General features: G+C 31.5%; 9 protein-coding genes, 1 non-coding gene and 2 pseudogenes across 13 annotated transcripts; 7 read left to right on the forward strand and 5 right to left on the reverse strand.

The window, feature by feature from the left end:
- Positions 1-7,487: 7,487 nt before the first annotated feature.
- LOC133677892 (mitogen-activated protein kinase kinase 9-like) lies at positions 7,488-8,774 on the forward strand. Its single transcript, XM_062100027.1, has one exon. It carries the CDS (start codon positions 7,645-7,647, stop codon positions 8,608-8,610), a length of 966 nt encoding a protein of 321 aa, XP_061956011.1. The 5' UTR covers positions 7,488-7,644; the 3' UTR covers positions 8,611-8,774.
- Positions 8,775-15,399: 6,625 nt separating this feature from the next.
- Positions 15,400-19,701, forward strand: LOC133678400 (dihydropyrimidine dehydrogenase (NADP(+)), chloroplastic-like; annotated as a pseudogene).
- A 102-nt stretch (positions 19,702-19,803) lies between these two features.
- Positions 19,804-24,679, reverse strand: LOC133678399 (homeobox protein rough sheath 1). Its single transcript, XM_062100689.1, has 5 exons — positions 24,495-24,679; positions 23,619-23,726; positions 23,425-23,472; positions 20,448-20,607; positions 19,804-19,889 (listed from the first exon to the last, which is right to left on the reverse strand). The coding sequence occupies exons 1-5, from the start codon at positions 24,636-24,638 to the stop codon at positions 19,804-19,806; spliced, it is 546 nt and encodes a 181-aa protein (XP_061956673.1). The 5' UTR covers positions 24,639-24,679.
- A 12,250-nt stretch (positions 24,680-36,929) lies between these two features.
- LOC133677917 (potassium transporter 25-like) lies at positions 36,930-54,078 on the reverse strand. Its single transcript, XM_062100055.1, has 10 exons — positions 53,710-54,078; positions 52,423-52,645; positions 52,094-52,336; positions 51,932-51,979; positions 51,774-51,824; positions 50,927-51,187; positions 50,743-50,795; positions 50,529-50,649; positions 50,186-50,440; positions 36,930-38,126 (listed from the first exon to the last, which is right to left on the reverse strand). The coding sequence occupies exons 1-10, from the start codon at positions 53,752-53,754 to the stop codon at positions 37,057-37,059; spliced, it is 2,370 nt and encodes a 789-aa protein (XP_061956039.1). The 5' UTR covers positions 53,755-54,078; the 3' UTR covers positions 36,930-37,056.
- Positions 54,079-61,353: 7,275 nt separating this feature from the next.
- On the reverse strand, positions 61,354-66,012 carry LOC133677915 (NF-X1-type zinc finger protein NFXL1-like). Its single transcript, XM_062100054.1, has 2 exons — positions 62,329-66,012; positions 61,354-61,745 (listed from the first exon to the last, which is right to left on the reverse strand). The coding sequence occupies exon 1, from the start codon at positions 65,710-65,712 to the stop codon at positions 62,374-62,376; it is 3,339 nt and encodes a 1,112-aa protein (XP_061956038.1). The 5' UTR covers positions 65,713-66,012; the 3' UTR covers positions 61,354-61,745; positions 62,329-62,373.
- A 1,698-nt stretch (positions 66,013-67,710) lies between these two features.
- LOC133678639 (long chain base biosynthesis protein 1-like) lies at positions 67,711-74,389 on the forward strand. Of its 2 annotated transcripts, XR_009836011.1 has the most exons (14): positions 67,711-67,892; positions 68,141-68,377; positions 68,491-68,585; positions 69,244-69,335; positions 69,580-69,673; positions 69,770-69,842; positions 69,931-70,063; positions 70,562-70,736; positions 71,799-71,939; positions 72,013-72,108; positions 72,268-72,409; positions 73,155-73,282; positions 73,379-73,689; positions 73,975-74,389. XR_009836011.1 is itself a non-coding variant. In XM_062101039.1 (13 exons), the coding sequence occupies exons 2-13, from the start codon at positions 68,263-68,265 to the stop codon at positions 73,550-73,552; spliced, it is 1,458 nt and encodes a 485-aa protein (XP_061957023.1). In that variant the 5' UTR covers positions 67,711-67,892; positions 68,141-68,262; the 3' UTR covers positions 73,553-73,893. The 2 variants fall into 2 exon arrangements, 1 of the variants encoding a protein (XP_061957023.1); XM_062101039.1 differs by lacking the exon at positions 73,975-74,389 and having other exon boundaries at positions 73,379-73,893.
- A 4,787-nt stretch (positions 74,390-79,176) lies between these two features.
- Positions 79,177-82,336, forward strand: LOC133678748 (glutamine synthetase nodule isozyme). Its single transcript, XM_062101234.1, has 12 exons — positions 79,177-79,366; positions 79,844-79,883; positions 79,969-80,072; positions 80,181-80,229; positions 80,326-80,432; positions 80,579-80,666; positions 80,845-80,973; positions 81,090-81,164; positions 81,271-81,324; positions 81,444-81,481; positions 81,609-81,768; positions 81,857-82,336. Exons 1-12 carry the CDS (start codon positions 79,293-79,295, stop codon positions 82,007-82,009), a joined length of 1,071 nt encoding a protein of 356 aa, XP_061957218.1. The 5' UTR covers positions 79,177-79,292; the 3' UTR covers positions 82,010-82,336.
- Positions 82,337-95,395: 13,059 nt separating this feature from the next.
- Positions 95,396-95,469, forward strand: TRNAN-GUU (transfer RNA asparagine (anticodon GUU)). The gene has a single exon. It is a non-coding gene; the product is annotated as a tRNA-Asn (tRNA).
- Positions 95,470-102,328: 6,859 nt separating this feature from the next.
- LOC133678825 (pentatricopeptide repeat-containing protein At2g02980, chloroplastic-like) lies at positions 102,329-105,490 on the reverse strand (annotated as a pseudogene).
- Positions 105,491-121,705: 16,215 nt separating this feature from the next.
- LOC133678207 (nudix hydrolase 4-like) lies at positions 121,706-123,492 on the forward strand. The gene is made up of 5 exons (XM_062100446.1): positions 121,706-122,224; positions 122,564-122,669; positions 122,788-122,871; positions 122,971-123,099; positions 123,203-123,492. The coding sequence occupies exons 1-5, from the start codon at positions 122,046-122,048 to the stop codon at positions 123,305-123,307; spliced, it is 603 nt and encodes a 200-aa protein (XP_061956430.1). The 5' UTR covers positions 121,706-122,045; the 3' UTR covers positions 123,308-123,492.
- Positions 123,493-127,352: 3,860 nt separating this feature from the next.
- Positions 127,353-130,326, forward strand: LOC133678211 (uncharacterized). Of its 3 annotated transcripts, XM_062100449.1 has the most exons (8): positions 127,354-127,552; positions 127,640-127,880; positions 127,978-128,176; positions 129,245-129,315; positions 129,434-129,511; positions 129,711-129,798; positions 129,881-129,936; positions 130,068-130,326. In XM_062100449.1, the coding sequence occupies exons 1-8, from the start codon at positions 127,487-127,489 to the stop codon at positions 130,142-130,144; spliced, it is 876 nt and encodes a 291-aa protein (XP_061956433.1). In that variant the 5' UTR covers positions 127,354-127,486; the 3' UTR covers positions 130,145-130,326. The 3 variants fall into 3 exon arrangements, with proteins under 3 accessions (XP_061956435.1, XP_061956434.1, XP_061956433.1); XM_062100451.1 differs by lacking the exon at positions 129,881-129,936 and having other exon boundaries at positions 127,353-127,552; XM_062100450.1 differs by lacking the exon at positions 129,434-129,511 and having other exon boundaries at positions 127,353-127,552.
- On the reverse strand, positions 130,223-133,966 carry LOC133678209 (probable LRR receptor-like serine/threonine-protein kinase At3g47570). The gene is made up of 2 exons (XM_062100448.1): positions 131,092-133,966; positions 130,223-130,849 (listed from the first exon to the last, which is right to left on the reverse strand). The coding sequence occupies exons 1-2, from the start codon at positions 133,769-133,771 to the stop codon at positions 130,473-130,475; spliced, it is 3,057 nt and encodes a 1,018-aa protein (XP_061956432.1). The 5' UTR covers positions 133,772-133,966; the 3' UTR covers positions 130,223-130,472.
- Positions 133,967-144,179: the final 10,213 nt, after the last annotated feature.

Raw genomic sequence — 144,179 nt, forward strand, 5'->3', positions numbered from 1 at the left:
TTAAATAATTTCTAGCATGATTTTTCTCCCATTTGTTCTTGATTTGAATGGTTGAATAATCGACATTTCTTGAAATGAACATTTATTCAAGTCTGCATCATTTCTTCTCTGAGCCACAGAATTATGAATATGCAAGTCTGAACCATTAATTTCTTCTCTGTGCCACAGAATTATGAATATGCAAGAATTGTGAATTTCCTTGTGTAGAATCATTGATCTTTCCAAGGAAGAAGAGCTAGCTAGGTATCTATCGAGTTATAGTAACCAAAAACGTTAGCACAAGTGGCCATGACTTTGGTCTGGGATACAAGAAGGTCCTACGTTGGCTTGTAAATTTTGAAATTTTAGACCTCCTTTAAGGTAAAAAGAAGAAGAAACAAACTGGTCTACCGTTAATCCAATCAACCCAGAAGGCAAGAGGGACCTGCTGCTGTAAGAAACAAAGAAATGCCCTTGCATGCGCTTTCATGCCCCATTTTCTTCAATTCCCCTGTCGAGGAAGCAAGCATGAGTGTATATCTACCATTCAACTTCGTACAATTCAGCTAAAATGGTAGCTTGTATTACATAGATTGGTATTACAGGAACAAGTTGACAAGTTGACAATTATCTCTGGCCATTGAAGTCCGCTTGGCCCTCATTGTCCTTGCCAGATGTTTAATGCGGAGCGCCATAGAGAGTTGAATTTTAAGCTAGAATTCCAAATCAGGAACGTCGGCAGAAGGAACGGCTCGTGGAAAGAAACCTGAAAAGGATGAGGCTAAAAAGTTAAAGCTAACAAAAATGATCAACCATTATTTAGAATAATCACCGTATCTTTCTTGATGACGAGTCCTGCTGAAATTCGCTTTCATTGTTATTAAACCTAGTTGAGATTTTTAATTTATATTGGGCTAAATTTTAATATTAATCTAGCAAAACCCGTGTGATCCAATAAATAAATATGTATTTCAGTTGATTTAAACTAAGATATAATTTAAGGGAAAAAAATATTTTTTATTTCTTTAACGTAATACTTCGTATTAAATTATTGAAATTAAATTGAAGAAAGCTGAAAAAAATCTATGTGGCCTTTGTTGTGCTAAATTACAAGAAAGTTGGAGAGACAAATTGACCCGAGACTTGAGAAAGATGAAAGAAATAGAAAGGGGGGGGGGGGGGGGGATGCCCTTTATTTGTCACATGATTAAAAAACAACATGTGTTTTTAGCATACATTTGCTCACTTCTAGTCTTCTAGGAATTTGCTTATGTTCAAATATTTGGCGCCGTTTTAAGAATTTTAACTTCACGTTTTACAGATTTTTTTTACATTGAAAGTTTGAAAGCATGCAAACATATGCTTGTTAGGATTTGTCATTATTGGGCAACCTACCCTAAGAAATAGGGTTATCATTTACCAATGATAGTTGCACCCACTATTGACAAATATATTAACTCATGTGCAGTCATTGTTGAGAAGACACAATTGTTGCCTATAAAAGGGTATTGAGAGAGAGAGCAAAGTAGAGAGGATTGAAGAGAACAAGAGAGAGATACGTGAGGAGAGAAAGAGAGAGTAGCTGCCAAGGGCAGCAGCCCTACTGCCTTGTATAGCAGTGTGTGAGAGCAATGGGAGCTGAGTTTGAGTGAAGTGAGCCTCCTCCTTCATGTGTGTTGTAACCCTTTCTCTATCTATCTCTAATAATATTGACTCTCCCATGGATGTAGGCGGTTTTGCCGAACCACGTTAAATATTGTGTCACAGTGTGCTTAAGCCCTCCTTTGAGCAACTATCAGTACACCACTGGTCCGCGCATGGCGGTGCCGGAAACCCCAACAATGCTCAGTTCTGGTTTTCTAGGTATTCATTTTTTATGATTTTAAATAGTTTTGACGTGTTGATGTTAATAGAGCCATATTATTGTGGGAAGTGTAAAAAGCATCCAACGCAAAACAGCTTTTCATTCCCTTGTTTCGTCGTGGAACACCACCCTCATAAGCACCCTCGGCCTAGAGAAGACTAGAAAATGTTTTTTATCAAAAATAAAAAATTTTAAAATATATTATTTAAATATATTTTAAAAAAACATTAAAAAACAATCATTATTATAATTTTAAACATTTCAAATTCATGTGATGTAGAACTACGCGATTAAAAAAAATATTAAAAAATAATAATTATTATAATTTTAAATATTTTAAATTTATGTGATGTATAACTATACACGATTGAGGGTTACTCGTGAAACCTCGAACCACAAATGATTAATAAAAGTCTCAGGGATACCGATTGTATTTGGTTTTTTTTATTTATTACAATGAAGATAGATATAAGGGAAAGAAAAGAGTAAAACTATTTGACTTATTCGTATAGTAAATTAAATTTGATTTCGATAAATCTTCTTATTATAAACAACTTATTATATTTATAATTTCACTAATATATGTAAAAAATAACTTATGTAGTTTTTAGAGGATTAATGTTTTAATTGTTATAAAATATTTAATGTTTTTTCATAGGTCGCGTGTTTTCCTTGATAAAACTTGATCATGTAATTAAAATCATTAATAAAAGTTCATCATGAATGAAGGATCGAGGCATATATGGACCAGATTAGCTGCCTTGATTACCTAGCTTCGTTTGTCCTTTCGTCCAATCTTGTTTAGAGAAGCAAGAAGACCATTTTAATGGTGGTGACAGAAGGGAACCAGTTACGTATTTCCATTCCATAGATGTTGATGACTCGATGGAGACCATGGAGGTCTGATTTTTACATCAATTTCGTAATAAACTCAGCATTAAATATTATATTGTATGTTTGATATTGTTATAATTTTTATATAAGTTATGGTTTGAAAAGATAAGTTTTAAAAAAATTATAAATTATAATTTTTCTTTAATCTAAGTTTCCAGAAGAGAATTTTAAGTGAGGTTTATAACTTAAGTGTTAATTAACTAAATATTTTTTAAGTGAGTCTAAACTATTTATAAAAATATTTTTGTATTTTTTATTTTAAATTATTTTTTTATATTTTCAGATCGTTTTGATTGGTTGATGTTAAAAATAAATTTTAAAAAATAAAAAATATATATTATTTTAATATATTAAAAAAAACTTGAAAAACAACTAATATCACTCTAATAATTCTTAACCATGGAAAACAAATACTGAAAACAAACAAAAATAATTCTTAAATTTTCTAAACAATAATATAAAAGTTTTCTTATATAAATGAGTGATGCAGATGAGCATCATTATTATCGTTGATTTTATATAAATAATCGAAACTCCAAGTCATGAAAGATGTGTATGATAAACGGCTGGATTCAAGTAACTCAATATGCCTACTCTATAGCCGCCTCTGTCAGCATCTTCACCGGAAAAATGCAGCAGCTTCTGATACTCTTCCATGCTCAAATCAGTCAGCAAGCAGATCTTTGTGCACGGGCGTTGAAAATACACCATCTATTTGACACATCATCTGCTGTAGATCAGATGTGTTTTTTTATATAAAAAATTTATATATGTAAGTTTTCTATTATATTTTTTTTACATAAAACGTTTTAAAAAACTGATGCATACATATTATTAAATAAATTAAGAATTATATGTATTGATAAACAAAAAATATATATTAATAATAATTAAAAATTAAATAAAAATATACACAATAACTAATTATTATGCAAGGCTGCATATATCAAAAATATTATTTGAAAATAAATATATTTTTATTTTCAAAAATATAATTCTTATATAAAAAAAAAATTATAGATGAATCAGAATAATTTTTTTAAAAATTAAATATGCACAACACCATAAAAAAACAATCTCTGTAAAAAAAAAGATCAAATAAAAAAACAAATGAATATTAATTGAAAGACAAATTTAAAAATTATTTTGAAAAAACATATATATAAAAAAGATATCAAAAAAAAATGTTAGAAAAAACAATAATAACTAGATTGTTGTGGGTTAACTAGTCAAACTTGTGACTCGAACTATGAACTCAACCGTGTTCAATATTTTTTCCACTTAAATTTATATTCAACTTAAAAAAAAAAGGCAATAAAGAGCCAATGAGCGTTAACAAGCTTGAGCTTATTTTTTTTTATTTTTTTTTAATTTCTTAAAGGGTTGTCCGTCCTTTTTTTTTTAAAAAAAAAAGCAAACGACATGTCACTCGTCAAGACAGATGATGTGTTGTCTGTAAGCCTAGATTCCGACCACCATAATGGTGGCTAGTAAATTAGGCATCTAGTGTTTTGCCCTAAAAATCCAATTTTTAAGCTACTTCAATTCAAAAACACCTCACCAACATCCTTAAAACACCCACAAACTGTTTCATCAACTTCAAATATCCAAAAAATAGTCCAAAAACCTGAAATCAAACCAATTTAGTTTTAAGTTTCTCAGCTCAGATCTTGTTCTTCATGTAATATCGAGGCTCTAAACAACCACCATAAAGCCTCTTTCATCTCATGAAACCTGAGAACAACAAAAAAACCTATTTAGTGAGCGAAAATGAAGTGAACGCTGGCTTTCTTTTTTATCCTCAGAATCTAGCAGCCCTTCTCTCTCTCTCTCCTCTTTCTCTAATCAAGGACTGAAAAATAACACAAATGAACTTGTGTACCAAAAATGATTTTTAAAAAAAATTTAAAGGGATCTATATTGTATATATAAAGTAATTTTTTAAAGATAGAGGACCTAAGTGTATTTTTTATGCAATCTCTGATACGTCATCGGTGTTTGATACCTTTTTTATTTTGGCCCCCCTTCTTTCATTTCCACCATTGATTAAGAATTCAATCGCAATTTGCTTTCCATTAGAATTAAATCACATAAAATAAAACTTTGAGAACTAAAATGAATTATTGAAAAAATAAACAATGCTATCCATATTGTTTTGGCATGCGGAACAGAGTCGGCTCTACTAGTATCAAGTCACAACAATATATTCATAAGTTACATTTCTAATATTTTTTAATTTAGATATCTAGGTTGAATTCAAAATTATGAATCAAATTTCTTTTTTATATGTGATTTATTTTTAAATTTTAATTTTAATTTAAAATGATAAAAGTGAGGGATTGAATCCACTTAAACATCAGTCCTATAAGTTAGAGAAAATAAACAGGATGAATCTTCTTGACCTATTTTTATATAATTAAAAAAAAGGTGTCAGAGAAAACATCAATTCGATTATTTTTTTTACATTCGCAACCCAATTGTAGAATACATTTCTAGTACATTAACAATTGAGAAAAGTTTATTTTCGACAGCACATCAAGAATCAATTTAGAGAGTCAAGTTAATTTGGAATTTTCCCAGATTAATAAATACCATTAAAAACTGCATTCTACCAGTCCCCCCTTGAAAGATATTCTGAGTGACTGGAGCAGAGCATTGGTTAAGGTTGGATACCCTTATTAATGTATAGTGCCTCTTTGAAGTTGTGGTTGCTTGAGTTTCAGTGAATGTTGAATTTGTTTTCGTTCAAAATACTTTTATTTTTATATGTTTTTTTGTTTTGATGTGTTGATTTCAAAAATAAATTTAAAAAAAAATAAAAAAAATTATTTTAATATATTTTTAAATAAAAAACACCTTGAAAAACAACTCCAACTATACTACTAAATAAACTTTTAGTCACCCCTAATTTTGAGTGACTGGAGCAGAGTGTTGGTTAAGGTTGGGATATATATCCTTATTAATGTTTGGTGTTTGTTTGGAGTTATGGATGTACGAGTTTCAGTGAATGTTAAATTTGTTTTTGCTTGAAATAATTTTATTTTATTATTTTTTGATCGTTTTAATATATTAATATAAAAAATAAATAAATAAAAAATAAAAAAATATTATGTTATTATTTTTCTAAATAAAAAACATTTTAAAAAGCTAGACCAAACTATACTCCCGAATAAATTTTTGATCACCTGGGTGGCTAAGTTGTTGCAGCTACGTTGAACCTAATCCATTATTCATGGCATTAATTTCCAATTTGGCCAACTTGGTGCCGGCTCCACGAGGACCACGACATTAAGAGAATCCCAACCTTTAACCAATTCTATGTCCCAATATAAGCTGTATCTACCACTGTTCCTAAGTTATATTCATTGGGTCCATTTGCATTATTATGCTTGTTAGTATAGTCGTTATGCAAGCATCCCATAATCATTTGCAGGGGAGGTGAGATGCCTTTTGCTTAATCTTGCATATACTGCAGATTCTCTTCTCTTGATATTTGGATCTCTACATTAAACCTAACTTATAATTTGAAATCTCCGTGGAAGAGGTAAGCATCTTGTGATAATTCATAGAAAAATGAGGGGAAGGTAAGCACTCTGGCTGCTTCTGGTCTTGCTTTGTATTCGGCCAAACTTCATCCAATCCTGAAAGAATCAGCCGACGGCAGGCTAATGGATTTGATAATAAAACTTGTGTTTTAAAGTGTTTTTTATTTGTAAATTTATTAAAATAATATTTTTTTAAATTTTATTTTTTAAATCAGTACATCAAAACGATTAAAAATACTAAAAAACATTAAAATTAAAATAAATAATATTTTGACCTCACTATCAAACACCCTGCAGAAAGATTGTGGTCTCATGTTTAGATATACACATTAACAATAAATGGATTTTCCAAAAAGGGTTGTTAGATAACCATTCAAAACTTTAAAAAACAATTAAAAAATATTAATTTAATATAAAAACAATTAAAACTAAAAAAAAACAAATATGAGATTTTTTTAGTAACCGTGAATATCCGGGACAGCTTACGCGCACCTCAACTAATCTCTCGAGACTTTAAAATTAATGATTATATAAACCACCAGTAGCTCTAAAGTTTATGATATTCAAATTAATGATTCATAAGAAACAAATCCAAAACCTGATAAGTTAATTTCGATCTCTCAATTTTAACAAATATAAGATATTCATTCTATAGGATATACACTTATTAAATTATTCCCACTTGTGATGTTTTTTCGTTATCTATCAAGCGGTTGGAAATATTTGGCATCTACACAAATCGATACTTCAATGCATTCACTACGTGACAATTACATTATAATCATGGTTTTAAATCATACTTTTAATCAGGATATATAATATCAATGATTCCGTTGCATCACATGTAAAATACTTAAAATTTTAAATATCTATAAATAAACATATATACACAATATCTACTAAACATCTTACCACGTCATGTGATGTGTCGTAAGATAATAGTAGAATAAAATAAAAATCACATATCTCAAAGTGATGGCAATTGTTTTAATAATAATAATAATAATAATAATAATAGAAAAAAGAATTAAAGAAATATCACGAAAAAGAAATCAAAATCAAAAGACTGGCTACTTGGTCACGAGAAGATAAGAAATGCACAGAGTCCACTTAAAAAAATAGCCACCATTATTACACTTCATCACTCTCCAACAAAAGCTCTTTTCAATTTTAGCACCCCACCCCACCCCACACCACCCCACCACGTCCTTCCTTCCTCTCCCTATCCTTCCACCATCCTTCCCAAAAAATCTTCCACGTGCTTCAACTCTTTCCACTTATATAACAAGCCCTCCGCCTCTTCACTTCCTCCTAACCTTCCCGGAAAAAAAAATAAAAAAAAATCATATCCCTCTTCACTTAATGGCCCTTGTCCGTGAACGCCGCCAGGTTAACCTCCGTCTCCCCGAACTCTCGGACCGCCGCCCCCGCTTCCCCCTACCGCTTCCCCCCACCTCCACCACCATCAACAACAACAACACCACCTCTACCATATCTTGCAATGATATTGAAAAAATACACGTGCTAGGCCATGGTAACGGTGGCACGGTATATAAAGTACGTCACAAGAGAAACTCACAAATTTATGCACTTAAAGTTGTACATGGAGATAGTGACCCATTAGTCCGCCGCCAAATTTACAGAGAAATCGAGATTCTCCGCCGTACAGATTCCCCCAACATCGTTAAGTGCCATGGGGTTTATGAAAAACCATCTGGGGACATAGCAATTACGATGGAGTACATGGATTTAGGCACACTCGATTCACTTATGCAAAAACATGGTACGTTCAATGAGTCCAAACTGTCACATGTTGCAAGTCAGGTTCTGAATGGTCTTAGTTACTTGCACGCCCAGAAAATCATCCACAGAGACATGAAGCCTTCAAATCTGCTGGTTAACAAGGACATGGAAGTGAAGATTGCTGATTTCGGTGTGAGTAAAATCATGCAGCGTACGTTAGATGCTTGTAATTCGTATGTTGGTACTTGTGCTTACATGAGTCCTGAAAGGTTTGATCCTGATACTTACGGTGGCAATTATAACGGTTATGCTGCTGATATTTGGAGCCTGGGGCTTATTTTATTGGAGCTTTATATGGGCCATTTTCCATTTCTTCCACCGGGTCAAAGACCCGATTGGGCTACTCTTATGTGTGCTATTTGTTTTGGGGATCCGCCGAGCTTGCCGGAGGGAGCGTCGGAGGAGTTTCGGGACTTTATTCAGTGTTGCCTGCAGAAAGAGTCTGGAAAGAGGTGGACAGCAGCTCAGCTATTGGCTCACCCTTTTGTATGTAAAGTTCCAAGATCCGATTTAGTGGACTTGTGATTTGACCCGAACGCCCAATTAAATTTGTGGGTTGGGAACATAATTTTGAGTCTTTTTGTACAGACTTCTGGAATCTGGATTTGGGATTTTCTTTTGTACATTCTCTCAATCTGAATCTTTTGTAGCTCTGTTCCATTAAGCAATAAATCTGCTCTTCAAAACGAGACTTTTTTTTTTTTTTTCATTTTCTTGTTCTTTACATCCTTTATATTTTCATTTTTAGTTCATCTACTTAGGTACTATTTTTTATTTCTTGAAAAAGCTCAATTTTTTTTTATTTAATGAGATTTCAATACTAACCTATCAAGAAAGAACTCTCATGACTTGAATATTCTTTTTTCATAGAAAAAAGTAAAAAATAAAAATAAAAATAAAAATTCTGGGTACAGCACAGGACGTAGCATGACGCATAGCTAGTTCCCATCCATGCATGGTGATTTCAGTCCCTTTTCTTTTCTAGCAGATTAGTTTAGTAACATGGGGGCACTTTTAAGTGGAGTAACATATATATATATATATATATATATTACTGTGAGAAATTTCTATAAGAAAATATCATCATCGTTCACCAATCAGATATTTCTATAATAAAATAGTCAAATATTGCTGTAATTGTTTGTTGTTAAAACTAAAAATAATAAGCGTAACACCCGATAATTTCAATATAAATTAATAAAAATATATTTTAAATCAATAGAAGATATCCTTTTAAATACAACATGGTAACGTTTTTTTGGGGTGAGCAGATCTTGGTGACTACTCTTGAGATCATGACTGTGGGGGAGCCTTCTCCACTTTCCTGCTAAAGCATAAAAGCGTGCAAGAGCCCCATACATTTTTTAATCCCATTATTTTTTCATTAATTTTCACGTGCACTTTGATAAAGATTTGTGATTTGTCCTTGAAGAATTCTTTAATATGTTGTTTTCGCCTACTTCTTTTTGTGTTTTTAAAAAAAACTTTCGATCTAAGACGGGATTAAGGATGAAATTGGATCAAGTTTAAGATAAAATAAAAAAAAAAGTTAAGAATTTAGGTGATTTAATGGGTTGACCCGGTTAATCTGACAAGATCTATTCAAAAACCTGGTTGCAACCCGTTGGTTATTTATTTTTTTAACTAAAAATATCATTTTTATTTATAAAAAAAATTAAGGTTGACCCAAGTAATCTAATAATCCGATCAAAACCCTGAGACCCGGGCAAAAACTATGACTTGGGCCTTGGACCGGGTCGACCATTAAGCCAGATTTAAAAACTCTGTTTTTAAAAACACTTCTGAAATAATTTGATTTTTTTATATTTTTTTTTACTTCAAATTAATTTTTTTAATTTTTTTATATCTTTTTAATATATTAATATCAAAAATAATTTTTTAAAATAATTTATTTTAATATATTTTAAAAATAAAAAAATTCTTTTATCGCAATTCTAAAGTTATTAATGATGCAAATTTGGTTGGTTTCTCTGTCTTTTCCCAAGCAAGATGCACAGTCTTCACGTCACTTCGCATGTTTCTTTTCTAGTCTTTCTTTGGATAAATATTAGATATTATCATATTAATATAAATTATAATTTAAAATATCATTTAAAAATTTAAATTTTTTAATTGATATAATTTTTTAAATATAATATCAGAATTTTATTGATTAAGTGATTATGAATTTGAATTTTATTATTTGAATTTTTTTAATTAAAATTAATTAATAATATAAGATAATATATACCTTTTAAAATTTTAAGTTTAAAAAAATTTAAGAATTTAAGCCTATAGTTGACAAAAGACATTTCTTGTATAAATTAATTATCGAGACGAACTTATCCAAACTGCCTTGCGCATTAATGGGGTCCCGAAAATAGACTCGAAGTAATGGAAACTTCGTCGCACTCGTACATACAGAGCAAGATAGCGAGCAAATGAATTATTTTTTAAAATGTTTTTTTATTTATAAATATATTAAAATAAAGTTTTTTATTTTTTTAAAAATTATTTTTAATATAACATGTAAAAATAATATAGAATTATAAAAAAATATGAATTTAAAACAAAAAAATAAAATAAAAATAAAAATTATTTTAAAAACACTTTTAAAATAAAAAATAAACAGACCAAGGGTTGACGCACTTACAGCAAAAGAAGGTCGATGTTTTTGGGAGTCGAAGTGGACGTGTTTCTGGACTGCATGGGCCCACAGAGGCCGAATAATTGATTGCATGAGGAGCCACCAAATATCTTGTTCAGATGCATGAACGTGACTTCACACCCACTAGGCAACAAGCAAGATGCTGCTAGACTGCTAGTCATCATGAATGATGTCACGACCCACAAAAGTAATTTTCGGCTAACGTGGTCTTAGTAGTGTAATAAAAAATAAAAAAAATATCTAATTTTTAATTAATTCAATATTAATTTATAAAATTTAAAAATTCAACCAGATTAATAAAAAAACAAAATAAAATTTAATTTTTAATTAATTTAATATTAAAACATAAAATTAAAAAAGTTAATAAAATCAACCTACTAAATTTACGATTTATGTCATGTGAAAGTGAAATAATTTAATAAAAATTAAGTTTAATATTAAAAAAAAAATTTTAAAAAAATTTTAATTAAAAAAATAATAATAAAATATTATTTTAATAAATAGTGTAAAGTGGGGTGAAGTAGAAACCCCCGTTTCTTTTTTCTTTTTCTTTTTTGTTAATAATGTCATTCATCGAATAGAAAATGATAATTTGAAATTTAGCTTTAAAATTTAGCTTTATCTCGGGAAAGTGAGATTGGAAATTATATTTGTGGTCCAGAAGATGTGGAGATAAAATAGTGAAATATTGGATTAAAAAAAAATGAAACCTTAAAGAAAGACTATATTCCTGAGCATATGAAGAGTAGAGATTGAAGATGACAATTTAACGTGAACTTTATAAATATTGATTGAACCGATTCAAATAAATGGGTTTTTTTTAATAATTATTTTATCAATTTAATAATTATTTTATTTGATGAATAATAAATAGTGTATAAATATTGTTAAAATCGATATAAAATTCAATCTAAATTTGATGCTATACATAATAATACATTGGTAACGAATACTCGAAATTTTATAAATAAAATATAAATATTTATTTTTTTATTCAATGAAATATGCATATTCAATATTATGAATATAATAGAAATACAACTTGTGAATATTAACAAACTACTTGTGTGACTAAATCATTGTAGCTACATCAACACTAGTGCTTTTTTTTCCCTCTACTGAACAACCTAATTTTTTTCTTTTTTTCTTTATGTTTTTTTTTAATTTGATTATTTGATGTTAGGTTGTTTTTGGGGATTATGCCTTGTAATTTTTTTATTTTATTTTTTTATTGGGTTATACCGGTTTTATAAATTTAGTTTTTTTCTTGATTTTAACTTTAGATTTATTAGAAGTGAGACTTAAAAAAAAACTTATTCACTTTCTATGAATTTATCATGATCTCATAACTTATGTTGTGGGTTTAACATGTTAACTTGAGTTTTTTTCTGTTTATTTTTATTAAACATTGAGTTAGTTTGAAATTGAGCTTCATAATTTTTTAATTTACTTTTTATGAGGTTATCTTAATCTCATGATCATAGTTAACTTTGTTTTTTTTTGTTTGTTTTTAATTTGGATTTTTTTTAATTGGGCTATATATTTTTTTTTATTTACTTTCTATTCGGTTATCCAAATCTCATTATTGGGCTATATATTTTTTTTTATTTACTTTCTATTCGGTTATCCAAATCTTATTATTTGGATTGCGGATTTAAAAGGTTGACCTAGATTGATTTGATTTGTTTTTTTTATTAGTTTTTAATATAATGTTGTTTAGGAATTAGATTTTGGCTTCGTTTGTTTGCAGGAAAGTAGTTTTCTTTTGAAAAGTGAATTCCGGAGAAAGTGAATTCCAGGAAAGTGAATTCCGAGAAAATATTTTCCGATGTTTGGTAGTGTAATGGAAAATGAGCTGGAAAATAACTTATTAATGTTTTATTTTTTCAAGTTTATTAAAATAATGAGAAACAAATCTTACAAATTAAAAAGTTGAATGAGAATGAAATTGAAAAAAAAAAATATAATTTCATAAATTATCTCAAATAAAATAAATAATAATCAAAATAATAGAGATCAAATCTAAAAATTAAAAAAAAATGAAAGGTGAAGAAATTAAAATAATAATAATTAACATTTCATAAATTATTTCAAATAAAATAAGTAAAAATCAAAAGAATGAGGACCAAATCTGATAGATAAAAATTTTCAATAAAAAAATGATAAGGAAAAAGCAAATAGCAATTATAAAAATAAGGACCAAAATTAATATAAAAATTAAATTTTAAGAGATGAAATTGAAAAATAAATATTCAAAACAAATTATATATAGCAATCAAAAGTTTGAAGATCAAATTTGATATAATCAGCAAATAATGACATTTCTAAAATTTTCACAACTTCCGGAAAGTGTTTTCCGCCCAAATTTTTCAGGAAAACACTTTCCTGAAAACCAAGCTAAATTTTCCATTGACTGGAAAGTGTTTTCCGTTGACCAACTTTTCCAATGGCAAACAAACACATGAAAGTTTGGAAAGTGGTTTCCCGGAAACCACTTTCCGGAAAACAAACACAGCCAAAAGGAAAAACACTTTTCTAGAAACCAAACTAAATTTTTCTTTGACTAGAAAGTGTTTTTCGTTGACCGAAAAGTGTTTCCGTTGACCAGAAAGTGTTTTCCGTTGACCAACTTCCTAATGGCAAACAAACACAGGAAAGTTTGGAAAGTGATTTCCCGAAAAATAAATTCCGGAAAACAATTCAATTTACTTTCTATAAAGTTATTTTGATACGAGGGATTTAGGTTTTTTTCTCTTTCAATTTCGACCTTCAACATCAGATATGTTAGAAATGAAGTTTCATAATTTTTTCATTTTATTTTAAAAAAAGTTATCTTGGTTTCATGATCTAAGTCACGAGTTTAACAAGTTAGCCTAAGTTGATTTTGGTTTTTTTTTTGTTTTTTTATAATTGATTTTTTTTTCCGATTTCATCTTTAAATACTACATTAGTTTGAGATCGGAATTTGTAATTTTTTTCGCATTACTTTTTATGGGATTATCCTGGTTTCATGACTTGGATCGTTAGTTTGACAGGTTAATCTGAGTTGACTCAAATATTTTTTTTTTGTCTTTTTCATACTTTAATATTTTTTTTTAATTTCATCTTTCAATATTGGGTTAATTAAAAACTGATATTCATAATTTATTTTGATTTGATTTTTATAGGGATATCATAGTCTCTTGACCCATGTTGCAAATTTGATATATTAAGCTAGATCGATCTAATATGTCATCGTCTTAATATTTTAAAAAATATTATCCAACATATTATTGTATCAATATTGAAAAATGATGTTATCCAATATGCATTATACTTTGAGTTGATAAATATTTTTTTTATTAGAAAACATAGTAAGTCTTAAGTATTTTTTTATGTTAAAAAAATTGATCTATCTCACTACGACGCACCATTGATCTAGTTCATTGTCATTCTTAGACCTTTTTTTGTTTTTGCTACTCGAAAGCAATTTTGCAAAAAAAAAAATTAATTTTTTTATTTTAAATTATTATTTTTTTATTTTATTTAAATTTTTTTGATATGGTGATGTCAAAATAAATTTTAAAAATATATAAAAATATTATTTTAATATATTTTTAAATAAAAAACACTTTTAAAAATTACTACTATTACAATATTAGCCCTTCGTTGAAATGACCTAAGCATGGGCTGATGTGTGGTCTTCTTAGACCAGGTTCGGGCTAGTGAAATTAAAGCTCCTCACGAGAGCAGAGCTATCTACCCATAAAATTAGCCCAAGTTTAACTTGAGCCAGAGGTAGACCGACACCATTGAATAGTTTTTTTTTTTTTTTAGCAATGTTTGTTTTAGTATTTTAAAAGTATTTTTGAAAAAAATTAAATTTTTATTTATATTTTTTTAATATTTTTAAATCATTTTGATACGCTGATGTTAAAAATAATTTTTTAAAAATAAAAAAATATAATTTTGATATATTTTCGAGTGAAAAATATTTTAAAAAACAACCACAACTATGCTTCCAAACACACTCATATTGTACCTTAATCGGTCATGTAAGACCAACATCCCTATACTCTTTTCAGACTTGAGTATGTTTGGTAGTGTGGTATCGGTTGTTTTTTAAATAACTTTTTGTGCCAAAATACATGTTAATGATGTATTTTTATTTTTTAAAAATTATTTTTGACATCAGCACATCAAAACGATTTAAAACATATAAATCATATTAAATTTTAACAAAAAAGTTTAAATTTTTTGAGAATACGGTTTATACTGCGTTCCCAAACGCCTCCTCAAAATATGGATAGAGACAATCTTAATGATACTAGGATTTTTTTATTTATTCATTAAATCAAAATACTTTTATTTTATATACTGAAACTATTTTTGTTGAATGACCGATTTTTATTGATCTTTTTACCTCTTGGTTTTGTAGGAGGAAGTAAAAAGAATTGGAAATAAAAAAAATTCAAAGTAGCTGCTTCATCCTCGACTGATTTCATACTCATTTTATAACACAACCAGTAATTTTAGAACTACAGGACAATACATGATTATTAATTTGTGTTTATCGCGGGGAACATGTCGCCAAGGTCAAATGTTTTTACTTTTCAGTTCTTCTAGACAAGAGACGCAAAACATCACACATAGCTTCTATCTAAAAACAGGAAAAAAATTATACCCACGGACAATGTCTAGTAGTAGAGTATTCAAAACAAAACCAACGAAAACAAAAGACAGTACGACTTCCTACACTTACGTGTAATCGATTCCTCTAAATCCACGTTCTTTCCTATCCCATACTGAATATTATTAACTCAGATTCAATCACACTGTTTCCCATGTCTCCATCTCCATTACATAAACATACATTCAAGAGCTGGAAACAATTCTGTGACTTCTTTCTTTCTTTCTTTCTTGATTGATAGTTATGGCTTCTTTGAGTATGACCCACATCAGAGGGAGGAATTCTGTGACTGAGTTTACTCGGCCGAGTTTGAGAACACAACGTGGCAGGAGTAAAGTTGGGTTCTTGAGGTTGGTGGGTTCTCAGGGTCAGGGAGAGCCTGATTTGAGCGTCACTGTAAATGGGTTGCAAGAGGAAAGAAATGAAATAGGGTCATGCTATGTGGATGTTCTCTTGATCATATATACACACACATATTTTTTCTGGAGGTTGGTCGAGTGATGATGGAAGTGGGATCATATCAATGCTGATGTTTAAGATACAGGTGTTACATTTGAGTTCTTGCTTAATCTAGTGAGGATTGGATGGTTCAAAGTTTGATGATCTTGTTGATTATTTCTTAGATCAGATTCTAGACTCTTTTGTTCAGGTGGATTGTGATTATTTTATGCAAAAATGAGAAATCCATGATTTTAGTGATTGATCGGCCATGGCTTCTTCCTTTTCCTCCCTCGTATTGATTGCCCTGTCTTTGTCAAAATAGAACTTTCATTCATAGTATCCGAACTGACATGGTGGAAAAAGTGAAAGCTTTTCTTAGGAATAATTAGGCTTGCTTATGCAAGATGTTGATCAGGATACAGTAGTATTGTTGATTGTGTGAGTTAGTAATTGATACAGGTATTGAAGTATGTGCTTTGATGATTACTTCTCTGTAACTTGATGCCAGAAATTCCAGGTTCTTACAAGGAATACCATTTGCAATAATCAATTTTGACCAGCATATTTACTCGCCTCATTGTTGACCATGTCATATGAATGAAGTGCCTAGAGGTCATAGTTTCTATGTTCTATTGGAGGAGTCTTTCTTTTCAATTTATCTGAAGCATATTGGCATCCTTCCATGCTACAGCTATTGTATCTATTCATAAAAAAAATGATCTTCAATTCTTAATTTTCTAGGTGTCACTAGATGCAGCGAAAGTTGTAAATGTAACTCCTCGATGTGCTCAGCTACGAGCAGGTGCAAATGGCTCAGCCAAGGGGCAAATTATTAGCTGGGAGAATATAGAACTCATAAGTGACCGGCCTCTTGAAACAATGCTGAAAGAATTTAAGCAATTAAAAGAAGAATATCCTGATAGGATTCTCATTGCTTCAATCATGGAGGAGTATGAAAAAGCTGCTTGGGAGGAACTCATTGACCGAGTAGAGCTAACTGGAATTGTAAGATTTAGTCATCACCAATTTGTTACTTTTGTGATCTTTTTTTAAGTCGGATGCTTGCTGTCATCTAATATTCCCGAAAATGTTTCCTAGGATGCCTTAGAAATCAATTTCTCATGTCCTCATGGAATGCCTGAGCGTAAAATGGGTGCTGCAGTTGGCTAAGATTGTGCGCTATTGGAAGAGGTTTGTGGATGGATTAATGCAAAAGCTACAGTCCCAGTATGGGCAAAGATGACTCCTAACATCACTGACATAAAACAGGTCATTTTCTTCCTTCGTTACTAAACGTGCAATTTTAGCTTGATTTATCATGTAGTTAAGAAATATTTGACTAAGGATAGAAATTTGTTTGTCATGGTGTTTATTTACAAGAAATGCAATTGTTATTTACTTGCTTAACATTAGAAATCTAATCTAAAAAATACTTAAAACATCATTCCCTTTGAGTATACGTGGTATAGAAATGCAATTTCATTAATTCTTCTCATATGTCTGGCTTAACAACACTTCTATGATTGAATAGCATACATCGTTTGATCTCCTCGATCTATTTTCAGCTGCTGTTTTTCATAGTATTAAGCAGTAGTATTTCAGTTACATTTTTTACTCATGACTTTTTTCTGATCTTGTTGTACAGCCAGCTAACCGGATGCGAGGGAGTGTCTGCTGTTAATACCATCATGAGTGTTATGGGAATAAATCTGAAAACCTTACGGCCCGAGCCTTGTGTTGAAGGGTTTGTATTAGCTGACAGAAGATAATATTTCATATCAATTATTATTCATTAAGTAACACCTTGGTGCTTAAATATTGTTGTCAGATATTCAACTCCTGGGGGTTACTCTTCCAAAGCAGTCCATCCTATTGCACTAGAGAAAGTAATGAGTATTGCTAAAATGATGAATTTGATTTGGACCAATACTCACTTTCTGGTATTGGAGGTGTTGAGACCGGTGGTGATGCTGCTGAGTTTATTCTTCTGGGAGCAAATACAGTTCAGGTAGGCACAAATAATTGTTTTACATTTTGTCTATCATGTTCTTACCGTCTCAATTCATTTAGATGTACCTGATAAAAATCGGTTGCCTGTTTAACCATAAGATTGCTGATATCCTTGTAGTTGGTAAATCTACTCTGATGCTGATATTTATTTTTAAACTGTTTGGGGTCAACACTAGGTGGATTTTACTGTCATACTACTACTATTTTCTGGAGGAAAAGATAAAGACTGTAAAAACAAAACAAGAACAGCTGATTATTAAAAAAAATAAAAAAAATGAGAATAGTTTGGAGCAAGTTCTTTTTGGTTATTAGTGAATTTAAGGTGTGACAAACCAGCAAATGTCTTTGTAACCCAAGCTTGATATTCTGTATAGTTTAACACACTTTAACTCAACGTGAAAAATTCAACACTGAGCTTATTGATCCATGGTGTGATCCATAAGTAGAAGTCGATAGCTTCTGATTACATATCTTTTACAAGGAATTTGAAAACAATTTGTTCTGATCAATGTTTGAAGGATGTATTTGGGTTTGTTTATGTAAGGCCCAGGAAAAACTGGAGGGGATCCTTGAAAGAGGAGTATAATTCACCTATTCATAACCAGATTTCGATTAAATTGATTAGACTTGTCACTTGAAGGAGAATGTTTAAAAACTCGCTCCACCTCCTTATAGCTTTTGCCCTTTTCTTCTGCTTATTCAAGGCCTCATTTCAATTTGTTCAATTCAAGAAGCAGGGCACTTTACTTCGCATAGTAGGTGAACAATTTTATTACTTGTTCCTTGGTTAAAGCATTCATACTGTGAGTTATGGGAATTGCCTCTCTGAATTTCTGATGTCATTTAGCTAAAACCTTATCGTTTATAGAGACTGTGATTTCCACACAGAATCTGTCTGTAGGCAGGTATGAGGTAGGAATAACTACTAAAATATTACTCCTTGCCTCCAGAATTTATACTTTTCAGTTTGTGTTTCGTAAGACTTGTGGTTACTCTGCTATTTTCTTCCTCCTGAATAAAAGGGAGAACCATAATTTGCCTTTCTTTTGAATTATTTTAAAAGCCATCTTTCACTTCTACTGTGTAACTGTTTTGGATTTCTGCACTATGTGCTAATATTTAAAGACCACTGATGTTCGACTACAGGTCTGCACTGGGGTTATGATGCATGGATATGGCCTTGTGAAGAAACTCTGTGAAGAGCTGAAGGATTTCATGAAAATGCACAACTTCTCATCAATAGAAGATTTCAGAGGGTAATTCTTATCGAAGATATCTAAAGTCGCAAGCTATAAAAAGTTGCCTGCAGTTTAGCTATAAACTTTCTTCCTTGTTCTATTTGTCCTTCCAGAGCATCTCTTGAGTATTTCACAACGCACATGGATTTGGTGCGCCGGCAACAAGAAGCCATGCAACAGAGGAAAGCTATCAAGAAAGGTTTGCAGTCTGACAAGGATTGGACTGGAGATGGTTTTGTTAAGGAGTCGGAGAGCATGGTTTCCAACTAATAAAAAAAAAAAACTGCAGCAAGTCTCTCAGTTGTTTGATAAAAATAAATGGGATTTACCAGGTTAGCCCATCGGCCAGAGTGAGTTTAATTAAGTATGCGTCCAACTGCTGGAAACAGTTTTTTGACTGGCAGCAAAGATAGTGAAAATTGTTCAATACTGTTGTATATTTGCTCTCTCTTTGCATGACCATGTGGAGCATACAGCAAGGATTCATCGTCAAGCAGTAAGGAAAAATATATCAGCACAGAAAATCTTGAACCCTATTGGGCTAATAAATCTTCTCGTATTTTTTTATATAAGAAGATTGTGCCCCCCCCCCCCCCCCCCCCCCCAATTCAATGAATTGGTCTAGCATTAGCAGCATTGTTATGGTTACTGTATCTTTTTTATTCATTGAAAACAGCGATTTATTAATAGATTCAAAACAAATAGCTGAGTTTGTTTATGTAGATTCCATCATTCACTCCCATTCCTACAAGGGGATGCTGCTCAAGCATCTGCATCTCTTGCCGTAGACCAAACACTTGAAGGAATTAAAGACAGAATGAAAATAGCATATGCAGAAACACCTACTGGCACATAATTTCAACTGGTTTAGGATATTTGACATGTTTTACACTAATAATAACTAATATGATGTTGTTCTCACATGCAAGTCACAAAGAAAACGGCTTACAATAAGCACTCACTTAAAACTCAATGGGTGCACCATGACTAGCTAGTCATTTCTAATTTCACCAAAGAGAAATAATCCTGCTTTCTGTTCATTCTTCGGTCCATTTTGCTCTAGTCAATTCTTTCTCCTGCAGAAGAATATATCCAGAGATAAAACACTATTTAGTAGTTTTATATACCAAATTAATTATTATTTTTCCATGTTAACTGATTGATTATTCACTACAAATTTTGGAATCAAACGTTAATCATTTATCATCTGCCACATTTTTACTTACAATAGATTTTTTAAGACATTTTTGTACGTATAAAACCCTTGAGTTATCATTCATGATAGCTAGCTTGGCAACATAACAGAGACAATAATGGGATGTGTTAAGTAGCTCACCGGAAGATTTAGTGGAAGTGGAATGTTCAGCAGTACTCTTGGAATGGGTTCTTGTGAGCTCTTTAAGCTGTAAGTGCATGCTGTTGATGAAAGCTACTGTTTCTTGCTGGGGTTCCTCCATTGCTTCTTTCAACTTGCTCAGTGCAAAGCAGTATGCTTCCTGCATAAACATTGCCTCAACATTATGATGATCAAGACCACTAAACCAGATTCAGAAGTATTTCTTATCAAATTGATTGCTTAATCCAAAAGATATTAGCTGAGTGCCAGTAATAATTAATCTTATCTTTAAGAGGAGAAGTAACCAGAATTTGAACTGCTCCTAAGCACGAAGTTATAGAAGCCCTACTACGCTATATATAAAATGATTAGTTAATTAGTAAATCCAAATGCTTCATCAGCTGATCAATTGAAAAGTTCCATTTAATTTGTATAATATCATGGAATGCGTTATATTATAGAAAATATTATAATTTACTTATATAAATTTATCTTGTATAGTATGTTTTATATTATCATATGTACGTTGCTTTAATCATATATATATATATATATATATATATATATATATATATATATATGGAATATATTACATATAATAAATCTATACAAAAAAATTACAATATTTTTTATAATATAACATGTTTCATAATATATAATATCATTTTCCATTTTAATTAGATCGTAGCAATGATTTAAACGAAATTCCTGCATGACCAATAACTTATTATCTATATATATATATATATATATAGGCACACACATACACGCGCGCTGAATACTGAACGTCTTCTTTATATGAATATTATAAAAACAGTAGTTTTTTAAAGATAACATATTTTTGTGTGCATAAAACACATGCATTTTTATATGAATATTATTTCGTAAGATGAATTAGACGATAGTTTGGCATAATATGTTCATTTGTTTTTCAATAAATTGAAAATAAAATGACAATGTCCTATATATATATTTGCAAATTAATAAATTCTAAAATCTCATTTAATAACTTAAATTTTTTAAGTTATTGTTGCTTCTTAGCTAGGTTAGAAAAGACCATGCACGTCTTATTCAGGTGCGCATGCTTAGGTAAGCTCTTGTGCGAATCAATGGTGACATTGAGGGTTTTTTTTTCCTTTTTTAGCCTAGGTAGTGTAGGTTATATTTTTTGCATGTAAACCCACAATAATCACTTGCGACAATATTGTATAGTCAAAGAGAATATGAAAATACTAAACCTTTAAATTTATAAATGAGAAATTTCAATCAGACTGAACAACGGATGTTTTTTTTAAAAAAAAACTGGTGTAGTAGCTGAAGAATGTGTGATTGACTTGATTCAATGGACATAATTTGTATAGTTTCATCTAACCAAATAATTTTTTTCATATTTTTTGGTTTGTCTGGAATCCCAATAATATTTCTTTGATTACTATAAAAAAATTCAATCAAACCTATAAATTCACAAATTTGTCCTTCAATTTAATCTTCTAAACATTTTTCTCTATAAAGGGAGGAGAGTCTTTTAAAAAAGAGCTTTTATTTATTTATTAAGATAATGTTTAAAACTTGGTCAATATTATTTTAAAACTTAAGAATACAGTAGTGAGTCAAAAGTTTATAAAATGTTGTGTGTTATGAATAAAGAGTGCATAAAATCAAAAGTTTATATTTTAACTCATCAGTTTGTCAAATCTTCTTTAAAATGATGTCCAATTGGAAGTCCTAGGCACCTAATAGAATAAAAATTAAAGTTTTTTTTTTAAGTGGCACTTAATAGAATAAAAATTAAAGTGTTTTCTAAAAGTATTTTTTATTTGAAAATGAATCAAAATAATTTTTTATTTTTAACACCAAGACATCAAAATCATTAAAAAACACAAAAAAAAATATAGATTTGATATTTTTTAAGATAAATATACTTTTAAAAAGCATTTAAAAATATAACCTACCGTACTCCTAAATAGATTCTTTGTATTTGTTGGGTAATGGAATGACATATGGGTTTTGCAAAGGTATTTTTAATTAAAAATATATTAAAATAATATTTATTTCTAGATTTGTTTTAAATTTATTGACATTAATATATCAAAATCATTAAAAAATACATAAAATAACATTAGTTTAATGTATTTTCATGTAAAAATAATTTGAAAAATATTTAAAAACAGTTTGAAACACATTTAAAAACCATTTGCTTTTGAGTTCAAAACTGCTTTTTTAAAAAGAAAAAAACAATTTTAAACTCAAATACAAACACACACTACTGTGATGTTTGTGTTATCTGTGGTGGAGATGATAAGGAAGTAATAATATTGTAGTAATAACAATAATATATATATATATATATATATATATATATATATATATATATATATATATATATAAATAATCCATTATCATGGAAAAATAACAGTGGAGATTATTAAAGAGTGATGGTGTCATAATGTCGTGGAAGGATGAAAGCATAATAATAATAATATAATATTAAACTATATTCTCATCCCTCTATAACAATTAAACTATATTTAATTTGATTTTTCATTCTCAGTCTTCATTTCAATTATTCTTTAGTTCCTATCAATCAATATCTATAAAATTTGAATAGAATTTTTCATTTTCATTTCAATCATTTCATTATTTTCTCTGTTACCGATCATCACCTAAGTTCATTACCTCAACCTAAGAAGACTAATTTAAGATTTTTTTTTTCACGGTTTAGTTTGAAACTTAACATCAATGACTACAAAAAGAAAAAGCATATCCCTTCAATGATTACACGAGATCGATTTGGCTGCCATGCGCAGTGTTAGAACAGTCTCAACTTCAAGATATCATTGTCTGTAAACTAGAGCAGACTAACATAGACAGAATCTAGTCTTGTCTTATTATTTTCATTAAAAAAAACTCAGTCTCGTCTTTTCAAAACGATCTTTCAAACCTAGTGATGTGATTAAAGCAAGTAGTCTAGTCATACCATGTTGGATTTGACTAATGACTTATTATAAGGAAGAGTGTGACTAACCTACACACAGCAAGGGAATGCGCATTTATTTTCTAGAACATTTACCCTAGTTCTTTGCTGTCTGTCTTTTAAAGGAAATACATATCTGTGTGTCTATGTCTGTCTGTGTGCGTGAGAGAGAGAGAGAGAGGGCTCGAGTTTATTACCATGAAACTGTCTAGTTCTGGCTGACTGAGGGAGCTTGGATTGGGAAATTGACAGGATAAATTCGGCCTCACCCTAGGGATTCGGTCAACATCACCAACGGTACCAACCTGATATGTCAAAAGCAAGAAGAAACAATGCAAATCGTATTCAAATCTTTGATTTCATTATAGAAAAAATGACATGTATTGCTTTCATTCATGCATATGCATGAGTCCTATGCATTAATCCATGGAATCTGATCACTGTGATCTTTGGAATAGAACTTGAAAAGAAAATGCAGCCTCTGAAAATTAATGATAAGTGTAGGATTCTGAATCCTCATCAATATATGGGGACATTATATATATTATTTTATTTGCTATTCATATCTGCACAATTTGATGAATCTTGTATACGTGCTTCAACTTCAAACTCTTGAAACTTGCTAGCATCACACTACCATGTTTTGGATTTTCATCAGTACGAAAAAGGAAGGAAAAAAAAAAACCACAAAAAAATGGACCATGAAGCTCAAGATCATGTTGTAGAATTTTCCCGTTTGTGTTTTGCTGACCAAGAGTAATGTTCTAGAGTGTTGGTTGGTGCTATCTTAGCCACTTAACATTGCACTCTTGACAACCCCATAAAAATGTAGAAGGAAAAACATAATCTGATACACACATTAACATGATTTTGATACCTCAAGATCATGATCAAATTAAATAAAGTTTGGTAACACTGCCATAAATATAGTTGAAATTAATGAGGCAAAAGTTGAGTTACTTGTGCTGAGAAAAAAATAATTTCACAAACAAATTTGAATTAACCTCTTAATGCTTCTGATATAATTTTACATCACACAGTGCACACAAGAGAGAGAGAGAGAGAGAGAGAACCTTCAAACAGTCGATGTGAGTTTGGACCAAAAGTCCATACAAAGGATGGCTAGAGATTCTCTTCTTGAGAGCCTCAGCTTCTGCAGTGTCAACTAAGAGATCATCATCTTTCCCAACAGTATTGTTCATGCTGCTACTCTCCATTTTTCCTCCAAAATATAGGACTTCAAACCCTTTGGCGCAAACTAATAGTTTTATCTGTTTACCACATTTGTTCAAATTTATGAAGCCCACTTCCAACTATTAGCGGTAAAACAAGGGAAGCATCAGGACTGTTGCTCCCATTTTTTGGATTGACCCATGCATGCAAAGGTATCAGTCAGAGAACACTGGACTTTTTTGCTTAATCTCATCTGTCTTTTTACATGTATGAAAGTTACAGTTCAAGGGTTTCTCGAATAATGGGAGCTTTGATAGTACATTTTCTGTATATGTAGCCAGTGCCTTCCTCGTCTTTATCTTTCCCTTTGTACTGCTCATTCTCCCACTTTTTCTAGCAGAACATCCAAATTCGTTACTGTTTTAGTGTAATGGAAGGACTCCTTTTATTATCTGTATAGTTTTGTTCACATATGAGCAAAGAATGTTTTGGAACTGTACACCTTCCCTAGGAGAATTGACAGCTCAACATGTGCTTACTACACATTCTAGGCAGTGAATAGTTAAAACACATGAAGCTATAGCAAGAAAGCTTGGCAAAGAGGAACAGATATTGGGCCACCTATGTACTCTTCCATCTCTCTCTCTCAAGATTATTATAGTATATTAAAAGGCTTGAATATATTTAGGAAAAGGGTATTATTTTGTGATGTAATATCTATATTAACTATTAATTATTGTATATTACTTTATATATATATATATATATATATATATATATATATATAAATAGAAAATGTTGACTAACTAATAAATTAAGTCTTTTATTATTCTTAACTTGGTATCATAGTCATTACACTTTAAAACTTTCTTTTCTTTTCTTTAATAAACTCTTCGTTTCAGCCTATGGTGCAGACTTTTTCTTCTTTTTCTGTTTTGGAAGCTTCCCTTATTGCTGTTGTGAATCCTCATATTTTTTTCTTCTCCTTCTGCTTTGGAATCTTCCTCTACTGTTGCTGTGCAACCAACTTCCCCTACTGCTGCCGCCGTGACTCTTGCCACCATAGAGGCTTCAATTGCAAGCATTGTTTCCCTAACCAATACCCATCAAGTTATTTCTTTGAAGCTTACAAACACAAATTATTTTTATTGGCGAATGCAGATGAAGCCGTATCCTCTTGGACAAGGTGTTTTTCTTTTTGTTGATGTCTCTTTGTCGTGTCCTCCTCCTCCTCACATGGTTGTTGCTGATGGTTCTTCTTTTTAAGTTAATATTTTTTTTATTGGAAACAATAAGACCAACTTATTCTTAATGCAATACTTTCTTCTCTTTTAATGGATATACTGCATCTTGTTGTTGATTGTCAAACCTCGTACTGTGTTTGGTGTACTCTTAAGCAAGCTCTTTATCCATCTAATTCTTGCATTATGCAACTTCATGGTTCTTTTCAAAATCTTTGTTCGGGTGATTATTCGATTACTATATTTATACAAAAGCAAAGACATTGTTTGATGAATTAGCAGCTATTGGTCGACAAGTTTCTCTAGGGGATTTTAATTTGTATGTGTTTCGTGGTCTTCAAGGTGAGTTCAAGAACTTGGTAACAAGCCTTGTGATCAAGGAAAAACCTCTTTCGTATGCTGATCTTCATAATCATCTTTCTACTAATGAGTTCATTCATAATACCTCTCTTTAATCTATGGGTATTGTTGTCACTACTCCTTTATTACCCACACCAGCTAATCCACCATCATCTCATGTTGCTCAATGTCAGACCTTTGGTTCGTATAATAACAATTATAATTTTAGTTGTGGTAGAGGATAATCTTGTGGAGGCTAGCAAAACAATTATAACAACAATCGTAATAACACTAATATCAGGTTTGATTTTTGGGGTTTCAATGGGTCTTCAAACAACGACTAAAGACAAGGTAATTGACAACAAAACTAACAAAATAATAGCTCTTCACAATGGTCTAATGTCAGGTCACTACCAGAAAATTGATAAATACAAAAATTAATTTTACCTGGCAAGGAAGGGTGTTTTTGTCTTTGCCACATGTTTTTTTTTTAATATTAGGATGCCCTTAAGGGCTCTTTTTTGTAATATTAAGACGTTCTCAGGGGCGTTATCATCCTTATTTCCAAACAGGAGGCACATGGTATGTATTACGATGGCCAAAATCCACCGACCGTTGTGTCATCCGATGCGGCAGGTGGCAACGCGGCTGTTGGTGTGGCACATTTGGCCTGGTTGGTGGCGGTTCGACGACGATGAAAATTTTCCTCCTTCCCTTCTTTTCTCTATCCTGTGCATTGGTTTTCAAGCCGAGCCTTTAAAAATTCAGATGTATCATCCCGTTTGTATTTGTTCTAAATTTGGTTCTCGTTCTTTTGATTTCTATTTGTTTTGATTTTAAGGCTTCTTGATTATTTTTTTGTTTCAATTTCATCCATTTGCATTTTATTTCATAGATTTTTTGTATCCAATTTGATTCTTATTATTTTTATTGCTATTTTTTTTTATCCTTTGCATTAACTTTTTTTTATTTCATCTTTTAGAATTTAATTTAATTTTGTTTTGTTTCCAATTTTGATCCTCATAATTTATTGCTCTTTTTTATCCTTTCCTTCATTTATTTTGTTTTTCACTTTAATCCCTAATTATTTTCTTTCAATTTTTTTCCTGTAGACTATAGAGAATTATTTGGTATTATTATTAAACTGGATCTAGTTGGTCAACCTTGAGACCTAATTCTAACCCGACTCTTTGCCAAGCCCATATCTAAAATTAACATGTGAGAGAGATGCCTTGACACGACCCAATTGACTTGGTGGGTTGAAAAACAACCTAAATAATATGTAAAAAACATGGTTTGGTTTTTTTAAAAAAATCAAGACAATGTCTTTTTAATTTAATATTAAGACAATAAAATATTGGATCAACTCGGATTTTGTGGCTTAACTCACTAAACCTGCAATCCGGATTATGAACTTCATTGGATTTAACAACTTTCTTTTTAAAAAAAGATTATTTTTAATTAATGATATGATAACAAAAATAGACACTTATAAAATCGTGTACCAATCAAATATCAAGATATTTGTTTGAGACTGTGATAGTCTCATAAAAACTAAACTGAAATAAATTATGAAGACTAATTCAAAATCAAATAAATATTGAGAAATAAAATTGAGAAAAAGAAGCTAAAAAGGATTCAATGTAAGAAAAAAAACTGGAAGGTGGAATTTAAAAAGAAAAAAGAAAAAAGAAAAAAGAAAAAAGAAAAAAAATAATGCCCAACCTAGCGGGTCAACTTTAAAACCTCTCAACCCAACTTCTTGTCAAGTTTAAAATTAACTTATATAAGAGTTGCTCCAATATGATCTAGTCGACTTGACATGTCCAAAAATAACCCTGACGAACGGTAAAAAACATGATTTGGTTTTTTTTTTTTAAGATGAATATTAAGACGATGATTTATTGGATCTATTTAGGCTTTAAGTTTAACATGAACCTGCGATCCGGTTCATGAACTCCACTAGATTTAACATTTTATTTTTAAAAAAGCTATTTTTTACTTAATGATATAATAAAAAAAAATAGGTGCCTATAAAATTGAACACCTATTAAATATCAAGATATTTGTTTGATATTGTAATAACTTCAAAAATTAAATAAAAAAAACTATAAAAACCAATTCAACATCAATTCATTATTGAAGAATAAAATTGAGAAGAAGAAAGCTAAAAATGATTTAATTGAAATAAAATAAAAGTAAGATAGGATTTATTTTTTATATATAAAAAAAGCAACTCCTTCACTCTTTATATGAAGAGTCTGGATCCTCTCCAGTTTTTTTTAGTAGAGTAGGTAATTATCATTAATTGTATCCATCACAAATCGAGAAATATGAAGGTATTGGGTTCCTTTTACGTTTGTGTTGCTTAATTCCTCTTTTCCAATCATCTTTACAACAGACCGAACAGAGAGGAAACCCCATTTACGGATATATGAATGAATTCAAGTGATCAATAATTATATGTTTCTAATTTATTAGTTTTTTTTCCCATAATCATTTAGGATACAACAATATTTTGTAATATCTTTTTATTGAAAAAACTAGTTTACAGTAATGGAGCTCGAATTAATTTTTTTTTAATATAACAAAAAAAAATATTAATGACTCAGGGAGCTATTTGGTATTTTGATATAAGCTTGGCTTATCAATTCAATATTAAAATTTTCCAACTTAACTTTTTATTTAGTCTGAATTTAAAATTAAATTATATAAAAATTATCTTGATGTGATCTTATTAACTGAGCAAGTTTAAAGAATAAAAAAATAATTAGATCAAATTCATCATAGTGAACCTGCTAAATTTGTTATTCAACTTATGAATTTTACCGGGTCAAATTAATTTTTTTATTTTGTTATACTATAAAAAAATACAAAATTGATTTACCAATAGCTAAATACTAAATAATAAAACTCAATAAAAATTATATATTAAAAGATAAAATTAAAAAAAAATCTAAAAAAAAATCCAGGCAAAAAAACCCCAATGAAGGATAAGTTAAAAAAAAATCAAAAAATATATATAAAAATGAGAGAAAATAATAAAAAGAATCAAATAGAAAGAAACTAGACACAGGCCTAAGTGGCGCAGCACGGCTCAACCTGTTTCAAGCCCGAGCCATTTTTTTCCCGCCAAGTCGTTCTCTCCTTTTTTTGGTTGAAAAATATACAATAGATACTGAAGGATCATCCATCACAATGCATCAAATATAAATTCCACCACCGAGCATTAAACTCGCGACTTCCGCTATCCCTCGTGCGCTTCAGCCACTCATGCTACTACACAATGTTTGTTGTTAAATGATTAAAAATATATATTTACTAGGTTCATTATTTATTTATATGAACAGTTAAACCACGATTTTTTTAGTTGTTAGTATAATTACATGTCTTTTGTACTAAATAATGCCAACATTTATGTTAATTTAGCTTCTTTTTTTTTATGTTTTGGGCTATTAGCATAAAAAAAAATATATTTTTTTAATAAAATAACATAGCTGTAAAATAATATTGGTAAAATAGCACAGTTTCTACTAGTTGTAGTTTCAAAATGCGACATATAAAGAAGTCAAGATTAAAAAACACAAATCATTTAGATGGTGACCAGTGATAAGAGCTTGGGACCAAGAAGTTTGCTCCCTGTTTGGTCTCAGGTTTGAGCCATGTGGTTGCTTATATGGTGGCTACTGGAAGTTTACATGGTCGTTAATTTCAGGGCTCGTGGGATTAGTCGAGGTGCGCGCAAGCTGGACCGGACACTCATGTTAAACTTAAAAAAAAAAGATTGAAAAACATGATTTTAAGTAAATATTTTGTTTACAAAAAAAAATTGCTTTATATGTCGTGTTAGGAAATGCAAAAGCTACTAAAACACTAGTGGCTCTTACATTTAATTGTTTTATTGAAGGGAATTACTAACCGTGTTTGTCTTGTTCTATTTTTAACAAGTGAAGGCAGTTAAGCTATTGTTATTAGAATAATAAAGTGATTTATCATAATATTATGAACAATATAATTATAAATTTTGTATCTTAATAATCGAAACGTTAAACTATTTTACCAAGTTTATTCTTAGCTTAAAACTTTCATTTCCATAAAATGTTTAAACACTTATGGAGACTCAAGGCATGTGAGAATTATCCATGGAGTTCTTTCACTTAAGATTGACCTTTCTAGTCGTCTAGTCCTAACATCATTTACATTAGGTTTTTTTTTTTGTTTTATAAAATTAAACATTGCATAAAAACTATATTGTTTTCAATGTTTCTTTTTTTATAATTTATGTGATTTTAAAATAGCTTGTAATCAATTTTTCTTTTGGATTTATGATGAATCACATAATAGCTACAATTTTTTTTGTTTTCATTTCTTGTTTTTAATTTTTTTATCAAGCATTTTATAATAAAAAATTCTTTTAAATTTAAGGTGAATTGCATAATAACTCAAATTCTTTGATTAATTACAGTTATATATCCAAGAATTCAACAATATTCAAATTAAAATTAAACTCAATAAACAATCCTGTTATTTTCATTTACATGATTACCTTTAAGATTTTAATTTTGAATTTTAGCGCTCCAAATTATATTTGAAAAAAAATTATTTAAATCTTAACTTAACCAACTCAAAAAATCACATAAAAACAATATTATAAATATACTAAAAACACTAAAATTAATTATAAACTCATAATTAATAAAAAAAACACAACATAAAACTTATAATTAACAAAACAACACAACATAATATATTTATAGCATACAAGCAAGTCTATCTATTTCAGTCAATGTCATCTATTGGATGAGTTGAGTTCATCAATAACATATAAATAACACAATTGTGATATTTAAGGATGTAATGGTTCTAAACCATAATATTATAAGTTGTCACGATTTAAAATTGTGATATTCTTAAATGTTTATAATTGTGATATTTCATAATTGTTTTTAAAAACTATGTTATTCTGCCAATATTCTTATATTACTGTGCTAATTTTTAAAAAACAACTAAATTCTTAGTGCTCCACTTCCACCATTGCGACCATAACTGGACTTGTGCATTAGGGCCCACCACCTAGCCCATGAGAACTAATACACATTTTGTTTTTGAGTGATGAAGGATTCACATGCATATACATCCAAGAATATTGGCAGACTGCTGGGTTCCCATTTAGAAATTTACATCCAATCGTATATTATTTATGGCAAATCCAGAAGCATTATTTTATTGTTGCACTCTTATGTATTTTTTTTTATTAATATTTATGTTAAGATATTTCATCCAAGAGCATACTAAACCCATCTATGAGCGTGTTTGGCAGTGTGGTTGCGGGTGTTTTTCAAATAACTTTTCGTGCCAAAATACATGCCAACGATGTTTTTTTCATTTTTTAAAAATCATTTTTGATATCAGCACATCAAAACGATCCAAAACATACAAACCATATTAAATTTTAATAAAAAAAAATTTCAATTTTTTTAAAAACACAACCGCAACCGCGTTTCTAAACGGGACCATAGTGCGTGGGAGGTTTGAAAAAAAAAATGAACGACCAAAAATTAGAGCAATAGAATATAGAAAAATCGACGTGGACAATCTTTTACGAATATGATAGGTTATCTATGGTCTCCGGAAAAAAAACATTAAGATCCGAATCCAAAATATTTTGTGTTGTTGTTGCTTTAGGCGAGAAATGGACAGACATGGAAAGAAAGAAAAAAACCTTTTCCTAGTGTTATTAAACTTTATCTAACTCAATCAATTAATTTGATAATTTATTAATATGAAATTAATTTCAAATTAAAGTAGATAGGAGTTGGTTTGGTTATAACTAGTCGACCCTAAAGTTAACTTATGACCTAATCATCTAGGTAAAAATCTTGTTTGACTTTTCTTTAAAAAAAATTAAAAGTATTTTGTTTTAATTTTTTTAAAAAAATCTTGATATCAAAACTATTTTGAATTGATACAGGTTAACCCGTTCAAATATGACTTAAATCTTATATCAGATTGAGTTTAATAAATTTATTTATTGTTTGATTTGGCTGGTTTTTAAATTCATTCCAAAATAATTATATTTTTCAATATCATCCTAATATTAGGTATTTCTGAAGTTAGTCCTTCATCATGAATCGTCGCTAATATTAGATATCAACGGAAAACGTCAACGTTGCATGTGAGCTTGTTTGATTGCCAATGAATATAAAAGATTTGCTGTAAATGAGTACTTGATAGATTCCCTTGATTAAACTTGATTTTTTATGTTCAAACTGCTGACCATGCAGGCTTAAAAATTGTTTATATAAAATAATTTATGTGACTTCTACTCGTTTATGATCATTTTGGGGGCACGTATATATGAATAATTTATGCAACCACCCTACCCTAACCATTCTTTCTCATTTTCTTTGGAAATGGAGGTCTAGCCTCCTTTTGAGAGTATCTAATTCTATGCATGTTATGAGAGGGATATTCATGATGGGATTTATGTGGGCTGTTTTACGCTTGTGCTGCTTAATGCTTCTCTGCCAAATTTCTTTACAGCAGAAAGACAGGTTTGTAGAAACTTGAGGCAGTGATTGAAAGAAACCTGTGTCCTAAATATTTGTTTACCTAATTCTACCATGTATTTCTGTGATGTGTGTAGGCAATCTCCTTCACTGGTCTTCGTGTTGAGGGAAAGCCGAGGTCGCTTACATACTACGCCCACCAGTCCTCCACCAGCTCCAAGGCCACCTCCTGGTCATCATCAATGGCCGATGTCACCAAGCCCACATGGAGCTTGTGATGATTCCACCACAGTTGAATTGGTCTATGACCTAGATTGAAATTATGCGTTATTGTAGTTTTTGGATTTAAATTTCTTGTATATTATATCTGCAGGAGAAAAAAACTGAAACGAGGAACATATGCATGCAGATGTAGTTTTCCAGTAACCACTAGGTTGAAGAGAGTTGATGATAGTAGACGATGTTACCAATATACTTGAAGCAATGTTTTTGCAATTGAGCATTCCTATATATGTATTTTCAGGTTTCCTGCACTCTTGATCAAAGAAGAAGAAGTGGTTCCTTGAACAAACTCAATACAAATAGTAATGGAAAAGTGACCTCAATTGATATAGGTGTTATAATAGCTTGCATATTAGGTATATAAACAGAGAAAACTTTATCACGCATTAAAAATATAAGAGATTTTGTTATTATGCATTACACCACCTGCTTGTATTTTGAGTTCTAAATTATTCAGTTAATTTATTTAAAGGCTTGTCTTTTGAGTTCTACATATATATTAGTTTGAAAATATATGTTTTTAAATTTTACAGACATATTGGTTCGAATTTTTTTTTATTTTTCTTATAAATATGTTGTGATGTCGCAGTTGCACAAATTAATTACCCTAACTTCAAACACAACACACAAGATAGTATAGAGCAAGTAAGAGATCAATCCCATGAGAAGGTTCAAGTCAAATTTTTATGCTAGATGATATGCAATTAGGGGGGGTTTGGATGTTGTCTAGGCTAAAGCAAAAGAAAACAAAAAACTATCAAACAAAGTTTAATAAAATCAGAAAATTATCAAGAGAACAAACCTTTGTCGCAAGCACACATCCACCTACAGAAATCAGAACTGATCATGGAAACGAGACATCAATTTATATTCTGAATATTTATCTCTTCTTAACATTGGTTAGTTAACGGATCCGCCGTATAACTAACCCTAACCATCAAACAACCACAGTGTCCGCACTAGTAATTTAATTCAATGGCAGCCTTAAGAACTAGATAAGTTGATTAATCAAGAAAACATAACTGTCCGCGGTCTATATTTGATTTGCTTGAATGTTCTCCCTAAGATTAATAACGTAGATCCACCATAATTATTAAACTCAGTTGCTTCACAAGTTCATATACCACAACTCTGGTTTTGATATCAAACTTAGCAATAGATTGTCTACAATAATAACTTAGAGTCCGCTCTAGCAATTAAAATAAACAATCATAGGAAAATAAGCATAGAAGAACAAACATATTCCTCATATAAAATGAAAAGAAAAGGTAAAATAAATCTCACAGTTCTTGAAATCCGAAGGTTTCCGTGTCCTTGCAACCAAGAAAAAGTGTTTAACCTTGCATGTTTGTTGAACAACTAATCAAAAAGAAGGAAGAATGCATAATTTCGAGTTTCTTAAAGAAGGGGGGCGTTTTTCTCCTCTTGGCTGGCCACACCCTTCTCTTCTCTCATTTTTTTTTATATCCTAGGAAACCTTAGTCTCTATTTTACAAAATAGTCCTCCCTTAAGTAGACAGTTTGCATTTAAGTAGTTCAATAACTATTTTTCTAAAAAAGAAGAAATAGCCTTGCATGAAATCTTCAAGCTTTGACTTAGAGGAACTAAATTGCTGAAATAAAAACTTGAATATTGGTTTAAATGCTTCGGAACATAATTTGAACTCGTTTCTTCACGAAACCTATTTGTTGGTAGAATTTAGTTGTCATCTTTGAAAAATCATATCTCCCTCATATGACATCTTTTTTGGCTAAAATTTGGAGAGTTTATAGGCCTTTGAGTAAGGAATCCAAAAAAATTAAGTTTACATCAATTGGAGTTCTTTAGCTCCAGATATTTAAGTTGGAATGGCCGAAGGTCAACACCAGCAGATTGCAAGATTTGACTTTGAAGGCTGCGATTTCTATGCTCTTCCTTATTTTATTTTCTTGCATTAGATGTCCAGAAAGGTATGGATTTCAGATTTTTAATGCCACTGGAATCACTTCATTTCGATCTTTAGAGCTCACGCTCTGCACAAAATATCGACTGAAGGTCAAATCTACCAATTACCTCCAATTTACTCCCTTTTGCATCTTTCATCCAAAAGTACCTTCAAAACATAAAACAAAGAATATCAAGACATTTTATATATAAAACATAGGCAAAACACTAGTTAAATGTGGGTGAAACTATCGAATAATATGGTTGCATCAAAATATCATTTTAATAATGGTAGAAATCAATTTTTAGAAAACAATCTTCTTCTCTCCATATTTTTCTCTACAAACTTTTTATTTATGTTTATCAAAAACAAAATAGAGATTCTTAAGAAACTTATAGAAATTGTTGTTTATAAGTTTTAAGACTTAATTTGTTATATCCTAAATGTATATTGCTTTAACCCTGTAGGAAATATAGTGGAGACAATTAATACCTTACAGATAATGATCTTCACGATTCAAAGCCGGTTTACTATACCCACTAACTTAATAATAGGATCAAACAAGGAAGAGTTATATATACTAGTTATCTAACCTGCATGCCGCAGTGGGTCTTGAAATTGTTTTTAAGAAAAAACCCTCAATATGCAAGCTATTTTCTAAAAAAATTCAAAATATAAATAAAAACGTTCATGCAAATATCTAATCAAATAAACCAATAATTATTTATGTAAATAAAAAAAATAAAAAGTCATTAACAATAACCTAAAGAGAAACTGAAAAAAATATATTAAGAGATGAATGTAGACCAAGATATTTAATATCGTAATACGTACATGGTTATTTATCCGGTTGTATTTAATGAATTTATTTATGAAAATCAATTTGTAATAAAAATCGACAAACATAAAATTTATTAAATAAAATAAAAGGAAAAAAATTCTATGTAACGCTGCACATATTAAAAATATTATAAGAAAATAAATGTTTTTTTAATAAGTTTAATTTATATAAATAATTATAGATAAATCACACTAACCTCAAAAAAATTTAAACACACTCAATATAATAATAAAAAAATCATTATTTCAAAAAGGCTAAATAAACACAAAATAAATCACAAAGAAGGGGTATTAATTAAAACATAAATGAAAAAAAAACTATTTTTAAAAATACATATGAAAAGTAGTAACTTTTTAAAAATAATTATATATAAAAAAATGAGGTCAAGCCTAGTGCCTGACTCACAAAGAAAGGGCTTGTAAGTGCGCCTGAAAGTTCATGCCCACACGCGCAAACCTTTTTTTTTCTTTTCAAAGTTAATGAGATGGACGACACGTCGTCCACCCCATTGTTTGCTAAAAAAATAGATAGCGCGTCGTTTGCCAAGACAGATGACGCATTCGCCTATAATTGTACAAAATCTGGCCATTGTGATGGCTAGAAAAATAGGGCTCTTGTTTTTTCAACCAAAAAACTTATTTTCAACCCATTTTTTTTTACTTAAAACATCTAGGAAGCACCCTTGGAACCTTGTTTAAATAATTCATGGCTTCCAAAAAACCGCCCCAAAACCCATAATCAACTATATATAAAAAATCTTTCAGAGCTCAAATCTATTTTTTTATATAGGTATTTTAAGGTAAGAAAAAATTTAATCTTAACTCTACTCGTGATATGAAACCATTTGACATAAAAATATATTGTTTTAGTGGTCAGAATCGTCGCTAACAATAATTTTCTCTTTTTAATTCAGAATTCGGTGACTTCCTCTCTCCTCCACTAAATGACTAAAGAAAAATAAAATAAAATATGATACCAAAATGTAATATTAAAAAATTATAAGGATCAACTATCTATAGCTTAAAAGATAGGAGACTAAAATGAATTTTTCAAATAAATTGCAGAGCTGCCACCCATGTTACTTGTTTTTTTTTCACTTAAATCCTTTTTTTTTCAATTTAATCCTTACCCTAAAAAAATACAATTAGACTCTAACTTGGGCTAGAAAAACTCAATTGCGCAAAAAAAAATTCGAGGATGAAATAAATTTTTTTCAAAAATCTTAATTAAATGGCTACAGTGAAAAAGCCACACACTTTATAGTTATAATTGTGTTTCTTTTTCTACAAACAGACGCATACAAAGTTTCATAGCATACATATAGTTTATATAATATACACCATGCCAACCTCTACGAGAGCAGCATGAGGGATATTCAATGCCATTGGAGGTTCACGGCAATTTTTATCAAGAAATACGTAGGCAATAATCAGGAATTTCTTAAAAAAGTTAGAACCATCACGAACTGTTAAATGCGACTGACCTAGGAAATATGCAGTGCCACTTTCCCTGGCATTAATCAGTTCTTGTAGCTCATCCCTGACAGATACCCGCAATCTAGGACTACTTTCTGGAATTAAAAAGCGAACCTTTTTTCTCCTAACAGGAGCATTTCGTCCAATCAATTCTCCCTCTGGAATTGCCAGAGTTTCATTGTTAGCTGCATTTGTGGAACCGGAAAACAAGTTGGTATCATCTACTGGAATCAACGCATGTCCTTCCAACAATGGCGTCCCAACAATCACCATTCTTCCTTCAGGAGAAGTCAGCGATTCACAATCGCTTTCATCTAAGGAAATGTATTCTCCGATTGAGCCAATAATCTGTTCCTCAAAATCATCTGTGTCTCTAACCTGATCACAGTACCCATATCTCACAATGCATCTGTAAATCCTGTAGTCTTTGCCACCAACCCTGCCTACACAATATCGCTGACTGGGAGGCACACAAGGAACTGGTTGGGGCTTGAAGGACACGAAGATCAGCACCTGATGAAATGCAGGAAGATTTGTGATGAAATGTGAGAAGAAAGCTGGGATTCCCATTACGATATCAGTGTAGATTAAGCCAATTCCAGGTACTCTGGAAACTCCTAGGCTTGGGCTATAATCTGTGAGCCATTCTGTAGAAACCTTGTTTTGCAAATCAAACTCGTATTTCTTCATAGTTCCATAATGCCATGCCAGCATTACAGTGAAGGAAACAGCTAAAAGGACAAATAGATACCAAGCTCCTTTGTGAAAGCTCAACATACATGCCGATACATATACAGCCTCAACAAACCCAAAGAACATCAAAAAGAACCCTGATATGAACAAACTCTTCTCCCAGTACAGAGCCATCACAAGGGACATCATACAAGTTGTTACTATCATCCCAAAAACAATTGCCATACCTGTATGGGGGATTTAACCAGTATACATTAGATGTAACCATAAAAAATCTGAAGTATTAAAGAAAAAATTCATCCAAGCACCTAAACATGTAAATATTTTGAAATGTTAGGATACTGGCATGCAAACCCGACAAGACAAAAGGCAAGGGATATGATAAAATGAGAAATGAGACACACAAGAATTTACATGGTTCACCCAATTAGAAATGTTCACGGGCAAGTATAGAAAGATTTTACCAAGTAATGTGGGAATTACAACCTCTCTCTACTAATTGGAGAATAACTGAAATCTCTCTATTGCTAGGAGAAAACACCTCACTTACTCTCTCATAAATACCTCACAATTTTGTGGGATTACTTTTCCTTTCTTACTCTCCTCTTCTTCTCTCTTGTGGTGTACTTAAGGCTTGGATGCATTGCCTATTTATAAGCAAACATTCATGCAAAAGACAAGAGGAACCAATTGGTGCTGCAAGTGGCACCGAATTGGTGCCCAACATTGTTGACTTTGGAAGCACCAATTGCTGGTCAGCTAGCTTCACATTCTCCCACTTGAAGACTTTTGATGATTTAATCAAGTCTTCACCCTTGATCATCTGTGATTCTTCTATCATTTCCATACTTGTCATCTCTTCATGTTGCTTACGTTTCTGTTAGGCCATAAGAGGATTTGCACCATACGTACTTGTTAGTGTTGATTGGTTTGGTCAAAGCATCTGCTAGGTTTTTCTTTGTGTGAACCTTCTGAAAATCCACACTTCCATCTTCCACCACTTCGCGAACAAAGTGATACTGAACATCTATGTGTTTTGTTCTTAAATTAAACGCTGGATTCCTTGCAATATGCAAGGCACTTTGACTATCACAATACAAATGAATCTTCTCGTGTTTGTGCCCGAGCTCCTCCATAACTTTCTTCATCCATATTAATTCTTTATAAGCTTCTGTAGCTGCCATGTACTCAGCTTCTGTTGTGGATAATGTTACAACAGTCTGAAGTTTAGAGACCCAGCTCATAGCTCCTCTTGCAATTATGAACACATAATTTGTAGTGGATTTTCTTTTCTCAAGGTCACCAGCAAAATATGAATCAACATAACCTCTGACAGTAATTCTGATCCTCCATAACATAATGCGGCATCTGAGGTACCCTTGATGTATCTTAAGATCCTCTTAATAATATTCCAGGATTTGCCATGTATCGACTAACTACTCTCACTGCTTGTGCAATGTCTGGTCTTGTATATATCATGACAAACATTAAACTTCCCACTGCTGATGCATACGATACTCGAGACATCTCCATCCTCTGTGCTTCATTGCTAGGAGACATACTTGTGGATAATTTTAAGTTAATAGAAAGTGGGGTGGAAATTGGCTTACAATGTTGCATGTTGAAGCGTCGCAAGATTTTCTTCAAATAATTCTTCTGAGAAAACCAAATCTTCCTTTTACTTCTGTCTCGGTGAATTTATATCCCTAGAATCTTGTTTGCTGGTCCCAAGTCCTTGATATCAAACTCCCTAGCCAACTCTGCCTTCAATTCTTGGACTGGATCTTTGTTGGGGCCATTACCAACATGTCATCCACGTACAACAGCAGAATGATGAAATCATCATCTTCTTCAAACCTCTTGTAATACGTACAATGGTCTAAACTGAATCTGTTATACCCAAGGCTAATTATGAAGGAATCAAATCTCTTGTACCAACACCTCGACGCCTGTTTGAGATTGTATAGAGATTTGTTCAAACTGCAAACCAAGTTCTCCTTGCTTGTTTCAGCAAAACCCTTTGGCTGGAGCATATAAATTTCTTCTTCAAGTTCTCCATAAAGAAATGCAGTTTTCACATCTAACTGCTCTAAGTGAAGATCAAATATAGCACACATCGCCAAGACTACTCTGATTGTAGTAAGTCGTACTACCGGGGAAAATATTTCATTGAAGTCTATTCCTTCTTTCTGAGCATATCCTTTCACCACCAATCTTTCACGATACCGCTCCACTTGATCATTGCCATCATGCTTTATCTTGTAAACCCATTTGTTGCCAATGGCCTTTCTTCCTTGTGGTAGTGGAACAAGATCCTAAGTGTTATTCTTGTGTAGAGCTCTAATCTCCTTTTGCATTGATGTCATCCACATAGATACATCTGTGCTTTTGATAGCCTCATGGAAAGTTGATGGCTCTCCATCCTCTATTAGAAGACAATATGCAATGTTGCTCTCAGTGACATATTCTGAGTGCCAAGCCGGTGGTCTTCTTTCATGAATTGACCGTCAAACTTCAGGAGTTTCAGACTCTATTTGTTCTTGTTCTTCATGCTCTGGTGCAGCTTCAGAAGAAGTATGATTCTGAGTATTTTCCATTTAGACTGTTGTAGTCTTGTTTAAAATGCTATTATGTTTTTTCATTTGCATTTTATCTTCTGCAAATATGATATCTCTACTGATGACTACCTTGTGGGCAGTAGGATCCCACAAGTGATACCCCTTCACTCTATTAACATATCCCAAGAATATATATTTTCTGGATTTTGAATCCAGCTTGCTCACTTCTTTAGTATTGTACATAACGGACACAGGACTTCCAAATATATGCAATTGAGAATAATTAGTTGGCTTCCCAGTCCACATCTCTATCGGTGTCTTCAGCTCAATTGCAGTTGACGGGGATCGATTTATCACATAAGAGGATGTATTGACTGCTCTGCCCAGAATGACTTTCCTAGACCTGCAGCCTTCAACATTGCTCTTGTTATTTCTAATAGAGCTCTGTTCATCCGCTCTGCCACTCCATTTTACTGTGGAGTGTATGCCGTTGTGAATTGCCTTTTGATACCTTCATATTGACAGAAGTTATCAAATTCATCACTGATATATTCTCCTCCATTGTCAGTCCTCAAACACTTGATCTTTTTTTCAAATTCAAGTTCTACCCGCGCTTTGAAAGTTTTAGAGGCTGCGAGCACATCTGCCTTCCTTCTAATTGGATACACCCAACATCTCCTGCAGAAGTCGTCTATAAATGATACAAAGTATCTTGCTCTTCTCAAGGATATAACCGATGCTTCCCAAACATCAGAGTGAATTAGGTCTAAGATGCATTTGCTCTTAGTTGTTGATGTGCCAAACTTTAACCTGTATTGTTTACTTGTAACGCAATGCTCACAAAAGGGTAAAGTAACCTTTGTAAGCCCGGGGATTAACTTCTGATCATAGAGAATTTTCAAACCTTTCTCTGACATATGGCCTAGTTTTTTGTGCTACATCGTCTTCTCTTCTGCAGGACTGGTTGATGCGATTAACACCTGTGTCTCATGATGTGTTTCTCCTATTAACACAAACAAGTTTGCAACTATCTTTCTTGTCTTTAAAACCACTAGCGCTCCTTTGACAATTTTCATGATTCCATTGTCTGTTCGAATCTTACAGCCAAGACTGTCAAATTGTCCCATAGACAAAAGATTCTTCTTTAAGCCTTTCACATGTCACAATCCTGAAATAGTGCGAATTGAGCCATCATACATCTTCAATTTGATGGTGCCAATACTGGCAATCTCTAAAGCATGATCATTACCCATGAACACTGAGCCTTTAGAGATGGATTCATATGTATCAAACCAATCTCGATTAGGAATCATATGCCATGTTGCTCCTGAATCCATTAACCAAACCTCAGTAAGCTCTTTTCTATCTGTAGAGACTGTCGCTGCTTCACTATATGAAACATCTCCATCTTCTGAGGTGCTTGCAACACATCCTTGAGGTTTTGATGACTCTGCAGTGTTCTTTATACCCTTTTTAAACCAATAATTCTTTTTGAAGTGCCATTTTCTGCCACATTTGTAGCATTTCATAGTCTTCTTACTTCTTGATTTGGACCTCCCTGCCTTTGACTCCCACTGGAGCCACGCTCCGTTGATCTTCCTCTTGACACCAACAATGCCTCTGCTTGGTTTGAACTATTTCCGTGTCCTTCGTTTTTGCGCCTATTCTCTTCTTCCAATATATCGATTGCAACATCATCGAAGACTAAATAGTCTGAAAGGATTTTATAGGTCAAATTGATAATGAGCTAATCATACGAATCAGGAATACTTTGAAGTAGAAGCTCTGCACGTTCATTCTCCTCTATTTGTTGACCCAACGTAGTGAGTTGTGAACATAGAGTTCTTGTTGTGTTGATGTGGTCAGTCACTGTTGTGGTTTCTGTCATTCGAAGGGTATAAAGTCTCCGCTTTAAGAAAATCTTATTGTGCAAAGACTTATATTCGTACAACTTTATCAGAGTATCCCATGTCTTCTTAGTTGTTTTCTTCTTCGCCACACTTGATAATACTTCACCAGCTAATGCTAAATGTATGTTAGCAATAGCATTGCCATCCATCTCATTTCGTTTTGCATTATCAGTGATCTTCGCAGGTCTATCTCCAATTGCTGCCAAGCAATTGTCTTTCCTTAAAATTGTCTTGATTCTCATTTTTCATTGTGAAAAATTGCTCCCCTTGAACCTCTCAATTCGTAATTTGCTGCCATTTTATTCACCGAGATCTATTCAATTATTACTGTTTCACTTATCTGCAACGTATATAGAAATAGTATCGTGCAAAGAATACTTCACTAAGTAAGTTCTCAGGAAAGATTGGAGGGGTCATAAACAATCCCGCTTAAAACTCAATCTCCCTAGACAGAACTTCCTAGATTGTATTTAGTCACTGCACTTACTTTCTTTATATGCCAACAGTACCGTATGGATGAATAGTGTTGTATATGTGAATAGTAACTGTATACATGAATAATGGCATGCAAACACGACAAGACAAAAGACAAGGGATATGATAAAATGAGAAATGAGACACAAGAATTTACGTGGTTCACCCAATTAGCTACGTCCACGGGCAAGTATAGAAGGATTTTACCAAGTAATGTGAGAATTACAACCTCTCTACTAATTGGAGAACAACTGAAATCTCTCTATTACTATGAGAAAACACCTCACTTACTCTCTCATAAATACCTCATAATTTTATGGGATTACTTTCCCTTTCTTACTCCTCTTCTTCTCTCTTGTGGTGTACTTAAGGCTTGAATGCATTGCTTATTTATAGGCAAACATCCATGCAAAAGACAAGAGAAACCAATTGGTGCTCCAAGCAGCACCGAATTGGTGCCCAACATTGTTGACTTTGGTAGCACCAATTGCTGGCCAGCTGGCTTCACTTTTTGTAGCGGAGAATGTTCACACAAAGGAAAACCCAGCAGATGTTTTGATCAAAACAGTCAACACTGACAAGTACATATGGTGCAGATCCTCTTATGGCCTAACAGAAAAGTAAGTAGTATGAAGATGACAAGTATAGAAAGGATAAAAGAATCACATATGATCAATGGTGAAGACTTGATTAAATCATCAAAAGTCTTCAAGTGAAAGAATGTGAAGCCAGCTGGCCAGCAATTGGTGCTGTCAAAGTCAACAATGTTGGGCACCAATTCGTTGCCGCTTGCAGCATCAATTGGTGCCTCTTGTCTTTTGCATGGATGTTTGCCTATAAATAGGCAATGCATCCAAGCCTTAAGTACACCACAAGAGAGAAGAAGAGGAGAGTAAGAAAGGGAAAGTAATCCCACAAAATTGTGAGGTATTTGTGAGAGAGTAAGTAAGGTGTTTTCTCTTAGTAATAGAGAGATTTTAGTTGTTCTCTTATTAGTAGAGAGAGGTTGTATTCCCATATTACTTAGTAAAATCCTTTTATACTTGTCCATGGACGTAGCTAATTGGAGGAACCACGTAAATTCTTGTCTCATTTTTCATTTTATCATATCCCTTACCTTTTGTCTTATCGGGTTTGCATGTCAGTATCCTAACAGTGGTATCAGAGCCTTCTTAGTTGGTGTTGTTAATACACAAAAGTTATTCGTGTATACGGTTACTATTCACATCTACAACATTATTCACCTATACAACACAATTCATCCATACGGTACTGTTGCCGTATAAAGAAAGTAAGTGCGGTGACTAAATACAGTCTAGGAAGTTCTGTCTAAGGAGATTGGATTTTAAGCGGGACCGTTTGAGACCCCTCCAATCTTTCCTGAGAACTTACTTAGTAAAGTATTCTTCACACGATGTTATTTCTATATACGTTGCAGATAAGTGAAACGGTGATAATTGAATAGATCTCGGTGAATAAAATAACAGCAAATTACGAATTGAGAGGTTCAAGGGGAGCAATTTTTCACAATGAAAAATGAGAATCAAGACAATTTTAAGGAAAGACAATTGCTTGGCAGCAATTGGAGATAGACCTGCGGAGATCACTGATAATGCAAAACGAAATGAGATGGATGGCAATGCTATTGCTAACATACATTTAGCATTAGCTGATGAAGTATTATCAAGTGTGGCGGAGAAGAAAACAACTAAGAAGATATGGGATACTCTGATAAAGTTGTACGAATCCAAGTCTTTGCACAATAAGATTTTCTTAAAGCGGAGACTTTATACCCTTCGAATGGCAGAAACCACAACAGTGACTGACCACATCAACACAACAAGAACTCTATGTTCACAACTCACTACGTTGGGTCAACAAATAGAGGAAAATGAACGTGCAGAGCTTCTACTTCAAAGTCTTCCTGATTCGTATGATTAGCTCATTATCAATTTGACCTATAAAATCCTTTCAGACTATTTAGTCTTCGATGATGTTGCAACCGCTATATTGGAAGAAGAGAATAGGCGCAAAAACGAAGGACACGGAAATAGTTCAAACCAAACAGAGGCATTGTTGGTGTCAAGAAGAAGATCAACGGAGCGTGGCTCTAGTGGGAGTCAAAGGCAGGGAGGTCCAAATCAAGAAGTAAGAAGACTATGAAATGCTACAAATGTGGCAGAAAATGGCACTTCAAAAAGGATTATTGGTTTAAAAAGGGTATAAAGAACACTGCAGAGTCATCAAAACCTCAAGGATGTGTTGCAAGCACCTCAGAAGATGGAGATGTTTTATATAGTGAAGTAGCGACAGTCTCTACAGATAGAAAAGAGCTTACTGAGGTTTGGTTAATGGATTCAGGAGCAACATGGCATATGATTCCTAATCGAGATTGGTTTGATACATATGAATCCATCTCTAAAGGCTCAGTGTTCATGGGTAATGATCATGCTTTAGAGATTGCCAGTATTGGCACCATCAAATTGAAGATGTATGATGGCTCAATTTGCACTATTTCATGAGTGCGACATGTGAAAGGCTTAAAGAAGAATCTTTTGTCTATGGGACAATTTGATAGTCTTGGCTGTAAGATTCGAACAGACAATGAAATCATGAAAATTATCAAAGGAGCGCTAGTGGTTTTAAAGGCAAGAAAGATAGTTGCAAACTTGTTTGTGTTAATGAGAGAAACACATCATGAGACACAGGTGTTAATCGCATCAACCAGTCCTGCAGAAGAGAAGACGATGATGTAGCACAAAAAACTAGGCCACATGTCAGAGAAAGGTTTGAAAATTCTCTATGATCAGAAGTTAATCCCCGGGCTTACAAAGGTTACTTTACCCTTTTGTGAGCATTGTGTTACAAGTAAACAATACAGGTTAAAGTTTGGCACATCAACAACTAAGAGCAAATGCATCTTAGACCTAATTCACTCTGATGTTTGGGAAGCACCGGTTATATCCAAGGTTGTCAATTCCGTTTCGGTAGGTGTTTCGTTTTTTCAATTGGAATGGAATGTTTCAGTTTCGGAGTGTTTCGGCGTGCCGTTTCGGGGTTGTACTGTTCATATATCTTGAATTTGAATTATGTTTGTTGAATATATATATATATATATATATATTCAACAAACATAATTCAAATTCAAGATAAATTAATTATAAATTATACAATACAAACACAATGCCAAACAAATATAATTTTAAAATTTAAAATATTTCTAAATAGTCAAGATTAAATAGATCTTTAACTTAAAGTAATTCAACTTAAACAAAATATCAAAATATTATGAAAGTAAAATGTTTTAACACAAATATTTTAAATATAAAGTTAGGTTAATGTTATCAAGGCTAATGGAATCTAAAACATTCTTTGTTTTGCTCAAATTCCTACAAAGTATAAACATGAAAAAAACAACATGAATATAAACCATATATATTAGTGATAAATCTAATTTTAAAAAATTAATATCATTGTTAATGAAAATAGTAATAATAATTTTCAATATTATTATTAATATCATTGTTATTGAAAATTGTAATGAAAAGGAACTTTTTATAATTAGGTGGTTTAATTAATTAAATTGAACAAGGTTCAATTTGATTCAATGACTTTTCAAGAGTGGAACGGAATATGTGGAATGAAACAGGAACGTTTCGAGTGGAATTTAGCCGAAAAATCCAGAACAGACCGAGATTTAAAATGAGATGAAATTTGTTCTATTTTGTTCCGTTTTTTGAATTGGTATGGAACGTTTCGGCCATTCCGGGCGAAACAGAACGGAATTGACAACCTTGGTTATATCCTTGAGAAGAGCAAGATACTTTGTATCATTTATAGACGACTTCTGCAGGAGATGTTGGGTGTATCCAATTAGAAGGAAGGCAGATGTGCTCGCAGCCTCTAAAACTTTCAAAGCGCGGGTAGAACTTGAATTTGAAAAAAAGATCAAGTGTTTGAGGACTGACAATGGAGGAGAATATACCAGTGATGAATTTGATAACTTCTGTCAATATGAAGGTATCAAAAGGCAATTCACAACGGCATACACTCCACAGTAAAATAAAGTGGCAGAGCGGATGAACAGAGCTCTATTAGAAATAACAAGAGCAATGTTGAAGGCTGCAGGTCTAGGAAAGTCATTCTGGGCAGAGCAGTCAATACATCCTCTTATGTGATAAATCGATCCCCATCAACTGCAATTGAGCTGAAGACACCGATAGAGATGTGGACTTGGAAGCCAACTAATTATTCTCAATTGCATATATTTGGAAGTCTTGTGTCCGTTATGTACAATACTAAAGAAGTGAGCAAGCTGAATTCAAAATCCAGAAAATATATATTCTTGGGATATGTTAATAGAGTGAAGGGGTATCACTTGTGGGATCCTACTGCCCACAAGGTAGTCATCAGTAGAGATATCATATTTGCAGAAGATAAAATGCAAATGAAAAAACATAATAGCATTTTAAACGAGACTACAACAGTCTAAATGGAAAATACTCAGAATCATACTTCTTCTGAAGCTGCACCAGAGCATAAAGAACAAGAACAAATAGAGTCTGAAACTCCTGAAGTTTGACGGTCAATTCATGAAAGAAGACCACCGGCTTGGCACTCAGAATATGTCACTGAGAGCAACATTGCATATTGTCTTCTAACAGAGGATGGAGAGCCATCAACTTTCCATGAGGCTATCAAAAGCACAGATGTATCTATGTGGATGACATCAATGCAAAAGGAGATTAGAGCTCTACACAAGAATAACACTTAGGATCTTGTTCCACTACCACAAGGAAGAAAGGCCATTGGCAACAAATGGGTTTACAAGATAAAGCATGATGGCAATGATCAAGTGGAGCGGTATCGTGAAAGATTGGTGGTGAAAGGATATGCTCAAAAAGAAGGAATAGACTTCAATGAAATATTTTCCCCGGTAGTACGACTTACTACAATCAGAGTAGTCTTGGCGATGTGTGCTATATTTGATCTTCACTTAAAGCAGTTAGATGTGAAAACTGCATTTCTTTATGAAGAACTTGAAGAAGAAATTTATATGCTCCAGCCAAAGGGTTTTGCTGAAACAAGCAAGGAGAACTTGGTTTGCAGTTTGAACAAATCTCTATACAATCTCAAACAGGCGTCGAGGTGTTGGTACAAGAGATTTGATTCCTTCATAATTAGCCTTGGGTATAACAGATTCAGTTTAGACCATTGTACGTATTACAAGAGGTTTGAAGAAGATGATGATTTCATCATTCTGCTGTTGTACGTGGATGACATGTTGGTAATGGCCCCAACAAAGATCCAGTCCAAGAATTGAAGGCAGAGTTGGCTAGGGAGTTTGATATCAAGGACTTGGGACCAGCAAACAAGATTCTAGGGATATAAATTCACCGAGACAGAAGTAAAAGGAAGATTTGGTTTTCTCAGAAGAATTATTTGAAGAAAATCTTGCGACGCTTCAACATGCAACATTGTAAGCCAATTTCCACCCCACTTTCTATTAACTTAAAATTATCCACAAGTATGTCTCCTAGCAATGAAGCACAGAGGATGGAGATGTCTCGAGTATCGTATGCATCAGCAGTGGGAAGTTTAATGTTTGTCATGATATATACAAGACCAGACATTGCACAAGCAGTGAGAGTAGTTAGTCGATACATGGCAAATCCTGGAATACTATTAAGAGGATTTTGAGATACATCAAGGGTACCTCATAATTACAAGAGGAGCTATGAGCTGGGTCTCTAAACTTCAGACTATTGTAGCATTATCCACAACAGAAGCTAAGTACATGGCAACTACACAAGCTTATAAAAAAGCAATATGGATGAAGAAAGTTATGGAGGAGCTCGGGCACAAACAAGAGAAGATTCTTTTGTATTGTGATAGTCAAAATGTCTTGCATATTGCAAGGAATCCAGCGTTTCATTCAAGAACAAAACACATAGATGTTCAATATCATTTTATTCGCGAAGTGGTGGAAAATGAAAGTGTGGATTTTCAGAAGGTTCACACAAAGGAAAACTCAGCAGATGCTTTGACCAAACCAATCAACACTAACAAGTACGTATGGTGTAGATCCTCTTATGGTCTAACAGAACCGTAAGCAGCATGAAGAGATGACAGTATGAAAAGGATAGAAGAATCACAGATGATCAAGGGTGAAGACTTGATTAAATCATCAAAAGTCTTCAAGTGAGAGAATGTGAAGCTAGTTGGGCAGCAATTGGTGCTGCCAAAGTCAACAATGTTGGGCACCAATTCGGTGCCACTTGCAACACCAATTGGTGCCTCTTGTCTTTTGCATGGATGCTTGCCTATAAATAAGTAATGCATCCAAACCTTAAAGTACACCACATGAGAGAAGAAAATGAGAGTAAGAAAGGGAAAGTAATCCCATAAAATTGTGAGGTATTTGTGAGAGAGTAAGTAAGGTGTTTTCTCCTAGTAATAGAGATATTTCAGTTGTTCTCCTATTAGTAGAGAGAAGTTGTAATTTTCACATTACTTGTAAAATCCTTATATACTTGCTCGTGGACGTTGCCAATTAGGTGAACCACGTAAATTCTTGTGTCTCATTTCTCATTTTATCATATCCCTTGCCTTTTGTCTTGTCGGGTTTGCATGTCAGTATCCTAACAGTGGTAGGTGGGTATTGTCAAACAAGTTGCACCAACCATTGACAAAATGGTGCAATCCATGTGCTGTCACCATTAGTGTCATAATTTATGGCCAAGTTGTCTCATCATTCATGCCTATAAATAAAGGCATAACTTAGAAAGCAAAATGTGATAGAGAGAGTGTAAAGAGAAGATACAAAGAGAGAAAGAGGAGTAGTTGTTAAAGGCAACAGCCCTGCTGCCTTGTGCAGCAATGTGTGAGCAATGAGAGTTGAGAGTGGAAGTGACCCTCCTCCTTCATATGTGTTGTAACCTCTTCTCTATCTATCTCTAATAATTTTGGCTCTTTTTCCGTGGATGTAGGCGATTTGTCGAACCACGTTAAATATTATGTCGGTATACTTAGCCTCTAATAAGCAACAATCAGAACATCACCAGTTGGAAATCCTAACATGAAAACTATTAATAGCTACTTTAATTGTTGTAACATCTAGGAAAGTGAAAGCTTGACATCACTAAGAAACCTATTGCCCTGGGCTTTATCTTGTAATTGATTCATACTCTCCTCGCTCTATTGTAATTCATAAATTCTCAAGTAAAAGTTGACTGCTTTACTGTTCTCCAAACGATTCCTAGAGAACATCATCATCTTATTCAAGGATCTTAGAACCTCGGAGTTTCAGAAAAAGGGAATGAATATAATATTGATGGACAATACCTGCTGCATTTGCAATTCTAGTTATATCATGGAAACCAAGAGTGATGGAGAGACTAAGGGCCATCAATAACCAGTTGACATCTGGAATATAAACCTGTCCATGTCTCTTATCTGATGTATGTATAACTTTTACTCTGGGGAAACAACTAAGTGCACGGCACTGGTTTATAATGGAGAAGCTGGCTGTTATTGTTGCTTGGCTTCCCACAGCCGAAGCAAGAAGAGATAGCAGTATGAAGACATGACGAAGATGTTCTGGATTTGCAATGCTTTCCACAAGTTAGAAACATATATCCCAGGTGAAGCAGCATCAAACAACATAAGACAACAGTGAAAGACTTACCAGGTATGGATTCACTTAGATGATTAAAATTTTCAGGACCATTCCAGTGTTTGGAGATAAAAGCAGCTTGACCAGCATAGCACAGAATTAAAACTGGATAAATCAAGCAGACAAATGTTCTCTGCATCAGAGACACCAAACAAAGTATATTGTAATTCTGTACCGACTCTGCATAATTGTGCTATGGCAACAAATATTGAGCTATTTGTAATACCTTGATTGATCTCTTAGAGAAATGACCTAAATCTGTAAACATTGTTTCTGATCCTGCAGGATAAGTAGTAAGACGGAGTGGTGAACACAATTTGTTACTACCATAAACAGCATATTCAGAAAGAAACAAAAAAAGGACAAACAAATAAAAGAACTAGTATAGAACAAGGAGCACGTTAACCGACCTGCTATGCAGAGAAGAATGCTACCCAGTGACTTCCAACGGTCTTTGTTGATATTTCTTACAAATCTGTACATGTATACTGGCGACAATGCAGAGAAGATTTCAGGGTTCCAGTGGAATATATTATATATACCCACTCCACCAATAAACAGAAGCCATATAGTGACAATTGGGGCAAACATAAACCCGATTTTATGACTCCCATAGTGCTGCAGTATAAAGAGGCATACTGTTACAACACAAGCAGACGGAACTGGTACATCTGAAAAAGGCACATATTTTGGAAGCAGATCAGTAACTTAGATAGCCAAAACTTGGCAAATCCTTTAATGAGAAGACGAGGAGGATGAAAACCAAAATTTTACAACTTCCATATAATCATCGCAAGTGATTTAAAATTCTAATCAGTTCAAGCTTTAATTATTTGAAACTATTAATCTTGAAAAGAAAATATAAAGCATCATCATTGATATTATGTTTTTTGAGAATTAAAACTTCTAGCTTCATACCAAGATATATATGTCCAGGGACGGAGCCAGGGGGTGGCAAGCAGGGGCCCGGGCCCCTGCAAAATATTTTAAAATTTTCTATTATTTAATATTTTTAATTTAAATAAATAAGCTTTTTAATAATATATATTATTATATTAATTTTGGCCTCCCCTGTAAATTTCACCTAGTTCCGCCCCTGTATATGTCGTATGACAATTGTTCTTAACACATATAGAAATGAAAATTTCCAAATGCTGCAGGTTACACTGGTAAGTTTTTGCCGTAAATGCTTCAAGGTAGCCAAAGCAGAAATTTTCATCCTATATGCCAAAACTATTTTCATGCTAAGTCACTCACATTTTTTTAAAGCATCTGATATGGCTCCTTGTGCATCTGGCGAGGAGGAGTCTGCAGAGAAACAGAGGTTAGAACTTAAATTATGAAGGGATATTGATATCGAGGCTATAATAAAATATGAAGTACTCTTTGTACACATTCATAGAGCTAGCTCTTACATTTAATTTCTGATAATGAACGTTGAAGACCTGATGAAGCTGATAACACTGGTAAAGGGTACAGCATTAGCATATAAGAAGGGAATACAGGAGAGAACTAAAGGTTAAGCAAGTTAACTGCACTGACAAATTAGAGTTTATCAAGATTCAGGAATGCCTAACCTGAAATAGATGGGGTTATCACCCCATCTCCAATTATCATGCAAGCACCAAATAATGCCGTGAACAGCATCAAATAATGACTACTTCTATGGTTTTTTATGGCTCTTCTTGCCCTTGATTCAACTTTTCCCCTAAAAGTGCTTTCTTCTTCATGTTGCATAACTTCATTGGTGCTTGTGTCGTTTGGAATCAGACCCACTTTAGCATGCCTGCATAATAATGAGTACAGAGCAAAAACACCACCTGCAAGAATTTGTTGAGGTAAATAACACTTCATAATATGATCATGTAAAAATAATCCTGGGTTTTCAGTTAGCAAAGAGCATTACCCTCTCCATTATCATCAGCCCTCAGTACAATGAAGGCATACTTGAGTAAAGAAACAACAGTGAGAGTCCAGAAAATAAAAGAGAAGTATTCATATGCAATCTCATTGGATTTGAAATCTTTCGTTTGAATCGTCCCAAAAACATATAATGGAGCAGTGCTCAAGCGACCATACACAACTCCAAGAGTTTGAAATGATAGAACGAGTGCGTGCCTCCAGGTCTCCTGTAAAAATTAACATATAAAAATGTAAATGGAAAGACAGTTTTGGATCACTCAGAATCTGAAGACAGTTCTGCAACTGTAGTTATATTTCAATTACTTGGTTGAAAAAAGATTTACACAGCAGAGAAATTAGCTCATTAACGATTTCAAACTCTATAAATATTAAATAAATTGTAACAAATGCAAATGAAAAGCACCTGGGAAAAACAATTTCTATGCATTTCGCTATCTATACACGCAAAACAACAGATAAAAGTTACAACTGCTGTGCTCGATGGGCAAGCACATATTATAGAATAACTAGCATATTCAATATGAGTCAGTTCTGCTAACTAGAAATATTTGGGATGCCATCTTACAAGCGATCAACTAAGGAACGGTTATCAAATGAACCTCCAGTTTCTCCTCAAGAAGCACAAATATCAGAAGCTCGACATCGATTAATTTTTGAAATATGCTGGAAGATGATCATAAAAGAGATGGCAGACCATAGGCCACAAAATTGCCAATGGAAGACCAAGCAAAATTTGCGGGGAAAGCAAAAATAAAACTGTAGTTTTCAAGCCAACATACCTTCTTGGTAAAAGATAAAAATCAACTCCAGTATACGCAATATACAAAGAGTAGATAAACAAAACCCATCATCATTCATGAAAATCATAGAAATTTTAACAACAAACATAGAAGAATTCAAGCAGCCAATCTATAAAGATTAGATCTTTTGTTTAAACAAACCAGACCAAAAATCATTATAAGTTCTCATCAAGCAAAAATACAATTGATATTGTGATGGTTCTTGATCTGTTCAATTAGCAAATTATTGAAAACAACATGTCCAACAATTTACATCCATCTCAATATGACAACAATTTTTTTTTTTTTTATCTTTTTTCTGTATTCTTTTATTGCTGATAACGAAGTTAACAAGAAACGTTTCAGCCCAAAACAAGAAATCCCACAGGTGAAAGGAGAATCAAGAAACATCAGCATGCAAATATACAAGCTAAGCACAAATCACAAGAACTGAATTTGGCTTAAAAAAGAATCAGCAAGAAACTCATTACCTTAAGTCTATCAGAGGATGTAGTGGGACTCGGTGGATGATCCATTTACAGATTAAAAAAAAAGGGGCACTTAGACTATATCTCAAAGAAAGTTTTACTGTAGTGCAGTGGTGGACATAAAAAACAATGAAAGAAAAAAGACTTGAGTGGCAGAATGGGACGAAGCAAGGCGATAGAGGCAATGCGCAATGTGAAAGACAGAAACGTTATAAACTGTGTTGTTGTTGAGGTTTGTGGTGCTGTGTGGCTGCTTTCTTGGATGCAACGAAGAAGGAATGATTCCCTTAAAGAGTGTGGTTTGACTGTGGAAGAGACACACCATGTGGTTTCTTCCTATCATGTTTTTGAATTCTTAATTTATGGGTAGTAGAGAGGGAATGCTGGACTGATACTGATTGGGAGAAGGCTAGGCTAGCATTTTGGATATGTTTTTTTCTTACATATGCAAACATTAATTCTTAAAAAATAATATTACAGAAAAGGAAATATTAAGGAAACCGTCGGCCTAACACTATATTATTTTGTTCTTCTTTTTGTTCTTTTTTAAAAAAAAATTGTGACAGAATGGTGTTACATAGAATCTTGCTTCTCTATAATATTTCTTTAATGTATTTTGATAATTTTAATGTATTGATAATAAAAATAAAAAATAAATTATTTTAATATATTTTAAAGTAAAAATTATTTTTCAAAAAACATTTTATACACACGAGAAACCCTTTATGTTGGTTTATAACTTTAGATATTGTGTAATTTAAATGGTAATTATACCCTTTGATGTGATATATCAACTAATGGAAACAGGTAGCTTTATAATTTTTCATTTTTAATTAATTGTCTGAATAATGTTATAATTGTAGTCAAACGAATGAGAAATTGGATACTTGAAAACGTGATGGCCTTTGCATTTGGAACAGCTGCACATGTTCTGTCATTTATACATTCGGATGGATTCATGAGCGGTTGTTTAAAAGTGAGTTTTAATTATTTTTTTATTTTTAATTAATATAGTATATCATTTTGATATACTATATTAAAAATAAATTTTTAAAAATAAAAAATATTAATTTAATATATTTTCAAATAAAAAAATACTTTAAAAAACAAATGTTATGACACTCTAAACATTCTCTTCACCATAATTTTAAAACTCGGTCCGGCCCGGTAGTTCGACCTGAGACCCAGCCGACCCAAGGCTAGAACCGGGTCGGGTTGAAGAAAAAATAAGGAAAGAAAAAACTCAAAGTGACTCGACTGACCTGGCGACCCATTTGACCCAGCAAGACCCGGTCAAAACCCTGGTTGCAACCCGTTGACTTTTGTTTTTTTACTAAAACGACGTCGTTTTGATTTTTTTAAAAAAAATATATCCGACCGACCCGGTGACCCGATCAAAACTCGAAATCCGGACCTTGAACCTGACCGGATCTAAAAACTATGCTCTTAACTCACTTTTATAATTGGGTAGATGAACCATGTTCCTTAAGAGGGCTTGATAGTTGTTCACAAGGGAAATGGACATACTAGACCGAAGGAAGGAAGGGGGAGGGAGAGGTTTTTCTCTTTTTTTGTTTTCTAATTTGTTTGTTTCTTAAAACTTAAGAAAGCAATGGAATTTGGAAATCTATTTATGAAAATTTCAATCGAAAAGTGAAGCAAAGAAAATGTATTAGGCATTATTGTATTCAGTTTATTGAAGCAAAAATATTTTATTCCAAATGCTAGGAAAGTAAAGTTTGAATTTAGTGGGAATATAACCTTATTATTTACCTTTGTTTCAAAAAGATCTTAAACGTCATTTATTGTTTTTTATGATTTATTATAAAATAGAAAATTTCCCAAGTTTTAGAAGGTAAAATTTAATATTGTGACGTGTAAACTGATTTTCTATAAAATAGTTTAAAACATCGACAGCTTAATTTATTATTTTACATGACTTAATATAAAAGGAAAATAACCAAAATAATATAAAAAAGGGAAATGTATAGGAAGATTAATTTTTTAAAAAAAATTATCATCGAATTTCTTCAAGGAACTACATTATTCATTGCATGTATATTGATTTTTGGTATCATGGTAATAATAATTACCAAGAATAAGATGATAACTTGTCGTTGCAATGTTTTTATGATAATTAGAAATATTTTTAGATCAGTTTCAAAACTAAGTTTTCTTACTAGATGATATTAAAAATTAAATATTCATATTCTACATCAGTTTGGGTATTTAAATGAATTTAATAAAAGAATTTACATAATGAACTCAAAGTTTAAACTCTAAAAATAAAGATAAAAAACCTATTTTATTAACCAATAGACTAATACCCTAGAGTTTAAATCTTTGAACTGAGTGGTAAGTTCCTTTGAATTACTAGAGTTTTTTTTCCTATTCTTTAAGTTCCATTCATTTCCCTACTATACTTTAAAAAAAATTTGAAAAAGTTTATGGAAATTTATGTTCATATCAACTATCACATCCAACATCACAATGATCCATAAAAACAAAAAAGAAAAAGAGAACATGATTTCTAGTGTTCATTTCTTTTGAAAAAAGAATCTTGTTTATAGAGTCATCACCTAATATTATGATCACTAAAAATCCTAACTGGTTTTTAGGGATTCTATGGAAAAGAACTGATAACATTAGAGAAAATATACTATTACTCCTAAAGTTTCTTATCTTAGGTAGATTGCATTATTAGTTTTGTTTTAAATTGTTATAGGTTGTTGTACTAAGTTATCAATGATTTTGTCTATTAATATTTTTTATTTTGGTTTTAGTAAATATTAAGGTGGATATTTCTAAATCTGGGGTTAGTAAATATCATGTTTGATATTTCTGACTCTAGTATCAGTAAATATTAAGATGAATATTTCTAACTCTAACATTAGTAAATATCGAGATTGATATTCGTCGTGAATTCACTTAACTCAAACAATTCTAAGTTGAGTTCTAATGAAATATGTGGATTTAAGACCATTTAATTAAAAAACCTTATCATTATTTATTTTCAAAAATAGAAAGTAATGGATTTTGATTCTTCTATTTTTTTTAGTATGTAAGCCTAATGACCATTTTAATTGAGCAAAGCTTTTTAATGGGTTTAATAAACTTGTTATCAAGCTCAAATTACATGCAACAAAAATAAATTTTTTTTAATAAAAATGCTAAAATCAAGTTTTTCTTTTTTTACAATGCTACAACATGCAAAAATGATTTTTGTTATTTGTTTGTTTTTTTATATTTAAACATGGTATTTAAAAAAGGAACTAAATTATGCTAACTAGAGATATTTTTTATACTTCCCTTTTTTAAAAAGCTCGCCTATGATGCAAGTTAAAATATTTTTTTTTTGTTTTTAACCATGTCAACAAAAAAAATACAAACACACACACATCCATTTTTACTAATTAAACTCATACACACCCTACAATCACAAATATTTACCATTATTATCATAAACCAAAAACAATCAAAAACAACACATTAAATAATCCAAGATTTAAAATGAATTTTCCAGAACTTTGGAAATAGATTAGAGCTGCTAGAAATGCTGGAATTGCTAGAATAGCGACGACGCATAAGTTTCCCGTGCCATTGTTGTTGCTGGTGCGTGGGGCCACATGCTGCTACTTTTGGAGGTTGTAAATTTAGAGGCTGTTTGTCTACACGGCTGCGGCTGTGTTTTATTTAAAACGCAGTCCGCAGCCGTTTGATAAATGATTGACCGTTCTTTACTGTGCATGGGGTCCACATGTTTTTTGCGTTTAAAACGCTGGAAAGAAAAAGCAACGAAAACCTGCTTTGCATGCACTGTAGAAACCTACGGACAGTGCAATTCACTGCTGTTCACGAGTGAATTGCACTGTTCACATGAACAGTGCAATTCACTTGCACTATTCGCGGTTTTTTCTTCTTTTTTTTTAAGTGTGTTAATTGTATTAATTTTTTTTTTAAAAAAAAAAACTAGTTTAGAGAATTAAATTCATTCGCGATGTGAACAATATTTTTTTCTCGAAAAACTAGTATAGAGTGAATTAAATTTACGCGAACAGTAATATCAATTTTATATCTGAAAATATTTTATCTAATTTTATTACACGCTCAAAAAGTTATGAAAACTGTAGTTCTTATCGGATGAATTTTGGACGTAATGGAATTATAAATAGTTTAATGGAATAATAAAAAATATTTTATATAAAGTATTATTTTTTTCATGATGTAATAAGAGTAATTAATTTTACAATATTTAAATTTTAAACCATCAATATTAATATATTTTTTAAAAAATAATTTTATAACCTCAATTTCAAAAACATTTTTACCCAAACACATTAAACTACTTTTTTTTAAACTTCAATTTCAAACACAGTTTTAACCAAGCATCTATTTTTTCAAACCAACCTCAACTAAAAATACTTTTTATAAAATAACTTTTTTAAAACTACAACCACAACAGCTACCGCAATACCAAACATATTCTTAGTGCCTCTTTGATTCCTCAATGGCAGTGTAGCAAATGAATACCTGTAGATGGAGCTTTGCTACGTTTAAGTTTCTGTATTCTTCCTGTTTTTCAGTCTAGATCTACTTCTTCTCCTAACTTTAGGGTGTTACTTCTACCAGGTCTGAAACTACTATATCCCCTCTTTGATTCCAGTCCCATACGGACACTTGCAGAGAATATTCTACTATGTTAAACTTTTAGTCTTCTCCTTATTTTTCAGTCTGGGTTTGTCTTTTCTCACTATTGCCAAGTGTTATTGCTCCTTCTGGAAGAAAATCCAATGAGGTTTGAAACTGCTAATGCAAACGGATATCTGTGAAGGGAGGTTGCTATGTTGGAGTTTGATGTCTCCTCCTGTTTTTTTTTTTTTTTTCAACGTAGATGGTTCCTACTGCTACTGTTTGTAGCGCAATTTTGTGATGATTTGATGGCTGTCTTGTGGTGACTTGGAACTGGATTATTCTGGTATGGAAAGTGGTTGTTTGGATGGTGTTTTAGTGGCAAAGCTTTGTCTGGTTTGGGGTCTGTTTCAAGGTGTTTTGGTTGGAGTTTTCACAGATGTCTAGAGGTGGTTTTGTGGGCTGTTTCTGGGCTGATTTCGGGGATTTTTTGTGGATGTTTGAGGGTTGTTTTATGGTGGCTGTCATGGGTGGAAGATGGAGTTGTCCTGGCCGGATGTGGGGAGGGGCTGTCACGGGTGAAAGAGGTGAAGGAGGCTGTTATTAGTGATGGTGGCTCACGGGTGGTACTGGGTCTTGGCTGCTGCTGGTCCCGAGAGGAAGAAAGGGAGTAGAAGTTCTAAGAAAAAAAATGAGAGGGAGAGAGGGACGGTCTTCAGCTCAAAGATGGAAGAGGACTATCCATTTTTGTATCCTGTTTCCTGTGGGAGTTATGCCAGGAAAGATGATGGAAGAGGCCATGGGTCTCTAGCTAAACAGAGAAGACCACGGGCTCTTACAGTGATACTAATGATAAAAATCAGAGAGCTTCCCTCCTCTGGTTATGCTGGTATGAAAAGGATGTATCAGAGGAGTTTCCTTCCTTCAATCATGGGGCAATGGTTTTCTTCTATTTTTTTTCATAGGGAGAGTGGGTGCAGGTCAAAATGGAGAAAATGTAGAAAACAAAGGGTCTATGACATAAACAATGAAGGTTTTTTTTTTTCAATTCAGCATCTTCTTTTTTTCTTTCCATTTTTGTCTTTTTTTTCTTTCAATTTTTTCCTTTTTTTTTTTAATTTCATACTCATATTTTTTTTAACACACATTCAAGTTGTCTTTGAATTAGCCAAGTTCAAGTTGTCTTTGAATTAGCCAAGTTGACTGAATCATGTCAGAACAACTTTCACATGATTTAATTTTAAACTCATACCAGATAAAGAATCAAGTTAAAGGTTGTTTTGTTAATTTTATTCTTTTTCCTTCAATTTTTCCTCGGATTTTTTCACTCGTCAACTAGATTTTCTTTGGACTAATCAAGTTAGGACAACTCTCATGTTTTTAAATTTTAAACCTAAGTTAGGCAAGAAGATGTAGCGAGAGGTTTTTTCTATCACTTTCATCATTTTTTTTCCTCAATTTCATCCTTATAATTTTTTTGTTAGTTGCTCGGCTTGCCTATATATCGACCAAGTCAACTGAGTCATGTCAAGTCAATCTCACTCGGTTTGACTTTGACAACATGGGTAAGAAAAACAATAAAAAATCAAAAGAAAATGGACCAAATTGAAATCATTATTATCATTCAAAAAACAAAAACTATAAAGGATAAAATTTAAAGCCATAAAAACTTTGACAAAAGGGCAAAGGATAAAAATAAGAAATTAAAAGTAGAATGATCGAATTGATAAACATTATCTATACAAATTAAAAAGCAAGGGTTAAATTAAAAACAACAAAACTTTAACAAAAGAGAAAATGAAAAAAATACAGAAATCAAAACCAAAAAGACTGAATCTGAAATACCAATAACAACAAGGACCATTGTGTATTTATCGAGTTAGGAGAGAGAAATGAAGGAAAGAGTCATTGGTGATAAATCGGTAACATCTGGACATCATATGCCAATCTAAATAAAAGAGAAGATGACGAGGAATAACATGCAACGATGAGAGCTTATTTTTAAGCACCTAGAGTCATCACGTACATGCCGTCCAAAGTGTGACGGCAGCTTCAACACACTAACAGATTTTTCAAATTAAAAGTATTATTTTAATGATCAATTACGTAACTACCTTTAACCAAACTAATAATTAACAAAAAATCATGGTTGAAAGACCATAATACCCTTGACCCTAATAAATTAGATTTCTTGGATCTAAGGTACATGTGTAATTCGATTGTGTATAAAAAACAAAAATAACAAAATACCCCTACCCGAAACCCTTTATTTTTCTACACTTGTGACAATAACTAAGTAATTTTCTTCATTTTTTTTCTACTTTAGAAAATAATTATATTCAATGAATGATTGTCAACATGTAGTTTTTCATCTAATGCATTACGACACAATCAAGCAGTGTATGTTGCACCATGCACCTCACACCAGAAGTCTAATTGGAGCGAAGCATTAGAAGTTTATGCTGGCTACTCGAAGGAACAGCTAAGGTATGTGAAAGGCTAGGGCACATCTCTTCCTGTCAATACTTGGGTAGAGCTAGTTGAGAAATTGCATAAGATGCATGGAAAAAGTATTCGGTTCCTGCAAGAGATTGAGTTTCCTAGCTTCCTCCTGTTGGTTCCAAGTACCAGCATTTTTATTTCAAAATGGGATTTACGCAGGAGGAAATAGTACTAGTAACAAAATCTCATGCTCATTTTAGATTGCCTTCGGACCTCTAAACAATTGGAAATGCAACACAGTTCAGTTGAACCAATTGCTTTCTGTTGATCTCAAGATAGTGAAGAACATATATATTCTAGTTGTTTTAGCAAGGTTCGCTTCAAGTACAATTAGATAATCGATCATTACAGCAATTTACACCGCAATTTACACCGACTTTCGACTAACTTCTTTTAAGATGCTGATGGATTGCAGTGCAGTTAAAATGCAGCAACATCATCACTTGTCACTCAACATGCACAGAATTGATGCCAAATGGAAATAATGAGTAGATAATCAGCTAATCTATATGAAGATTAAGGATTAAATTATAGTTATTCTTAAATTTATCTCGTTTTGCAACAAAACTTAGAAGATGCCTCTTGTTCAGAATCCCAATACAATTAAACGGATACATTTTATCTCCACACAAAATGGTTCATAAACAATGAAGTTGAAAGAAACAGACCTCAATAGAATGGGGACGCTGTATCACCATGAGAACTGCATAGCTGTTGCGATATCAGTATTCCATTTGAAAAAGAGAGCAAGCAGGACGTTCCAAGCACGCAAAAACAGTAGGGATAGAACCAGAGGGGGCTGTGACCTTCTTGATCGTATTTGCCAATAAACCAGAAGATAAATCTCTCTGGCTAGAGAGACATCTAAACAGCAGTAACTCCTGTTTCTTAACAAAAACTTTTAATCCCTGTAAAACATCAAGAACTTAACAGGTTGACACAAGCATGCCAAAGATGAACAATGGGACAGCATGAAAATAAAAAAAATTGCATGTTCTTGAACATAGGCAAACAAACCAGACCAGACCAACCAAACCATAAGTTGAAGCTCAGACATTGTTTTTGGGATCAAAACATTGAAAAGAAAACGAAGAAACACCTGTCATGCCAAAATAGAGCAGATATTTCATTGGAATCAAAAGTAGCGAAATCTCAGTTTTTCTCTGTACACATAGAATGCCTTTCTCAAAAATATATCAACAAAACCCGCTGATGAGGCAGCGATGTTTTTTTCCTAGATTCTTTGACAAAGTTCTACAGTAACAAGTATTCTCCCATACAGCAAAGATGCATGCTCTCTCCAGTCTCCGCCGAAATTAATGGGATTTCAAGTAGAGAGCCGGAAAAAAAAAAAAAAAAGGAAGAAGAAGAAACACCCACCATCAAGCATCAATAGGGGTGGATGATATAGCTATTCATAAAAATAACGGGTAAAATACTCCTGCAAACGCCAAAATGTTTAAAGTGAAATAGGTATAGACCAAAAGATACCCTGGAAGCATGTTCAAAAAATCAGATGACTCCACACGCATGTTCTCAATCATAGGCCTTCTCCCAGTCATCCACCACCTCAGATAAATCTTCTTCACTTGAAACCCCTCCAGGTTGCATTGCAGTTTGCACTGATATATTCGAAGTGCTTACATTTGATTCCAAAACTGAACTGGAAAGAATTTCTGCAACTCGTTTTGCAGGATCCTCGATCCTGACAGAGGCAGCAGATGAACTGTCAGCCTTATCAGAGTCCAGTACACTCCATCGGTTAATTGAAGTGGAGATTGGATGTTCTTTCCCTTTCCATGCAGAAGCCTGAACATCTGCAGAACCACCACCAGACCACTCTTCATCACCCCATGAATCTCCCCTCCAACCAGACTCCTGCACTACAGCTTTCTTCCACGAAGTTCCCTTCAGAGCTGTGATCATCCCTTCCTTTGCAATGCCTGCCGTTCCCCAGGCATTGGTAGCTGGTGATCCCATGGATGCACCGCTATTTTGAGGAACCACCGCAGCTCCATAATATACTGATCCATGATCCAACCTCCTCATAGCGGTTGCTGCTCGAGCAGGATCATTGAATACAGCCAGGGCATTCTTATCATTCAACCAAACTAGTTCGCATTCCCCACCAAACCTAAGGACCAGTGAGCTTATATCCGCCTCCCTCGGCAAATCTAGAAAAGAAACAACAAGCCTGGGATCCATGTCTACGAGAGCATCAAAAACTGGTGGATGGGAGGCACTTAAAGTTGTCGCACCCTTAATGCCAATCACACGAGATGGGGTTTTGGATTTTGGTGTAGCATGGATTACAATAAAACGCTTTGGCTCCCAACCAGCAGAATAAATTGCAACCTTCCACCTCTCAGCAATTAGCCTAACTGCATCTCTTTTATCCTTCAGCATTGGGCAGAAAACATGAATCTTAAGACCACTTGTGGTTCCTCTGCTCTTGCTAAGAACCAAATATTTGCACCTCTCCTCCACAGCAAGCACCCATTTTGGATCGCGCCTGTACAGATCACCAATCAACTCTGTCACGGAAGAATTCTCACCAAAATGAAGAGCTTCCAAATTTGGAGGGTTGATATCAAAAGCATCTGCAAGAACCCTTTTCCGCTCAAACTTGGCACATTCATCATCACACATAAACTTTCTCTGGCCAAGAGGAATCTTCTTTCCAGATGATTCCACTGGTTGAAGAGGCGCTGGCAACTTGTGGAGAATGGATGCTTCTAAAATAGTATCATTATAACCACCAGTGTTCCCTCCAGCATCACAAGGAACAGATGCTGTCATCCTGCCACAAGAGCAAGTAATTGTGACAGGGAACTCACATCTGACATCAGGACAAGGAGCATAAGGATGACAAAGTGCAGTGCAAGTATGCCGGCAATCTCTCCTAGGGGCACCGCATGTCTGCCCACAAGAAGCTCTTGAGCCAGTTTCAGTTCCAGGTGAGGTATCACAAGGCGGTGAATGACAAGTTCTTCCACATGCATGCAAACCACATTGCCTGGTCTTCCCACAGAGTTTGTTGCATCTGATATCCCTTGACCCGCAGGGTATGTTCCCCAGAATCACATGCCCACCAACACACTCTTTAGCTACAGGCACCGAACAAGGTGGGCAGTCTCCGAAGTGGCAGCTATGAGAAGCTGGATGGCCACATGGCTGAGGAACTGAGCATGGGAGCTGACATGAAGGGGGAGGCGTGCCGCACGGCAATGGAGGAGGGATGGAAGTTCTCCCACATGCACATGTCAAATCAGTGAAAATTGTTTCAAGACAAGGAGGACAATGGCCACTGTGACACAGTGATTCACAAGAGTGTTGTCCACACCTTAACTTCTTCCCACAAGCCATTTGACAAAAATGTGGATCCCAATCCCCAGAGAACTGATTGTTCGAGTTGGAAAGAGGGCAGCATCGCTCGCTGCACCTATGCCTTCCACAGTTCTTCTTTCGACCACAAGGCTTGTCACACAGGAATTTTTCATTCTCTGAAGTAGTTTTGTAACACTCCACAGTTCGGGAGGTTGATCCGCAGCGGCATTTTTGGGTGACAGAAACCAAACAAGGAGCACAATCCCCTGAATGGCACACCTCTTTACATGGGTGCATCCCGCAAGGAAGGGATTTGCCACATATTTGTGCACACGTTGGAATTGGATCCAAACAACTATTTCTTTCCTCCTGCAAACTTGTTTTTCCACAATAGCATGACTTGACCCTGCCAGGCATAAACTCACAATCCCCGCAATCACCTGGATGACAAGTTTCACCACAAATATGATTTCCACAACCCAGAACCTTTCCACATGTTGAGTTGCAAGAAAAAACACCATCTTCAGCTTTCACTTCTCCCTTCACTGCCATATCCCCACATAGAATAACCTCCGTGTTCTTCTTGCAGAAACATGAAGCATTAATCAATACCTGACAAGGATTGCAGGGACCAACATGGCAAATCTGCTCACATCGATGACGCCAACATTCCAGAAGCTTATCACATCGTTGCCCACAGGTAAGAACGGACTTCCGATCAGCACATCTTGTTGTGATTCTTTTCTTCCCACAAGGACACAGACTTGGTGGAGCAAAGGCCTTACAAGGAGGACATGGCCCAGGGTGACACTGCAAGACACAATTGTGCGGACAAAGACCCTCCCTACTCCCATCAGCACCAGGAACCTCCTTCTCAAGCTGTTTTCCACACGGTTCCCCACATGAATGCGGAGTCAAATACAAATCCGAAGGCGGATCCGTCCTCTTTCCACAAAAGCAAACATACCGAATATCCTTCAACGACGTAAGCTGCACAGATTGACATCCCGGACACCGCCAATTAAAACCTTGATTCTTCTCCGCAATCAAATCAACAGACGTCGGCGCACGAGCCCATTTCTTGATACAATTCAAGTGAAAAATCGAGAAACAACTCGAACAAGACCAAATAGGCGCAGACCTCCGAACCATATCATAACAAATCATACACTCAACCGTACTCTTCACAAGCTTCTCCTGAATTTCTTGCGCAAGTTGCGGCAAATTCGGGTCCTTCACTTCCCGAGTCTCCACCCCCCTCTCCTTCCCCCGACCCATTTGACCACCTCTAGGTGCATTCACACCACCCTTATACCTATAATCAGCTACTCCAGTCCCATGGCTAGAATGCCCACCATTTCCATTGTTTCTAGAGCTGAAACTCGAAGGTGGGTTTGGGTTTGGGTTTGGGTTTGGGTTTGGGTTTACATCCCCATTCAGCGGAAGAGAAGGATTAGATCCTCTGGGAACCCACGTTTGTCGGGTCGGGAATCTGGACCTGCTACCATTATTATTATCTCCCCCGTCATTTCTGGGCTGGAAGCTCATATTCTCTGATATCAACAACAACCCCCCTCCTCCACTACTACTGCTTGTATCCACCACCACCAAATAAACCCTAACTTATTAAATTTCCGTTCAAAAAGAAGAAATTAAACGGATAAACCCTAGGTGAATTTAGGGGGAAAATCAAAATTAAAGAACTGATTTCAATGGAAGAAATTATGGAAAAAGGGAGAGATTGTAATCGTAGATGATGGAAGGTTTGATCGATTCTTTGAGAGAGAGAGAAATGGATTCAATTTGTGTAGAAAGAGGAAACCTACTCGAGCCACCCGTTTAATCAAATATCTGTGATTGGCTTTTATAGATGCTTGAGTAGATCGTGTAGCCTGTGGCTGTTCAATACTCGCACGTGTGAGCTTGGGGAATACTCCATCCACCCCATTCAAATTCGATGGACGGAAGAGTTTCCTTGCTGGTTACTTAATGGGCATCTGGTTCTGATACTGGGCCTGATAATGGGCCTTATAATGGGCCTGGACTTATTAATGGGCCGGCTACATGTGAATTCCGAAAAATAAGATGTGAAGCATGTTATAAAGCTATGGTGATCCTGTTAATGGAGGAACTGTCTCTCTCATCAGCCCAAATAAAATAAAATAAAACAAAACTAGAAGGTCGGTCGGTCGGTCTATCTCTTTTAACCCGTTTGGAAGAAATGTAATAACTTGTTTTTGGATATTTTTTAGAAATTTATTTGTTTTAAAATAATATTAAATTAATATTTTATAGTGTTTTTTTTATAATTTTAATATATTTTTAAGTAAAAATACATTTTCAAAAATATTAATGCAACACAATATCATAAAATACTTTGTGTTTTAAAAATATTTTTAGAAAAAATTGGATTTTTTTATTTTTTTATTTTTAATTATTTTTAATATGCTGATATCAAAAATAAATTTTATAAAATAAAAATATATATTATTTTAATATATTCTTAAATAAATAATACTTTAAAAAAAATTATTAGCATAATAATTTATAATTTTGTCGCCGAGAAGTGAATGGTTTGGGGTTTACATTTGATATCGTGGGACCATGGGTTAAGATAATCCAGTAACATTTTACAAAACAAGTTTTTATTTACTTTTGGATTTTGGATGCTATTAAAAACAAAAATAGCCAAATTAGATTGGTGGGAGTACGAAAGATGACGTGTAGTGCTTTAAAAGTTGATGGTGGCATAGCAATAGTACTATGATCGTATTAATAATAATCATATTTTTTTTATTAAAAAATAAATTTATTTATTCTTATATTTTACAAATATATAAAAAAATTAATTTTTTTATTTTCACTTTCTTTCAAATTATTTTTTCTATGTTTTCATAATTTTCATAAATTTTAAAAAATAAAAAAATATTATTTTAATATATTTTTAAATAAAAAATATCTTGAAAAATAATCATCATCAATTCTAAATGGACTTAACGTTATCATTACACAAATAATTTTTTTTATAATTTACAAAGTAGTACGATTAAAATAAAATTAGAAGAATAATAAAGGTTAGATGATATATATATATATATATATATATATATATAATGTACAAACTAGTTGAATTAAAATAAAATTAAAGAGCTTATTGTATTACTAGTGTAACTCAACAGGTTGCTCTACTTTACCGGTGTAATTTTCAAAAAACAATTAATAGTTGCGCTCTTTTTTAATAGTGTAATCCTTACAATTTATTTATTTGTTTGTTTGTTTTTATATTACTAGTACAACAATCAATTAAATTGCACTACCGGGAATAATACAATTTTTTAAGTTGTGCTATTTTTTTATTTTTTTAATGTGCTAATTTATGAATTATTTTAGTCAAGTGTGATGTTTTCAAAAACAGGGTGGAAGTAATTATAATACAATGTTATACTCATTGCTTTTTTTTTCTTCAACCTTAAAATTATCATCATCATCATTATTATTATTATTATTATTTAATTGTGGTAGATGGGGTGCGTTCGTGGATATTTCGTGGAGAATGATCGATGACTATAGGCATCGAAAGTTGACCCTTCAATCTCAAAATCTCCATTCAAAATAGAAACTGTACACCGAAAAAAAAAAAAAAAAGGAAGACAGGACTTCAATACTGACCAAAGAAGCTCAAAATTCACTTTCATCTTGTCTTCTCGTTACAGCCTCAATCTATCAAGGTATGTGTAATACAGAATCATAATTAGAACAGATCGAGAACAGACATCTGTTATGTCCGCTTCCTTCCTTTCTATGTAGTTCTTTTTTATTGATATCTATGAGAGATAAATAAAACACAGAATTTAAATGATCTAAAGATTTGATCTTTTGAAGCCTTGATTTGGAAAAGTTTGATTCTTTTCAATTGGGTATTGCTTAATTCTGCTTTCTTTTTCTTGTTTGCTTGTGTGCCTTGATGTGTTTCCAGAGAAACCAACAGGGGATAACAGCTATCCACAAATTGCATTGCATGGTTGTTTTGTACGAGTAATCATCAGAATTGTGTTTGGCTTATTGTTGAAAAGCTTGTCCGATCTGAAATTTCATACAATGGATACCATGGCTTCAAATGTTTTGCAATTACTGGATAGCACTTTGGAGAGGGTGACATCGGCTTTGGATTTTCCATCTGCGAGAGCTGTTGTTTTTGGTGTTCATATTGGAGGTAGATTTTTATCTCTTCCAAAACTGGTGGATGTTGGTAGTTTGATTGTGTCATTGTACCTCGTAATTTTTTAATTAACGGATGTTTATATTGGCTTTTGTTCTTTGTTAAAGGGCATCTTTTTGTGGAGGTTCTTCTTTTAGTGGTCATTCTTTTTCTTCTTTCCCAGAAAAGTTATAAGCATCCTAAGCGGCCCTTAACAAAGAAGGTTAGTGTGGCTTCTTCTTTTTTTGTCTCTTATTGTACCTTAGTTGAAAGAAATTGCCTTCTTTCATTATGTGCCTTGTGCTGTTTAGTAGTTTTGTATCTTGTCAGGATGATAAATCATACATATAAATAAAGATAGATGAATACATGTGGAATGTTTGTACTTAGGGCATTGAGCATTGAGAGTTAGCTATATTTTTGTTTCTTTTCTCCTTCTTGTGGAGCCACAGGCAAATGCATTAGGTTGAAAAATCAGATTTTGAGTTTTTGTCCTAGTTTTATGGAAAAGAGTTCCATATGCCTTCATATGCTGAAGTTTCTTGGCTCTGCTTCTCACACGGGAATACAAAACTGTTATTAGATATCAATTCGTCAATATATGTCCTCAATATCCTTGCATATTGCTTGATAGCCCAAAGGGACTTCCATGTTCTATGTATCCTTTTAAACTGCTAGATGTAGTGCTTCCACGTTATTTTATTTTATTTTTCCTTAAGACTGATTCTAAGATTTATTGTGACATCATATTGCTTTCCAGATGAAATTGTGCTTTTTACTGGTTTAGCTTGTTGGATATATAAATTATAGTTTTGAGAATCCATTCTGAAGTGTGAAGCTGTGCCAACATAATATTACTGAAAAGTGTGTGTTTTTTGTAGGAAATAGACGAGCTATGTGATGAATGGGTTCCAGAATCCCTTATTCCTCCTATTACAGAGGAGATGCGATATGAGCCACCAGTATTGGAAAGGTGAGCATACTTCTCTTGTCTCTACACATTTGTTTGATTCTTGTCAAAAGTATCCTTGTGTTTTCATGTATTATCATACCCTCCCTCTGTTGTATTGAAAAACAATTATTTTCAGTTATTGAATTAATGGTCTCTTGCATCCCCTCGAAGAAGTTGCTACTTTGATGCTCTAACTATGACTTCGCTCTGAAGACATATCTGAATGGTTCTCTACAGTAATTTCATGAGCTACTTTTTATTGCAGTGCTGCTGGGCCACATACCATAATCAATGGCAAAGATGTTGTAAACTTTGCTTCAGCTAATTATCTTGGTCTAACAGGGCACGAGAAACAAATTGTGAGAAAATTTGTTCCACTTTTTCTTTACCATTTATGATTATATTTTCCACAAATTAGAAAATGTATAACCAAGTTTTTTAAAAAAAAAACTCAGGATTCAAGTACCTCGGCCTTGGAAAAATATGGTGTTGGTTCCTGTGGTCCTCGTGGGTTCTATGGAACAATTGGTGAGACTCAATTTAAACAAAGCAGGTTGAAGATTATTTCCTTTTTTATCTTAAATGTTTGCCTTCTGACAAGTTTTCTTTTTCTTAGATGTCCACCTTGATTGTGAGGCCAGAATAGCCAAGTTTCTGGGAACTCCAGATTCAATTATCTATTCATATGGACTTTCCACTATGTTCAGTACAATTCCATGTTTTTGCAAAAAAGGAGACATAATTGTTGTGTAAGTATGGTAGTCCTAACTGTTAAGATTTGTTTTACCCATGTGGCTGCATCGTAGAAATCAGTTGGTTAACACAAGTAATTGAACTCCATGAAAATCTTTCATATTTTCTCAAGTTCATTCTTTTCATCTAGTCCATCCCCTTGAAATGTTAGTGATGTTAGTTTGATTATCATTTTAAATGATTATAAACATCATTGGTAATTGCTTTGAGTTCCTTGTAACTTTAAGAATTTATTAAGCTAGGCTAAATGATTTTGACCAGTGATGCTTGTCTAATAGATGACCCAACGATATCTCAGTCTTCTCATCCTTGATTGTGCATTTTTCTTTGATTTGTAATATGCATGTATCTGATTGCGGTAGTTATTTGTGGCATAGTTATCCAAGTATTTTACAATTTTTGGTTCATTTGTGAAACCTTCTGTTAAAATTGTTGAGTGGAAGTATGAATATATATGGCTATATAAAAATTGTACTTGTATTATTTTCCATTAGGGATGAGGGAGTCCATTGGGGAATACAGAATGGCCTGTATCTTTCCAGAAGCACCATTGTGTATTTCAAGCACAATGACATGGAATCTCTACGAAATGCTTTGGAGAAAATTACAGTAGAGAACAAGCGGGCCAAGGAGTTGCGACGCTATATTGTAGTTGAAGCTGTGTACCAGGTATCTTGTTCTGCTCTGCATGCATATCAAATACACATATTTGTTAAGCAAAACTTAAAGAAAAACTTGTAAATGCCTGCACCAAAAGAGTATCGCCTTTGATCATCACAAGAAAACCAAATCATGATTTTGGATTTCTTGATTTTACTCAACCCAGTGACCGCCATTGTGTTTTGAATCTTGATATTTACTTTTTTTTTCTGATTGTTATGCAACAAGTGCTCTTCCTGTTCTACTGAGATGTCAGCATCATCATAATATGCATGGATGAAAATGGGATAGCATGACTCTGTTTTAGCTACCCAGAACACATTCATGATCACCATTAAGAAAGGTGGAAATGTCCTCGGCAGAATGGCTGAATTGAATTTTCTAGTGAATGATGGTGGAACATTATAAATCATTACCGGGTATATCATACCAAACATTTTTTATGTTGCACATAGTGATACGTGCCTACGATATATTGAGTTAAACCACCCTGATCAAATACTTGGTTTTGGCTGCATTAATTAGAGTTCAGATTGAGCCTTAATTTCTAATATCTGCCTCACCATATCAAGAAGCAGTAGATTTACTGTACAGGTCACTCGCACTCTCCTGTATGAGGAAGAGTTGGATGGTTGTGTATCATTGGAATCCCATATCATGATATTGCAGCTACTTTGTAGATATAACTCTGACGCTTAAACATGAATTGCAGAGCCTGGGAGTTCCTTTCACTTTGTTCTTCGTTTTCATTAAGCAAGAAAGAGGATTGCATGGTTTTGCTTTTTCTTTTTCTTTTTTCTTTTTTCTTTTCTTCTGGGAGTCTGTATTTTGAAGCTGACAATGCTAGTATAGACCATATGGGAGAATGTAGTGTTTTCCTCTCTCTTCTGACTTTTTTGGATTCAGTGGACTTGATTGCTGATGCATGTAGTTTCTTGAAAAATGATTATGCTTTGAATGTTTTAATTTAGTAACTGCATTTATTTCTTGAGGTTACTAGTAGTTATCTATTTGCTCTACCACTGAATTTTGCTTGACTGGGATATTAATTCTTTTGTTCTGAATCTGTAGAACTCTGGCCAAATAGCCCCTTTAAATGAGATCATCAGATTGAAGGAGAAATATCTCTTCCGTGTTTTGTTGGATGAGAGCAACTCATTTGGTGTGCTTGGCAGGTCTGGGAAAGGTCTTACTGAATACCATGGGGTGCCGGTATGTTTTAAAGATTCATTTCTTCATTGCTACTGGCTCAAACTCTCTGATCTATGGTTGTGTGGTCTTGCAGATTGAGAAGATAGATATTGTTACTGCAGATATGGGCCATGCATTAGCCACTGAAGGAGGATTCTGCACTGGAAGTTCCAGAGTCGTCGATCATCAAGTAAGGAAATATGTGTCTGATAACTTGATCGTTTTATTGAATTTGGATTAATAGTCAGGTTCTCTAGTATCATTGTATTAGCAAGTGGTAGTGGTAATTATAATTATTACTCTTCCAATTCTAAAGTGTTAATGTTTATTATTTGTTGATCTCTGGCAGCGACTTAGCAGTTCTGGATATGTGTTTTCTGCTTCTCTTCCACCATATCTTGCAAGCGCTGCAATTACTGCTATCGATGTTCTGGAGGATAATCCTGCTTTAATAGAAAAATTGAAAGAAAACATTGCCATCTTGTGGAAAGGTTGATTCTGATTGCATTACACTGCTGCCATTCTTATGTCTTCCTTTTTGTGTGAATTGATGTGTTACTATTCTTTCTTTCTTTGTTGGACAAGTGGCAACAGCATCTGTCTTTGTATTCACTTTCTATTAGTCTTTTCTGGCCTCAGAATATTTTTCTCAGGAACAATTGAGCCCTCCGAGTCAGTCCTCTTGTAACATGTCAATTACTTCAACCACTGATACTGAGACCAAATATCATATCCCAATTCATCATAATACTATGAGTTGGTGTAAGAATATGATTAGTTGGACCACTTTTGATCATGATCAAGCTGAACTGAAGTTTGAGAAAAAGTGATTATATATTTTGGTCCTGCTTATTTATTGCAACTTCACTTGCTTTTCCTATGGTTGAGTGAGTTAGAGGTATTGTCCAGTATAGACTTGTATAATTGCCGCATATCTCTTTATGATGAATATAATTCATTTGTAATATGAAATTTTATGGAAGTCAAAGTTAGAAGCTCATGCTTACAATCTAGGCAGCATATAGGCCATCTCCTGGAGAACCGATCAGGTTTTGTTGATCAGGTTTTGTTTTGAGAAATTGTCTAATGCTGGTGTTTGGTTCAAGAATGTCAGGTTTTGTTTGGAGCTAGAGATCATGTTGTCAGAATCACATTTTTTGTCTTACGATATATGTTATCAGTTTTGCACGGCTTGCACAAATTTTCCTATTTATAAATTTAATTTGGTGATTGCAGGATTGTCCAACATACAGGGTCTCTCTATAAGCAGCAATCCTAAATCGCCTATTGTTTTTCTCAACCTAGAAAAGTCCACAGGTTCCACTAAAGATGACCTTAAACTCCTTGAAGCTATGGCTGATCGGGTAAGGAATGAATGAGTTATATGGTTCCATTTTAATTACAGTTAGGTTGTTCTATCTTGCTCTTATTATGTGTCTCCACCGTTGTGAATTTTTCAGGCATTGAAGGAAGACTCTGTATTTGTTGTAACCACAAAGAGATCAACACTTGATAAATGTCGTTTGCCTGTGGGAATCAGATTGTTTGTATCTGCCGCTCATTCAGATTCTGATCTGCTCAAGGTATGTGAATCCTTGAAGAGGGTTGCAGCATTGGTGCTGATGAATCAATGATTGAGTGCTGTACATCAGACCGATCCCTCTTTTCTTTTCCCTCAATGGCCTTACTGGACTGCATCAGATTTTTCACGTGGCTTTCATCCATCAAATACTCTTCAGGTCCAGGCCAAGGAAGACTTTTAGTGAGAGAGGTTGGTGGATGTTGATAGTTTATGGAAATCTCTTGTGATTATTTTGAGTTATATTTTTGTCTTAGATTTAACAAATCTGCATGATTTGTCATAGAATTGATTCCACTGTTAACGAGGTTGACGACGATCTGTTGATTGCAACACTATCAGATTGTATTTATTGTTCCGAGCAAGGGTTTTAGAATATTAGTGTTATGTGCTCCATTTTTGGTTCCATATTCTTTTATTTCTCATTAATTAATGAGAGCACATATCTGACGTTGTCGCCACCATTTATATTCACAGGTCTGGATCCTCATTTAAACCTGTTATTGCTTGGGTCATCGGAGCTTCGTTTGCTTCATTATTATCAGAGACATATACCGGTTTCTTCTATGCCTCGAAACCAAGAATGGCCCTAGCATGTTAACAGGATATACAATAAAGTTGGAAAATTTCAGAAAAAGAGAGTAAACCATTTCAGTAGAGAACATAGCTTGTTACTAGTCTGAGGCCCTAACCATTATCGAATTGGTTGAACAAGATACAATTTTAAACTTGAGGACGGGAACTCTTTTTATTGCACGTATATCCTCAAAATCTGTCAGAGGAAATCGAAGGACTGCAGCAATGGCAGAATGCAGCGCCAATTGCTCTCCTGAAACGTGCATGGACAAAAAATATATAAGAGCAGTGCCCCTAGAATCTTTCATCGATTTAACCAAGTGGGCAAACTTTCGCCTTGTTGGTATTTCAGCTTATCTGTGATGAGAAGCGTTAGTGTAGCAATGTATTCTTCATGTGCAACCTCCACGTGCTCGGTTCCATAGCATGCTCGAGCAGAATCATTTGAAAGCATACCGGAGAACTCTTTTCAGGGCTCGGACCTCTTGAGCTGCTTTGTTGTCTTTAATCATGCTCAGGACATTAGGAGCACCAAGAACCCCTTTCGAAAGCATGTTTGCTTCCGAGCTCGATCCCGATCTCTTCTAATGGAGACGATAAAGTGTCTATTTGATAGCACAATCAACCATGCGAATTTATTTTTAAAATTGTTCAGAAATGAGACTTAGTTTTGATTATTCTATTTAAAATAATTAGGATAGTTTTCGTTGCTGCACAATATAGTACAGAAGATCTCACTTATTATTGGATAAATAAATAAAAAATATTGATGGGAAGAAGATGTTATGCAAAACTATATATTCCCTTTACAGCTACGAAAAAATATTCAAATAAGAAATAACATTTTTATAGTTTCCAATGTTCTTTGTAGCACTGTAAGAACAGATACTGGTAGTTTTATGACAGTGATGTAAGAACAGATGGTCGTAAGCATCACCAGGTAGAGAAAGGAAAATTTAGCAAAAAGAAGCAACCTCTGCATCTGCAAAAACCAGCTTTACTTTCCTAAGTACACTTGTTATTTTCCTTTATTTGTTTGTTTACTGATTCACGAGATGATATACTTAGAACAACATTCAAGAGACTATTGCTAGGACAGATCTATGAACAACAATTAGCACGAAATTTATTTTCTGAAAAACGAATAGCACGAAATTTATTTTCGATGCCTGCCTTATCTTCCTTCAGTTCAATGGTATGTTCTCAACATAATCATTGCTAAGAACTTTGCAAATTTAGTTAATAACCATTTTTAATTGTAATTCATTTTCCTTGTCTTAGGATTAGGCTACAATTTTTAATGATTGTATTCATTTAAGTCTTATTATTATTATTATTAAAATGAAATCATTGATATGTAAATTTCAAAGTATTTTCATAAAGATTATAATTTGAAAACCAATTGGACTTTTAACTTTGAATTTCTTTCAATTAGACCCCCTAATTTACTTTGATTTGGTTCTCAACTTTTGCCATTTTTCTATTTTAGTCCTTGTCTCTTTGTGCTATTTTGACCCATTTTACCCTAAATTCTAATTTTCTCTTCAAATAGACCCCTCATTGAATGAATTATATTGTTAAAACTTTATTATCTTTTTTATTTTGATCATTGATCTTTTAATTACTTCGGTTGTGATCGCTTTCAACTTTTGTTTTTATTTTCTATTTAATTTAACTCTTAATAGCATTCACACATTACTTTCCGACTAATTATAAATTAACTTGCTGCTCGGTTGTAACCCAAACTATATTTTATTATGAAAACCTTTTTTTCAAAGATTTTTTTTAAAATTAATACTCAGGAGGCAGAGCTTGTTTCGTCGTCTTGATTTTCTCAAAAAATTTATTTATTTATTTTATTAAAATTTAATATGGTTTGTACATTTTGAATCATTTTAATATGTTAATATTAAAAATAATTTTAAAAATATAAAAAAAATATTATTAATATATATTTCAGCATAACATTATTTAAAAAACAATTATTACCCCATTACCAACCGGCAAGGCGTATGCTTTGGCTGAGGTAATAAAGTCTTCAAGCAGCCAGTTGTACGGAAGAACAGGGATAAGATTATGCATTTGAGGACTAAAAATGGATAAATAGTGACGATCAAATTTGAGTGGTTTGTATCAATTAAAAAAAAAAGAGAGAGAAATTGAGTTGTCTTACACAACCATAAAGTCTTCCAATACACTCAAACCATAACCATCTTTATAGGTGAGAAATTGGTTTTTGCTAAATTTGGGTTGACTTGTAGAAAAAAGATCCAAGAAAATAGTTTGAATATATATAGTAATAAAAAAATTAATTTATGCCCATGAAAGCTTCTTCGAATGTGCATTGTTAGGTTTTTTCAAAGGCTTTATTTTTATTTATTTTTTTGGATTGTTAGAACAACAACAACAACAAATTTCTATTCAAAAAAAGAAAAAAGTGTTTATTTTGCCACTCTCATTTTTTTATTATGATGGAAAACATATATTATACCAAGTCAAATATTTAACATATTTTTAATGAATACAAAGATTCATAATCATGTATATATAAAAGAGATCATAGATAAGTATTACCTAAAAAACTATATGGCATCCAATCTACAGTAAAATATATCTTCAGCTGCAGTAAAATTATCTTTATGTCTTTTGATCCAAAAAAAAATTAAGCCTGTTAGGTATTCATATCTTTTTTTTTTCACAGGAAAAATATTATTTTATCCCAAAGTAAATAAACTAAGAGCTTTCTTGATTTTGCATAAGCTCTTGAATAATAAAAATATATATTTGCTCCTAAAGTTTAAATATTATTGTGCTGCTAGATAAGAGTGTTTTATGATTTTTAAATTTTAATATAAAATGCATTTACATCTTCAACTTTGAGAGAGGCAAAACATAAACTTAGTATTTTAGGGTATTTTTGGATAAGAATATTTTTATACTTTTATATGGGTATTTTGTGTAATTGTCAGGGTCCTAGAGAGTATTTTGATATTTTTTATATTTTTTAAATTTTATAATACTTAAAGCTACTAAAGCATACTCAACTTGCCTCGGTGTGTGGATGATGTCAGCATTATTCAGACAGCACATGTGATGTCACCTGGTAAACATAATTGACTTTTTATAGTCTCCTTAGATGCCTCGTTTAGTTCTTTTTCATTTATAGTGGCATGTGACATCGGAGGTTGGTTAGATTATTATCGGTGGTTGTTTGATTTTTTTCCCTTCTTATCTCTCTTTTGACAAATAATGTACACCATTGTCCTTTTTGTTTCTTATTTTTCAATTTCAATCCTCATTCTATTAAATTCTTATTTCGTTCCCTTTTCATTTATAAAAAAATTTATTCTTTTCAATTTGGTCATTCAATTGCAATTTTTTCATGTGCTTGATTTTTCATTTCGGTCCTCATTTTTTAAATTTCTAATTTTATCCTTAGCATTTTTGTTGAAGTTTTTTTTCTTTCAATTTCATCATTCAATCAAATTTTCTGTTGTTTTTTTTTCAATTTAATCCTTATTTTTTGTTTTTTTTTTATTAAAATTATTCTTCAATTCAATTAAACCCTCCATTTAAAAATTTTTATCCCTCTAATTAATGTTTTTTCTCGCCCTTATCTTTTTTTAATCCTTTTTTGTAATTATTTTTTTATTTCATCTTTCGACATTTAATTTGTTGAGAATTTAGCTTCATACAATCTTATTGTTCCGCATTAGTTTTTTTTCTTAGTATTGGTTTTGTGATTATCATCAAGTTTTTTTATGAGTTTATTTCAGTCTCTTTACTTAAATCACAATTTTTGCACATATTTTTTTAATATAAGTTTTTTTAGTTGTTATATTTCTATTTTATTTTTTAAAATATTATTATAATTCATCTATATTTTTTTATATACAAATGAATTTTATTTTTTAAAATAAAAAATATTTATTTTTAAATTATATTGCTGATGTGTTCGGCATTGCATAATATTTTTTATAGCTTGAATTTATTTAGTTAGTTTTATTTGTGTTTATCTTTTAAATCATATATTTTTTAGTATGTCAATTTATTATTTATTTATTTAAATAAATAAACTTAATAAATATAGTAAAATGTATGTTTTTTATTATAAAATATCTTCATCTTGCTTTATGGACTTTTTAATTTACATTTTAAAAAATACTATTAAGAAAACAAAAATGGATGCTTTAAGGTTTGGTGTCAGGAAGACAAACCCATGTTCCAGTCATTACCTACCGTTTACAATTGACCTAACCACCACCACTCCAATTCTTACGTTTTTTTATTTTCAATAATTGAGTTTTAATAAAATATTTTATTTTATTTGTTTTTTTTTAATATTCAAATTTCCTATTACTTTAGAAGAATATCAAAATCTCAAATAAATTTGTTAATACTAAAAAAATAAGTTTTCTTTTTTTTAGAGACCGCTAAAATGATGTCTTCTTCACCTAACTTGCACTATTGTTTTGAAAGTTAATTATTTGATAAATGTTTTTGTAGTGTAAGATTTTGTGATAATAGTTGTTTTTTAAATTAATTTTAATTAAAATAATATTTTTTAATTTATTTTTAATATATTAAAACGATTTAAAAATATAAAAAAAATTAAAATAAAAAAATTAATTTTTTTATAAAACATAGTTGTGACAACGTAAACAAACACACCCTTATCATGTCAAGTTGTTTTTATTTTTTAATCTTAATACAACTTTTACTATTTTTTTTTATCATGTATCAATCTAAATTGTTTTTTAAACATCAAAATTTTTGTACCAAATCTTCTTAATTATCACTGAATTCTTGAAATTACAAGCTCATATCATTAAATTATTTAAACTTTATAATTACTTATCTAAATTCTCTATAGGCTCTCTTCATATATAGGGACTTAAAATGGCTTGAAGATATCTTGCCATTATTAAAATAAAAGGAGTACGAATTAATTTTTTAAATAACGGACTTAAAGAAACGGGAAAATAAGAAAAAATAAATCAATAAATATTTGATAAATAAAAAAAAAACTATCTTATAGTTTCAAATACCAATCAGAATTTGTTTTTTTTTTCCATCACCAAAATCCTTTCTATAAATACGATTACTTCTTCTTCAGCTGTACCTTCTTACAGCCTCCCTATACAGAGCAGTCTCGAAAGTAAAACGCCTTCACAGTCGAGGCGTCGAGCTCTTTGTTTATCCTTCTTCTTGCTGCAAACATGTCTCTCTTGTCTGATCTCATCAACTTGAACCTCTCTGATACTACTGAGAAGATCATTGCAGAATACATATGGTATCAATCAGTTCCACTTTCTCTCTTTTTACAGTCTCTCTTCTCTGTCTTTTATCCATTTCGTTTGACTGCATATGATATCTTTTCTCAGTCCTCTGTTGTCTCCTCTTTCTGCGTTTGCCTTTTTGCTCCTTTGTTGGGGATCGCTGAAATTCTTTAGTTGATTATGGAACTCTTGTTTTTGCGTCACTTAATTAATCCAATGAGTTTTGATCTCTCTTGTTGTACTTCAATGTTTTGCAAACAGTGTTATTTCCAAGTCCTCTGTTTTTCTCCTTCTCTTTATGACTGCATCTAAAAGTTTTCATTTTGCTCTTTCTTTTGGATTCTTTCATTTCTATCATTAATGGGAACTTTTTTGTTTTGCTTAATCTAAGAACTTGATCCCTCAAGTGCTTATATCACCCTCTTTAATGGGTGCTCTGTGTTTTGATGTTTTTTCGAAGTTTTGATCTTGATATGTCACTTATGTTGCAGGATCGGTGGATCTGGTATGGATCTTAGAAGCAAAGCCAGGGTAACCAATATTTTCTCTGTTCATGTTTCTATTACGATCCTTTTAGTTGTTTTCTTGTGAAAGTTTGTTGATTTACATGAAACAGACACTTAATGGGGTAGTGAGTGATCCTCATAAGCTTCCAAAGTGGAACTATGACGGTTCAAGCACCGGCCAAGCTCCCGGAGAAGACAGTGAAGTCATCTTATAGTACTCTCTCTCCCCCTCTCTCCCCCTTTCCCCCCTCCCCCTTGTGTTTTAATGGCACTTGTCCTTCTGGTGCATGGATTTACTTTTGTTGTGATGTCATGAAAATAGCCCACAAGCAATATTCAAGGACCCATTTAGGAGGGGCAACAACATCCTAGTAAGTCCCTTTCACTTATTCTAGTCAATTTGTCTGATTCATTCATTAATGGAGTTTTAAGAAATTAATTCTTTTGATGACTTCAAATATATATAGGTGATGTGTGATGCTTACACTCCAGCAGGAGAGCCAATCCCAACTAACAAGAGATACAATGCAGCAAAAATTTTCAGCCATCCAGATGTTGTTGCTGAGGAGCCCTGGTATCTCTCTATCTATGTCTTTGTTTACTAAAGTTATTTTCAGATATTCACCTTTTCTTATTAAATTAAGAATATTCTTCTTCTCTTTTTAAGGTTTTGTGGATTCTATTATAATTATTTTGAAATATTTTAATATAAACACGTAGGTATGGTATAGAGCAAGAGTACACCTTGTTGCAAAAAGATTTAAAATGGCCAATTGGTTGGCCTGTTGGTGGTTATCCTGGACCTCAGGTATTAATTTCTTTCTTTCTTTTTTTAGTTTGATTTACGTTACCCTTAATTCTATTTTATTAACCATTATTTAACCTTTTTTATCTTTAATTCGTACGAAACACCATATCCTAATTTCTTAATCTCAAGGGATTTGTCTTCAATTAATGTGAATTGAATTATTTGCTTGTTATATCAGGGTCCTTACTACTGTGGTGCTGGTGCTGATAAGGCATTCGGCCGTGATGTTGTTGACTCCCACTATAAGGCATGCCTTTATGCTGGAATCAACATTTCTGGCATCAACGGGGAAGTGATGCCTGGCCAAGTAAATACAGATTTTACTTGATTCTTTTGAGCTGTCCAAGCTAGCTTACATTATTTGTACTCCCGTCTATAGCTGTAGCTTATTTTCTGAACACATGAAATTTCTTGCTTAAACAGTGGGAATTCCAAGTTGGCCCTTCTGTTGGCATCTCAGCTGGAGATGAGTTGTGGGTTGCCCGTTACATTCTTGAGGTATTTTGAGCTTTCTTTTCAACGATCTGCACTGTGTTCATGCTAATAAATATGAAGTTGAAACCAAATATGCTGTTACTGATGCTGTGTGGTTTTATGACAACAGAGGATCACAGAAATTGCTGGAGTGGTCGTTTCCTTTGACCCAAAACCCATCGCGGTTAGATTTTGTATCTGAAAACTTTTTTCTTTTCTGATGCAAAAATAGAGGATTAAACATCTTACTGCTAAAAGCATTTGCACGTCTTCTTAACTTTGTTGAGTGCCTTGTCTTGCCAGGGAGACTGGAATGGAGCTGGTGCCCACACAAACTACAGGTAATTGGTTGTGAATATTACCTTGGCACTGCAGTGAAAAACAAACCAAAGCGAAGGACTTTTTCTGCTACTTTTTTCCTCACATTTCAATACAGTATCTAATAAAAGCTTGCCGTGTTTATTTCAGTACCAAGTCCATGAGAAATGATGGAGGGTTTGAAGTTATCAAGAAGGCCATTGGAAATCTTAAATTGAGGCACAAGGAACACATTGCTGCTTACGGAGAAGGCAATGAGCGTCGTCTGACTGGTCGCCATGAAACAGCTGACATCAACACCTTCTCTTGGGTAAGAATTTTTCTTCATTGTGGATTATTTGCAGCACTCATCTTTCAAAATTCAATTACTCAATCGCTCTGTCACCTTCGTTGAATAGGGTGTGGCGAATCGTGGAGCTTCAGTAAGAGTTGGCAGGGATACAGAGAAAGCTGGGAAAGGTTACTTCGAAGACAGAAGGCCTGCTTCCAATATGGATCCTTATGTTGTCACCTCCATGATTGCAGACACGACCATTCTCTGGAAACCATAAGAGATCACCGCCGTACTTGTTCTCTGGTTGATTATTGTGATTGTTGGCCCTTGTCTTTGCTTGAGGAAGCCTTGATAAGCTCTCTGCCTAGTTAGAACTTGGTATTCCCATGGTATTATTATCTTGGTATAAGAATTGCCTCTTCGTTTTCCCCGTAATTGAATGAAAATAAAATTAGTAAGCATATGAGGGCAGCAGATTATTATTGGAAACAATAAGAGTGCAACGAAGAATTGCCTCTTCGTTGTCCATTTCCTGAATGTAGTGTGTTGTTTTTTCCTTGAAACGAATGAATCAAGCTCCCCCTCCGTCCATTATATTGTGAAATAGAGCTGGAAACAAGTATTTCTTCTTCGTTTTTTTTACATTAAAAATTAAAAAATAAAATAAAAATTTATGCGTAGTTTTTAACCAATCATACAAATTTAATTATTTCTAACTTATCCCTGAATTTAATTTATTTTTTTAATTATATTTTTTTATATTTTTAAATGGTTTTGATGTATTAATGTAAAAATATATTTTAAAAAATAAAAAAATATTATTTTAATATGTTTTTAAATAAAAAAAATATTAAACAATTGCCAACCCCACGTGACGGATAATTTTAGAGCTCTCCAATCAAGAAATTACTTCGGTTCATTTTTTTATGTTTTCACCCACCAGCAAATATATTCCATTGAAAAGCAAACCGCACCGCTTTGGTCGGGCCTTGTTTGTTTTTCAACAATATTTATTTATTTATTAGCTTTTCCTTGTTAATAGTAGCTACCTCGTTACCAACCCACAAACGCACGCCTTAGACCTTTCATGATCGGAGTGATTATTTTTTATAATGTTTTTTTTTTAATATATTAAAATAATATTTTTTTATTTTTTAATATTACTATATTAAAATAATTTGAAAATTAAAAAATTAAAAATATAATTAAACACCATTTAAAACTTAGATATAAACGATATTTTCACCAAACTTTTTATTGTCGTATACGTGAAAATAAAAGATTTGTTTTTTACTCTTGAACATAAGCGTACCATCAAATTCACTTGGTTTCCATCTACTCAACCGACTAATAACATATCATATTCCTCAAGGATCAATTATATAACTAATAATCCTTTAATTATCGTCCCCAACCAACTAATTCCATAAACCCCATTATTAGAAGGAACTATGTAATCAACAATTCCTTAATTTCCTTCCTTGACCAATTGAATCTATAATCTCCATCATTAGAGATTATGTTTTCAAATTGCATATAGCCAAGTTGCTCCAAACAAAAATCATGTTTTTATTTTTAATGAAAAAAGAAAGATAAAAAACACAAAAGGAAAAAACTATTGCATGATTTAGCATACCAACAAAAATAAAAATAAAAAATTTATATTTTGCACACGTCATAGATTTAATAACAAGTTTATTGAAGGCATGGAGACTTGGTTTAAATTTTAAAAACATCAAAAAATTAATTTGTTTATTTTTATTATCAAGAAAATTCTGATATTAAGAAAAACAAATCCAAAAAAATATGTTTTGTTTTAAAATAGCTAGGATTGACTATAAAGTCATGGTTCTCTTACCATGATGGATCTGTTTTAATTAATAAACAGGCCAATGATTAAGAAAAAAAACATCAGAACCTTAGTAATAATCAAACAAATGAATAATATAACTTATCTTAAGTAAGACGTGTTAAATGCGACATTATCTTTCTTATATATAATTAGTTTTTTATTTAGACTCTAAAAACTAGTTAAAATTTCTAATAATCAAAATATTAGATGAAAACTCTAAACCCTTTAAACTATAAAAATAACAAAAAAATATTCGTTTTTATCATACCACTCAAACCCATTCAGAAGGATAATTGACACGACCATACTCATACTCATATGCGAATATGTAGTATAATATGCTTGCTTTCCAGCAAGGAAATTATCACCGGAGTCGATCAGAGTTTCGTGAGAGAGACATCAAAATAAGTCACTTGAATATAAAAATCTGACTTGCTTCAGTAATCTTGAAGGTTGAAGAAGACATGCTCAGGGAAAGACCACTCTCCCTCTCTTTCGATTTCTTTATAATTGAGTGCTTTATTTCATAATCCATTATGGTTCTTCCAATTATAGCGAATGGAAATGTAAATTTGGAATAACATATCATATTGGTGATCATTTAATTATAAGATTTTAATTTTATTCAATTCAAATTGGAAATTATGATGAACAAGCTGTGCTTGTCAACTCCAAAAAAAAAATTCTTTTACATTATGTTTATAATAAAAATAAATAAAATTATGACACTAACTAAATATAAAAATATATAAAAAATAAATATTTTAAAAAATGGTTGTATATAAAAAAATATTGTATTATTGATATTTCTTATTTAAAAAACAGTGAATGTTTTTTTAAAAAAACCTTTGATGAACATCTAAAATAAGTTTTTTAAAATTAATACAAATTTGGAAAACTGAAAAAATATTTTTTTTTAACTTTCTCGAAGGAAAAGTATTGTATTTAAACAAAAAATAAATAAATTTTATTTACTCTAATTTTTCTAAAAATCAGAATATTAATCTATGAAATTTGTGGGTGACTTGGAAGTATTTAGGTCCTTTGTGAAGGAAAATAAAAGAAAAATAAAATAAATATGTTGTTTCCTAGCACGGGTGACAGCTTGACATTGATGACTGTAGTGGTTTTTTCTGTAGAGAGAAGACGGGAAAAAAAAAAAAAAAAAAACTATGATTGAGAGTTGAGACCACGAGCAAGTGTATGTTGTACATTGTCGGTGATCGCATCATGAAATTTAAAAGGCCGGTAAGTTGTTTAAAAAAACTTTTGTTATGTTATTATTCATAAAAATATTTTTTAATTTTTTTAATCTAATTTAAAGTCGTGTTTTTCTTAAAAAGTTATAGTCTCTGATAAAGATTTTATTTGATATTGTGTTCTAACTTCTAATATTGTTTTTAAAGATTTTTAAAATTATTTTTAGTTTTAAATTATTTTTATATATTTTTGAATCATTTTAATGTGTTGATGTCAAAATAAATTTTAAAAAATAAAAAAATATTATTTTAATATATTTATAAACAAAAAATACTTTAAAAATTAATTTATACCATACTTTTAAACAAGTCTGAAACTCTGAATGGCTAGAATTAAAATTATAGAAGATAATTCACTATAATAGGTGATCATTTGACGGTAATCATATTTTACAAAGGTTAATAGTATATTTTTTGGTATGCTCTTGGCATTTTCTCTTGTTAATAATAATGATGGTTCTTCAATTTTTTTCTTACATTAAAAGATATTCTCATAGTCCTCCATTATTAATATCATTATTTTTCTCCATAATTAAACCGTATGTTTTCTGTATAGAAAACAACAATATTAGAGTGCTCTTAAATTTAATATTAAATTTGGTCATTTAAATTAAACCATTTTAAAATAAACAAACTGAAGAATATTTTGCAGTAAAATTATGCCTTTTTTTATACCTTGTATAATTCTCTATAACACCCTTTAGATTTGCAAAAAAAAATAAAATTGAATAAAAAATAAAAAAATTATGATAATCAAGTTGTAATTACCAATATCCACGAGAAGCGAGTCTCTCGGAAGGAAGAGAGATTAGAAGATGTCTAATATTTGAGAAATATTGATAAGACTGAGGATAATGCAACCATGACGAAGAAACCATACGTGAATTGAGGATCATGTCCTAATGCAACCATGACGAAGAAACCAAGTTGGTTCTCTTTTCCATTCTAATTCCACGCTACAAATATCCAATAAGAAAGCAACACATCATCCCATGTGAGGTTTCCATTTAAGAATCTTTAATTATGGATCCTAAAGTAGACAAGATCATTAAATATGAATACTTGCCAGGATGTCTTGGCTGTTTATTTTTGTATTTTAAAAATATTTTAAAAAAATTTAAAAAAAGCTATTTTTTTGTTTTAAATTTATTATTTTTATGTGTTTTTAAATCATTTTGATATATTAATATTAAAATTATTTTAATATATTTTCAAACAAAAATCATTTAAAAACAAATCATTACCACACAATTTCAAGTATTAATCAGACACCAAAGTAAGCTTTAAAGTATGAGCATCTCTCGAAGCTTTTACTCAGCAGACGAAACGATAATCACTACCATTGTAGAAAGTAAGAAATTGCTAACATCACGTGGTGCATAGTTATGTGGAAGCCATGATAGAAAATGGGTGTCTCCAATTGCGATTTCTATATATTTGGTGGAAATTTAAAAAAGAAAATGATCATTTTTGTTTTTTTTGGTATAACCTAATGTAGAATCCAATCAATTTTGGACTACATGATATATGATAAGAAATCGTCTCTTGGAGCGTAGCGTGGTGGCAAAGAGTTTAAGATCTGCACAGCAGGTCTCGAGTTCGAGTCAGGACGTGCACCTCTTGTAAGAGCCTGGGACAGCAAGGGTTTTACTTACTCACTTGGACCCACAAAGTACGTTTTTCAGGAGGTGGGGTTTCCTCGAATCCAAAAAAAAAAAAGATAAGAAATCGTTACATCTCTTTTTTTAAATAATAAACCTAAAACCTCCACATAAAAATTTTAAATTGAACATGTATCATTGGTTTTCTTAAAAGTAAGGTTTGGCTACCATTTCAAAAAAAAAAAAAAGATGAAAATAATAAAGACAAATGAGACTTGTTTTCTTGTATATTTTGTTTTGAAAATACATATATTCATGCTAAAACTATATTAGAGGCATTTATTTGGCTTCTATTTCTTTAACTAAACATGTTTATATTACTTTCATATTTATCCATTCTATCATGAGATAATGAACAAACACAACCTAAATGAACATCTTCTAACAATATTTATATGACATAAAAAACTAAGAGGGATGAGTGAATAACTTTGACTTGTGAGAGCAAATACTATAGATTCGCACAATATTTTTTTTTATCATTTTAATTCTTTAAAGTTTAGTTAATTTAATATTATAATTGATGGTTTATCCCGGTTAACTTTGCAAGAGTTTCTTGCAATGTTTAAAAATCTTTCGGCATCAAATCAATACTCAATTTGAAAAAATCAAATTCACTTTTCTTAATTAAACATAATTAAAACTTCAAGGTCCAAATTTGATACTTGAACAAATTTTCAGGCTTTTTTTAGTATTGTCACCCAGGCATGTTTTTAGCATCTTTAGTTCTTTTCAACTTTTTTTCATTTTAACCTCTATTTTCTAAGGTTTTATGTTTTGATCCATAATTTTATTTTCTTCATATTTTAGTCTCTAACATTAAAAGAGAAGAGGTATAGGGAAAGAGAAAGAGTCATTATAAAATGAAGAAAGAGAAAAAAGAGGTCAATCGATCCAATTTCTTTGAAAAAAATGACCAAACTTAATGTCAAATTATTCCTCATGATGGAAGAAGAATCATGGAAGTGTTTTTAGGGCTCAATATCACTTAAACAAGTAAGTTGTGGTTGAGAAAATATCTTTGTTTTAAGTTTGATTTTGTATTTTTAAACCGTTTTAAGGTTTTTTTTTTTAGTTGGTGGTTAGTTTCTTAGGCTAATAGGGGTGATTATGAGGAGAGAATAGATTGAAAATTGAATTTCTAGGTGAAAAAAAAAAGAGTTATTGCCTTGATTTTCTGGTTTCTTGGTACTCAAATTCTAAGCTTATAAATGATTCATTGATTGTTTTTTTTTTAAATAGTATGAATAACATATTATCTACCCATTCTAAAAAATAAATAAAAAATCAAGGCTTAGTTGCAAATTCTAAGCTTATAAATGATTCATTGATTGTTTTTTTTTAAATAGCATGAATAACATATTATCTACCCATTCTAAAAAATAAATAAAAAATCAAGGCTTAGTTGCATGAGTCTAGGCTCACAGACACATGCACCTGATCTTTTTCTAAGATCCAAGCATGTCAGATCAACGAGGTTTGTGGGTTTTGTTTGGTTTAATTTAATTTCTTAATAATAAAATAATTTAATATATGTATATATATGTGTGTGTGTGTGTGTGTGTGTGTGTGTGTGTGAGAGAGAGAGAGAGAGAGAGAGAGAGAGAGAGAGAGAGAGAGATCTTTTTATATTAATATAATGTTTTTTAGATATTATTTTTTAAAATTCTATTTAATTTTGACTTTGTTCTTGTATAATCATTTTTTTTTGTACAAACTATCATAATCATTTTTTTTATATTTTATTCAGTTTTTTTATTGTGATGGTCTATTTTTATTATTATATAATTAAATAAAAAATATTTTTTTATAAAAATAAACTTATTAAATTCAATCAGATCAAACACTCATGCTGCAGATTTGACATGTTGGTGATTGAATATGTCACCACATCAATATTTACATAAAAATAGATCATTTTGGATTTTTTTTAGTCAAGCCATACATTTCACTAATATTTTATGCATCAAGTTAGTCTATTCATAGCTCGGAATGTATAAAAATTGAAAGAATTCAATAAAGAGCAAGAAAGCAAGGTTTAATGGCACTAGATGGGAGTTTCTTGTGGTAATGCATAAAAGTTGTATTATTTTTATGTTTTTTTAATACAACTTAATTAAAATTATTAGGATTTCTTTTAGAATTGAAGCTTAATTTAAAAACAATGATTATGAATTGTTTTTTTTTTTCTATTGACGACATTTGTTTATTTGTTTTTACGTTAAAAAACAATTCGATAAGGACGGGCCACCTATCTAATGACTGCTGGGTTTTTAAGATCTAAGGACACGAAAGGGAAGATAGATTTATTTGTAACACGACATAACGGGCTTGGAACAATATGCATGTCAGTCAGAAGCATAGGCCCAGAAAAGGACAGCTGGATTTTATGCTGGTAATTGGATAATATGGTCACAGAAAAATCCAATTACAGCATACTGAGCTCATGACTAAGCGCCCAGCCCATAAAAAAAACACATAAGTACAGCCTCTCCAAAAGAGAAGCATCCACTTCATAGGAAAATAAATAAATAAATAAATAGGGGTCCCCAAAAATTCATAATATACCCTTACTTATGTGGGAAATATTTTAAGAACATCTTTCCATAAAAAAAAAAGAAATTAATATGAGTAGATTCCTTTTTCTTTGATGAAAGACTACATGATATTTAGATTCCGAACATACACCCAGCGAGTTTCTCCTTATTATAGTTATTGAACCTACAGTTTGTAAACTCAATCAAGAGATTGATCGGATCAAGGTCAACTTAATTTTTTAATTTTATATATATAAAAAAATATCACTTTAAGAATAAGTTAAAAATTAAAAAAAAATAACAAGTTTTGATTGTATTTATCTTGGGCTAATCGAGTCGCAGGTCAACTAGGATTTTTGAAAGTTCACATTAAGTCAATTCTCCTTCTATTTTTATTGTAACCAAACCTAATTTATATCATGGTCATCTAAAAATAGTGATTAAACCCAATCTAGAGATCGATTCAATGGAAGGTTTGGATTACAAAGCAGACAAGTTAACCGGAGTTAATAATATTTTTTGAAAAAAAAATCAATAAGTTTTAATCATTTCTCGGGTTGACTCACTAGGTCGACTGTGTCAACTCCAAGTTTATTTTCTTAAAATCCAAGTCAGGCCTAGTTTAATAAAAGTGCTCCTGCAATTATTATTATTATTATTATTATTATTATTATTATTATTATTATACCTGTTTCAAAAGAGGGGGCATACATGTTGAAAGAGAAAATTCATTGTGAACATTTGTAATTTAAAAAGATAGGTCCAAAGACTACAATGGGCTCCTGTCCAAGGACAGACAACATGACTAGATCACGGTAGTTTCAAGTTTATGTGTTACTGAAAAATCCGTTACAGAAACAAACTCCAGAAATAGAAATAGCCCAACCCATTAAAAAAACATATATGTCAGAACCTCAGCCTATCAACACTCCACCTGTGTAATTTGGATCATGAGTTGGATTAGACTGAATAACGTGGTGTGTTTTCCATTATAATTATAATAGTGTTGTTTTTTAAATTATTTTTTATTTGAAAATATATTAAAATAATATATATATATATATATATATATATTATTTTTTAAAATTTATTTTTGACAACATCACATTAAAACAATTCAAAAATACTAAAAAAAAATTAATTTTAAAAAAATCAATGTTCCTCCCTTTAGGTTAACAAAAGGAAACTATTCGTGAATATTTTGGATTGATTTTTTTATTTTTTTTATTTTAAATTGAGATCTTGTTTGTACAAAAAAGAAGAAGAAGAGATCTTGCCATATTTAAAATAACATGATTAAAAACTTAGTAAAAAAAAAAACACGGTAAGTAATAATTAGGTTTATTTATGCCTCGGATTTTATTATAAGGAAATCATGATTCTCTTAAATTTGGAAAGCAATAATAAATTAATTGTCTTGGATTTTATTATAGACATGTTTGATTATGGACTAATAAAAAGGGGCATCGGAATGCTAAACCATGCTTTATTCTTTTGCCAATGCTTTAAAAATTTAATTCTACAAGGTTGTTATTCTTTCTCGAAGTTTCCAATCTTCATCAAAAAAAATATAATTGGGTCAACATTCCTTAAAGTAAAAATATATGCTAAACTATTATACCGGGAATTTATTTATTTATTAATTAATATAAATATTCAGATTAACTTACATGTACTTTGATTAATTTCACAAATTTTAAAATTAATAATTATATAAACCTTTAATAACTCTAAAATTTATAAAACTTATACAAATAATCTCTAAAAAACAAAACTAAAACTTTACCAATTAAACCACTCCCCTTCAAATTTTAGTCCGGAAGTTATTCCTGTTATTACTAGTAGTATAAGAAACCATGGCGCCGCCGCGCCATTGATGGTTAGTGTTTATGGACCACGGCGCAGCAATTGATGGTTAGTTTTTGTGGACTATTTAGCACTGATTAATTTGAGAATCTGTCATTATTCAAGTGGAAAAGGTATATCCTCGATATATTACAGAAGTATATTAATCGCATCAAAATCATCGACCGATTATGAGTTTTAGATTTCTGAATTAATTTTCAATTAAAAATCCAGGTTCAATTTCTTCTGATATTACACATTTGGATAACGAATTACTACTGATTATGAGTTTTATTTACCTAAGAACAACTGTTTCTATCCATAATTAGTCAAAAAAAATTAAATGAGAAAAAAGGAATTTTTTTTTATTTATATAGATATTTGAGCCAACTTGCGCGTACCATAACTAATCTCACGGTCCACTGAACATCCTGTAAATCTAGTGAGTATATAAGACACTGCAGAGATGACAAGCATGTGCAACGAGGTTCAAATCCATACACAGTGAAGTTCAAACTCAAGTATAAAAAAAAGAACAAACTTCTACCACCACCAGACCAACACCTCAAGTGTGAGAAAAGGGAATATTACTTGGCCATGAATTGGACTTTTCACCACCCGGACGATGATGGGTAGATAAGGTAATCATATTAAAAAAAAGAACAACAGAAATATTTCTAAGAAAATAAAATTATAACCTTATGCTAAAAATCAAAATTAAGATGGTGATTGTGATTAGAGAGAGGCTAACACGGCAAGATGTCCCTTCCTTGTTATAAATATGTTCAAGATTTATGAGGAGTGGTGGTGGAACGAAGCAAGGAACCAAGAACTGTCTACGAGTTCATCAAAACTGAGAATTAATTATAGAAACTACCACATACTTTTATCGTTATTTACAAAATATCAAAAAAGAAAAAAACAGGGGAGATACCATAGAAGAAGAACGATGCTAAAGCAAAACCCTGTATTCTTTCTTGCTGCTAAAAAGAAGCCCTAAGCCGCCATGATCATCAAGATTATTTCCACAGCTCCTTTCTATGAATCCCCAACGGAGATGGGCCTGCCTGCTAATCCCAGAGGAGAGCGAGAAACTTGATGTGATCTGGCGGTGAACACTTTAACAACAGGTCTCATCTCAGGCTGCCCAGCCGGTATCCAATCCAAGATTTTGTAACAAGATTCTTGCTTTATCTTCTTCACTTGATTATGAACTGGAAATCCCACTTGCTCCTCCACAACCCCATCTTCCTTCTTCTTGTTGCTGTTGCTGTTTCCTCTTCTATGCTCCATCTTTTTCCCTGAGAATATTGAAGAAAAATCGTCTGACCTTTCTCTTGATGGTTCTGTGTTTTTGAAGGGCAAGGAAGAAGTGTGTGGGGGGGTTATTTATATAGGTAAGAAATGAAGGGAGAGCAAAAGAAGATACGAATTTGAGACGTAAGAGAAGAAGGGAGGGCAACAAAGTTTGGTGGGAAAGATCTATCTATTCGTGGATTGTTTTTAGCGACTGACTTGGACCAAGTTAAGAGAAAAAAACTTGCAGAATCCACACGCTATTTTGACGTTTGTGTATGATTTTCTTGGTATTTTATTTATTTTTCACATGCTAGGCATACTTGTTTTTCGTATGGTATTCCTAGTAGTGAAGTGTTTTTGTGTTTTTAGTGTGATTAAGGAATTATTTCAAGGTTCAATGGAGGTAGAAAAACACCTTTTATAATTATTTAGTAGGTGGTTCAATAGTAAAAGTTTGGAATCAAGAGATTTGCTTTTCATGTAGTTTTAAGTTCGAGTCATATGGTTGTTAATATGATGGCCAATAAAAGTTTACATAGTCGTTAACTTCAAAGCCCGTGAAATTAGTCGAGGTGCATACAAGTTAGCCCGGGCACCCACATTAATTAAAAAAAAAACATCTTTTATATATCAATAATATATATATTTGAGATAGTTATCAAGTAATATTTTTGTCATTTTATGTAATGATTATTAGTTATTATTTATTATTGAATGATTATTATTACTGGCCTCAAAAGGAAGAACATATCAAGTTCTGAAGATCACATAATGTGTTCATAAAGGGAAAAAAAATTAATTTCATAGGCATGGCAAGGAAACATGCAAGCATGGAATAAATCTTAAACCTAATTCTATAAAAGCATTGGATATAATGATTTTTAACTGCCTATAGATCTTATTTAATTCTTACACAAAAAGATCACCAGGGGAAAACAGAGAAAGTGTTTAGGTCTAATCTTAGGTGGTATTTTCTTGTGAAATTAAATTAAAAATTGACCTATTTCTATGAGAATTGAAATTTACAAGTATAAAAGGCTGGTTGAATTTTAGAATACACAATAAACACAGTCACCCCCTCTTCTCTTATCCTCTTTCTCTCATCCCAAGAGCCAAATTTTTTTTTATCTCAAGCATATAATTGAAATATTAAATTAAGGGTGTTTGAAAATCACATTTATTAGCAAAATCTTAAGAGTAAATGGCATTCCTAAAAGTGTTGATACGCACAATTAAGGTTGAGATTGATGATATCTTCTCTTCATTAGCTTATTAATGGAAAAATATATGTATTTAATTAAAAATCTGTTTATTTTTGTATTTTAAAAATAATTTTAAAAAATTTAAATTTTTTTTGTTTTAAATTAATATTTTTATATCATTTTAATGTGCTAATGTTAAAAATAAATTTTAAAAAATAAAAAAAGATATTATTTCAATAATTTTTTAAACAAATACTTTAAAAATAATTGTTTTCGCAGTATGACTAATTCAATATTAAAGTGTGAACTCTATTGCCAAGAGATTACCAAAGACTCTGACATTTGACTTCGTCCACATATATGTTTTCAGATAACTACGGCATACCGACACATTGTTTTCAACCGTTTTAGACTTTTAGTAAACGTAATCAATTTCTGAACAATAAGTGGAATTACTTCTTTACCCTATTGAGTATAATTTGTTTATAACCATCTTCGAAAAAATATATTTATAATAGTAGCTTCGCATTTTTTTTTACCTTAAATCATCCGATAATATTTCTAATCTCTCTTCCATGTGAAAGCAATCCCTTATCTAATTTTATTGTTAATTCTATAGCTGCAAAATCTAAATCAAGCCAAACTGGAAAAAACCGAGATAAAACTAAAAAACTTGAAATAAATCGAAAAAAACAAGTCAAACAAGTTTGAACCGGTTTTTATTCTAAAAAAATAAACTAAACTGAAACCAGTTGCTTTGAACTGGTTTTGATTTTTTTAAAAAAAATTAATTTGGTTATTTTTTTTGATAAAAACTGAACCGAAAATGATCACCCCTAAATCAAATTCAAGTTGATTAAGTTAACAAGTCAACTCAAATTTTTTACTTAGTTAATTTAGTTTTTTTCTTTATTTTTTTAAATTAAACTGATTTAAATCCTAAATAAACTTACTGAGTAGGTTTGAATTTCACAATTATGTTTAAATCAATTCCTTCTTCGTGCAAGGTTGTTTTAGAACTCATAAATATAAATAGTTTGTTTAAAGTTTAATTAGTGGGACAAATTTAATTTTAACTAAGTGAAAATCGAACCAAATTATTTTAATTATTTGGGAAAAAATATTTTGGATAAAATTTAAGATGATATTTAAATATATATATATATATATATATATATATATATATATATATAGTGGAATGATTAAACCTTAGAGCTAAGAATTGAACACAAAATCGAAGACTTATCCATGTAATTTGATCAAATTTAAGAAGACTAAAAGTTCAAGGTCATAAAAAAAAGCTAATAAAGAAGTCAAATTCTGTTTGATCCTTCTTCTATAATACAAGACATCAATATTCAAAAGCAGCCACATCGGGAAATCAGAAGTGGAGGTGGAGTTGATTGTTTGGCCGTGTAGCGCATGATGGCAGTTGCGTTATTTCAAAGAACTTCAGGGGCCTTTATTGTAATCTTAACAAGAATTATAAAACTCTTGACGTGCCGTTGACGTTGTTAGGCGGTTAGAGTTTGTTAAAATGGGAGACGGCAGTCGTTAACGTGAAGTTGAAATAACCAGCCACGTGGCTTTGCTACTTCTAAACGCAATCACCACACCCCCCCCCAGCCTCATGAGAAACTCGTTTTCTTACGTCAAATCTTGGCAGGAACCGATCACCACGTGGCCTTTTCTTTTCTTTTTATTATATTAATGTATTTTTTAAAAAATTAATTTGTACACCAATCAAAATTAAATTATTTTTAAATAATTTTAAAGTTATATCCTTTATATCAGCATATAAAGGTGAAAAATTAATTGAATTATCCACAATACCTATAAGAATCGATCTGAAATTAATCAAACAAACAAAAAATCAAATTTTAGTAAGAAAAATCCTTTTTTAAAAATATCCGTATATCTGTGCTTTCTAAACGGCAGTTCAATAAGTGAAAAAAATCAACTTTCTAATTTTGTTTATGAATATGATGTTGGAATGACTCATCAATCAGCTGGAATAGCTCAGTTGGTTAGAGCGTGTGGCTGTTAACCACAAGGTCGGAGGTTCAAGCCCTCCTTCTAGCGATTTCTTTTTCTTTTTTCCTGTACGGCTGTGCTTTATCAAAGCTTTTGTTTTGAGTTTACATACTTTTATTAACAAGCACAAAACAAAGTGAAAAGGGTGCTTCGTAATTTTTTTAAAATTTTATTATTTAATAATTTATATATTTTTTTTAATTTTGTTTTTTTTCCAATCATATCTTTCGATATTAAATTATTTTAAAAATTATAATTTGTGGTTTTTTTTATTTTTTTATAAGGTTATATACCGATCTCATGGATTTATATTTTTTTCCTTCAATTCCAACCTTCAACATCAAATATGTTGGAAATAAGATTTCATAATATTTTTAATATGCTTTCTATGAATTTATCTTGATTTTATAATTCAGGTAACAGATTTAATAGATTAACTCGGATTGACTTCGATTGTTTTTTATGTCGCTTTTTCTAATTGTTTTTTATTTCATTATTTAATATTGTATTGATTTGAAATTAGAATTCATATTTTTTTTATTTACTCTCTATAAGGTTATCTCGATCTCATGACTTTAGTCGCAGGTTTGGAAAGTTGACTTTAGTTGACTATATTCATTATTTTAATCCTTTTTTATTTGGGTTTCATAAATTTTCCCAATTTTCTTTCTATGAGGTTTTATAATTCTCATAACTCGGGTCATAGTTTTAACAGATTGACCTGAATTGACTCTATTTTTATTATTTTTTAATTGAATATATATTTTTTCAATTTTACTTCCCAATTAGGGGTGAACAAAAAAAATCAAAAAAACAGATTAAACCGAGAAAATCGAAAAAAAATAACCAAAAAAACCAAACAGTGAAAAAAAATCGATTAAACCGATTAGAATTTTTCAAAAACCGACCGATTCGGTTTTGGTTTTATAAGCCTAAAACTGAAAAAACCAAACCAAACCGAGCCAAATCAAAAAAACTGAGCCAAATCGAAAAAAACCGAGCCAAACCGGGAAAAAAACGGAGCCGAGCTGAAAGAACCGAGTCAAGCTGGTTTTTGTTCTAAAATAACAAAACTGGTTGGTTTGAACCGGTTAGGTTTTAGTTTTTTTAAAAAGAAACCTGTTTGGTTAGTTTTTATGATAAAAACCGAAGCGAAAATGATCACCTCTACTTCTAACAACTCAATCTTTATTTTTTTTTAGTTTTTTTGGTCAACTTCATCCATAAAATATTAGGTTGTTTGAGAATTAAGCTTTGTAATTTTTTTTAATTTGTTTTATATAGAGTTATCCCGGTTTCATAGATTTTTTTCTCGATTTCAACATTCAATATTGAGTTTTTTAGAAATAAAGCTTCATAATTTTTTTATTTATTTCTTATAAATTTATCTCTGTCTCGTGACTTAGGTCATATGTTTAACAAGTTAGCCTGGATTGACTTGAATTCTTTTTTATCTTTTTTTAATTAATTTTATACAATTTTATCCTTTAAAATTGAGTTTTTTTTTTAAATCAGATTTCATGATATTTTTTTTATTTGCTTTCTATAATATTATCTCGATCTCATGACTCAGATCACGGGTTTAGCAGGTTAATTCGGGTAGTTTTTTTTGTCATTTTTTATTTTATAATTTTTTTAATTTTATCCTTTAATATTGGGTTAATTAGAAATTGGATTCATTATTTATTTTGACTTTCTTTATATAGAGTTATCACTGTTTTATGACTCGAGTTATAAATTTAACAGGTTAACTCGTGTTTATTTAATATGTTGTTGTTTCAATATTTAAAAAGTAATATTATCTAATATATTACCATATCAATATTTAAAAAAAAATATCATTCGATACACGTTGGTAAAATTGTTTTTATTATATAACATGTCAACAATGTTTGGATACCTTTTTACTTTTAAAAAAATAATTTAACCTACAACGCAATGTGAGCTAATTTTCTAATTTCTTCAATTACTTTTAAAAAATGAATTTTTAAGAGTAATCAAACTATTGGCGTTTTCTTTCAAAATAAACGTATTTGATTGAACAATTTTTACATGCATATGAAATTCATTAGAAAAATGTTAAACTATAGAAATTCAAATAGAGATATCGACAAATTGCAAGCATTATATTAATTTTAAAGAGGCACCAAAACAAAATTAACTTTTGATAGTATTTGTCTAAAAACACTTACTCAAATAAATAATATAATGACATTTCATAATTACTATAATATTATTATATCTCTTTAGTGGTATTTTTCTTGGCAATTATGGTATAACTTTGTCAACATTAAATATATTGACAATGATATCTGAAACCAATGTCTTTATATAATAATCACTAGTAAAATTGATATAATTGTTTTTAAAATTAAATGTTGCTAAATATGTACCCAAAAAAAGTTATTTGGAATGTGGTTATAATATATATTCAACAGGTTATTTTGAATATACTAATTTAGAAGTGTACACAGAGAAAATTTTATAATGCTTAGAAAGTAATTGATAATATTTTATTCGTTATTTATTTCCAGAAAAAAAAAGAGATTGATTATGAAAATAATATAAGATCTCCGGCTGTCAGATTGAGCTGATGTATGCACAAAATAATTAAATCAATTATCAAATTGACCGAACTTAGGTCGACCCTTTAACAAACTTGAATCGGAAGCTCAACTAACCTAAAATAGGTTGTTAATTAGGGACCCTCAAAATTAATTACTTGGGGAACCCTTTTTTACACCATTAATTATGCCATACAATATTAAATCAGCTCACGTGGATAGAATCAAGTGGAACTCTCATTATCATAGCATTTTTCAAGCGCTGGGGAACCCTTTTTTTTTTTTTTTTTAATCCAGAAGATCACTTGCTGATTATAGGTGGGCATTTTAACAGTAAATTATGGAAAGTTTGCATCAGCTCACGTGGATAGAATCAGGCTGCCACACGTGGTGGTTGATGATTGATCCAGAAAATAACCTGTTTCTGGTTCTTCAAATGATGCTGGCCGAAAGTTCTTTTTTTCTTTCCTTGGATTCATGAAGCAATGGATATAAAATGTTGCTTTTCTTGGTTTTTTCTTTACATTTTACATTTCACATCGAGAAAAAAATGTCATGATACTTGTTTCAGTGACCATGTAAATAATAATAATAATAATAATAATAATAATGATATAATGATAGTAACGGTGATGAGAGTTGCTTTAAATTATTATTTTTAATTGTTTTTAAGTATTGATATTAAAAATAAATTTTAAAAGATAAAAAAAATTATTTTAATGTATTTTGAAGAAAAAATACTTTAAAAAATAACATTTACCATACTCTCAATCACCTTATATATCATGGTAGCAAAGTGACGGTGGAGTTGTGATAGTTGAAATTGTTTGGATGATACTATGTGTATATTATTATTTATAAAATTTTATGAATTAAAAAAATATTTTTTTGATAGATTAACCAAGTTTAAAAGTTGATTATAAAATATTTTATATTAATCATTTTTAATGTAAAATATTTAAAAAAAAAAAATTAAAAAGTTTTTTTCATGAAGTATTAACACATGCAAGTTTTTGTTCCTCTTTAAAAACACAATGCAATTCGTTTTACATCAGAATAATTAAGCAATTTTTCTGATCAATTAATGCAAATTATGGTTCCATGTTAACTAGCTTCATGTGCTTACTGTCAGTATTTTTAATGTTATTACCATGGACTGTTATTAAAGGCGAGCAAAAAAAATTAAAAAACTGATTAAACCTAGAAAACTGGAAAAAAATAAATGAAAAAATCAAATCGTGAAAAAAAACCCGACTAAACCAATTAAAATTTTAAAAAAACCGACCGGTTCGGTTTCGGTTTTATAAGTCTGAAACTGAAAAAACCAAACCGAACCCAAACTGGAAAAAAACTGAATGAAACCGAAAAAAACCAAGCAAACCAGTTTGAACCGGTTTTTGTCCTAAAAACACCAAACCGAACCGAAACCAGTCTGTTTGAACCGGTTAGGTTTTGGTTTTGGTTTTGGTTTTTTTTTAAAAAATAATTTTGATTTGATTATTTTTTTTATAAAAACCGAACCAAACTGAAAATGATTATCCCTAAATATTACATGGTTATTGCAAAGTTCATATTTCTACTTTGATAAGGTGGATGTTAATAATATGCATTCTCACAAGTTACTCAATATTGTTTAATGTTAGAATAGTGCTGGTTACGATGTTTAATTTATATTGCATGGAATTTTATAAAATAAGCCAAAGAATATTACTTGTAATAAAATTAAAATTAAAACTATAACAGTGACGCAGCATGCATTCTAAATATATAATCGGGTATTTAGAATTACACTTGAATAATAAAAATATATTGTAGATATAAATTAGAATAATTTTTATTTTTTTCCTTATGTATAAACAATAAGAGATTAGAACGATACTCAAAATCTATTATAAATTCTAGATGTCAAGACTAGGAAATAAAAAATTAAAGAGCTTAAAAAATAATATTTATAAACTCTTCCAACACTATATTTAGCGATTTCATTATAAATTTTTCTCAAACTTTCTAGACGGCTAAAACAGACACATTTAAATCTTCCTTAATCTTATTTTTAAACTCATTTAAATTTGTTATGTTAAGTCCTTGTTATTACGTATTATCTTAATCTAGTTTACTAAAACCCTCATCCACTTGCACAATACTCTTAAATTAAATATTGAGTTTTCAGATTTCTTAAACTTTCAGGCAAATCAGGAATTATGCCTGAGAACGAAATGCAAAATAATTTTAAACGTGTCTAGAAGTGTGGTTGTTATTTTTAAAAATATATTTTATTCAAAAAAAATATACAGTAATATTTTTTATTTTTTAAAAATTATTTTTAAAATTAATATATTAATTTAAAAATATTAAAAATATATTAATTTAAAAATCAAACTTTTCAAATTTTTTTGAAAGCGACTTTTGAACTCATTGCCAAATGCCCTCTTGACTCCTAGTTTTGAAGCATAGCTGATAGAATGTGGGATTGGTCCACTAAGTTCAGCTCCTCCAGATTTGGAAGCCCGAAACCCGTGTTTGATGGGAGATGTTGACACGTGTTTGATGGACACGTGTTGACTCTTCTCAATATTGAGAAGTTGAAGAAAGTAGATAGACACTTACATCACACAAGCTTCTATTGATGCAGCATCACTGACTTCTTGTCGTATCGGCTTTTTTACTTTTGACTCTTTTTTTTTTTTTTGTCTTTTTTGTTTTTTTATAAATCAATATAAAAGAAAATTACAACTAATCTAAGGGGTTGTTTATTTCCAAAAAAAATAATTTTTAGAAAATTACTTATTAAATTATTTTTTTTATTTATTATTAAAAAAATTAGTCAATAAAAAACATTTTCCAGTCAACGGAAAATACTTTGCAGTCAAAGAAAAATTTAGCTTGATTTCCAGAAAAATATTTTTCTTTTATTTTGGACGGAAAACACTTTTTAAAAGTTGTGAAAAAAATTAGAAATATCATATTATTTGCTGATTATATTAAATTTGGTCCTCAAACTTTTGATTGTTATATATATTTTGTTTTGAATATTTGTTTTTCAATTTCATCCCTTAAAATTTAATTTTTATATTAAATTTGATCCTCATTTTTATAATTGCTATTTACTTTTCTCTTATCATTTTTTAATTAAAATTTTTTATTTATCAAATTTGATTCTCATTCTTTTGATAGTTACTTATTTTATTTGAAATAATTTATGAAATGTTAATTATTATTATTTTAATTTCTTTATATTTTTATTTTTTTTATTTTTTAGATTTAATCTTTATTATTTTGATTATTATTTATTTTATTTGAGATAATTTATGAAATTATATATATATTTTTAATTTTATTCTCATTCAACCTTTTAATTTGTAAAATTTATTCTTTATTATTTTAATAAACTTGAAAAAAATAAAATATTAATAAGTTATTTTCCAGCTTATTTTTCATAACATAATTAAATACTGGAAAATATTTTCTAACTTATTTTTTATTATACTGCCAAATATTAAAAAATAATTCACTTTTCTTAAATTTATTTATAAATCAAAAACTACTTTTCAAGAAACAGAATCTAAACAAAGAAAATAAAATAATAAAAAGGTATGCAATTGTACAGTAAAGATAGCTGTAGGATTTGGCAGAAGACTCCCAAATTTCTTCACATCTCTCTCAATCAAATTTGACACCAACAACACTAGAATTGGTCGGGTAGCTGCTGAGAGGAACTGGTCTGTTGTAGACCGCTTCTGGGTTGTTGTGCTACCGTGGCTGTGGAGAGGACTGGTGTCTGCTTTGCTAGCGTGAGAGTCTGTTGTGTCTTGATAAGCATGTTAATGAGAGATGGGAAGGCTGATATGCTGCTTGTTCGCTGAACTGCTGTGCTGATTTGCTATGATGGAGTTGTCGTGGCCGTAGGTGACCTGGCTATTTGTGTTGGTCGGCGGTGTGGTGGCCTGTGGGTGTGGGCTGCGGTTGAGGTAGCAAAAACTGAATATGGTGGCTGTTGCCTGAGAGGATGAGTGGTGGCTAGGTTCCATGGCAAAATAGATTCAAGGGCCTGTTCTGCTAGGATTTTTTTTTTTTAAAAAAAGGTTTCTGATTGTGATGTTTTTATTTTTCTTCATTTTTTATTTTAAAAGAATTTTTTTAGATAAGTATTGAGGAGGGCTCTCCACAAATTCAATTCAAGGATTTAGGAATTGTTTTGAATTTAAGAAAACTAAATATTAGAACTAATGCGGGATAAAGGAAATTTAAGAAAAGTTAAGAATTAGAAGAAATTTGTTTTAAATTGAGAAAATGGAGAAAACTAAAAGTATATTATCTTTATTCAATTCATTATAAATTGATCATACTATTAAAAATTACAAATAAATAGCAAAACTCAATAAATTTAGTTTTAAAACCCACTAAATAAATAATAAAAATTAAAACTAAATACAACTCAATAAGATGTGCCTAATCTCCTACCAAAAAAAGTAAGCGATCCCGATGCTTCATCGTTTCCGTCCATACACAAACATAATCTATGTCACGAGTGCACTGTCCCCCACCGTTATAGGTCGTTTCCGTCCATCGGCACCGTCCCCCACCATTATAGGTTGGCTTGAGGTCCTGCGTTCTGTTGGTAAACTGTCAAGGTTCGAAATCTACTGCCAAATACTCTTTGTAGTAGATCAAGAAAATAACACACGATCTCTATCCTCATCTCCTCATCAGCACACTTGCTTATAACACAGATAAGATTTATATCTCTCTCCATTTCAATTGTCTGCGGTTTGCTGTTATTCTGTCCAAAACGGTCAACCGATTGATGAAACCGTGTCTGGAAATATTTAAAGAACAATGCAACAGTTTGTACCAGCCAACTCTGCTCTCCTTCATTCAAACAAACTCTCAGGCACTTCTTGCAGGGAATTGTCCATCGGAACCAGGATTCCAGGAAACACTAAACATGATCACAAGTTGAGGATGGATTAAAAAGGATATAGCACTGTGAACTGCTTCCAGTTTATTAGATCCGGCTGGTGGCCAGCGCTATTTCTCACCTTGAATCGCAGCTGATAGCTTAGTATTAGAGGGTGAACATTTTCTCCATTGCCTATTGAGCGCCGTGTTTGATTCCAAATCAGACTTCTGAGTTCAACAAGCTTTCTCCGATTCAGTCACTAGGAGCGGATAAGCACCAAAAGCTTCTACCTTTTAAGAGATGTGCATAACAGTACTGAGCCACACACCGAGCCACCCAAAGCGACCTTGCCTGCAAGATTATGTTCCAAATATTCCTCATGAAGCATCCAAAGTTCCCCTCTTCACTTTTCAGTGCCAAGACTCTCTTTTCAAGTGGATGTAATACTATCCTAAACAACTTTTGCCTCTTCAGCAGTGTCAACTCTTCAGTTCCACAAAAATGCGTTGAACTTTTGCTCAATGGATATGATAACAAAAGCAGGAAGAAAGAACTTCAAGGGCTAGTAGTTTTGAATACTGAAAAAGACCGGTAACAGGTTGCAATCTTCCTGGCAAAAGATAATAATTTAAAAGCCCACTGCTGCAATCAGAAAGCGTTCTCATCAATGAGGGCTTTAAAATCACCATAACTCAATTTACCAGAGAAGAGGATCTCTGAAATACTTGACTGGTACGCTTCCCATCTTAAAACCAGGAGTAGTGTGCATCATAAGTATTAGAAATGTTAAGTATTGGGCTTGAGAGAGAACAAAATTTCTGCATGATGAGTTTTATTTTTTGAACATCTGCATGATGGAATTAACAGAACCTTCTGTGAACACCATGAGGTCATCAGCAAAGCAAAGATGTGTAACAGAGATATTCTTACACATTGAGTGGTAAAGCAAAAGTTTACCTCCAGAAGTCTACATCTGCCCAACAAAATTCAGGAGCTCAAGCAAGGCTACAAGGTTTTCACTTCCATGAACCCCTATTAGAGCATCAGCAGTGAAATTTGCTGATAAAGCATCTGACTGAATCAAGTGCTTGGTAAAACAGACTCATGCTGCACAACAATATGTAATATACTTCACAGCAAGCTTAGAGAGGCTTATCTGCCATCAAACTAGGATGCTTGCCCACATCACTATTACCAGGTTCAGGTTTCTGAACTCCCCCTCTTCTGCTTTGAATTTCTCAGTCTCATGACTTCATTCCACTGTCCCACACTAGTGTGCGTGTTTTTGCAAAAAGAACAGTCATATGATCAGGTTCCAATTCCAAAAGGTGTTTCCTAACCTGCTCCCCGAGTTCAACATTTCCGTGCAGCCCACAATGTTCTCCACACAAAATTGCACTGCATTAGCACACTACTTATTTATCGATAATTAAGCCTTCTTGACGAGCCCAGCTCGCCCCAAAATATCCACCATGCACCCACTGTGCTTTATCGTTGGTTGGATATGATACTCTTTCTTCATAACATCAAAAAATCTCCTTCCTTCATCAACCATCCCTCCATGGCTGCAAGCACAAAAACCATCAAGAAAGCAATAATATTATCTGGTACCCAGAGCTTTTGTTCTAACATGGAAAAGAGAACCAATGCATCATTTGCAAAGCCATGACTGCTAGTACCAAAATCATCGTATTCCACGTTACTGTATTCTTCTTGCTCATCCCATCGAATGTCTCGTATGCTTCTTCAAGAGCTCCACACTTTGCATACATATTAAGGAGTGAATAATTAACCTCTATAATACTCCCATGATCAGTATTACTAATACATGAATGATCCCATCTCCCAAAATCTAATGCACCCAATGAAGAACCTGCAGAGAACGTCTCAACGAGTGTGGCCTCGTCAGGCTCTACGCCGAGTTCCATCATCCTTGAGAACATGCCAAGAGCTTCTTTGAACTTACCACAAGAGACATAACTACCAATCATAGTATTCCATGCCACTAAGGCTGGGAATATCTGCAAACTTACAGTTGGAGGGATGTTTCAATATCCTTGAACATTCCATGTACATGAACAAGAGTGTTCCTAAGAGACATGTTAATCAACCCCATGTTTAATGTACTGCAATGCATTTGTATCCCCAACAAAACCGGCCCTAACTGCCCACAGACCTTAAGCAAGAACGAGAAAGTGAAATCGTCTGCCACCAAACCTCTCTCTTGCATTCCCTTATAGAACTCAAATGCTTTTGGAGCGTCATTAGTCTTGCCGAAACCCCTAATCTTTGTATTCCAAATAAAAGCATCTGGGTTCTCAGTCTTTTCAAAAACCGAAACAGCATAGCTCATATTTCCATGCTCTGCAACAGCACAAAACACAATGACCTTGCCTGCAACAAAAAGGGTCTGCTCAAAGCCAAGTTGGATTGCATGGGCAAGAATTTGCTCTAAAAATTTCATGCAAGAGCATTTCTTCAAAAGAGATACAAGAGTTTCTTCCTTTGATTTGGAAATACCGTTTAGGCTCACAGCATCCGTGGTTGAAATATGTGAACGAAAGGAACCCAATTGCAGAGAATGACAAGGCCTTTTAGCTCGATTTCAGCAGAAAAGGCAGTTAATGATCATATTAATTAACAACAAGATTAAAATAGTTGCAAACAAGACAAGATCATGATGATGATTCGAAAGTTAGCTTCGACTCTCCACGAACTCGTGAAATGAAATCTTAATATTTCAAAATAAATGGTTTTAAAAGATGGATAGTGTTAACCCATATAGAGTTGTAGCCTCTAGGTACTTTCGTGGGCTGCCTCCCAAGTATTTGGGCTATGTTATATGTTTGTATTTTATTGGATTATTATAATTATATATATAAAAAAACTAAAACTGTTCAATATTGAATTGTGAACTTGCACGGTGTAATTAATAATTTGCCCTTATCTGCACATAGTTTTTGTCTTGCTTGCAGGGTTATAATGGTATTTTTATAGGACTCAAATGTCATTTGCAAACTAACAAGAGACCATTTAATGGTTTACATTTTTTTTACTGATGAATTACATAAATGTCCTTAAAAGGCAAAACAAAAATGAAAGGCTAAGATGGCTTTTTGTGTAATTTCATTTTTTTAACATATATTACAATTACATCAGTGTCCTTAATGTCAAGAAGATTAAAGGATGGGTCCAAGGATATTTTAGTACTTTTCATATGACTTTTTTTGTTACACTTTTTTTGGATCAGGGATAAATTAGTATTTTCATAAAAAATTAATGGCAAGCGCAAAGCACACACCAACAAGCAAACACAACACGTAGTTGTGTTCAAGTGGCGTCATGCAGCTATCAAAGAATCAATTCCCAAATAAAAAAGCCAAAATTTTTCAAAAGTCGTTTCATTTGAAGCATTTAGCGGAGGCAAAGCTTACAGGATAATGCGTGTTGCTCATATCATGATTATTTGGTGGCGGTTGTTTTTTTTCTCCTACCCCTATTTTCTCTCTTCACTCCTTGAAATTCATGCTAGGTTAGCGAAGAATCAAGGTTGTCCTCTCATTTATTTCGTTTTTCAATTATAATCCTCATTCTTTTTATTAATGTTTCTTTGTTTTAGATTCTTTTTTTTTTGTCAATTTTATCCATTTCTATTTGATTTTATTTTTTATATATCAGATATAGTACTCATTCTCTTGATTGTTGTTTTTTTTATTCTTTTCTTGGTTTAGTTTTTTTTTTCAATTTTATCCTTCAATATTTTATTTATTTATTTTTTGGATTGAGTCTTTTTTTTAATTTTTATTTTTTTATCATTTTTTTTATTTTTTTCTTTTAATTCATCTCTCAATGTTTTGTTTTGTTTGCTTTTTTTATCTCTCATTCTTTTGATTTTTTTAAAGTTTCTTATTTGTTTTTTCTTTTAATTTTATCCATCGGTATTTTTTTATCCAATTATGATCCTCATTCTTATAATTGCTCTTTTTTTATCCTTTTCTTCTTTTTTTTTTCATTTTATGTTTTGATTTAAGTCTCTCAAAAAAAAATTTCTTTAGTTTTGATATCAAAGTTGATCCTTATTATTGTGATTATTATTTTTTTTCTTTTTAATTTTTTAATGATTAAGAATTTTGTTCAAGATTTGTTTTCATCTTTTGTAGAGTTATCAAAGTCTCACGATCGGAGTTGCTAATTTTAAAAATTAGTTTGATTTAACTTTTAATTTGTTTAATTTTTTTTTTATAATTTCGTCTTTTGATATTAAGCTATTAGACCTAAGCTTTCTTCTTTTTTTTTACCTTTCTTCCTCTAAGGTTACTCTGGGTCGTGAGTTAATCATGTTAACACAAGTTGCTATGGATCTTTTTTCATTGTTTTGATTTTTTTTTAATTTCATCTATTGATGTTGGGCTATTAGGTCTTGAGATTTTTTATTTTTTATTCTTTTCCTTTTTGTAGGGTTTTCTGAGGTCACAAGCTCACTATGTTAACTTTTTTTTTTAATTTATTTTTTTTAATTCTTTTATTCTAGGCTATTTTAAATAAAAAAAATTGTTTATCCCAATCGTACGTTGCATAATGTGAGTTAGAAGAATAAAACCATGTTTGTAACACTCTCTTTCTTTTTTAAGTTTAATGTGGGTGTCCGGGTCAGTTTGCATGCACCTCGACTAATCCTACGGGCCCTGAAGTTAACGACCATGTAAGCCTCCAGTGACCATTATATGAGTAACCACAGGGCTCGAACCTAAGACCACAGAGGGAGCAAACCTCTTGGTCCCAAGCTCTTACCACTAGGCCACCACCTAGATGGTTATGTTTGTAACACTCTTACTTTGCCGGGCCTTGACCTTTTGTTGAGCCTTGATTTTTTTTTTCTCTTTGCTATCTCACGGGTTATTTTTTATTGTGATTTAGAGAATGAGTTGTAATTATTTTTTAAAATATTTTTTATTTAAAAATATATCAAAATAATATATTTTTATTTTTTAAAAATTATTTTTGATATCATTACATTAAAATGATTTAGAAACACAGAAAACATATTAATTTAAAGTAAAAAAAATTGAATTTTTTTTAAAATATTTTTTAAATATATAAAAAATAAAATTTTAGTAAAATTAAACTGGATTGACTCGTGATGTTATTATCGTTATTTGAATGTATTGTTTTATATTAAAAAATAAATTACGTAAAAAAAATCTAAATTCATCTCATGATCAGTCTAGTAATCCTTGCTAGCCTGTGTGCTGTATACCGTGGGTTCAGGGAAAAGTCCATTTTAAGAAAAAAGTGCTTTTCCCAGTTGATCAAAATTGGCATCGTGGAATTGGTCTCTATGTATGAACGCCGATAAATATCAAGCAAATAATAATAAATGGATAGGATTAGGGTCTCCTCCTGCAGTCCCAGAAGAAAAGGACAGCATGATACAGTGTTTGCGCTTAGTAATGCGTGCAGCTGTTTTTCAAAATATATTTAAACTGTATTTTTTTATTTTTAATATTAAAACCATAGAAAAACACACTTAAGAAATTACTAATTCAATATATTTCAAATAAAGAAAATAAACTGCGACATTAGCGAACACACTTTTCGACACAATCAAGTAACATTATTGGACGGCACAGCGGAAGCCAGTCAACTCGTCGGGTTGCAGATGCTGCTCGTGAAAAGGACCGGAGAAGCAGCCAAATCATCGAAGACAACACCCACCGAGATAAGATCATCCTCACATAACCATATAGATGTAGCAGATAATAAAAGTTTAGGATTAAAAAATTTATTTTTTATATGATTTTAGATTTAAATCTTCTAATTTTTTATATAATAATCACTGAAAATTTATATAATCATTAATTTTAAAATTTATAGAATTAGTTAAAATATTCAAATATCCTCATTAAACTAAAAATATTATCCTCCCATCCTTTTTTTTTTTTCTCCTTTTGTTTTGTTTGAAGCCATATCTCCACGTCACCCCAAGAAAAAAAAGCAGGTTTGTCCCCCCCCTTTTTTTTTTTAATTTCCACAACTTGTTTGATGGCTGTCCTGTCATCTGTCCCGGCAAGTTGCGTGGGTTCTCGCCGATTTCTAATCACAAAAGGAACAAGCTTTTATCAGAGCTTTGCATGGATACTTGAATCTCCACGTACACCAGCTCCTAGTGCCCTCTGTCCTTTTGATTCCCCCTCGAGGGAATCCGAGAATCTTGAGCAGAATTATGCCACATTGTTATGCTCCAAATTAATCCACTGGGCTGAGCGCATTCATTCCAAGTAAAAAGTTCAGTTTTGAATTTATTTTTTTAAAATTACTCATTGAAGTTTTATAAGTTTTAGGCTTATCTAGACAGAATCCTGAAAGATTAATTAAGATATATATAAGTGAGCTCGGCATTTAGAATAAAAAAAATAACATTAAAATATTAAAAAAACTTAATTTAAAATAAAAAGAATTAGCTTGACAAAATGATAGTATAAAAGATACCCAAACATACCCTAAATATGTGCCGACATGATAGCAGAGGAAAAAAAACTGCAATAAATACACTACAACAGACAATCAATACAACTACAAATTACACATATATACTTAGTATGCGTAGTTCATGATACTACAAATTACACATATATACTTAGTATGCGTAGTTCATGATACTACAAATTACACATATATCATCAAATACGCTATTCGGACAACTCTTTTAAAAGGTATCTTAAGACTTTAGATTATAAAATGTAGTCTATAATTTCGTAAGCTATAGTTTGAGACATAAAAGTAATTGGCAGGTCGTAGAGCTGTTTTAATATTCTATTTCCCATATGTGAGCAATCAAGCTATCCAAGGCGATCAATATTAGAAAAGCACTGATTAATTAGGCAAAGAAAACAATTTTGAGGTTGCTGTCAAACTTCTCCCAGAAATACAATTAATTTTAACAGATCAAAATGCTGTGAATCGAGGCAAGCACTTGGAATCTGCAGGAAAAAACAAAAAAAAAAACCCTTTGTGCGTGACTCTGACGCTTGTAAAGAACAGGATGCTAAAAAAAGCATACATTTTGCAAGGTTCGGCTAAGCATTGACGAGCGAGGTTATCAGGAATCACCACCTCAGACACTCAAATCCTTACTGTGAAAAGACAGCACAAGTGTTGATCTGGAAAAAGGGTCCCCCATGCTTTACTAGAAGAATGGGGCATCGTGTAGAAAAAAGCAATTTCAGCAACTTTACTGAAGAAGTTAACAAAAGCTGCTACCTTTTTTCTTTAAAAAAATACTAAAAAATTTTATTTTTTTTTGAAATTAAAGATACACAAACAAACAAAATGTGAGGTAATATTTGATATTATTGTAATAATTATTTTTTAAATATTTTTTTATTTATAATATTAATATATCAAAATAATTTAAAATTATTTAAAATTTAATTAAAAAAAAATCAACCGGGTAGCCAAATAGTATCTTTGAGTTTTCGGAGAAATAACTGAGTGCACACGATAGAATAGAAATCATGGAGTGCGCATGATTCTCATGCACACTATGGTTAATCATGGCATATATTATATTTCCACGAGAGACAGAGAATAATATCCTCTGAGATGATGGGTAGCGACTCAATTTTCATCCCCCACTTGTTTCTTGATTCCAGTTTTGCAGCAAAAGTCATTTATTCCTATCTGTGTGCTATCAGTGTAGAAATAGGATTGTATAATGTGATCCGAAGGCATGCATTGCGCATAGTCAATTATTTCTGCAAATCTTTAATCATTAAGAAAGTGACAGCAGAAGAAGACGAAGGAAAATTCAATTGAATTGGATTTGTTTAGTTAATTATTTACATGAAAATCTCGTCATCTACCAGAGGCACAAACCAGACCATTCGCTTACGAAACTCTAAATGGAAATCATGTTAAAAGTTTCCTTCATTTTAATCTATTTTTTGATATTCTTGCATAAAGTAATTGCATTATAAGTCAAACCTTCACCATCTGCATTACGTAATAGCTGAGGTCGCCATCAAGTAGGCTACGAGTGCATATCTTATCTGTAGCAATAATCCAAGAAAGCAAAATGGCACCTTTTTAACCCTTTGATGTGTCGGCAGGAGGAGATCTATGTTGTCCTATACTTGCCAAAAACAAGATTTCTGCTAATATAAATATAAATATAAATATAAATATAGTAATGATTCAAATGCTGCCAGAAGAGTATCAGTTCGCATTGCTTGAATAAAGTGGAAACAGATACCTAAAAGATATTGGAGATCTCAGCAAACAGATGAAGATGGAGCTGCTGATGAACAGATACCTAAAAGATATTGGAGATCTCAGCAAACAGATGAAGATGGAGAGTAGTACTCTTGTTGTTCCCAGTTGATTAGGTCCTTTAACTACTTCTTTCTTAGTTCTACCATGACTGACTCTTCACGAACAATATGTATATGCACATAAGAGAATTAGCCGTAGAGATTTTTTTAAAAAACGAAATAACTAATGAGCTTTCTGGAAGAATTAACAGGATGCAATTGTCAAAATAATCTTATGATCAGTTAGTTATATTTATATTCTCCAGGATTAGTTTTTGTTTTTGAACAAACTAGGGCGTATGCATTAGAACACAGGAAAACAAAAGGCTAATCTGAAGAAAATACAAACATGTGATATCTACAGAAATCGCAGAAACAGTAATGGAACTGGAGACTTTGGAGACGGAGGTGTGAGCCAACAGTTAAATGCTTGTCGTGTTTCTATGTCCAAAAAGCTCTCGTAAAATCAAAAGGCGCTTGTGCTAATTTTCACATCAACAATTGCGACAGCAGATAAGGACTTGCCCACATGCTGAGTAGCCATCTAGTCATGGACAAGGCTACTCCTGGCAGGAAAGATTTTTCATGTTATTGTATTGGCTGACGTTTTTTTTCATCACAATATATTATTATTATTCTTATCCAAATTCAATGAAGTCCATGTAAGGGCTGTGACCTTCATTCCGACCCTTATGCCATTTTAGAATTCTTTATTTTAGGATTGGTTGCTTAATTTTCTAGAACTTAGCTCTGGTTGGGAGTACTTGACACGTGTGTGTAACAAGATGATGAAGTAAAAAAGAAAAAGTAGTTCGAGCTTAAAAGCAAAGTTTATGATTTAGATATTGGATTTCTCTATTAATTCTTGTAATTTGATTTTTTTTCTGATTAAGTTGGTTAGTAACCGGTACTTGATGTTGGAATATCAAAATAGCTAATAGCTGATACCTGTAAAAAATCTTTTTTGATATATATAGAGTCTTTCAAATGCTTAAGTAAATATTATTTTAGAAAAAGAGAATGCAATAATACTAAAAGAGATAAACTCTGAAAATATATATACAGTAAAGAATATAAATTATGAACTTGAAGCTTGAAAGATACTTAAGGTATTCATAGTTCATGAATCTTTTTTTTTTTTGTGGAGATGAAGGGTTATGGTGTAATTTTATCCTAATAATTCTAATGAGAGATAAATATCCCTTACAAAAATATTAATGAGAGAAAATATTAAAACCATGGGTTTTGGGCTTTTGAGGTTTTTAGATTCATTAAATTTGAATTTATCATAAGAGTTCTACTTTAAGAAGAAGTTTAAACATATTAAAAGATTTTTTTTATTAAAAAAATCATAATTCTTGTCTGATCATTATATTGGAATTAAAGTTTGCTAGAACATTCTAAAAATCATATTTTTTACAAAATTAAGATTAAAGCTTCATTTGATACTAGAGACATATCTAAATTCAGTCCAGAAGTTTGTAACAAAGAAGACAAAACTAACACCCCTAAATCTCTCTCTCTACAACCGAGTAGCTTGTTCGAGAAGCTGTAAAAGGTGATAAATTCTAAAGTCAGCAAGCAATATAGATGTTGTATAGGAAAAAGAAAACTATGTGGATGGAAGGCATGCACTCAACCGTAGCAGAATCACATGTGGAAGGATAGGTGTTGTGCAGTAGCATTTTGAAGCATGAAATTGGTCTTTAATGAAATTGGTCCAAAATCTTTTTTTAATTCAATTTCAAATCTATTTTTAAATTTCAGATTCCTACTAATAGTTTAATTTTGATAATTTAGGACTTGTTCTACATTGAAAAATGTTCTAGAATAATTTCATTTCATCCTAGGATGCTGAGACTACCTCAATCTGCCTTAAAAAACTTTTATTTTGTTTAATTGAGTCTAATTTTATTGTAATTTAGTCCTTTTAATTCAATAAAACTTATTCAATTATACCATTTAATTGTTTAGTTAAGAACCTAAATTACCCAATCCTTTTTAATTACATCCCTCTGATTTTGAGTCTTACAATTTGATATTAGAGTTTTTCGATCTCTCATTCACATTGACAAACTAAACCTGAATGTCCTAGCTATTAGAAATAGTGGCCAACAATCACAATTATAAGAGAAATAATAACACTACTAATAATCACAATAAAAAAAAGGTTTTGGAAGAATTAGTTCAGCAGTTACAAAGCATGTCTAACAAGGTAGATCAATTAACTAGGGTGCAAAGCAAGAGGCATATTGAATCACCTTTGAATAATAGTATATTCAACTTAAAGCAATTAAGTTAGATTTTCTTCGTTTCAACAAGAATGATCAAGTTGGTTGAGTATACAAGGCCACCCAATTATTTAATTATTACATATATTTCTCTAACACTAGTAATTTATGAAAATCTTATATATAAAAGGGAAGGCAAATCTTTGGTTTAAGAAGTTGGAGAAAACAAGAGTGTTTACCAATTAGAAAGCACTTGTAAAGGCTCTTCAAATTTAATTTGGGGTTTTGGCCTATGATGACCTCATAAAGGCACTTATCAATTTATAGTAAACTTTTTTGGTTGAGGCTTATAAGTTCTAGTTTTAGTTACTTTCAAACAGGGCTAAAGGTCTCTTAGATTGACATAGATTGAGTAGTTTATTAGGAGAGCTCAAAGAAAAGATCAAGTTTGGGGTTAGGATGTTAATCCCTCTAAACTTGGTGGCTACCTATAGGTTAACCAGAATGTTAGAGGAAAACCTTAATATGATTTTTAAAAAAAAAGAAGCTACAAGCCCATCTCATTAGAAATTCAAGCGGAGACTAGCTTCTAGGCCCAACCCAAAAGCAAATTTCAAATCTACTTTACCTATATAAAGTTTTTTCATAGCCTAGCTTAAGAAAAAGATGGAAATGAGGTTGTGCTTTAAATATAACGGTAAATAACAAAGGATACCTTTAACTCCAGTCGCACCACTAGATAATTATATAACAAAGAAAAAAAACCAAAAGTTAGCATTCAAGCATTATGAGCCTTTCAAAATAAAAACTAAGGTAGGAAAAATTGTTTACTGCTTAGAGCTACCAAAAAGAACAAAAGTTCATCCTACTTTTCATTTCTCCATACTAAAATGACATATCGACCTAAATAAACAACTAGAACCAAAGTTGCCACCATTTATAGTTTGAAAGGTAAACCCTAACCAGATCTAGTTAAAATACTAGATCGAAGGGAGTGCCACACCATATGTATGACTAAGAACAAAGTTTTAGTCATGTGAGAAGGACAAAACCACGAGGATGCTATTTGGTTGGAAGATTTTGGAAAAAAAAAACACCCATCCTCACTTCAAAAGCAAGGATTTCTTAAGAAAAGTGGGATTATAATAGGTTTGAGGAAAGATTTCGCTTGAGAAGACAAAGTAGGGTTTTTTAGACACGCTTTCTTTACAAGTAAGCAACTTGTGCAGAAAGTTGCAAGAAGATGATTAGTCCAAAAGCCTACGAACAATGAAGATATTGCACGGGAAAAAGGAATCTAAATGGATGCTAGGCATGCATTAAACCACAACTGAATGACATCTGGAAGTACATGTCTTATACGATAGAGTTTTGAAGTGTGAAATTGGTCTTCGATCAAATTGGTCTAAAATCCTTTTGAATTTAATCTCAAATTTATTTTTTAAATTTATAGAAATAGTTTAAATTGAAAAATGTTTTAGAGCAACTTAGTTTTATCATAAGAGGCACGAGCTACCTTGATTATGCCCATAAAGCTTTTATTTTGTTAAATTGAGTCTAATTTTATTGTAATTAAGTTCTTTCTATTGAATAACAACTATTCGATTATATCCTTTAATTTTTTAGTTAAAAACCTAAATTACCTCATCCTTTATAATTATGTCACTCTGATTTCGAGTTGGTTACAAAGTTTCTGCTAGGGATTTTCTTTATTTTTTTTGTTTTTGGATTCTTTTTACTATTTAGATTAGCACTTTTAACTTAATTATAATTTTATTAATTAAGATTTTTTTCTTGTATTTAAATATACTTATAAGATATTTTTACTAGAAAATTAACGAGATAATTTTTTTTCAAAAACTACCAAAGTTTTCTTGACCATTAAAGGTTATAACCTTAAGGCTTAAGAACCATAGTTTCTTTCTTTATTATTTAGGGCTATAAAACTTTATATATCAAGGAACCTTATCTATGTTATATGCTGTAGTAATTAGTATTGAATGAAGTTAGACTATTTGATGAATGAAGATATTGACAATAACCTCCCATTCTATGATACAGGAAAGAAGGTCATCTAAAATACTACAAAGTTTAATATGACAAAAAAAGAACTCAATAGTAGATACTAGATCGAATAAAGCACTCATTAGCAAAAATTATAAGACACCTGAACCATCTAACAATAAAAAAAAGGGTGCAAACAAGAATTATGGTGAGGTGAAGGATATGCTCAAAGCCTTACCTCAAATAAAACTAAACATGCAAACCTATATAAGTATCATATTTATATGAATAATTGTCCTTATGACTTGTGAAACAATTAAGACTTAATTTACAATCATCTTGTTCTTAGATTGTTTTTATTATTATTATAAGATTTCTTTTTTATGGAAACTTTTTAATAAAGAACTTTATTAGATGGTTGTTAGAGTTAGAAACTTACTTTTATTAGAACAATATTTTTTATTATCAGAAAGTAAAAATTACCATATACAAACTTACTTATAGCACTAAAGATTAGTGACAAGATTTTCTAGTTAATAGAGCTCGTATAAATAAAAAAATAATTTCATCAAGACAATCAAGTTGTTTACTAGATGTTATTATTTGCCTAGTGTTTTGAAACTTTTCAAAAACTATGGAGGCAAAACGTAAAAGGAGTTTCTCTTTAAAGTAATCAATTACAACATTATAATAATGATGAAAACAACAACAATAACAATAAAATTGTTGCTAACAATGCTATGCTTGTTTATATAATCTGCTAATCATGAAGGAGAAATCAAGAAAGGTCTTAAAAGTGTTAAATTTACAATAAAACTAGTTATACGCTCCTACATTACAGAATGATACAATTTTATCTTTTATACTATTCATATATAATTAATTATTTAGCAATTTAATTATATTATCATATTTTTGTTTGTGTACTGTCATATTCATTATGATTATACTTGTTTATATTGTTGTTATCATATTTAAACATCAATATATAGCAATAGATTTATATATATGAAAAATGATCAAACCAAAATTCTATAATGTTTTTGGCATCTTATTCCTTCCAATCTAGTATTAGTATTTAATTTTATATTGATTAAAATTCAATTTAAAAATTTTGTAACCTAAAAATAAAATCAAAAGGTAATAAATCTTTTTAAGAAAACAAATTTTATCAACGTTAAATTTCTAATTACTCGGGATTTTTGAAATAAATACTATCATATCGCTTGATTTTATAATTTTATTTAGGAAAGGATTTTAATTAAAAGTCAATAAGCATTGAAATAATATATAGTTCAATATTTATACTATTATAAACTTTCAAACAATTTGAAGGAACTTGGTGTGGATATATTAAGTATACAAGATAATTTTCTTGATTTGTTTTTGCTTTTAGATCTAAAAAAAATCAATGTGCATTTTAAAAGTTTATGATATGAGGTTTTAATTAGTTTTAGTAGAAATAATTTCAAAAATTATATGTTAAGAAATTGTAATATATTGTTTTTAGTTAAATTATTTTTTAATATTTTTTTCCAACTTGATATCAATGCTTTATTTTTTTTCTTTTTTAATCTGCTTATAAAGTAAAAGGATCCAATATTTGTTTTGATTTTTTTATTAGATTTCAAAGTATGATTGATTAAGATTTTAAATATATTTACACATAAATAAATTAACTTGGTCCAAGTAGTCAATTCGATGTGGCCTAGCTAATCGACTCAGGACCCTATCAACCCGTCATCTAGTTTAAGTTGGGTTTTTAAAAAAGTAAACTGTAGTTGATTCGATCAACTTGATGGGTCAATCTGTGACCCGATCAAAACACGTTGGGTCCGTTAAGAGATCAACCCCAAGTCAATTTTAATTAATTTTTTTTAATCTACATATAAAGTAAAATGATCCAATATTTGTTTTGATCTTTTTTATTAGATTTCAAAGTATTATTGATTAAGATTTTAAATATATTTACACATAAGTAAATCATGCGTCTTAATCATAAAATATACTAAGTATTGCATACATCTTAATATTATAAATAGATTGATGCGACAATAGTTTACTCATCATTATTAAACCTAACTTGGCCCCACTAGTCAATTCGATGTGGCCTAACTAATCGATTCAAAACCGTATCAACTCGTCACTAAGTTGGGTTTTAAAAAAAGTTAACCATAGTTGATTCGATCAACTTAATGGGTCAATTTGCGACCCGATCAAAACACGTTGGATCCGGTAAGAGATCAACTCTGAGTCAGTTTTAATTATTATTTTCTTTTTTAATCTACATATAAAGTAAAAGGATGCAATATTTGTTTTGATCTTTTTTATTAGATTTCAAAGTATTATTGATTAAGATTTTAAATATATTTACACATAAGTAAATCATGCGTCTTAATCATAAAATATACTAAGTATTGTATACATCTTAATATTGTAAATAGATAGATGCGACAATAGTTTACTCATATTATTAAACCTAACTTGGTCTAACTAGTCAATTCAATGTGGCCTAACTAATCGACTCAGGACCCTATCAACCCGTCACCTAGTTTAATTTAGGTTTTAAAAAAAGTCAAGCTTTGTTGATTCGATTAACTTGATGGGTCAATCTGCGACCCGATCAAAACACATTGGGTCTAGTAAAATATCAACCCCGAGTCAATTTTAATAACTATAAATAATCAAATGCTTTAATTTATACAGGACCTCATAGGTTAATATACCCCATTTATGTTAAATTCAAATTTTAAACCAATTAAATAGAGATAGCTTGAGATCCAAAGTTCAATTTATGACTTTCTTCTATCATCCATCTGATGGAGTTAAAACTCAAAAGCTTAGATATAGAATTAAGGTACTTTTAATCCATATCCTTGTTTTCATGAGTATTTTAGATAGAAGATGTTATTTAGAATAATCAAATTAGTAATAAATTTTTTTAAATAGTATAAATATAATTTTTTTTTCTTACATGAACTCCAATGATAAAAAGCTATTTAGAAGAGCAAATTATATTTTTAATATTTTTAATATTAATAAAACTATTTATTAATTATAATTAATCAATACAATTCTAATCAATACTATTTTTTTACATAAAAATATATTAAATAAACTTTTAGCATTTTTAACCTATACATAAAAATAACTCTCCAATATAGAAATACTATTTAGACACCTTTTTTTTATATCTCTTCTCTTAAAGCAATAAAAATAAAAAATAAAAACTTTTTTTTTTGTCGTTTTACTTTTGAGTTTCCATCTGGAACATCCCTTACAGTCTATAGCTTCATCTCAATTGAATAGTTTCCCCATAATTATAGCCTAACTTGACGGCAACAAAGACAAAATCATTGGGATTCCGTTCGGCAATACCTTTTTGTTAGTGTTTTGGTAAGAAAGTATATTTAAAAAAATTAATTAGGTAAACTAATATGAGTAAAAAAAATAATTAGAAATTTAAAAAATTATAGATATTATTTATTACTTTAATATTTTATAGATGATAAAGAATAGAATATTTTATTATTAATTTCCTGTTAAAAAACAGTAATTCACACCATCACAAATAACTAGTTTTTATTATTAAAATATAATTTACATAAGCAATATATAATATATTTAATTACAAATAATAAATATACATTAACAATTAAAATAATATAATATTTTATTAAAAATAAATTAAACTAATTATACATTTATGATTACCATAACATATTATAATAATGAAGAGTATTACATGACTACGCTAATTTTTCAATTATTTTTTAAATTGTATTATTTTATCTGCTTTTTTACTGTGATAAAAAATAAAAAAACTCCCTGTTGACTAACAATCCTCGTTTCTCACGTTGCTTTGAAGTAACGACGAAAAATCCCTCCCTAGTAATTATTACCCTTACCATAAAACGATAAAAAAAAAAAAAAAAGCTATTTAAAGCCGTGTTGTTTGGGTCTCCCTTCAATACCTATTATATGTGCCGCCATTTTTAAAACCGAGTGCCACGTATGCATTTGAACAATAAAATACTTCACATCTCGGTCCTTGAGTTTCTTAAAATTAAATCAGTACCCATAGTATCAAGATAGTTAATTAATCCCATAGTATTCGAGGGTGTTTGAGGTCGGGTTGTTTTTAAACATTTTGAGAATATTTTTTTATTTAAAATTTTTATTTTATTTTTTTATGTGATGATATTAAAGATAAATTTTAAAAAATAAAAAACTATTATTTTAATATATTTTTAAACAAAAACTATTTTGAAAAGTAATATTACTATTCCAAGCATCTTTTTAATAGCAAGTTGTTTCTAGAACACATTCTCTCTTGATCGAAATTTGATATTTTAAATGAATGAGGACTAGTTTAGTAGTTTTATTAAACTACACCGACTAAGTTATAATTAACTCTCTGAATAAATAAAAGCGTACACGGTCATATAGAGAAGTCCACGCAATTATTCAATTTATGTAACGAAGGAAAAAAAAAAAAAAAAACTGCGAAATATCGTGGTAGCAAAAAGGCATTACCGACGCGCATCCGGCGCGTGATGTTAAGTTAGCTAATTGCTTGACGCAGTGTGATGTTTGTGAATGTGAGGGCGAGCACATTGTATTCCCCGTGAGACCATTTCTAGTTTTCACACGTCCTTCTAGTCACACGAGAAATAATCACGTGTCTTTTGAACATTGAGTCAAACGACAATTTTTTCTGCGAAAATGGGGAGGTCAAAACCCACATTCAGATTAGAACTTTATTGAATAAATGTCAACCATATTTTTGATACCTCGATCTTGATTTTCTTAACAACCAAAATTTTGGTAAATGTTTACAAAGAAAAAAAAATAAAAAATTATTTTTACATGGCCATTAATGCTACATATATGATGTATAAGATATTGCAATTGCTATTACTAAAAAGTAATCGAGATTTGATTTTCTTTATATTGTTTTTTTCTTGTACAAAAAATAAATTATCATGCACACAAATAGACTAAAATTTGTTTTTATAAATGAGTTATGTGATGATGCACAATTCTTCTCAAGTAAGATTGTTGATAATGGAATGTTTAGTGAGGTAATCTATTCTAAATATTATATCTTATTGTTTATTATTTTTTTGATTAACATTGATGTATAAATTCTGAAGTTAACGACCATGTAAGTCTTTAATGACTCTAAAAGGACTCGAACTCGTGATCATTGTGGAGCAAATTCAAAGCCTAACCAGTTAAGTTACCTCTTAGAGCTATCTTATTGTTTATTATTGATAATAATGGAGGTTAGGAGAGATAGAAGGTGCACATAGCTTTTTTTATAATTAATTTTTATTAAATACATTGTCATAAAAAATAAAATATTTTACATTTATCAAACAAAGTTAATCAAGATCATCTTAGACCAATAGTATACAGACCTTTTAGATATACATTGAGAAATTATAAATTATTTATCTATATATAAATTATGGGTGTTTATATATATAGTTAGGGTTGAGTTTGGGTCTGTAATTATATCCAATTTAATTTTTATTGTTTTATAAATTATACATCCAAATCATTCAAACATTTTAGACCTGAATATATTGGATATATTAGGCTGAGCTAAATCTTTTATGGATATTTTATAATTCATGGGTTGATGTTATATTACTAATTTTCACGAGTTGTGATGAATTAGAACTAAGATTTGAACTCAATAAATTAAGCCAACAAATTAATTTTTAATATTTACATTGTTAGTAGGCTATATATGATATACAAGTTAGGTTTAGTTGATCAAATTTTCAAAAATTTTGATTTGGCACCAATCTCTTCTAATATATATTTTTCAAGTTCTTTTATCCCCTATTATTTATAATATCTAAATTATTTAACTTTAATGAGTTAGACTAGATAGTATAAATATCTTGTATCAGTCATTTTTTTAACACTCATAATATGTATTTGGGTAAACATTTATGGGATTAAACGACATCACTTCTATCTTTTTATTTGAATAAATCATGTATTTTTTTTTTCTATCTTTGACTCTTGCAGGCGAAAACAGCTCTCTGACCCCGTCAATCCATGAAGAGGCTGTCAAAATTGCAGTCCCTAGACAAGCGATCCAAGAAATAAGCAACACAAGCACAAACGAAAGTCAGTCAAAGAATTAATAATTAACAAGATAATCCTCATGCTAAATAAAAAGGAGTGTTCTTATTGAATATTTCACTTTCGAATCGAGTTACGCTCACCATCACAAAGTGCGCGTCTGTCCACTTATCAAGACAAAAGCCATACAGCAGTTTCCTCCCTGTCTCTCCCTCCTTCTCCGAACACACAAAATCTCTATTTAATGGCATCATAACCTCCCTGTTTCTTATCCACATACTTTTGTCTGAACTTCTTGTTCGCGGTATCGTTGTAGCATCAAATGCTCTCCGTTTCCTACCAAAACAATCTCTTCTCCAAGTACAGCAAAATCCCTTTTGAGAGTACCCGTGTTTAGTTTTCAAGAAAGAAAGAAAAAGAAGAGCAAATTTAGGGTTGTATAATTTAAGGTTACTGTCAAACAAATCAAACCTTCACCAGAAATCTGGTACTGAGTCTCTTGTGTGGCATAAACATGAGGTGCTTTTCTTTCTATCTCACAAACTTAACAAATCTCCTCAACTTTCTTTTCCCATTTCTTATTAAAATCCCATCAAAGTGTTTGCCTGTGCAAATTGAGAATATGGTCGCTTTGGTTTCTCGTACTGGCAGACATCTTCAACGTTATGAGAAAGGCTATCGCCTTGTTGTAGGGTGAGTTTTCTTTTTTTCTTTCATATCTGATGGTTTTTTGTAATTCCTTAATTAAATATGTTTGTTTGATCTTTGCTAAAACATTTGGAAACTCTTTACAATTTCGAGTTAAATTTGTTGAACTTGATTTTATATATATAAATATAGTTTTGATCTGTTGCCTTCATGGTTTTGATGTTTTAGACTTTTAGGATATCGATTTTGGCTTGGATTTATCTTTTTTAATCGTTGTTTTGCATTTGAATTTTATTTTGTTGAAAAAAGAGAGATTCTTTCACTTTTAATTGGTCAAATTATGATCTGATCTTCTTTCGTTATTTTGTTTTTAAAATTATGCAGGTGCATTCCATATAGATACAAGAAATCACAGGAACCAACTTCAGTTGAAGAATTAGAAGTCCTTGTCATTAGTGCGCAAAATGGTCAAGGAATGTTGTTCCCAAAGGTACTAAATACTATGTTGCTTACACCAACAGGCTCGTTATCATCATTTGGTTTTTAAGATAACTGTGTTTAGTCATTTCTTTTCTCTCTTAACTAATAGTCTGCTCTATATTGAACAGGGAGGATGGGAAAATGATGAATGTATGGAAGAGGCAGCGAAGCGAGAGACGGAGGAGGAAGCAGGAGTTATTGGTGTTGTTCAGGTTAGTACATGCAATCCATCATCACATTAAAGTTTCTCATTGTTTCAGTCGATGCCTTCTATTGAAATCTAATTGATTTTTTTGATATTGCCTTTGCAGGATAAATTAGGCCCATGGCATTACAAGAGTAAAAGGAGTTGCATAATGCATGAGAGCTACATGTTTCCTCTGCTTGTTCAAAAAGAATTAGACTGTTGGCCGGAGAAAAATATCCGAAAACGAAGATGGGTATGTGTTAACGTATGCTGTCATGGTGTTGATCGATTATTTTTACGCAATTGTTTAAGAGGATGGGATCTGATCTAGCAATGTATCTGCTCTTTTCTTTCAGGTTTCTATTAATGAAGCTAGAGAAGTTTGTCATAATTGGTGGATGCGAGAAGCTTTAGAAGAATTATTTAGGCAACAAAGTCGAAATCTCCAAGCACAAAGTTAGGAAACCTGGAACAAATGCAGCAACTGCTTGTAAATTGAACATTTGTCAACGGCCATAGGGTTTTCAACCTAGAATAGGTTACTGAGCATCTTGTAGATGAAGTGCAAATGGTGGTCGTCTTTATTAGTTGGTGTACAAATTTTGATTCATTGATTCTTTCGAGCAATAAACTCGATTCTTTACCACGTGCTCTTGTTCCAAATTTTCGGAGATAATTAAAATTTACGTATCTATTACCAACCAAGCATCCCAAAGACGGCTCTGCTAAAAATGACAGGAGCTTGAGAATTCTTTGAACACCAAAATGCCAGGCAAATGCCAAAAGAAGAGCTTGTGAATTCTTTAAAAGAGCTTTTGAGTTCTTTACACGCGAAATGCCTGTTTCTGCTGGCCACTGCTGCCCTTGGTTGACGGAGATGGTTTGGCGACTTGGTCTGTAGCAGTTCATGGATAAAAAATAATAATGCAGGCGGGTGATGTAGAGACTTGTAGATTGATTTTGCTCGAATTCTTTATAACAATGCTTTGGCAGATCCGTTCCCAGAGAAATTTACCAAAAGAAGAGCACAACAAGAGACACGTCCATTCAGTAATACAGAAGACCTCATAAACAACACAAATCAACCGGATCCCTAACAGATAAAGTCATTTCTCTCCGGTGATTAGATATACATACACAAAATCTAATATCAACATTACTGAGGCAAAAGAAGAAAAGACTTTCACTGGCTCTCTGCATGATAATTGCATGCTGCTTTTGCAAATCTTGCATACAATTTCATTTTCAGGGAATACCATATAGTTTGGTGACTGCTTCCAATTATATAAGACAACACTACAGAGGACTTTGTTTTCAACTATGCTGTAGGCTGTTGTAGCAGTGTCTTTTTGTTGCTCTTCCTCTGTGATCAGCTAGTGTTGATAAGGCCTATAAATACCAGGTCTCAAATGACAGTTGAACATGGCTGGGCTAGGGTTGATTACAATTGGGATATCGACATCACGGTGATAAAAAGTCATGATCCATACCATTTTCGTGGCTTAAAAATCTTCGGTTCCTGTTCACAGAGGCACCGCAATTTCCTTCCGGGTTCCATCTCTAAGAAACCATGAAACATCTTTGGTCCCAGAAGGCTGGAAAGGCAGGTAAAAAGGCTTAAAGCCCTGCTCCACCTGTAATGAGGAACATGTCTAGTTGCTAAAACTACTTTTTAGGTAAAGAATACATTTTGGCCTGCCTGATAACAAGTAGTGGTAGTTCTGTAATTGATGGACGGACCACGGTGACGGAGTAGCTATGACTTGATCAGCTCGACAAAGATTGGTGGTAGTGGTAGATTTCTTTCCCTTTCCGATGGAGAAAATCGATGGAGTTGTTATGGTTAGATTGAAACTGGCAATATGATATTGAAGAGCGCCGGGAAAGCTGATAATGATAGACCACAAGTTGCATTGGAATAAATACACATGCTTGTAATATCCATGGATATGGGTTTGACCCGGTTTAAAAGTCCTGGTTATTGGATCATTCCCTTAACTTATGGGTCATTGGATCAATCTAAGATATTCATTTTGTTCAAAACCATATATTTTTAGTTTTTTTTTTAAGTTGATCTAATCATGTGTTTTTTTACAAAATAATTTGAAATAAAACCTGATATAGCTTAATTGATTTATTGAATCGAGCTAGATTTAATAATTACGGGTCATTGGATTAATTTAAAGTATTTAATTTGTTCAAAACCATATAATTTTTTTAATTGATCTATTTCTTACAAATAGTAACTTAATCGACTTATTGAATCGAATTGAGCAGATTTAATAATTTCGATAAAATCTTAGAGGTTGGTGTATATGCTCGGCACTATATCTTCAGAACAACGAGGCAATGGTATCTACAAAGAAAATTATTAAATTATAGTCACAAGGGAATCAATTCCAGAAAAAAGAAGAGGAAAAAAGAGCAGAATCCGTAATGCTATTGGGCATATTGTAAGCAAAATCTCTATCCAAATGAGAAAAAAAAAAAAGAACCGAAGAGTGATGTGATGAGAAAGGTACCTGAATCTATTTTTGCAATGCAAACTCGTGTCTTTTGGTTTCTGGACTCTCTTCATGACCGAAGAAAGAAAAATGAGACCGATATCAGAATCGGGGAACGAAGTTAAGCCTCAAATAAATAGTTGGGCTTAATTGTTTATATATATATATATATATATATATATATATATATATATATATATATATAGAGTAGAGAAGCCAAGATTTTTTAAATAAAAGGACAAATTATTAATAAATATTTGATATTATATGTTATACAAACATGTGTTATATAAAGAAATTAATTTGAAATATATGTACTAGCTCAAGTCAAATAAAATTAATTTAAAAATACTTTTAAAATGAAAAAACTTACATTATAATTGTTCTCTTTAAAATTTTATATTTTAAAATTGTTTCATAATGATTTTATTTTTAATCTTTTTAAAAATATCTTTCTCAATATATACAACAAAATTTCATCTATCTATTTCTAAATCTTCCAAGGACTAGGAAAGATCTTGGCAAAAATTCTATACTGACATATAATACATAACATTTAAAATCATAGCTTAAAATGATTGTCACAAATTGATGTTATTCTTGCTGACTTGTTTTGTACAAGTAGATTAAATATAAATATTAAATGTTTTCTTTTTAATTTATCTATTATGTTTATATTTTTTTTAGTTGTCTTGTATTTTATTTTTAATCACTAGTAAATTCATCACCGTCATTTTCCATATGAAAATCATAATAAAATATTTATCAATTCATTAAACTCATTTCAATTCATATCCATTAGCATATAAAATTAACCATACACATATTAATTTAACAAACCCATAAATTATTATAAACCCTAATATTTTCAATAAATAATTATAAAGAAATAAAACTAAAATTAGATAATGAAACAAATAGAAAAGATGAAGGAAACTTCTCTCAAGCATAAAGCATAAAATGTTACTTGCTTAACTAATTAATAACTTAGGGCTTGAAGAGAAATTTTGTAGAAGAGAGAAACAGGGATAATAGTGAAAAAAAAAAACTTGGACCAATTAGTAGCTAATAAAGAAAATTAACCCTGTAAAGCTATTATATTAATATTTTAATATAAAAATATATTTAAGTTAAGAGGCAATTACCCCTGTATGGCTTCCCTATATATATATATATATATATATAAATTGTATTTTTCAATAAAATCTCCAATATGTTTTTACAAATATACCAATTTGTTTCAATGAAAGATTCATTACCCATGCTTAATTGAATTATACTTGTTAGACTTGAAATTTTGGTGGGCTTTAATGAAAATTGTAAGAAACATAACTTAACTTAATTAAATTCACTCAATAATTAATCCGATAAAACCTGACCAAACTCGATAGAATTAACATGAAAGAGATTTTTTAATAAATGTATCAAAATAATATTTTTTTAAATTTTTTTATTTTTAATATTAATATATCAAAATTATAAAAAACACTAAAAAATCATTAATTTAATTTTTCTGAAGTAAAACATACTTTAAATATACAATAACAAATATAAACTACCATACTCTCAATATATTAAAAAACAAGCTACTACATTCCTAAATAATCAATAACTTAAATTAACTTGATGACTTATGAGTTGATTTAATGATTTAGATTTTTTTTTCTTTTAAATTAGTGTTAAGAGGCTGCTGGGGTTGCATTTTAAATAATGTTTTTTAAAATTTGATTTATTTTCATTTAAAATTAATTTTTTATATATTTAGATTATTTTAATGCTATAATGTCAAAAATAACTTTTGAAAAATAAAAAATATTATTTTAATATATTTTTAAATAAAATAAACTTTTAAAAAACTATTATTATATTCTCAATAAATCAGTACGACGTGAACGGAACAAAACAATTTAGTTTTTTGTTACCCAAGCTGATCGGTAATTATAATGATTATAAATGGGCTTAAAAATATTCAACCTAAGCCCTTTTAATTACCGGGGCCAGATAAATCTGGATAGAAATTCAAAATTTGAACATTCAAATATCTCTTGACCGTTAGAAACGAGGACTTCAAAGAAAACCCCTCTCTCTCTCTATCTCCCCCTCAAACCAGAAAGAAATCTTGAATTTTCTAAGAAAATGGGGAAGCTTAAATGCAAATCCGACTATGAAGATCTAAGAAACGCACGCATCTTAGAGAACCAGGTAATGCTCTCAGGATTTTTGCTTTGTTTCTTTGATTTCTTGTAAGAACCAATGATTTAACTGAACTGTTATTATTAATAATTGTAGGCTCGATTGCAATCGCTTGGAATACACAAAACACTCTCTGATCTTCGATCCTTAACTTCTTCTTCTCCGAAATGGGAGAGAAGGAAATGGACTAAAAGAGTTTACGAGACCGCAATCTTGCGACGATCTGATCGATTGAAGAGGATCAGCTCCGTCGAATCATCAACACAGTACAGTAATAATCTTTCTTTGCGTCGGTCTAATCGCTTGAAAGAAATTTCCACCGAACCCATCAAAGCAGGTATTCTGTTTTTTTTTCCTGAGTGATTTTATCAAAATTAAAATAATGGGTTGTTGGATTTGACGCGGGTTTTTTGTGTGTGTTCCTTTTGTGTTAGTTGTGATGAGAAAAGTGAAGGTCGGTGATGATAGTGAAGAGGAAGAAGATGAGAAAAGGCCTGCAAATGCTCCGTTAGTGAAGGTAAAGGGTGTGATGCAGACTCAACTTTCGCCGGAGGCTTCTGCTAGGCGATGTAGTAGTAAGGGTAGAGGCACGATCTATAACTCTGTTTTTGGGATTTGCTGCCATTTTTGCAGGTACAAAATCCATCCTGCTACATTTTTGTTTTTCTTATTAGCTCATTTGAATTGTTATGTTAATTATTTTATTGAGGGACATGGAAATTCTTGGAAATGGGTTATGGGTTATATAAGATGATTGAAATAAATATCTCTGTTAGATTTTGTGATTAGAAGTGCGATTGTAGAGTGCTTAGGGTTGAAAGATCTTCAAATTTTGATGCATTTAGTCTCCTACAAAAGGCATCTATTTGGTGCCTTTTCACCCTAAATTTTAGTGCATTTTACATAATTATATCATAGCTATTTAAGAATGGCAAAGATTGAAACATATAGAAAGAGCACACTCAGTTACAAGTAATGTTCCATAATATAAGCGTCCTAAGTCCCATTTCACTACCATTCTATACTGTATGTATAATTGCAATTGAAATTTGAAAGTACTTATATTGTAGAGGACTTTTGGGTTCAAAAAGTACCAAATTCATGGTTTTGGTATAATCCAAAAGGCATTAATTATTTAGGTCTTTCTGACTCAAAAAGCTCTCACTTGGTTAAATCAATTAAGTGATGCTATTTCTAAGGATAAAAACTATTCTATTTAGTGGGAGAAAAAGATTGGAAGTAAAAAAGACTAGGATATTTGATAAGTGGTGGTCCAAGTATTCAAATGGTTATGTGACTTCCTCAGTTGTATATATTTTTCTTACAGTCTTTTGCATAAATAATTGTTCTGGCACTTTTTAAGTGAACAAAATCGATCATTTGAACCTCAAGAACAATCCATTATGAAGCCACAAAACCAGTTGAATCTCGAAAACAAGTGGGCAACTAGTTAAAAAGGGAACCTTTGCGCTTCGTGGCCTGCAAAGTTACAAGGAATTTTTTATACGATGTGACATCACACTGGAATATGTGAACATTGTACACGTTACTAATTTTCTAACTAGCACTGTCTTAGAATTCAGCATGTCTTCGACCTTTCTATGCTTTAACTAGTTTTGGCTAACCGTTCAACCTGGCAAGTCAAGTCAAAATAGAGCATGATGGTTATTTTAATGTGAATCTAATTACACACAAATGCAGGCAAAAGACATTGTGTAGCGAAGAAGATTGCAAGCGCTGCAGTAACCTTGATCCTGATGAACCATGCATAGGTAGCTTTAGAATGCTTTGTGTATTTTGATGTTTATCCTTGCATAGGTCAGTTATAAATGAACCAGTCTCTATAATCCATAATGGTCTGTACTTTTTAAATTCTTATGTTCCAAGCAGGAAAAACAGACTGTTCATTTTGTCATTCTCCAACTGGTGTTTTCTGTCGAGGTTGTCTCCAGGTCAGGTATGGTGAAGGTGAGTCCTTCCACCAAAAAAGAACCAGCTGGTACAAACCCACTTAGTCCTGTTAGTGTTAGCAGCCTTAAAAACCTAGTTATGGTCTTTAAAGCTCCTAAGACTACAAAAATGTTCATATAGGAGGATGATATGCAAAATGTTTGTGTCAACAAAAATAATGGAATCACCTAACCCTACTGTGATGATGTTTTGGTAGACATAGAGGAGGTGAGAGAAAATAAGAAGTGGATGTGCCCTCATTGCGTAGAAGAAAGAGGAACTAATCCTTATTGGATTTGTAACAGGTACGAATCACCAAGTAGTCTTTTGAAATTTATCAATTGGAAACCTGTCGTTTCTCATTTTTAATCTTTTATTCGTGGATAGTTCGTTTTGCTTACGCAAGCGAAAGATGGCTCCAACTGGGCTAGCAATTTTCAAAGGTTTATCTTCTGGCATTTATATTTTCATTTGCATATGAATATAATTACTATCAATTCCTTTTCTGTTAACGAGCTAATATAGTTGATTGATGATATGGTATTGGTTTCCTTTTATACGAATGACATAAAAGCTCGAGAGATGGGTTACAAATCAGTTGCACATCTGCTGATGGATGAGCTTCAACGAAGAAACAAGCTTGGAAGATGAGGATGAACTTCATGATGAATTAAGCTGCAGATCAAAAGGATGGAATTCCTCTGCTGGTGCTAAATGAATCAACAAGACAAATCATAGGCAATTGATAGGGCTTGATCGTATAACTCTTGTATTTTGATGCACCCTGTCTACGGAGAAATTTACATGTCGGCTCCTCACTCATGATTTCCAGAGATCAGTCGCTAAAACATAACATATAACAGCAGTACAGCACCCACATACAAGTAGTAAAGCTAGGGAATTAAGTTCAGAATAAATCCGTGTCACGCGTTACAACAGCCAATTGCAAGAGCAATCGCAGTCATGGCTTGAGATCTCTCTACTTGCTGCAGAGAATTTTCCTAATTTTATTAAGTTCAGAGAGAACTTCTGCTATGACCATTCGTTCACTTGGAAGCTCAACAGAACATAGGACACCAATTTGTAAGATTGATATCAAACAGCCCTCTATCTTGTCCCTACTGCTACTGGGACCATTTCTACTCGACTCGGCTAGCTGTTGGGTATCAATTTTAAGCAGAGGATCGATGATCTCTGATACTTGATCAGGAAGAGCTGTTTTAACGAAATTATGGAGGCTATTGTTGCCCGTGAACATGCAGTCGGTGGGTCTTTTTCCTGTGAACATCTCCAGAAGGAGGATGCCATAGCTATACACATCACCACTTATTGAAACCTCTCCACCCATACCATATTCTGCAATTCAAGATACAAATAAGACAATTACTGTCAATACTTCCTCTTAGAATGAAAAAAATATATTTTGATTGAAATCATATTTTGCTCAGGAACCAAAACACAGTGAAGTTAGATACAAACTAGAGCATATCATAACATTATTTTGAAGTTCGAGCAATTTAAATTAAACTTGAATGGAATTAGAATTGATGAATATGCTTAACAGTAGTCATGAGGGAGGGTAATTGCATATTATTTACCTGGTGCCACATATCCAACAGTTCCTCTTACGCCAAGGGAGCTGGTCGATGTTGAAGGGGTTTCTCCTGTGGCTGCAGAAAGAATCCTTGCAAGGCCAAAATCACCCACATGAGCTGTAAGGTCATTGTCAAGAAGGATGTTGCTTGGTTTTAGATCACAGTGGACAATTTGTTCATCACAATGGTTGTGAAGATAGTCCAATGCCGATGCCACATCGATCAACATACTAATCTTTTGCAGTAGACTCAATCTTTTCGAGTTTTGTGACTCCACTGTACTTGGATGCAACCAGCTCTCCAAACTTCCACCGGGCATAAAATCAAATACCAAAGCTTTGAAGTCATTGCCTTTGAAATCAATGCTCGAGCAAGCAGTGACAATTTTAACAAGATTCCGATGTCTGACGCGCCTTAATGTTTCACATTCAGCCACAAAAGTACGGTTGGCTCCTCGCTGTTCAGGTTTGAGCACCTTTATGGCGACGGTTTGACCATCAGGACCGAGAATTCCTTTGTAGACAGAGCCATATCGTCCATCACCAATCATATTGGCAGAAGAGAACCCATCAGTGGCACGAGCAAGGTCTTGATAGGAAACTATTTGGAACTTCTTCTCCATGGTTGAAGCTGAAAGGGGTTTCCTATTGGCTGATAGTTTCCTGTATCCAACAGCAAAAACACATGCTAGAAGCAACGTAATGAAGACAGCAACACTGCTTGCAACGATCACTACTCTCTTCGAAAAACGCTTGTGTTGTTTCGTTCTTGGACATTCAGGCAATTGAATCGCCTTGATTCCTCCGCATAGCTTGTTATTTCCAGCAATGGAAAATTGGCTAGCATTCTCGAAAGCTCCTTCAGCTGGCACTTTGCCCTCGAACTCGTTAAAGGACAGGTTTAGATTAGAAAGGAATGGCAAATCAGCAAGAAACTCTGGAATCTGCCCAGACAAATTATTGCAGGAAACGTCTAGGACTCGAATACTTCTTAGTTTCTTGAAAGTGGAAGGAATAGTGCCTCTGAGGAAATTACCACTCATGTCGAGAGTCTCTAACATGAGACAAGTCTCTAGAGTACTTGGGATTTCTCCACATATTTTATTTCTTGAAATATCCAATTCAATGAGATTTCTCATGTTAACCACTTGACTTGGCAATCGTCCACTTAATCTATTTGATCCTAAAAGAAGGCCAAGCGTGAGGGAAGAAAGGCTAAAGATCTTTTCAGGTATGAACCCGCTAAGGTGATTGTGTGAAATGTCCAAAAGATTTAAGCTTGTGCAATTAGCCAAAGAAACAGGTATGGTTCCCTCGAGAAGATTCACTCCCAAATCTAGTTTAAGTAATCCAGAAATGTTTCCCAAAGCGGATGGAATTTCCCCCGAGATTTTATTCAAGTGAACGTAGAACTCTTTTAACATGACTAGCTTCCCAATAGATTCAGGTAATCTTCCCGTGAGCATGTTATCAGCCAAATCAAGAGCCTGCGAGCTTTTAAGATTTCCAATCTCGGTAGGAATGGTTCCAGTGATGTAGTTGCCCCACATTACCAAGTAATAGAGATTGGTCGAGAGATTTGCTATGGAGTTTGGCAATAAACCTCCAAGGTTACTTTTGTAAAGCCAGATCTCTTTTAGATCGGTACAGTTGGTTAAGGAGGTGAGAAAAGTCAAGTCATTGTTATTCTTATCACCAATTTTGTTAAAACCAAAATTCAGGATTTGAAGATAACGTAGGCTTCCTAAATTCTTTGGCACTGGCCCTGAAAAGGAATTAGAAGCTAAATCAAGGTATTCAAGTCCCGAGGAATTAACTATGGATGCTGGAACAGGTCCGAGGAACCGGTTTAGTCCGAGATACAGAGTTTGGAGATTGGGAAGTGTCAAGCCTAAATCAAGGGGGAGGCGACCCCTTAAATTGTTAGAGACCATGGCAACAGTGCTTAAGGATGAGATATTGTAAAGCTCTTTCGGAACCATACCTGACAAATTGTTGAAGGACAAGTCAAGATATGCTAACCTGGACAGGCGTTCAAATTCAATAGGTATGCTTCCTTCAAGATTGTTCTCTCTCAGAGAAAGTGAGACGAGACTAGAGAGATTCCCAAATGAACGAGGGAGTGAACCTGTCAAATGATTTCTGAGGAGGCCAAGCGTTCTTAGATTAGACAAAGATCCCAGCTCGCTAGGAATTTTCCCTGTAAGGTTGTTTCCCTCCATACCCAAGAATCTCAAATTTGAACAATGGCTTAGATTTCCTGGAAGTTCATCCTGGAAAGAGTTATTTGAGAGAGAGAGGTATTGTAGGCGAAACAGCTGTCCGACTTCTTCTGGAATTGTTCCATGAAAGTTGTTCTTACTGAGATCGATTCTCCCAAGGAAGGTAAGGTTCCCTATGTGGGGAGACAAGAAACCTGCCAGTTGCAGTGATGAAAGATTCAGAGCAATCACTCTTTGTTGTTTGGAACCGCATGCAACACCATGCCAAGTACAGAAATGCAGCGAGGCATTCCATGAGCTCAAAGCTCTGAAAGGATCGCTTAAGACGAGATGCTTCATGGCTAGCAAAGCTTCTCGGTCTGTTTCATTTGTGAAGCCAGCGGCCGTGGGGTTCTCGAAGTAGTTGATGGAACAAAGGGCACACAAGATAAGAAGGAACGAGTTTAGTAGCCTTGAAATCATTTTTTTTTCTGCTCTAATATGCTTCTATAGATGGATAAAAATTTCTGGCAAATTCTATTAGAACTCTCTATTTTATATCCACGGAATTATTTGAATAAAAAGAAAAAAGAAAAAAGAAAAAAGAAATATATATTTGAATGAGGTGACATGTCTAGTTAGCTAACAAGCCATGAACTTGCTTAGAAAGGCCAAGCTCACAAAATGACATTGACTTGTTCCCCATATGGAACCCATAAAGTTAACAAAATCATTATCATATCAAATATCCCAATATACTTATATTAATTAAAATTAAAAAAAACAAACAAATAAATTAATAATTAGAAAGTAAAAATCCACTAAAACTTTGTAATAGAAGTTTGTTGTTTTAACAATAGATATTTTAATATTCATAGAAAACCCTTGTATTCCCTTCCAAACCCCTCCCTCTCATCCCCCATCCTTTCTCTTGAAAAATCTAAAAACATTTTTCTGATATTGCATAAATCCTAATGAGGAAAGGAGCTATAATAATGGCAATATTTTTTTTTTCCTATTACATTGGTACGAAATGTATTCATTAGAATCTATTTGTTTTTTAATTTTAAAAATATTTTTTTAAAATTAAAAATTTTTATTTTTTTTGTTTTATTTTGATATAATAATATAAAAAATAAAAAATATTTTAAAAAACAACTATTATCATAATAGTAAATAATCTCGTAGAAAGAGATCTCACAATTGTAACAAAAGAATTGGAGATTAAAGGAATAGGTATGAAAAAATAAATGACTTCTTAATCTAGAAATAATTAAGCCATGTCTTGTTATCAAATTTATATAAAAACTATGCTGCTTAATTTTTATTTTTTTACTTCATATAACTCTCATATAGAATATGTTCATATCATTAATCATATTACTGCATTAATTATCGTTTTTATAAGAAAATATAAATTAGAAGTAATTAATTTGAAAAAAGTTGCAGTAAGTTTATATTTAGCTAATTGTTTGAGTTTTGGAAACCACAAACTTAAAACTATATTTGGGCTATTTGTTGTTCAAAAATTATAAATTTAACACCTGGCATCCTATTTGTATCCCGCGTAGTCCAAACTCATATATCTTCTCATGTATTTATATTTAATTGAAATAAAAAAATATTATTTTAATATATTTTAAAAAATAAAATATTTTAAAAAATAACTATTATTATAATATTAAACAGACTATTAGTCAAAACCCGAAGTATCTTATTGCATGTATTTGAAATTGAATTTATTTTTTTACTAATGATGTTTCATTTCTTTGCGTATCAGATATACTTACAAAGGTATTTTTGAAGTATCCATGCTTCCTAGACTACATCTTAACTTTGACAAATGGGTAAACAATACAAGCATAGGATGAACAAAGGAGACGTATAGAGTATGCTAGATTATTTTATTTTGTTTATTTATTTATTTTTGATAACTCGAGGTGTTTGGGATAGTTTACGCATATTACAATTAATTCTCGAACCCATTAAATATCTTACAATTTCAATAAACAGATAAAACACTACGGTAATAATATTTATATATACTGAGACTTGAACCTAGAATATAGAGGTAGAAACCCTGCCAAAACTGCTAGGCTACAAGCCACGGCACAAGTATGCTAGATTATTGATAATAGCTAGGGTGGCTAAAGATTATACTTAAAATTAAGTTAAGCAGTTATTATTATAAATAAATATTATATTAATAAAAACGGATGAATGTTTGGTTTTAATTATCGTTTATGTGCTGCTAATTATTTGGTTAATATAAAAAGGTAATAATAGCGAAGATATTTTAAAAAATAAGGTATAGTTTCTTAATAAAAAAATAAAAATTATTAGCTGACGTGGAATAATACCTTTTTTCATTATTATTATTCTAAAAAAAACGGATAATTCATTGCTTTAAAACAAACATAAAAAAACAGCACCTTGATTTTACTAACCACTTGTTATATTGAAAGTCAAATGTCATGACTTTTCAATAAGAAAAAACAAACCGTTATTTTTTTTTTCTTGACTTGACTTGAATTTTGTTTAAAGATATGATAGAAATTATAATTTAAAATATTTTTTATTTGATAATATATTACAATATTTTTTTATTTTAAAAAAATATTTTTAAGATCAATAAACTAAAACGATTTAAAATATAAAAATATAAATTTTAAATTTTTTTAAAACACAAATTGAAACACCTAATTAGATTAAATCCCCCGACAAATTCATTTTTTAGTCCTGATAGTAAACATTTTCCAGCCTTGCTTTTTGGAAAGTGAAGTCTTTACTGTATATCATTAGTCACTACATCCATTTAAGATATTATTTTAGCAGTAATAGTTTAAAGTATTTTTTATTTAAAAATATATTAAAATAAAAAATTTATTTTTAATATTAATAAATTAAAACGATATAAAAAATAATTAATTTAAAATAAAAATAAATTTTTAATTTTTAAAATACAAGGATTTAAGCACGGTTCCCAACACCACATTAGATTAAATCCCCGACAAATTCATTTTTTAGTCCTGACGTTGAAAATATTTTCCAGCCTTGCTTTTTGGAAAGTGAAGTCTCTACTCTGTACCACTCGTCACCACAAACAGCGGCGGAGACGGGGGGGTGGGGGGCGGGCTGGGCCCCAAAATGTTTTTTCTACTTTTTTTCCTTACTAATATTTATAGTTTCAGTTGTTTTAAGCATGTTTTTTCTAGAATAATTCTTTTAGTTCCTTTTAATTCAAAATATTTTTTATTTAAAAATATATTAAAATAAAATATTTTTTATTTTTTAAACATTATTTTTAACATCAGCACATCAAAACAATCTAAAAATATAAAAAAATTATTTTAAATAAAAAAATTAAAATTTTAAAAAATACAATTTACACCACATTTCTAAACAAACTTTTAAAATTAAGGGCAACTGCATTATGAGACATGTTTTTTTTTTTATTTAATGTGGGGTGTCCGGGCCAGTTTGCGCGCACCACGACTATTCTCCACGGCCCACTGGACATCCTGCAAGCCCAGGAGCAGGTTAGGTATCGCGGGGTGACAGGTATGCACATAAAGAATCGAACCCGGAACGGGAACGAAACAAATCATACGATTGATCACAACAGCTAGGCCCTCGAGTGCCTTGACGACATGTTTTATTTAGCTCCAACAGAGCACCTAATCTATGAACAGCAGAACAGAGGACTCCAACATGAAAGACTGATGCTAAACAATTCTCTATCTGTCCAATGTTACCTCTACTGCTACTTGGGCCAACTCTGTATTTTCTTTAAAAGTACAAAAAAAAAAAAAAAACAGAGAAACTCAAGAACCTCTCTGAAAATCGGAACTTAAGTTTTAGAACCGAGGGACATGAGCAAAAAAGGCTAGGAAAATAATAGAGAGCTACTGCAACCGTGCATAACATCTCATGTTCAACATTTTTTAAACAAAAAATAATACATAATTAATTCTGGTAATTATTAATTACCAGATTTAACTCTCATTATTTTGCCTTAATTATAGGTACAAATAATAATAATAATAAAACCTATAATTTTTTGCTTTAAAAACAAGAATTTTTTCATTTAAAAATAAACTATTTAAAAGAAAGAAGAGTCTTCAAAATATATATATATATATATATATATATATATATATATATATATATATATAGAGAGAGAGAGAGAGAGAGAGAGAGAGAGAGAGAGAGAGGTTTGAGAGAAATAATTCTTTATTGTTCAAAGAATTATCTTCTAATAAACTAAAATCCAAGTTTTAAACAAGTTAGTAAAAACCAAAATCAAACCCAAGCCTAGGCCCTAAGCTCCATAGCTCAAAACACGCATGGGGCTCGAGACTTAAGGCTTATGGCCATGCATATGTTTATGCTCGTGTCAAGCATGCGCTTGTGGATTAAACCCAAACTATATTTTTTAGGTTTATATATGACTCCTTTAACTTTTATTTTTATAAACTATAAGATATTTTAGTATTTGTTTTTGCAATATGGGATACAAGGTTTTGGGTTTCATAAAAATACCAACCAAGGGTTTTTTGAGATTAATTTTTTATTTATCGATAATTTATTTTAATCATGTTAATGTTCTATGTTAAAGAATTTTTGTTGAAAAATAAATTTCAATAAAGCTTTAACCTTAGAAGTGAGTGGATCTCACAATTAATTTGGCCTCATGTGTCTATTATCCATGTTTTTAAAATAAATTTTCAAAATCATTCACATTTATGAAAATTGTCTTACCAGTATAAAAGACTCAAAGATTTGTAGAGAGTTAATGATTTAGTGGATCACTACATTAGGATAAGTAACTTTTAGTTTTGAACCTTTCTTGATGAAATACTGTTGAATTTACTTAGCTAAATAGTAAACGTGATGTCTTAAGCTATTCAACCTTTTATGTCAACTAAGAAATAGTTCTCACATGGCTCTCTACCTAGATATTTCCTTTAGTTTTCTTGGTTATGTTCATTTGGGTCCTGAACAACTCCTAGTTTCATGATATTTTATTAAGAGTATTATGCTATACTTTACTTGGTATACTAAGATATAAAAATCATTAAGAACACAACACACCTTTTATCATGCTGCAACTAACACATTTTCTCATTATAGAAATAAATAAGAAATGATAATTTTTTAATGCTATTAAAAATATTATATGACTTAGTTTTTTATTAAAACCTAGATTTTAGAATCTCCAATTAACTAGGTATGGTTAACATCATTACACTCTTTCATCTATAAATACTTTAAACTCATTCACCTCAATAAATTATACACAAACTCTCTCGATAAACCTTTAGTTCATGGATTCATAATATTCTACATTGTTCACATAGTCAATTAAAATCATCTCATTCAAGAGAAAGTGTTTACTTATATTATGTTAATGGCATATATGTCTACACTTGTTGTTATACATACTACTTTGTTTCCTTCCAATCATAGACTTACCATTATAATGGACATAAATTATTGGCATTGATTTGTTAGTTTAATATGCCCTGTAACTAATTGGTTGGTTACACGTGATATTATTATATTAATGTAAATACATATTTATTATTAATAAAGGCTTAATTTATCTCTAATATTCATATAATATTAGATTAATGAATCTAGAGTAAAGATAAAATACATAGGACAAAAATATTTTGCAAAAAAAATCATAAAGTTGTTATAATTATGGAATTTCTATTGCATTAAAGTATTGTTCCTAAAATATTCTTGGCCGATGGTCTCTTAAATACTGGACATTCATTAGAGCCGTAAAGATTGGTAAATATTATATTCTTTTCTTTATGAAAGGAAGCAATTATTTTCATAAGTTAAGGTATAAAGAATACCTAGAATTGATATGTAGGTATTTGTTATAAAACATGTACACTAAATTGACCCGTATGAAAATTTCATATGGAGAGATCACTTATATCTATGGAAATGCTCACATAACGGTTGTATAAATGATCCTTAGACTTGAATTTACTAAATCATCTTATATAGAGAATGTTATGCTTTGATCTTGTTATATGTTATCTTAATTGAGGCAATGAAAGAGCAGACATTGGGTATAACATAAACTATATGAAGGTACTTGAGTGATCAAGAGATGATTCATCACCCTATATGAATTAGAAAGAATGTTTCATCTGTTTTCAAATAATATTGTTTGAGAAATCCTTGGCCAATGTGGAATGAGATTTGAAAAGAGTTTCAAATCTTATTTAAACAATCCATGTTTATTATGTAGAATACAAACATGATTTAATATGGCAAACATACTTCATGTTTTAATGTTAAATCAGAACATTATTGATGAAAGGATATTAATAATTATACAAAGAAATTGGTCACTGAAAGGTTAAGTCAAACCACTAATGACTTTTCTAATATTTGGGGGATCATAATATGTTACTAAATGATGCACCTAATCTTCAAATATAAATTAATCAATTGTTGAATTGATAATAAATTAAATTATTTATTTTATTTAATTCTATTTAATTAGAATTCTAATTTATATTTAGACCAATATATTAGGAACCTAATGAGTCACACACATTAAGAACCATTAGTTAAAAATTAAACTGGGGTGACTTAATAAGTATGACTTGATTAAAATATATTTAGAAATTAAGGACTGAAATATAATTAATACATAGATTATATTTATAGACCTAGAAAAATCAAGTAAGGACTTGATTGAGTTAATTTCTAAAATTTTCTTAAATTAATATATGGGTATTATTCGTGGGGAGGGGGATTGATATTTTTGCTAATTTATAGAATTTTTCATATTTTTCTATAAATAGTGAGCTATACCTCTTATTAAGAGTGGTTGTTTACTAGATACAAATGCTACATAAATACAAAATTAGAGCTAGCACTCTAGATATAACAATTCTTCTCTTCTAAATAAGGATTTAAGAAATTTTACATGGGTGGTTTGTGTAGATTACTATTGGAGGCTGGATAATTGGACGACTTATGATTTGGGACAACCTAATCTTTAAAGAATTATTCAAAGTCAAAGAAAATTTGATCTTCGAGTAATAAATCTCTAAACAACTCTAGATCTATCTAACAGGATCCTAGAGACTCTTGAATAATATAAAACAATGATTTTATATTAAAATTGAAACTTGAAATTATTTTAATTAAAGAATTAAATTTCCTAATTGGATTAGGAATGAATTAAATTGTTTAATTATATTTTTAAGTTTTATGATATCCTAATGGGATTAGGATTTATTAAATTAAATGGTTTAACTACATAAATTTAGAAAAAATGTTTTTTTAAAATAATGAGTTTTTTTAAGCCGGAAAATTTTATTTAATTAATCCTAAAATAGTTTAGGATACTAATAAGAATTTTAATGTGATTAAGTTTCTTATTAAATTTCAAAAAAAAATTAAGGAAAATTTATATTAAATAAAATTTATTATGTTTAGGAAATTATCAAATTGGATTTGATTTAATATTTCTAAATGTTAGAATTATTATTTTAAAAATTTCACATAAAGCCAATAATTAGAATTGAAACATGCAATAATTTTATTATGCATATTAATATGTTATTATGCATGATAGATGATTATGGACTTTAAAGACCAATGTGATTGTGCTTGTATTTGACGGTTGAATGGTTGTAATTTTATTAATTAGGGTTTGTGTGTCCTACCTTATCTCTATTTTTTTATTCTGAGTTGTGATTCTTTTCTCATTTAATTCCTCTCAAATATAACTAGAGATTTCTTAATTAATTACATAAATGTTATGTAATTTAGAAATGTAAGAATTTATAAAGAGAATTATTATGTAATCCAAGATGAAGAAAGAAGTGGTGATGAAGGCTACAACCTTCAACCAAAGTGCTTGCAATAGACTTATGAAGACTTAATACAGGTATCTAGGATTTGACCATCCAACTAGAGATTGTATATTTATGTGTTATAAAGATGAATTGAATGTGTAATTGTGTGTAGAAACATTGTAAAATTGATCTTAGATGTATGGAACCATTATGGATGTATTTGGAAGGCTAAGAGTAGATGAATAGTGTTGGGAATTATGTTAAATATATGTTTGAAGATGAATTAAATGTAGAATTTTGATTATGATTATTGTGAATTGGTTTATGATGTGTGAGATCATTGTTGTTATCTTTTAAAGATTGGGTATATATATTCTTTATGTAAAGGATGATTTAAATAGATTGCACACCATGTATTGGTGATAAGTGTGAATGATTGTAAATTGAAGAAAAAAATATTGAAGTATTACTAATATGTATTAGAAGATTGAGTATATAAAACCTATGTTATGGATAGTTTAAAATTCATGATCATAATGTGTTTAATGAAATAAATTGTTGTGTTGAAGTTTAATGAAATAGATTACACGCACACGTGTTATATGGCTGAATAATTTATTGAAGGAAAACCATGGTTTTTGGTATGTGAAGTAGATGATTGAATAAAAAGTGAGTAAATATGTTGTATGTACTCTTCTTTTCCTTGGCCAAAAGTTGCTGGTATGACAACTTGAATGTGCTTAAATAAAGGTTGTTACAGCAGCATAAAAGTATACAAGTTTGGGCTATTTGAGATAGCGTAGTGTGCATAATAATGGATTGAAACAACCAATAATGTGTATGTTTGGGGGCTATTTTGATAGCTCAAAAGTTTGCAAATATAAACTATTATGGCAGCCATAAATGTGTGTATTTGAGGATTTTTATGGAACTGTTTATATAGGTGAATGTAGGTTGCTATGACAACTATGAATGCATATATTTATGAACCATTATAAAAATTATGAGTGTGTACTGCTATGGCCTAAATAATATATAGGTATTCTTAAATGGCATAATATTCACCAAAAATAATGTTATAATATTTGTTGAATATTTGGTTACATTGTATAATACTAATCATATAACGCATAATCTTTTGGCAATTAATATATTTTTTTATTTAGTGAATTTAAATTTATTGTATGGTATTTTTATCTTTTTTTGGTAAATTTTTTATTATGGTGATCATATATATAATGTCTTTTTACTTATTAAGCAATTCACATGCATTAAAAAAAAAACATGCAGTTTTTCAATGATTATTTTTTTTACTGGGTTATTGAATTGAATTTATTGTTTTGTGTTTTTTAGTGCTCTTACTTAATGATATTTTCATATATTTAACACATATTTTTTTGACAACTAATATTTTATTGAATTGAAATTTATTATTTTATATTTTTATGCACTATTTATGTTAAGTAGAAGATTTATGTTCTGTGTATTTTACATTCATGGTTACAATAGGTATATAATCCATGAGAAATGAGACAAGATCCCAAGAATAAAACCTAAACATATGTTTCTAATAATTGTACAATGATTTATATATAGAATATGGAGATATGACTTTAATACTCCCTTTTAAGTTGGAGCATGGAGATCTATAATACCCAACTTACATGATAATGCTTGGAATTGTTCATGTCCTAAAGCTTTAGTGGAGATATCTGTAAGCTGATTGTGGGTAGGTATGTGCTTGATGATAATAAAGCCAGCCCGTAACTTTTTACGAATAACATGACAATCAATTTCTATATATTTTGTACTTTTATGCAAAGCAGGATTCTGAGCAATGTGAAGGGCTACTTGGTTGTCATAATATAAGAGCATGAGTTGTGAATGGTAGACACCAAGATCATGTAGAAGGGTTTTGAGCCATGTAAGTTCACAGGTAATGGAAGCAAGAGCTTAATTCTCAGCTTTAACAAAAGAGTAAGAGACTATATATTGCTTCTTAGTACACCGAGAAATGAGACTTGTGCTAAGCTAAATGAAAAAACCATGTGGTGGAGCGTCGAGTACGTGGATAACTAGCCTAGTCTAAAACAAAGTAAGCTGAGACTTGAAGAGTGTTGGTAGTAGGAAAGAATATGCCTTGGCCTGGAGAGGTCTTAATGTAAGCTGAACTTGAAGAAGTGGAAGATTTAGAGTTATGAGATGATAAGGAAAAACATTTTCTTCAAAGTAACATCATGAGAGATGAAAATTTTATGGTTTTCTATATCATATACACTATAAGCTTTATGATTGATAGGATAACCTAAGAAAACACATAATAAAGCACGAGGGGAGAACTTATCACGATGTTAACGAGAGGTTTAGACATAACATAAACACCCAAACACTCGTAAATGTGTATTTAATGGTGGTTTGTTGAAAAAGAGCTCGTAAGGGGACTTATGATTGAGACCGGGGAAAGGATTTCAGTTAATCAAATAAATGGTCATGAGAATACATTCACCTTAGAATGAGGTGGGAAAATTGGCTTGAAAACATAAACACCAGGCTATGTTAAAAAGATGATGATGTTTACATTTAGCAATGCCATTTTATTGAGGTGTATCCACATATATACGTTCGTGAAACATATCGTGATCATGAAAAAAGGTTTGAAGTTTATTATATAGAAATTCTTGACCATTATTAATGTGTGCATGTCAAATAATGCAATTGAATTAAGTTTTAACCATGGAAAAAAAATTAAGACAAGTAAAAGTATCAAATTTCATATATATGATATAGACCCATATAGTACGTGAGTAGTCATCCACAATTGTTAAAAAATAATGTGCTTCTAAATGTGAAGTAATAGGATAACCACCCTATATATCACAATAAATCTAATTGAAACAAAATGTGCTTTTATTTGTATTCAAGGAAAAATATAGACGAGTGTGTTTTGCTCTGGCACATATATCACAACCAAATATTGATTAAAAATATGTACAGTTTTTGGAATACATAAAGAAGAAGGGTGACCAAGTCGTTGATGCTAAATAATGGATTCAGGG

This window comes from Populus nigra, chromosome 18 (genome assembly GCF_951802175.1).
Source record: "Populus nigra chromosome 18, ddPopNigr1.1, whole genome shotgun sequence".
In the NCBI taxonomy this organism is placed as follows: domain Eukaryota; kingdom Viridiplantae; phylum Streptophyta; class Magnoliopsida; order Malpighiales; family Salicaceae; genus Populus; species Populus nigra.

Bases quoted from the DNA above. Each gene is read 5' to 3' on its own strand.
- LOC133677892 (XM_062100027.1), top strand. From the start codon at position 7,645: ATGGCCCTTGTCCGTGAACGCCGCCAGGTTAACCTCCGTCTCCCCGAA.
- LOC133678211 (XM_062100449.1), top strand. From the start codon at position 127,487: ATGGGGAAGCTTAAATGCAAATCCGACTATGAAGATCTAAGAAACGCA. The intron at 129,316-129,433 runs GTAGCTTTAGAA...TGTTCCAAGCAG, and splicing joins TCCTGATGAACCATGCATAG to GAAAAACAGACTGTTCATTT. The intron at 129,799-129,880 runs GTACGAATCACC...ATTCGTGGATAG, and splicing joins CCTTATTGGATTTGTAACAG to TTCGTTTTGCTTACGCAAGC.
- LOC133678399 (XM_062100689.1), bottom strand. From the start codon at position 24,638: ATGGAGAGTAGCAGCATGAACAATACTGTTGGGAAAGATGATGATCTC. The intron at 23,473-23,618 runs GTAATAAACTCG...TGCTGTGTGTAG, and splicing joins CAGAACTAGACAGTTTCATG to GTTAGTCACACTCTTCCTTA. The intron at 20,608-23,424 runs GTATGACTAGAC...ATGTTTATGCAG, and splicing joins CATTAGTCAAATCCAACATG to GAAGCATACTGCTTTGCACT.
- LOC133677915 (XM_062100054.1), bottom strand. From the start codon at position 65,712: ATGAGCTTCCAGCCCAGAAATGACGGGGGAGATAATAATAATGGTAGC.
- LOC133678207 (XM_062100446.1), top strand. From the start codon at position 122,046: ATGAGGTGCTTTTCTTTCTATCTCACAAACTTAACAAATCTCCTCAAC. The intron at 122,225-122,563 runs GTGAGTTTTCTT...AAAATTATGCAG, and splicing joins GGCTATCGCCTTGTTGTAGG to GTGCATTCCATATAGATACA. The intron at 122,670-122,787 runs GTACTAAATACT...TATATTGAACAG, and splicing joins AAGGAATGTTGTTCCCAAAG to GGAGGATGGGAAAATGATGA.
- LOC133677917 (XM_062100055.1), bottom strand. From the start codon at position 53,754: ATGGATCATCCACCGAGTCCCACTACATCCTCTGATAGACTTAAG. The intron at 52,646-53,709 runs GTAATGAGTTTC...TAATTTTTACAG, and splicing joins CATCCTCTGATAGACTTAAG to GAGACCTGGAGGCACGCACT. The intron at 50,650-50,742 runs GTATTACAAATA...TCTCTGATGCAG, and splicing joins TCTCTAAGAGATCAATCAAG to AGAACATTTGTCTGCTTGAT.
- LOC133678748 (XM_062101234.1), top strand. From the start codon at position 79,293: ATGTCTCTCTTGTCTGATCTCATCAACTTGAACCTCTCTGATACTACT. The intron at 80,230-80,325 runs GTAAGTCCCTTT...AAATATATATAG, and splicing joins GGAGGGGCAACAACATCCTA to GTGATGTGTGATGCTTACAC. The intron at 81,165-81,270 runs GTATTTTGAGCT...TTATGACAACAG, and splicing joins TTGCCCGTTACATTCTTGAG to AGGATCACAGAAATTGCTGG.
- LOC133678639 (XM_062101039.1), top strand. From the start codon at position 68,263: ATGGATACCATGGCTTCAAATGTTTTGCAATTACTGGATAGCACTTTG. The intron at 68,586-69,243 runs GTTAGTGTGGCT...TGTTTTTTGTAG, and splicing joins AGCGGCCCTTAACAAAGAAG to GAAATAGACGAGCTATGTGA. The intron at 70,737-71,798 runs GTATCTTGTTCT...CTGAATCTGTAG, and splicing joins TAGTTGAAGCTGTGTACCAG to AACTCTGGCCAAATAGCCCC.
- LOC133678209 (XM_062100448.1), bottom strand. From the start codon at position 133,771: ATGATTTCAAGGCTACTAAACTCGTTCCTTCTTATCTTGTGTGCCCTT. The intron at 130,850-131,091 runs GTAAATAATATG...CTTGAATTGCAG, and splicing joins TGTTGGATATGTGGCACCAG to AATATGGTATGGGTGGAGAG.